Source organism: Ceratotherium simum, chromosome 13, assembly GCF_057802395.1.
Source record: "Ceratotherium simum simum isolate JZ-2026a chromosome 13, ASM5780239v1, whole genome shotgun sequence".
Taxonomy (NCBI): Eukaryota; Metazoa; Chordata; class Mammalia; order Perissodactyla; family Rhinocerotidae; genus Ceratotherium; species Ceratotherium simum.
The window spans coordinates 17,067,873-17,189,768 of record NC_141912.1 but is presented as its reverse complement, the minus strand read 5'-3'; the positions used below and the strand labels follow the sequence as shown (position 1 = coordinate 17,189,768).

The 121,896-nt window shown below is 39.9% G+C and overlaps 4 protein-coding genes across 12 annotated transcripts; 3 read left to right on the top strand and 1 right to left on the bottom strand.

The window, feature by feature from the left end:
- Positions 1-379: 379 nt before the first annotated feature.
- Positions 380-32,220, top strand: DEK (DEK proto-oncogene). Of its 3 annotated transcripts, XR_015553973.1 has the most exons (12): positions 380-536; positions 906-1,050; positions 4,337-4,438; positions 4,657-4,766; positions 6,057-6,151; positions 7,030-7,150; positions 12,101-12,289; positions 25,819-25,954; positions 26,301-26,449; positions 29,857-29,974; positions 30,117-30,185; positions 30,649-32,220. XR_015553973.1 is itself a non-coding variant. In XM_087438070.1 (11 exons), the coding sequence occupies exons 2-11, from the start codon at positions 915-917 to the stop codon at positions 30,658-30,660; spliced, it is 1,119 nt and encodes a 372-aa protein (XP_087294196.1). In that variant the 5' UTR covers positions 381-536; positions 906-914; the 3' UTR covers positions 30,661-32,220. The 3 variants fall into 3 exon arrangements, 2 of the variants coding, with proteins under 2 accessions (XP_087294196.1, XP_004432146.1); XM_087438070.1 differs by lacking the exon at positions 29,857-29,974 and having other exon boundaries at positions 381-536; XM_004432089.3 differs by lacking the exons at positions 380-536; positions 29,857-29,974 and having other exon boundaries at positions 756-1,050.
- A 370-nt stretch (positions 32,221-32,590) lies between these two features.
- Positions 32,591-78,956, bottom strand: KDM1B (lysine demethylase 1B). Of its 3 annotated transcripts, none has more exons than XR_015553972.1 (22): positions 78,860-78,956; positions 78,501-78,544; positions 74,736-74,835; positions 73,660-73,787; positions 72,505-72,594; positions 71,827-71,938; positions 69,169-69,285; positions 60,508-60,546; positions 57,054-57,258; positions 55,221-55,405; positions 52,141-52,317; positions 51,697-51,771; positions 49,117-49,254; positions 48,063-48,234; positions 45,175-45,302; positions 44,059-44,190; positions 43,382-43,456; positions 39,808-39,924; positions 38,982-39,107; positions 37,741-38,063; positions 36,910-37,062; positions 32,591-34,575 (listed from the first exon to the last, which is right to left on the bottom strand). XR_015553972.1 is itself a non-coding variant. In XM_087438069.1 (22 exons), the coding sequence occupies exons 3-22, from the start codon at positions 74,820-74,822 to the stop codon at positions 34,492-34,494; spliced, it is 2,463 nt and encodes an 820-aa protein (XP_087294195.1). In that variant the 5' UTR covers positions 74,823-74,835; positions 78,501-78,544; positions 78,860-78,956; the 3' UTR covers positions 32,591-34,491. The 3 variants fall into 3 exon arrangements, 2 of the variants coding, with proteins under 2 accessions (XP_087294195.1, XP_087294194.1); XM_087438069.1 differs by having other exon boundaries at positions 37,941-38,063; XM_087438068.1 differs by lacking the exon at positions 32,591-34,575 and having other exon boundaries at positions 36,964-38,063.
- Positions 78,957-79,182: 226 nt separating this feature from the next.
- Positions 79,183-104,140, top strand: TPMT (thiopurine S-methyltransferase). Of its 5 annotated transcripts, XM_087438064.1 has the most exons (11): positions 79,251-79,262; positions 79,732-79,806; positions 81,767-81,938; positions 83,961-84,144; positions 89,442-89,534; positions 93,049-93,181; positions 96,384-96,436; positions 97,078-97,152; positions 101,068-101,153; positions 102,820-102,864; positions 103,459-104,140. In XM_087438064.1, the coding sequence occupies exons 4-11, from the start codon at positions 84,005-84,007 to the stop codon at positions 103,569-103,571; spliced, it is 738 nt and encodes a 245-aa protein (XP_087294190.1). In that variant the 5' UTR covers positions 79,251-79,262; positions 79,732-79,806; positions 81,767-81,938; positions 83,961-84,004; the 3' UTR covers positions 103,572-104,140. The 5 variants fall into 5 exon arrangements, with proteins under 5 accessions (XP_087294193.1, XP_087294192.1, XP_004432149.2 ...); XM_004432092.3 differs by lacking the exon at positions 79,732-79,806 and having other exon boundaries at positions 79,206-79,262; XM_087438065.1 differs by lacking the exon at positions 81,767-81,938 and having other exon boundaries at positions 79,249-79,262.
- Positions 104,141-111,909: 7,769 nt separating this feature from the next.
- NHLRC1 (NHL repeat containing E3 ubiquitin protein ligase 1) lies at positions 111,910-113,385 on the top strand. Its single transcript, XM_004432093.3, has one exon. The coding sequence runs from the start codon at positions 111,910-111,912 to the stop codon at positions 113,095-113,097; it is 1,188 nt and encodes a 395-aa protein (XP_004432150.1). The 3' UTR covers positions 113,098-113,385.
- The last annotated feature ends 8,511 nt before the right edge of the window (positions 113,386-121,896 follow it).

Here is a 121,896-nt window from a genome sequence, read left to right as displayed (position 1 = left end):
ACTTCTTCCCGCCGCCCGCCCGCCCCCTCCCCGGCCCGTGACTGCTCCTCTTTTCCGGGAACGAACCGTGGAGACAATACACACGCAGGCCCCCTAGCGTTCTTCCGTTCAGCGCCGCCAGGCCGGCCCTCCGCCCGGGACGCCGCCTGCTCGCTCTTCCCGGCCGAGCGCCGGCCGGACGCCGGACGCCCGACGCAGCCCGGAGCGGGCCCCGAGCGCGCAGCCCCTCCGCCCGCGGCCCGGGCGACCCCTCGCGGCCCCGCCCACCCGGGCATCCCGAGGAGGCGCCCGGCCCGCCCCGCCTCCCCCACCCCGCGCGCGCCAACTCCCAGCTCGCGGCCCTGATTGGCCGCCGCATTCCCGCTTTCCTTCCCGAACCGCCATTTTGAAAATCTTGTTGATTCTGGGGAGCAGAGAGCGCGGCGCGAGCGTCAGGCCAGAGAGCGGCCCGCGCGCCTTTTCCTCGGCGCCCGCCGCCGCCTCCCGGAGCCTCCTTGTGCCCTCGCGCGCCAGGCCCGCGGCGGCCGGGACCCGCGGTGAGGGCCGCGGCGGGGGAGGGGAGGCCGAGAGGGCGCCGCGGGGCCCGCCCGCACCGCCGCGGCCATTTGGACGGCGGCCTGGGGCGGGGGAGGGGACGCGGCTCGGCGGGGCGGTGGGAGGGGCGGCGCGGCGCCCGCGCTTTCCCGCGGCGGGAATGCCCGGACGGCGGGCGGAGCGGGAGGGAAGCCGGCCCTGGGGACGGAGCGCCGCTGTCCCGGCTGCGGGAGGCGGCAACTTCAAGGCCGGGGTTCCCGCGGCCCCCGGCTTCCTGGGGCCGGGAAGGCTCGGCTGAGTCGCGGTGGCCGCCCCGCCCCTCCCGCCGGAGGCGAGGGGACCGAGGCGTCTGGCTTCCTCCCCGCCCGCAGGTCGGCAGCATGTCGTCCGGCGCTGCTGCGGAGGGAGAGGGGACCGCCGCGCAGCCCGCGTCTGAGAAAGAACCCGAGATGCCCGGCCCGAGAGAGGAAAGTGAGGAGGACGACGAGGACGAGGAGGAAGAGGAGGAAGAAAAAGGTGGGGAGGAAGCCGTGTCCCTAGGGATGCATTTTACGGAAGACAGTTTTCTTGCTCTCTTTGCGCTTAGAGACGCTAAATCGGAGTGGTTTTCAGCAAGAAAGTTTGCGAAATTTATAGGGTTTTGTGTTGAGCAATAGCAGAGAATTAACTTTGTGAATTCTAATTTTTAAATACTCGTTAGTGTTGTTACGTGTTTGGGAATGCAGTTGCCGTCTCGCCGGCAGCGTGTGGTCAGAGCATCTTATTTGACAGAAAGTTCGTAAGTTTCAGATCTGCTTTTTAAGACTCTTAGGCTTTGAAGTTACTAAGGTAATGTTTTATTTTAATGTTTTGCTAACTTAAGTACACCTCTTGCTTTTTGAAGTGTTGTAAGATCTGTAATGAAACCACACGTTGAAACTGAAAGGAGTTATTAATGGTAGTCCTGGAAATATTTTAATAGTTTTAAGATATTGGGTGGACCTCAGCAGAGGTTTTTTTCAGAGGCTTCGGGGAGTTACTTTCACGGGGAAACACCGGTGAAAGCTGTTGCTACTTGTGAAAGTAGCTAAATAAGAAAGCAGTGAACTCTGAAAGAAAGTTAAATAGGAGCTCAGAGAAGTCTCAGTTTTGGAGTTGAGAGCAGTGTTAGCCATCGTTTGACTGGAGGCGTGAAACAAAACCTTACGGAATTAAGGGGGATTAAGGAGTGCTACTGCCTTGGTTTATTCAAGATGCACAGGGCAGTGCCTCTTTGAGATATACCAACTTCCTAAGATGTTTCCAACCTCATAGGACTCCATATCACAGATTTTAGCATTCTTTGATGGTATTAGTCGGCTCTAGGTTTATTTTACATACGGCTACAACTCAGCCAAACTTGGGAAGAGGCCTGAAGTTTTCTTCCCAAGCCCAGGTATAACTGTCAATTTATTTTAGACCTAAACCAGTCCCTGGTCAGCATTTTATACATACAATCTGGGTTGAGAATATGTGGTATGCCTTTTGTTTGTTGAAAGTGGTAGGCGCTCTAAGAAGGGAGCCTGCCCACGTTTAAGTGCAAAAACACCTAGAAAAAAATATAAATTATTTTAAAATTGTTCATAATGCAGTAACTAAAAATTGACTGCAGTATCTCACTACTAGTCCAGGACTTGCTCAGCACTTTTTTCTCCAATTTTTTGTTTGTTTTTTCGTCTTTTTTAAGACACGGTTTGGATACCACAGAGATGATGAATTTCTTCATGTTAGGAAAAAATTATAGGAGTCATGTAAAAATACTATAAATGGCCAATACAGTAATGCTTGGGGGACTGATGGTGGTTCAGATTGTGATTTTTTTTTAACGTGAAAAATTTTTAAAAATCCCCGAGCAGTTCTCTGATTGTTCTAATATATTATTATATTTCCTTCATTTGAGGTGTTTGTGGAACGACTAAAATCATGAATGTTTTTATCCTGCTTAGCCCTGAAATTTTAACTCTGCTACTGAGACGTCATAGAAACAAGGCAATGAAGTCCGTGCCAAATAAGGCATGGAATTGACTTAACTTGGCAGTGGTTTTGGCAGGGGTGGGGAGGGGAGATGCCTGGTAAAAGATGACTCCTAGGTTTCTGCCTTTGACAGCTGGGTGGATAACATTAGTATTTTCTGAAAAATAGAATTCATGCAGGTGAGGGAGTTTGGAGATGATTGTGACTTCTGTTTTGGATGCATTGAGTTAGGTGCCTGTAGGACATGAAATGGAGCTGTCCAGTTGGCAGCCTTGTTAGTTGATCTGCCGCTCAGGAGAAGGCTCTGGACTGAAGATAGACCAGGAAAGTCCTTGGCTTATGGATGGTAATCAAAGGCAAGCAAATGGTTTAAATCCCTTAGGGAAAGGAAGCTGAGTGATAACAGGTGTTGCTTCCAAGTGCTTTCTCTCCATTCCATACACGATTGCCAGAATATGCCTTCTAGAATCCCTTTCTCCTTGCTAACTCTTTCTGTGCAAGTCCTTACATCTCCAAATCTTACCTATCCTTCAAAGCCAGCTCCAGTGTTTTGATCCTTTTTCTCTAATACAAAACTAATTACTCTTTCATCAACTCACAGAACTTGTGTGTCTTTCTTAAGGTGCTTTATCATCTACTTTGGATTATAATATTTGTGTCTCATCACTCCCAGTAGACATGATCTATTTCAAGATACATTCAGTGTCTTAATCATCTGTTCATCCCCCCTTAGTGTCTAGTGCAGCTTTGCACAAAACCTTCAGTCAAATGAACGGAAGGACCTCCAACAATATAGTGTCCTCTTATTTATCTGACTTTATCTCAGTCAGTAGGTAAATGGTTTTAGATACATCAAGCTTAATGTTTTAAGTTTTAAAGTGTATGTTGTATATTTTCTAGCTTTTTTTTTAAGCAGTCTAGACTAAACAGAATTTAACTTTTTTAGAATGATTTATTACCATTGTTATGAACATCAGTTATTAAACTACAGGGTAATGCCCTCCCAGTTGATTGCAGTAAATGTCAACTTGTAGAATTTTACCCTATCCATAGCAACTCCAGGCTGCTCTGCCTTGCTTAAGGTCCTTGTTTTTCTTTCTTTTGTCAGCTTACTAAATTATTGCTTTCCTCTGTGTATCTTTTGAAATTCTTATAATCTTAATTTAAACTTGCTGTTCTCTGATATATAGTAAACTGTGAATCCCAATTAATAGAATTATGTCTAAGCAGAGAGTAGGGTTAGTTGAGAGCCTTGGTGATTTTTCACAAAGTGACTGGACTTCCATAGCAATAATTGTAGTTGGATAAAAGTTGGCTTGCTTTCTGATTTTTTTTTTTAACTGGATCCTTTGTGAGGTTGCTGGGTGAGTAAAATGTTACACTCTAAAAAAAAAGCTTTGGTGATGCTATTAATTTATCAAGTATTTTCATCTCTGTTAGGTCATTTGCTTCTCAGAATCACACTCAGAAGAGTAAGGTTATTAGGTTTCCACAGTTTTTTTTTTTTTTTTTTGAATTAAATTTTATGAGGTGTTTATTAAAATAGAGTTCTATCTCTAGTTCAAAAACATAGAATGGGTTATTTTCCTCTGCAAAAATCTGACAAAAATATAACAATAGTTAACACTAACTTTAATGTAGCCTTAATGTTATCTTTTTTTTTTTAATTTTTTGTTTATTGCAGTAACATTGGTTTATAACATTGTATAAATTTCAGGTGTTCCACAGTTTTTTTGTACATGTTTATCCAATAGAGTTAATACATTCTTTAAGCTTTTTGTTATTTAAGAAGTATTAAATTAACTTCTAGAAAAGAGTCTCATCGTGGAAGGCAAGAGGGAAAAGAAAAAAGTAGAGAGGTTGACAATGCAAGTCTCTTCCTTACAAAGAGAGCCATTTACAATTGCACAAGGTGAGTTTATTCTATGTTCCTTTCATTTTATGGTGAAAATGCTTAGTTTTTTGGTGTTTACTAAGTAGTAATATATTATTAGTATAATTTTATTTAATTTGTCCCATTAGAGCAAAGTTATATGTAAATTATGCTGTAAAAATAATTCTGATTAAATTAACTTTGTAAATGTATTAGTGCGTAATGGTTAACTTTAATTATGTGTTTTTTTCCCCTAGGAAAGGGGCAGAAACTTTGTGAAATTGAAAGGATACATTTTTTCCTGAGTAAGAAGAAAACAGATGAACTTAGAAATCTACATAAACTGCTTTACAACAGACCAGGCACAGTAAGACCATTTTTATAACTTTAACCTAGTAGCATATTTATGTATTAAAATACTTTACAATAGAAGCATAATTTTAGTCTAGAAAGGACTTTAGTGATCAGCTAGTTTAGTTTCTGTACCATACAAGGGAGCAAACTGAGACACATACTTGTTAAATGGTTTATCACAGGACACATAACTGGATAATTGCAATTAGGATTATAATATCCAGGGCTCTTTCTACTACAGTTGTTTTTATGCCAAAGTGAAATTTCAAATTGTGAAATCCAAATTGTGATGATTTTAGTGATCTTTAAATGTATTAGAGGACATTTATTTTTTGGGTATTTCTAGCCGTTCAGAATAAAGTATACAGTATACAGTCATGCATTGCTTAACAACAGGGATACATTCTGATAAATGCGTCGTTAGGTGATTTCGTCGTCGTGAGAACATCATAGAGTGGACTTACACAAACCTAGATGGTGTAGCCTACTACACACTGAGGCTATAGTACTAATCTTAATGGAACCACTGTCGTATATGTGGTCTGTCGTTAACTGAAACATCGTTATGCAATGTATGACTGAAATTATATCTCATTTTGAACAAATATCTGATAAATTAGGTGATAATTCTTTACCAATGGACTTGTTAGAATAAATCAGTGTTTTATTTACTGAATTATTGTACCATACATACAACTTCAGTATTCCATATAATTGAGGAAACTTTGCTTTGGGATGTGCATGGGCAAAGTAAAGTTTGACATTGTTAGCATTTCTGAAGCATGGTTGTAATTTATTTTCATGTGTTACCTCATTCGATCCTCACAGTAATCTAATTTCCACAATCAATCTAATTTCCACAAGTTTCATTATTGCTAAAGGGTATTAACTTTTGAAAGTGCTCTATTCTTTTCAGAGAATAAAATCTGTGACTTGCTGATCTCGAAAATAAGAAATATTACTATTAAGTTGTATTACTTAGGGAATGGGTGTCTTTTTAAGTAGTGACTTTCCACATCCCCTGGTGCTGTCAGATAACATTTAGTTGTGGTTTTATAATGACCAGTAAAAAGTGCCAGGTGGAAATTCATTCAAATTATTATTTTCAAAGAATTAAGTTTGTAAGCCTTTTATAATGTTAATATTTTATTACCAAATATAGTTTTCGGTTGTGAATAAGAAATATTGAATAAACCAATATTATAACTTGGAAACAGATATGAAAATAAAGATGTTGGCTTTGAATTTTTTCTTGTGTACATTACTGGGTAATAAATAGCAATAATAAGAGAAACATTTTCAGGTGTCCTCATTAAAGAAGAATGTGGGTCAATTCAGTGGCTTTCCATTTGAAAAAGGAAGTATCCAGTATAAGAAGAAGGAAGAAATGTTGAAAAAGTAAGTTATTTTTATAAATAACATGTATTGATCAATGTGCTTTAAATTTATTTTTAAGTATTTAAATTTGGCCACACATACATTTTCAGTAGACTGCTCATTCTTTGCATTAAATGCTGAGACCTGACTTGTCTTCATAACTATTAACTTGGGGTGTTTGTTACCTTCAATAAGTAGTGACTGTCAGGAGTATTGAAAACTCAAAACATTTCTGTTTCTTAGAAGTATGATACACACAGGTAAATGATTGACACAGTCCAAAATTCAGAAGATCTAAAGGTAATATAGTGAAATCTCTTTCCCTCTTCTGTCCCCTGTCAGCTGTTTTGTCCCCCCACTTTTAGGTACCATTTAAACTATTTTGAAGATAATCAATTTGATAGAAACTGTGTCCTTTACCATAATGCAAGCAAGATGATGTATACTTAGAGCTTTTGTTTATTAAAATCCCTTATAGTTAAAGAACTCTGAATAACAAAGATGATTACCTATTCCTTTGTTGAAACATTATCGTAGTAGGAATGCTGAAGGGGAAAATGTTATATTTAATCACCAGCCTGAAGAATTATCAAGTCCATGAATTTTATAATATTGAAAACTTTTTATGTTATTTTCTTGTGAATTAACTTAGTTTATTCTTTTACTGCCTTTAAAACTTAATTGGTAAATGGTGTTTTCAATTTATTCGTAATCGTATCTGGTTATATTTTGTACACTAGTCAAGATTATTAGGAATACTTCTACGATTCGGAGAAACATTGGCTGCTTTTTTAATGTTTGTAGCTGAGCCAGTTTGGTTAGCTATTGCCTTTATATTGTGGATAATGTTTGTAAACTTTTCTACATAATCACCTTGGTTTCTTCCATTTTTGTTTCAGATTTAGAAATGCCATGTTAAAGAGCATCTGTGAGGTTCTTGATTTGGAGAGATCAGGTGTAAATAGTGAACTGGTGAAGAGGATCTTGAATTTCTTAATGCATCCAAAGCCTTCTGGCAAAGTGAGGACCAATTTTTACTATTTCAGTAACAAATCAATTCTTTATAGCCTCTCCTTACTCTCTTTAAGGAACAATTTAGTTACTTAGCAGCATTGCTGTCAACATTCAGTCATATCTTCTGCATTCAAAGAATTTGCCTTCTGTTAACGTATCTGGAACAATTTCATGATAGAAATAACATAGAAAGCATATGATATGTTCTCCTTTATGAAATATCAAGGATATAAGACTAAGAAAAATAATTATTAACTAAATGAATGTCAATTGGAACAGAAATGCAAACTAAGTATCCAGGGTTGTATGTATCTAGAAGGCACTGAGAGAACAGAAGCAGGTTGAGTTGAGGAAGGGGTGTTGGGCTGGCAGAGGGAGGTGCAGAACCTGTAATCGGGTCAGGAAAGACGGGATGGGGGTATATTAGAACCGGATATTTTCTAGATACTGGAATAAAGTTATGAAAAAGTAACATAAAAAAAGCTAAGGCTTAAAAGTTTCTTGGATTGGGTTTCCAGGATCCTCTGCAGAGCCCAGGAGCTGGGCAGGGAAGTAAAATGGCCTTATGGTTTCCGCTACTCTTCCTGAAATCTAGATGAGGTTTGCCCTAATTGTTTAACACTAACAAATGACATCACCGACATAAAATGTCTGTTGAAGTGTTCCTTATATGACCTTGCGTTGTCAGTTTAAGTCTGTCAGGAAATATTTTCATGTGTTTCTTATTTTGGTAGAAAAGAAATTGTGAAGAGATCTAGAGGGCCTGGGAGTTCAGGGAAACACCATCAGTGAGGGGAGAGGGCATAAAGATTAGAAACCAGAAAACAGCTCTGGACTTGGTTTTTGCCTGCCCTTGGTCCTGCTTACTGTTAGCTGGACAAAGACAGATAAAGGATATTTTGTCATGCAGCTACAAACCCAAAGGGTATGGAGATTTTTTTTTTTTTTTTGGTGTTTCCAATTGGCTTTTTAAAGATTTTATTTATTTAATCTTTTCCCCCCAAAGCCCCAGTAGATAGTTGTATGTCATAGCTGCACATCCTTCTAGTTGCTGTATGTGGGACTCGGCCTCAGGATGGACGGAGAAGTGGTGCCTCGATGCGCACCCGGGATCCGAACCTGGGCCACCAGCATTGCAGCGCGCGCACTTAACCACCAAGCCACAGGGCCGGCCCTCCAATTGGCTTTTTAAAGATGAGATTATCTTCATATTTTTCTAAACTTTTACTATGGCTATACCTCTACTTTTTTAGAATTTTCATGTGACAAATTGAACACTTTTTCCCCAGAAGCAATTACTAAGTTGGTTAAGTTATGAGAGATATGTTTATATTCATCTTTTCCTCAGTGATTTTTATTTCTTTTTTTGTTTGTTTGTTTGTTTTTTGTGAGGAAGATCAACCCTGGTCAAACATCTGCCAATCCTCCTCTTTTTTTTGCTGAGGAAGACTGGCCCTGGGCTAACATCTGTGCCCATCTTCCTCTACTTTATATGGGACCGCCGCCACAGCATGGCTTGCCAAGCGGTGCGTCGGTGCACGCCCGGGATCCGAACCGGCGAACCCCGGGCCACCGTAGCAGAGTGCGCGCACTTAACCGCTTGCGCCACCGGTCTGGCCCCCTCAGTGATTTTTAAATGTGTTGGTTTCAGGACCCCATTACCCTCTTCTTTATTAATGAGAACCCCAAGAGCTTTTGTTGATATGGGTTATTTTTATATTTACTGTATTCTAAATTAAAACTAAAAAATTTTAAACAGTAAGCCGACTACATGTTAACAGAAGTAATATTTTGTATGACAATTAACTGTACTTTAAAAAAATTGGAAGAATGGCATTGTTTTATGTTTTTGTAAATTATTCATAACTGGCTTAAGAGAAGATAGCTCTATTCTCATTTGCTTCTACATTTCAGTCTGTTGCAGTGTATTGTTTTGCTTAAAGTCTGTGAAGGCAGTCCAGCCTCACACACATATGTAGTTAGATAAAGGGGGAATATTTTAAAAGCCTTTCAGATGATTGTGGATATTCTCCTTTGATAGAACACCAAAACTCCAGAGTGGTAGTGTCTTAAAGGTTAGTTGTAATGTGATTTCTGAAACCATGTTAATGAATTTGGACCTTTTACTTATTCATCTTTTTGTAATATACATTCACCATTTGGAAAGTATTGGCTCCCTGAATTATGCAGTTCTTCCAAATGTCACATTTCATTAAACACTGTCAAAAAGTCACATTCCCTAGTATAACCACCATCTCAGAAAAATCTCTAGGTCTTGGGAGGCTGTCAGGTTCATAGTAGTGGTTGTAAATTTTCCAAAATTCTCAGTTTCACTTGAAATTTTGAAATTTATCCTTGGCAATAAATACTATCAGTTGTTTTCCTTAAAGTGACAGGCCCATGTTCATTTTTGAGAACACATCTGTTAGATACCTAAGTCTAAATAGCCATAGTTTCTAAATTATTCTTCTAAAAATCGTATTCCATGAAAAAAGTAGTTTAGCTTACGCCTCAATTGTGCAAGTGCTTGAGAAAACCAGTGAACTTCAGTATGTAGCTAAAGTACTCTGTGTACCTCCCGTTTTGTTGCACAAATATTATAAAGACGTACTCAGAGGTTGAGAGTTAATAGAATTAATATTTACTGCTTCATCAAGGATGTTCTTAAGTGAAACACCACCACCCCGCCTACCCCCGCCCCGCTAGTGTTTGGTTGTGAGAAATACAATGACTACTACCACAGTTCGCTGCCTCTGCCTGGAGTAGTACTAAGGTACCAGCAGCTTTACCCACCTTTGCTTTTGCACAATCAGTACAAATGTCAACACAGTGAAAAGAGCAAATAAATAATGTCTCGGTATTATTATGAAAATAGTTTTGACCTGCTGGGCTTCTGAACAGGTCTCAGAAACCCCAGGGTCCATGAACCACACTTCGAGAACCACTGTTTTGTCCTTTCTTATGGAATCTAACTCCTGCATCCATTTTTCATATCTGATTCTGTGATGATTACTCCTTAATCTAATGGTATCAGTCTCAAGCTATTTTCTATGCTATTATATGCTTCCATAATTTAATAAAAACACTATAAATTCATTAGTACTAGTTTTTTCTCCTCTATAACCTTAAAATTATTTAATTAACATTGTTTTACTATCCTTCTTTTGTATTTCCACCTTCTAACTTTATTTGTTAATCACATTTTGTTTTTGAAGAGAGATGATGCTGTTGACACTGGATTCTGATTAATAGATTCAACTATTTTTAGAACCAATATAGGAAAGCTCCAAAGTATTTATATATTATTACTTTTTTTATTAAAAGATCCTCATTTATTTTTGGAAAATGCTTTTTCTTGATTGGTTGCTTGAATGATTTAACATCCTTTCACTCTCCTGTATAGATTTATCCAGCACCTGTTCCGGTCTTCATATTACTAATTCCCTACACAGATTATATTCTCACTACCTGCATCTGGGTCCTGAACTGAGATAGGGAGGGAGTATCATATTTTTCTAATACATTTGAGTCCTGGATTTCATGTAGTGAGTAGTGAGACTTTGAACAGTGAGAGTCACCTTTTCTCTGAACAGTGATTATCGAATTTATCCAAATGGATTTGGTTCCTGGTAATAGTTGTAATGGTAATAGTTCACATAACAAGGATATCTGTATACATTCAAGGAAGTTTCTTGTAGAGAACCCCTCTGAGAAATATCTTTGGTCTACTAACTTAAAATTTCCAGAGTGACCTAGATTGGCTGTTTTCTAATCTGCCTTTAGAAGGATAGGTTGTTTAGGCAAGCTAGAGGATATCCTGTGGATCGTAGATAGCCTGACAACACTACATTACAGATGGCAGCCACTTTTTCTTAATTTTTGTGCAGGTGACAGTGACTCCTAAGATGGGAAGTTTCTGGGAGAGAAGGGACCTGCGGTTCTGCTAGTCTCATGAAAGATATTGCCTAAAGTTACCACCAACATTTATGCAATTGTATATCTTAAGGTTAAATTAAGGAATTTTCCTTAATGCTTCTGCTTATTGCATAAAATAAATAATAGTCAAAAATAAAAAGATACCCATAATTCCAGAAATAATTTTAATTCCTTAGTGTATATCTCTTCAGGTCCTTTATGCAATATTATTTTATAGTTTTCCATTTCAGAAGTTAGCAAATACTCCCCTAAGAAAGTATTTAAAAATTAAATTTGTTGGTTAGTGTAATCAAGTCATTTTGCTCACATGATCTACTCTGCTTTTTAAATATGCGTGATTTAATTGTATATCAAAGTAATAGCAATGCACTTATTTTGTGGTTCTTAATTAGTTTCATAATTAACGTACTCAACACTTACTGCATATTTAGAATCATCAGTGAAAATATAATCCTGATATTATTGAAAGTATAGCCCAGAGGTAATATGAATATAAACGATACAGTTCATAAATTCAGGATATGTAAAGTGAGGTTTTATTTCCTTTATGGATGGTTCTTCCAAGTCCTTTGATTGGAGGGTCCCCTAAAGCAAGAAGCTCCTCTGACAGTGACATTTTTAATGCTTATAGGAATGAAGTAAATTACAAGTCTTAATTCAAAATAATTGTTTTGGTCAAGTGTAAATAATTGTCTGAGCTGAACCCAGTGTGTACCTGGGCTTCTAGTGCTGTGTCAGAATGTAGAATACATGTTTCTTTCAGTATTTGTGAAAAGTCTCTTGCCTAGGTGTTTAGGACACAAATGAAAGGGTATTGATAGTGCAGGCAAAATTTTAGATTAACTTGGTACATTAAGTTAAAGGTTAATTGTTCTCTATAAAGCTGCTGAGCTTGGAAATACAATTTCTTGAGACAGGAACAAGAAAAACTGAGTTAAGAAGTAGCTATCAAAAACGGTTGATTGACTTGGAAATACAGTACCTCGTTGACGTTATCTTTATAAATTTTATTGTACACAGCCATTGCCAAAATCTAAAAAAACTTCTAGCAAAGGCAGCAAAAAGGAACGGAACAGTTCTGGAATGGCAAGGAAAGCTAAGAGAACTAAATGTCCTGAAATTCTGTCAGATGAGTCTAGCAGTGATGAAGATGAAAAGAAAAACAAGGAAGAGTCTTCAGATGATGAAGATAAAGAAAGTGAAGAGGAGGTAAAATGTTGGGTTTGTTTTTTTTTTTTTCTCATTTACATTGGGAGAGTTAAATATTCATGCTATATAATAGTTATGGCCCAAAAATATAGATTCTAGGAACTATCAGTACCATATTGGTTGTTTTTAATTCTAAAGACTCAGGAATAGTTAAGCATAAACCCTTTTTTTCCCTTAAGGAGCTTTTAGTTCTGTAGCCATGCCAGAGTGTAAGAGCTGGAGAAGAGTGAGGTTGGTGTGGCCTGGATTTGAACTGGGCCTTGAGCTGGACGGGACAGGGAGAGGGGTGCATATCCTGAACAGGAGCACAAAGGAGCAGGTTTTTTGAGAACTTTTTCATAGTGTATTAATATTTTATAATTGACTTAAACAGTTTTATTCTGTTTTATGCAAAACAGGGAGTTTAAGGACCATTTTTTCTCAACTCATGAAGTGTTTAGTGAGAATAATGGAATTGAAGTTTATCTGATTGGTGGGCAAGTTTTGCATCACGTAGGAATGCCTGCCATTTTTTTTACTTGGGAGTATTTGTGAAATGATGAGAATATTTAGTTTCCAAAGTGAAACTTACGAAGAGGAGAGCTGCTGAACCATTTAAAGGGTTAACTTTACCCTCTCCTTGATGTGTATCTTCAATCAAGTAGATGAGGGAGAGTGGGTACAAGGAGATGATTTTTTTTGAAGAAGAAGATCAGCCTTGAGCTAACATTCATGCTAATTCTCTTTTTGCTGAGGAAGACCGGCTCTGAGCTAACATCTATTGCCAATCCTCCTTTTTTTTCCCCCAAAGCCCCAGTAGATAGTTGTATGTCATAGTTGCACATCCTTGTAGTTGCTGTATGTGGGACGTGGCCTCAGCATGGCCGGAGAAGTGGTGCATTGGTGCGCTCCCGGGATCCGAACCCGGGCCACCAGTAGTGGAGCGTGCACACTTAACTGCTAAGCCACGGGGCTGGCCCAAGGAGATGATTTCCTATTATTGCTAGTGGTGTGTTGGGAGACTGTATTTTAACTTTGTTTTGGTTCCCTCTTCAGTGATCAGGACTTGCTCCGTAAGTTGGGGACTTGATTAATGTGGCTTGACATTTTGGGCCAAGATATGATTCTGTGTTGTGGAAGGCTGTCGTGTCAGTAGCACACCTCCCCAACATCCGGTAGTGAAAACCAAAAATGTGTGCAGACATTGCCAAATGTCCCCAGAGGGACAGTTACCTCCAGTTGATTAGAGGGAATAAAGATGTGTGCACTCTGATTTTATATATGTGTGTATTTTGTCTATATTTGTCTTTAGGTATTTAAACTCCATGCTTATTTTAATGTCAAATCTTATAAAAGACTTCTATAAAGCTAAGTATGTAATGCTTCATAATTTAAAAAAGAATGTTGAAAGCTGAGTATGTAATGCTTCATAATTTAAAAAAGAATGTTACAAATCTAGCTTGTGTTTCATAAATATCTTAATATATTTTTGGTGAGAAGGAAGATGAGTAATCTGAGCACTAAGGTTTTTGTGGAATAAATTTTAAGGACATCTGGGAGGAAAACATGTTTATATGTGAACATATAATAGTGGCAATTTTGCAGTAATAGTGTTCAGATTATTGGTTATCTGCTATGTGTATTCACTCTGTTTCCTAAAATCTTTTTAAAGGCAGAGTTAAAGCATAAAAAGTTGTCATAGAATTTAAACATCTAATTTTTTCATAGAGGCAATATGATTACAGGCATGGGCTTTGGAAACTATCTGGGTTCAAATACAAGCTGTAGCCTCAAGTATCCCTGTGTTATGAACTCTATACCTCAGTTTCCCATCTGTAAAATGGGGATAATAACAGTACCAGCCTCAAAGGGTTGTATTAAATGACCTTATTTAAAGCACTTAGAGCAGTGCTTGGCGCAAGTACTATGTAAGTATTAGCTGATACTATTACCGTTAGTATTAAGATGACCTTTTATCTTATGTAAGATTTCTATAATCCAATCTTCCCATCATTACTAAGGCGCAGGTTAAAAGATGAGGGTATTTTTTGCTCATTTTCTTATTTGCTTTCCAGATTATTGTCCCTTGGTTCTAAGTAGAGTTAGCTGAAGTCTGTGAATATAGATGACCCTTGATTTATAACTATATTGGTTCCTGGATAATGATCACAAATGGAACTGTCCCACTATAAATCAAAGCCTTTCTTTCTACAGTTCCATAAATGAGAATCTTTTGCTAGAAACCCAGTCAAATGACGGAAAAAAAGAAAACACAAAAATGCTTTAACAGACATTAGGTATATAAAGTCACACAATATAAAACCTATATCACAATGCTCTATTTTCTGCTTTGCTTTTTCTGCTTGGCCTGGTACTGACAGACTTCATAAAATTCAATGCCAGGAAAATCTGGGCTGAGAAATCTTTTTTTTTTCCCCCTGATAATTCTTCTCCCAGTAAGCATAGGTATTCTTTGCTCTGAAGACTTTCAAATTTAGGGCTATCCTCCTGTGGAACTTTATTGCTGATTTGGTTTCTGTGAAAGGCTCTAAATGCCTTTGAAAGGTAAGTGCTAGCAGGAGAAACAGTATTTCTATGGTAACTTTTTCTTTATTCTTCCACTTTTTGAAGACTTAGTTAAGTGGCAGCCTTGTTCAGGGACTTGGACTTCATAAATGGAGGTATTTTTGGTCATTACTGTGAAAGGACTTCTTTTCTAAGAGGCCATAAAGAAGAGTTGCAGGTTGATTGGGAAAGTTGTGGATTACCTCTAGATGGAATTTTTTTGCAAATTTTTTCATCGAAAATTGTTAATATTATTCCGTTTATTTCCTGAAATGAATTTTTCTTTCATAAATAAAAGACTTCTCCCCATTAATATCAGTTTCTTGTTCTGGTTTAGATTCTTGGAGTAAATAACTATGAACTTGGGTAGTTTAATTTTACCTTTTCTTGTTTCCTTTGTAAACTCAGGACTTTGGACTAAATAATCTATATTATATTGCTGAAGTTAGAAATCTTACTCAAGCAGAAATCCAGTTCAAGTTATAGTTATCCATTGGCAGTTATGTGAGGTTGAAGATTATTCATTCACCTGCTAATTTTCATATTTAGCTATGTAAAAGAATAGGAAATTTATAAGTAAATTTATTATATTTTGAATGTAGGGTTGAAATTACTGAAAACCACATAGTTAAAACAATTGGCAGGTTTTTTTGTCTTTTGTAAGAAAATATGTTGCATTTAGCATGTTCTCCAGTAATTGCTAAGACATTTTGTTTGAGGTTCTCTGTAGCTGTATACCTCTGTTTCTGTGAAATGTGGTGAGTGGTTTACAACCCTATTTAATCCTCTTTTTCTTCAGAATTAACTCAAAGAAGATGTTCTTAGTGACTCGGGTAGTAATTCCTTCATAAAAGAGATGTTTTAAACTTCTTTATCCTCTTGGCTCTTGGACATTTGCTTTTTAGGGCAGTAGAAAGAGAGCAATTTGGGACCAGGAAGAAATTGGTAGATGAAGTTTCTTTAAAATTAGAGAATAGGAGAATGACAGGATTAGTTATTTTATCTAAACTTATTCTGAAAATCAACTGGTTCCCTTACTGGATTAGCCTCCTTAGGGGAAGATTGCTAAAATGAAAATGAACCAGTGAGATTAAACCATGCTCAGGCATGTCATTCACAGGTGTTACACCTTAGACACGGAGAAATTACTGAGTACAGAAAAAAGAAAGGAGAAGCAGTGCTTCCTACATTGGAGAAAACGATTCTAATAATCTTTTAGACCCTTAAAATTATCCTTAATTTCCATTTTTCATTTTATCCAAATACTTGTTCAGTTTTTGTCTCCTAGTGTTTTTATAACACACTCTTATCTCAAGAAAACTATAAAACAAACTGAATTTTTACTTTGTGAGTATTGAGAATTTATGTGACTTTTCCTATTTGTATCGGGAGTGTCTTCAGCTGTAAATACTTAAAAACCTCACTAATAATGTCCAAAACGAGTTCCTTTTTCTTTCGTGACAAAAAGTCCACAAACAGGCCATTCTGGGCCAGTACTGCAGCTCAAGAAAGATGTCAAGAATTTGAGTACCATCTCTCTTCCTGAGCCACGATCTTTGTATGTAGCATTTCACCTCATGATCACAAGGTGTTTTACCTTTAAGCATTGTATCCCTGTTACAGATAGGAAAGAGCAAAAGTCTTTGTTCAAGATGTTTTTGCTTTTTTTTCCCCAGAAGGAATGCCTTTTACCAGAGAACTCCATGTACATCTCATTGGCCAGGACTTTGTTACCTGGCCATCTCGAGCTGCAAGGGAAGCTGTGAGATCTGGGTGTTAGCTTTCTTGCCTCTGTAGGAGGAAAGGAAGTAAAAACTGGGATGTTGAGTGAGCCATCATACAACGTTTGCCAAATCAGAGAAACTTTCAGTTATAATTTTTGGTAAACATATATTTGGACCATTCAAGGAATTATTTGGTAGTGGTGGGAGGGTAAATGTGAAAGTTGTTAGTCTTGAATTATGTTCTAAAAAATAAGAATTCCCCCCATCTCATAATGTAATCAGAGGAATTACAAAACTGTGTAAACTTGAAACCTTTTGTTGGAAGGCAAAGTTGAATAATTACCATAATAAAATCTATTTAGATTTAAACTTGCTTTCATAATCTTTTGTGAAATATGACGAGGCTTGCACATTCTTTACTCTTGGCACTCTTGAGTTTTCTCAGCCAAGTTGTTAAAAGAAGAGTGTATTTTAAGCTAATTTTTATTTTGTTCATCTGTTCACCCAGTACAACCTTTCTGCTGTGAGGACAGGATTCTGGCTCTGTGACAGGCGTCTTTTTTGGAGACCCTCCTTCAAGAGCCCTGCTGCCTATAAAAGATAGGTAAGCCTTTTCTCCCAAGATTTTTTTTTTTTTTGCCTTCCTTCAAAAAGTGCTTGTGTCATTCCTCTGATTCTATACCTTCACGGTTATCAGAGACATGGAAAACCCCTTCAAATTTTTAAAAATTTATATTGTTAATCTTTTAAATATTTAGATTACAGTACATTGTACTATCTGAAATTAATGGCAGCTGTCAATTTTTATCTGTTTCTCTTTAGCATATCAAAAATACCTACAATATTGGATGGTCCTGACTGAACCACTCACAGCATATTCAAAGATAGCAAGCTAGAATCTTAAATCCCATGACAATTAGAAAGTAGCTTTGTCTTCTTTTTTTTTTTAACTCACCACCTAGTTTTTGCCCATAGATTTTGTTAAAAGGCTCAAGTCTTGGCTCCTATTTGATTGAATAACAGAAGCATTAACTATCATGAGTACCTCCAATGTTTTTCCTTTATAATGCTACTTAATGTGTTTAGTATAATTACTAAAATTTTCTGAATATTTTAAAAGAAACTTAAAATAGAGGGCCAGTACTCAGTTTCTAATGTAATCGCTTTTCCATTGCTCAATTCCATAAATTGGGAGTGTGCTAAGTGCTGTTGGGGTTACAGAAGATATTTTATACCCAAATATCATTTGAGTGATACTTGATATAGGATTTCAAAAGAAAGAGAATCTCCCTATCTATTGATGAAGGAAAGCTTTAGGGGGAAATGGAAGAAGTAACAATTGAAATTGACCTTGGAAATAGGAAGGAAAGTTGGACACGTGAACAAAGATGGGGAGCAGAAAGTTCAGGGAACCTTTGACAAACACTTGTTTGTGGTTAGGTAGTGTGCCCAGAAGTAAAGCAATGAGAGAGAAAGCTCGAGTAACGTATATTGAAGCCAGACTTTAGAGAACCCATGAGATGTTAGGCATTGTTTTGTGAATAATACAACCCGTGGGGATAGATTCATCATTCTCGTTTAGTCATAAGGATTGTCTTATTCTACCTGAGCATTTTGCTAAGTGTGGAGAAAGGGAGAGAGACATGGCCTCTGTCTTCCAGGAACTGATAGTCTACTTGGGGAGAAGTACCACTCATTCAGTAAGCATTTATGGTACATTCAAGGAGGGAACTATTGAGGATCTGCTGAGTGCCTTGTACTTTCACATCTTGCATCTCATTTAGTCTTTACTCCCTGAGAGAGGATGATATATCCTTTTTTTTTTTTTTCCTTTTTTGGTGAGGAAGATTAGCCCTGAGCTAACATCTGTTACCAATCCTCTTTTTGCTGAGGAAGATTGGCCCTGGACTAATGTCTGTGCCCATCTTCCTCTACTGTATATGTGGGATGCCTGCCACAGCATGGCTTGATAAGTGGTGCATAGGTTCGTGCCCAGGATCTGAACCTGCGAACCCCGCGCCACTGAAGTGGAGCACGTGCACTTAATGACTACACCACCAGGCTGGCCCCTATATCCTTATTTTTTGTGCTTTGAATATATAATAAATATATAATGATTTTTTAAATCTGTTCTCTATATTACTCTCCAGAGCCTCTAGTTCATATACTTCTGTCTTCAGAGTCCTCTATATAGAACTGCTGATTTAGATCCAAATTTGATTTTAAGCTATAGCTTTCAGAAAGTTAACATGAGGGCCAGCCCCGTGGCTTAGCAGTTAAGTGTACGCGCTCTGCTACTGGCGGTCCAGGTTCGGATCCCGGGCGTGCACTGACACACCACTTTTCCAGTCATGCTGAGGCCGCGTCCCACATACAGCAACTAGAAGGATGTGCAGCTGTGACATACAACTATCTACTGGGGCTTTGGGGGAAAAAAAAAAGGAGGAGGGCTGGCCTGTGGCTTAGCGGTTAAGTGCACGCGCTCCACTGCTGGCGGCCTGCGTTCGGATCCCGGGCACGCACCAACGCACTGCTTCTCCAGCCACGCTGAGGCCACGTCCCACATACAGCAACTAGAAGGATGTGCAACTATGACATACAACTATCTACTGGGGCTTTGGGAAAAAATAAATAAATAAATAAATAAATAATAAAATAAATAAATAAAAATTATTTTAAAAAAAACACCTTTCTATAAAAAAAAAAAAAGGAGGAGCCTTTTTTCAAAAGACAGAGCCTGTCTTCCTCAGGATTAGCACGGATGTTAGCTCAGGGCCGATCTTCCTCACAAAAAAAAAAAGTTAATATCAGTATATATCCACTTCTGCTTATAAAAACTTAAAACTAAAAGCTATTGACATAAATTTATAACTTGAAGAATTGTCTTATTGATTGCTTTATCTGGTTCTTGCCTTTTCCCTGTGTATCTCCAATAATTCATAATCTAGACAAGGAGTTGGTAAACTATGGCCTGTAAGCCAGACCCAGCCTATGGCCTGTTTTTGTATAGCCTGGAAACTGAGAATGGTTTTTCCATTTTTAAAATATTTGTAAAAAACAAAAAGCGAGGAATGTGTAACGACGACCATATGTAGCCAGCAAAGCCTAAAATATTTATTCCCTGGCACTTTATAGAAAAAGTTTGGTGCCAGATCTAGACCATAAATTTATCTCTCATCTTATGTGGCTTATAGCTAGGTGAGTCAGCTCTGGGGCTTTAAAAGAAATATGTAGATACTCAGCCCTCACCCTTGATGATTTGATCCAATAGTCTTTTTTTTTTTCCTTTTAAATATACAATTTATATAGGTAAGTTGTACCAGAAGACAGTGATATTAAAAAATCAAGAAGTTTGGCTGGCTGCTATTAATAGAAAACATGTTTGTCTTAGCAAGCCGAGTGATTCTAATGAAATAGAACCTTGGAGTTGGAATAGATCTTTAAAGATTATGTAGTCTCCAGGGATCTTGTCCCATCTCAATTTTCCAAATAATTACATAGCAACTACTAAGTGCCAGTTCTAAGCTCTGCATTGGAGATCAAGAAGCATATAAGACAAGGTCTCTACCCTTAAGCAATTCAATTTAGTTGGTAGGAGGAGAGAAGTCAAAGATTAGAAGGAAAAAAAGTACAGTAGAATATAACCTAAAAGCTAAAAAAGAGGTATGGACAAGATAACGTGGAAGCTAAGAAGATATAAAATTTATAAATATTAAAGGTTGGCATAGCAAAAGAAAGGGACATGGAGAAAACTATATAAAATTGGATTACACCAAGGCCCATGTTAGCTTAAAAGAAAAAATTTTAGAGAAACAATCCTGGAGCCTATACAAAGTTTGGGGTTAAGGGCCAGAGACAGCCCTAATACAGAGGTTGGTTGTCCTTTGTCGCCATTCTGTATTTTCTGCCAACATTTTTTATTCTTTGTTATTAGTAATATTTGCATGTAATGGAAGAAGAGCTAAATTTAACAATATGATAAATAGGTTATGGTATCACTGGCTTATTAGTATAATTTAGTTCAGTAGTTTCAACTCTGGCTTAAAGAAACAGGTACATTAGTCATTTCCACAGTCATGTACCGCTTAATGATGGGGATACGTTCTGAGAAATGTGTTGTTAGGCAATTTCGTCATCGTGCAAACATAGAGTCTACTCACACAAACCTAGATGGTATAGCCTACTACACACCTAGGCTATATGGTACTAACCTCATGGGACCACTATCATGTATGCGGTCTGTCGTTGACTGAAACGGCGTGATGCAGCGCATGACTGTATAAGCAACTTATATGGTAGGAGACACACTGGACTTAATCAAAAGTCTTGCTTCTTCCAGCTGTGAGGCGTTGGCTCACTTAACTACTCAGATACATTTTCCTCATTTCTAATGAGATAAACCATTTGTTTTGTCTTGGGATTTTTTTTGCTTTGTTTTGGTTTTTTTTAGCTCATATGAGATGATAGTGTATATGAAAGCAGTGCCGTACAAATGCCTTTTTCTTTTTCCTTTTAATTGCATTTTTAACTACATTCTGGGTTCAGAGTACAGGTAAAACAGGTAAACCTTCTACAAGTGATACAGAGATGAACATGACAAGAAATATTTAAGTGGCTACTTTGTGCCAGACATTCTTGTAGTTACTGGGGACGGATAGAGCTAAATATGATAGTCATGTGTCTCTTCTAATGGAGATTCAGATATGCCCTTAAGAAACACGCAGTATAGTGGAAGAACAGGCGTGTAAATAACTACAGTTTAATAAACGTAGGTGTTTTCTCTGCTGCCTTATATCTGTTTACTCATTTGATGCTCACAACAGTTCTACAGATATGGCCATAGTTCATCAAATCTACAGTGCCTATGAGGAATCATTTTAATGTAAATTGTAAAATGTACCCTAGGGCCGGCCCCGTGGCTTAGCAGTTAAGTGCGCGTGCTCAGCTGCTGGCGGCCCGGGTTTGGATCCCGGGCGTGCACCGATGCACTGCTTCTTCTGCCATGCTGAGGCCGTGTCCCACATACAGCAACTAGAAGGATGTGCAGCTGTGGCGTGCAACTGTCTACTGGGGCTTTGGGGGGAAAAAATAAATAAAAAATTATAAAAAAATAAAATGTACCCCAATATCAGAGAGATGAAAATGTGGGAGAAAAAGTTAAATTCAGCAAAGTCTGCTATTACCACCTCCATTTTACAGATGAGGAAACAGGCACAGGGATGGGTAAGTTTTTTGAGAGAATGCAAAATAAGTCAGCAGTGGAGTCAGGATTTGAACCAGGAAGTTTGGCTCTAAAACCTTTGCTCTTATTCACTGCTTCACAGTACCTTTCATAAGGTAGGGATAAATTAATTGTAGGCCTAGTACTATGGAACTATGGATTAATCAAATTGTTGATTCGATCAAATTAATTTCATAATTAGTTAAATTATGAAAGATTTAGAGGAGGTGGTTATTAAGTTGGGTTTAGAATCATGAGTGAGATTTTCCCTAGAGGAGGAAGATTTTCCCTAGAGGAGGAAGGTTTTCCCTAGAGGAGGGAGAATGAGAGTAATGGAGATTTGAAAGTTCATGTAAAATTTAACTTTCCTTTTTAGCTCTCCCAGGGCCCCTTTTCATTGCCTCCAAAATACCAGATCACTTGTATTTGCCTTAACTGCCACAAATTGTCCATTGTGTCCCAATACCAAGGTCTCTCCTTTGAGATGCCCCATTTTCCCAAGTTACCTCTTCCTCCTATACTTAATGACTTATCTTCAAGGCAGCTGAAGTGATTCTTAACACCTGCAAGGCTACAGCACACAATGTGAGTTAATCAGTTATCTGATTGCCTCTCTGCTCAAAATGAAACCCATAGGAATGGGTTTCTACGGTTTATTTTACTCTTCAGCTTTCACTGTTTCCCCATGCCAACATTTATCTATCTAAATAAGATACTTTACTGAATTCCTGCGTTAAATTTGTTACAGAATAATTTGTAACTGGTTACTAAAGATAAGTGAAATCCAGTATAAATAACATAATTTGTTATTACGGGGATTCAGATGTTTGTGGGTCCGGTCCTTTCTACCAGAATGTAATGAAAAAGCATGATGTATCATGGTTAGGTAAAACAGGTGTTGTTTAGTCTGTCTTACTGCTTTTATTCTGTGTATCTGCCTTGCTTTTAAAGAAAACTTGTAAACTTCAAGTTATTGGAGGAAATTACATTTGTATAATGAAAGAATTTCTTTCTTTACAAAAGGGAGCCCTCATAGTAATAATAGCTAGTATTTATTAAGTATTGCCTATGTGCCCATCACCATTAAAAGCACTTCCATGTATTTATTTCCCATGAAACCATTAAGTACTATTATTTCCCCTAGGACTCAAAGGTGTACTGGGGCTAGAAATTGAAACCAAGCAGCTTTCCTCCAGAGCCCACACTGTTACCTCGTAGCCTGTATATTCTATGGTGCTTGTGACAGTATGTTTCCAATCTTTTTGTTAATAGATGATAGGCTAGTTATCCATTTAAAAAACTATAGAACACTATCCTGGGGCCAGCCCCGTGGCTTAGCAGTTAAGGGTGTGCGCTCAGCTACTGGTGGCCCGGGTTCGGATCCCAGGCGCGCACCGACACACCGTTTCTCCGGCCATGCTGAGGCCGCATCCCACATACAGCAACTAGAAGGATGTGCAGCTATGACATAGAGCTATCTACTGGGGCTTTGGGTGTTGGGGGTTAAGGAAGAGGATTGGCAATAGATGTTAGCTCAGAGCCGGTCTTCCTCAGCAGAGAGAGGAGGATTAGCATGGATGTTAGCTCAGGGCTGATCTTCCTCACACACACACAAAAAAAGAACACTATCCCTTCTAGAAAATGGTGTTAAATATAGTAAGAAGCATAGTTTTAATTCTTTGTGTTTGTTCAATAGTAACATTTTATGGAGATGGCTTGATTATCCTGTCTTTATCACTGCAAATTTTTATGCTTTGTCCAACTTACTACTCCCCATTTGCAGGTTTAAAAATGGTGCCATATTGTGTCTGTGCCTTCTGAAATTTTAATGACAGCCTTATACCTTGGTCTTAAAAGGCTCTGGAAGTATTTTAATCATCTGATTTTAATTATCTAATTTGAAGAAGACCTAGTAATAATGCTTATAACATTGTTGCTATCTGTTGCTCACCCTCCCCAACCCTTTCTGTAATAACTTAGTTTCTTGTAAAATATTTGAATGACCTACAGGTCCAGATTTTATTAACCTTTGACTAAAGAGTGATGTATAATGGTGATTATTTTATTCTGTGTATTAAGTGCATCAACAGAACTTATGAATTTTTAGCGTTCCCTTCCAGAGCCTAGTGTGGTTCTTATGAATTAGGTGGACATTTAATAAACTTAAAACCTAGTTCAAGTTAGTCATAGAAAACTGATGAACCATTGAGATGCCATTCCAGCAACCCCCACTATCTGGAACACTTCTGAGAATTAAGAAGTAAAAATGGCCTCTAAACAGGGAAAATCCATAAGTAAAGCTCATTGACTTTACTTTTAGAAGCATGTTGGCCCCTTGACACCACATAAATGCATTTTTTAGTAGCAGTTAAAGTAGGTAGGTTAGCTAGTTCCTAGCAAACAGTATATTATTGAGGTAGTGCAGGGTATTATTAGGCTTGTGTAAATATGCACAGTGATGGCAGGTGTAGCAAGAGGAAAGACAAACAGTAAAATCCAATGAACTCTACTTAGAAATAGCCTGAGTGCACTTAAGTTTTGGGACAGATTGGTCTATACACTTTAAATTTTCTTTAAGGGTAAGTTCAACACAGTGTCTCTCCTTTAAAAAAAAAAGATTGAAGTATGATGATAATCAGAAATTGAGTGTTAAAACATTTGGAGAAACATTCTATCAGAAGTGATTTGTGGGGCCGGCCCCGTGGTGTAGCTGTTAAGAGCGCGCGCTCCGCTGCTGGCAGCCCAGGTTCAGATCCTGGGCGCGTACCGTCACGCCACTTGTCAGGATATGCTGTGGCAGCGTCCCACATAAAGTGGAGGAAGATGGGCACGGATGTTAGCTCAGGACCAGTCTTTCTCAGCAAAAAGAGGAGGATTGGCATGGATATTAGCTTAGGGCTGATCTTCCTCACAAAAAAAAAAAGTGATTTGCATTATCTTTGGTATGTAAAGATGGAGAGATTTTAAGTTATCTTGGGATATTTGCTTAAAAGGGATGCTTTAACATTGGGGAATGTTAATTAAATGAAGAATTAATATTTCCTAATTTCCTAGACCTTGGTTGAGACAAGGTAGCTATAAACTATAATTTCATCATTTTAATCCGTATATATATAGGTATACTTTGCTTGTATTTTATCAGCTATGAGTTAGTTTTTTTTTTTTTTTTTTTGTGAGGAAGATCAGCCCTGAGCTAACATCCATGCTAATCCTCCTCTTTTTGCTGAGGAAGACCGGCTCTGAGCTAACATCTATTGCCAGTCCTCCTCCTTTTTTTCCCCAAAGCCCCAGTAGATAGTTGTATGTCATAGTTGCACATCCTTCTAGTTGCTGTATGTGGGACACGGCCTCAGCATGGCCAGAGAAGTGGTGCGTCGGTGCATGCCCGGGATCCGAACCTGGGCCACCAGTAGCAGAGCGGATGCACTTAACCACTAAGCCACGGGGCTGGCCCTGAGTTAGTGTTTAATAAAACAGTTTCTGGAATCAGACAGGTCTATTTGAATCTCACTTCTTTATTTTGTTAGTTGTGAGACTGTGGATAAAATAACCTCTCTGAGCCTTAGTTTCCTCATATATTCATAAATAGTTACTGAGCAATGCCTATGCACCGTGCACTATTTTAGGAGTTAGGGATACATGAGTGAACACAAGAGGGTCAAAAAACATCTCTGTCCTCATGGAACTGGCATTCTGGTTGGGAGAGACTGATAATAAATAACAGAATGATAATAGTACCTATATTTTAGAGTTTTTTTTCAAGATTAAGATAATGCATATAAAGTCTTCTGTCTATAGTGTGGAATGAATGGGCATCTATTATTTTTAGTGTTTGATTCTTGACTTCCCATAACTTAGTCTTCTGTTAGGATAGAATTAAGTTTGTTGAGTGTGTTAGTCATCTCAAAAATTGATCATTAGTAATAATTTTTTATTGGTGATATTGACTAATTTTCTCTAATATTGTTGAAGGGTGTAGAGGAGTAAAGGGATGGCAGTTAATCTCATCAGTGTATGTACTCTGCTTTCCTTTCCAACAGCCACCAAAAAAGACATCCAAAAGAGAAAAACCTAAACAGAAAGCCACTCCTAAAAGTAAAAAGTCTGTAAAAAGTGCTAATGTTAAGAAAGCAGATAGCAGCACCACCAAGAAGAATCAGAACAGTTCCAAAAAAGGTATGTTAGAAATGACACATTCTCAGCAACTTTAAAGATATAATTTATGTGGTGTAACAAACATAGTTTTTAAAGTATGTGTGGAAAATAGGTAAACTGCAAAGAACATTGGGGAAAAAAGTAGTAGTCAGTTTCTTATTGTTTATAATTTTTCAAAATTGACAGAAATTTCAATGCATACTTCATAGGTGATTTATAGAGTTGTGATTTATGATTTTTTTAATCTAATACCCTTTGAAAATCTGATGAGTGCTTAAAGAATTCTTCCCAGTCTGTCTTGAATGTTAATTTACTTTGCTGTATAAGAAAAATATTTATTCACATGTAATAAATATCCTACTTTTAGAAAGTGAATCTGAGGATAGTTCAGATGATGAACCTTTAATTAAAAAATTGAAGAAACCTCCTACAGATGAAGAGTTAAAGGAAACAGTAAAGAAATTATTGGCCAATGCTAACTTGGAGGAAGTCACAATGAAGCAGATTTGCAAAGAGGTAATTGGACAAATGCTTAGATCATTTTGCTTTTATTTAAAAAATTCTTTTACCTATCTCTCAGCTCAAAGCTAGATTCTTGTGTGCATTCATTCATTGAACAAATATTTATTGAACTCTGCTACCTGCCAGGCACTCTGACAGGTGCTGGGGTACTACGTTAACTAAAATAGTCCAAGTCTCTTTCCTGTGGGAGTTATTTCATAAATAGCATTAGAATGTATACAGTGAATAAAGTTAAAGTGATACATTCCAAACTGCATAAGAAACTTTCTTTTTTTGATCTGGAAACTGTTTTTATTGATGCATCCTTAGGTTTTGTTAGTTTAAAAAGGCAGAATCTCATGGACCACTTTATTTTCAGTGTTACTATGGTAAATGAGATATTATAGATTAGGTTCTTAGCTCAGATTTCTGTGAAGTTCTTCTAATACTTCTCAGGAAATAAAATGATCGTCTTGAATGTGATTCCGTAGAGATTCCATACCGTAGATCAAAACTGGGAGATTTTAGAATCTAGTTTCTTATGATAAAATGAAATTAAAATTTGAAATGTACCAAAGGTGAAATATTCTATACTTTTTTAAAACATAGATTATTGTTTTGTTTATTCATTTAGCATTCAGTGAGCCTCTACAATACATCAGACCCTGGGGTAGATGTTAGAGGTAGAGCTGGAGAAGCCAGAACTTGGCTTTTGGGGGCTTACAGTCTAGTGGGATATAAAGAGACAACTGTGTTAGTAATGAGAGTACAACAGTATGTGAGCGCTCTGTAAGAAGAGTGCAGAAGGTGCTACACCACCACAGAACAGAAGGTACCTACTTGGGATCAAGAGAAGAGAGTTGGGGGAACCTGGAAAAGCATCTTGGAAGAGATTTTAGAGCATTAGCTGTTCCATACAATTGAGGGACATGGACACGGTTACATAAAATATGACAAATAATGACTGCAAGGAGTAGTAATGAGTTTAATTTGGCTGAAGACTTACAGTTGAAGTCTTCACAGAAGTTAGGAGAGAATACTAACGAGTTTTGCAGATCTCATATATGCAGGGTTTGGTTTTCTTGCAGAGTTTGGTATTCTTCCTGAAACTAATGGGGAATTGGGAGGCTGGGTAGATAATTGAGAGCTATTTGGCAGGGGCATAACACAATCAGATTTTTATTTTTTAAGAGTCATCCTACATACATCAAGAAGGACAGACTGGTGAAGAAACCAAAAGGCAAGAAACCCAGTTTATGTCATAATCAAAGTTAGAAGGTTGCCATAATCCAAGTCAGAAATCAAGAGAGCCTGATCAAAGGTTGCTTCAGTGCAGGTGTACGGGCTTGGGTGCATTAATCGTAATAGGGAATAGAACAAAAGGTATACTTTGTGAGGAAAAGATGACTTTTGTTCTAGACAATTTGAGATGGGCTGCTTGGAACATCCAAGTGGGAGAAATTGTGAACATTGTAATTCTCTAAGTTAGGAGAGAAACCTAGACGAGGATATTGCTAGGAGTTAACACCAGAAGTATAGATACGTTAGCCCAGGGAAGAAGATACAAGGTGGGAAAAGCAAAGGACAGTCCTGGAAACCATTAACATTAAAGAATTGAGAAGTAATTTCTATAAAATACAAAATTGTAGTCAGAGTAGTAGAAGGAAGGCCAGCCACAGTGGTGCTGTGAAAGCCAAGAGAAGAGGCAGTTTCAAGAAGGGGGAGGGTAGCACCAATTAAAAAAAGGTAATTAACTTACATGAGACAGTGGGCAGTGGCTATGGAAAGGCAGTTCACAGAAAAAAATATAAATGACCTGTAAACATATGAAAACAAACTCAACCTTCCCTACTAATCAGGAAGATGGAAATTAAAAGGAAATATATTTGCTCATGAGCTTGACCAAAACTAAAGATTGACAGTTTTCATGGTTGGCAAGAATATAAGGAAACAGGTACTCTCATGCAAACAACTTCTTTGGAGAACAATTAGGTATTATCTTAAAATTTAAATTACAAATACCTTTTAACCCAGCAATTCCATTCTAGTTCTGTATCCTAAAGACATAGTCAGATCTGCACAAAATTACTACAGTAATGCTCAGCATGTGTCTGTTGAAAAATCAGAAACCTAAATGCCCATCAATAGGGAAATGATTAAACTGGTACATCTGTATTTTTGGAATACTGTGTAGCAGTTCAGAAGAACATGGAAAAGTTTTCCAGGTATTGTGAAATTTTTAAAACATAAAAGAATATTACCCAATTTATGTAAATACAGGAAAACTATATTGCCATTGATATACTAATGCATTTGTATATAAATTCATTTTTAAAGGTCTGGAAGATGACACACCAAACTGATAACTGGTTTCCTGAGGGGAGAGGGACAAGGGCAGAGTGGAGGGGAAATTGAAGGGAGACCAGTTTTGTCCATTTGATGATTTTTGTGAACACATTTGTGTAATTTTTAAAAGATATTTTTAATAACATGAAGAGATCAGGTGAGAAAGACTTGAGGGGTTTTTTTGGACTCAGCAATTGGGAGGTAATTTTCATATAATAAGAGCAGTTTTGAGGGGTGGTAAATGCAAGGGTTATTTACCTTTGCATTGAGAATTAATGAAAGGTAACGAAAGTGAAGGAATTAAAGCTTCTGTTTTAAGCAGCTTACTTTAGAAGGGAAATAGTAGTTAAATGGGGGTACAAGTTGATAAAATATTTTTGAAGAAGGAAAGGGAGAGAAAGTATGTGTTAGGCTAAGGGACAGTGCTGTGAAAGGAAGAGAAGCCGAAGACACAGGAGAATTGAGGGATGGGTCCCTGCAGAAGTGAAGGAAACGGGGAGTATTGGTGAATCCAGATACAAATAACACTGGAGGGGAAGAGGTATGTCGGAAAGTTGAAGGAATTCATCATAATGGCTTCTTGGCTGAGAAGAAGAGTGTGGGACACTTGAGTAGGGGATGAAATTGTCCTTGATGGGAGTGAAAGGAGGACCTGATCAGAGATACTTGGGATTGCCTGGGAGGCTTTGATGTTGAATACCGTGAACTTAAAAACAGGACCAGTCTTTTCAAAGTTGTTCTATTTTCCCACAGCAATCTTTCATCTGGGCTTAACCATGGAAAAGTTGGTAGTTAGACTAATTCAAGATTGGAGTTTTGCAGAGAGAGAACAATAGGCAAACAATTAGAGTAATTTAAATGATTGACTATATTGGCAGAGGTTGGCAAACTACAGCCTGTAGGCCAAATCCATCTTACCATCTGTTTTTGTAAATAAAGTTTGATTGTAACACAGCCACACCCATTCATTTAAGTATTGTCTATGGCAGCTTTCTTGCTACAATGGCATAATGGAGTAGTTGTGACAGAAATGTCACTGGAAAAGCTAAAATCATTTACTGTCTGGTCCTTTACAGAAAAAGTTTGCTGACCTTGAACTGTACCATAGGAGTGAAGCCAGCAAGTAAGGTGCTTATAGATTGTGAGCATATGGAAAGAGTCAGGACTGCAAGTCATTGGCAAGTCAAGCAGCAGGTATCAGGTTGACAAAAGAGAGGGTACTGTTAGAATGTACATGCAGCTGTTTGTACATAGCATACATTTTTTCTTTATCCAAAGATAGAGAATATTGGGTTTTTAAATCTACTTTTAATATTATTTTTCCTTTTCACTATAGGTATATGAAAACTATCCTGCTTATGATTTAACTGAAAGAAAAGAGTTCATAAAAACCACTGTTAAAGAGGTAAATACATCCAGCTTTTCCAGCTTTGATCATTTTGGACGTATATGACAAAAAGAAATTATGTATATCAAATACTGCATATTTTTCAAAATATTCATGTCACTATCACATTTGATCCTCACATTTACTCAAAGTAGATGGCGGAAGATATTTTCATTCCCATTTTACAGCTTAAAAATAGTCTGAATGTTAGTGACAACAGCTGACCTCAGATGAAGAGGCAGGCTCACAGTGTGCATGGGTAGCGCCTCCGAGGAGCTCACACGACGACTTAGCACTTGATCCTGTCCACCAGTCACAGGCAGGACAAGATCAGCAGTAGCTATAGTTTTATATCGATCCCAACTGATTTCCCAAGGTCACAGCAGTAAAATAAAGGTTAAAAAATTAAAGGTTTTTTCATTTATGTGTCCTTAATATTGTATGTTGGGTCTGGGAAAATGATGTTTCTCTTTCGTTACAGCTAATTTCTTGAGATGGAGGACAGAGACAGATGACTTGTTCCCGTGGATTTAAAGATCTGATTTATACCATTATACCAGCAAAGAGAATGTATTTCCTTTTCTAAATCCTTGCAAGCATTGTGTTGGTAGAACATACTGCTGACCTTTTTATCTTGAGTGTTAGGTAATTTGAGTTTGCCGTTTTAAATTGCATCTCTATGCAGTTTTTAGTTTAAAATTTTGCATGGCAGTAATTATTCCTTGCTTTTATAGTTGTATTTTGTACATTTTGGATTTCTTTATATAAGGTCATAGATTCTTGAACTGTTGTAGTTTTTAGTGCGCTTAATGTTAGCTTAAGACATACTTTTAATCAAGTAGAACAGAAACTATTATAACTGGCATTTATACATGCAGGGAGTATTACAGTATTTAGTATATGAAATATTTTGAATACACATCTCTCAGTGTGAAAACTCAGTGGCAGTGTGTTCATCATATTAAAAATATATGAGCGTCAGCTGTCTAGATGACTAAATCGGAACTTTTCTCCTGCATGTGTATATATGTCAAATTGTCAGCATGACAAAAGTGACAGATGTTATTTTTGTATTTTTAAAAACAAATTTGTTGTATATAGTTTTTTTATTTCTTTTGTGCAGATCAATTTTTAAACTCATAGAGGTAGGTATCTTTACAGTTAAAAACTATGAAATGTCAGTGTTCAGCCAGATGGTATGACGGAGCAGTGCGAGTCAGAATTCAGTGAAGAAAACACTGAAGGAACAGATAGTTCTCTGCTTTGCCTTGCAAGTGTCATCAACTTGTAGTTTTAGTATTAACTCTGCAACAGTGTCTATAGATAAATTTTATATTAAGGCTAGACCAAAATCAACACATCAAAACTTTACAAATTTGAGAGAGAGTAGGATTAAGTATAAGCACATTTGGCTTATAATGAACTGATTTTTATTAACTGTTTTTGCCCATATAAAATGCTGATATTTACAGGAAACCTGGCCATCTTTGTAATTATGGTAAAAGTACCTGGTATAATGCCAGAAGATGATAATGTGTAGGCAATAGTGGGTATCTCTGACTAAGTATTTCTCAAAAAGTGATAATAGACCTATTTTTAACATTAAAGAAATGTAATGTATTTGTGGAATCAGGGCTGTAGGGTTTTAAATTTTGGCCAATCAAGATTCAAGGTGATCAACATATGGACCCCTCCTGAATGAGACTAATTTTGTCTTTTAAATTGACTGTCTTAATCAGTTTATTAAATAATCTCTGAATTTTAAAATAAAACATGCTGCTTATGAGAGAATTAGGCTTTCGATAAACCAGTTGAGTGTTGAAAATAAAAATATCTTTGCATCATAGAACAGAAATGTATAAAAATGATATATGTTGACTGTTGGGTATTTTCACAGGTTTGATTGTCTCTTGATAAAGTTAAGACATTAGAGAAATGGTATACTTAATACAAATGATGGAATAAAAAACTAAATGAGACCTAAGAATTGGCCTTTGATTTTAAATATTTAATTTGTTCTTATAAACCTTGTCAATAAAAATAATAAACCAGTGCTCTTGTCTCTTGCATTTGATTTCTTGGTTTCTATGGCATTTCCCCCTACGTGAGGATTTTAGAACAAGGATTTTTAAATGAATTTAGCCCCATAGCCTATATAATTTGAGTAACTTCAGTGATAACTGACCACTTTTACTTTGAATAAATACACTCAAAGAAATCGCTAGGACAACTTGAAGCAATCTCTCAAAACTATTATGTTGATCAAAGCTAACAATTGTTTATTATGACTGTTTACTTGAAGGGATAAGCAGTAATGTCTACGACCTTAAAAGTCTAAAGAGGGTTTGGAGGTGAGGGGAGTTGAGTCAGGGTGTGTAAAAGTGAAGATGTCCCTATGGAATAAGGGTGTGTTCACTACAGTGCACAGTGTATTTGAAAAATCTAGTTTTTATTAAGCAGTTTTACACACAATCTGCAGTGAAAAACACTGTATTCACTGCTACTCAATTACAAACTCTTCAGAAAACAGTGAAAAACAAAGTAACTCAAGAATAAAAGTACCGTGGTTCCCTGAAGAACAAAATGTCAAATGAAGTATGTCACTTGAGACAAGAAATGAGGTGTTTTCTTTAAATACATGTTTACCGTACTATTTAAGTAGGTTTTTCTTTAGTTTGCTTGTGGCACAGTACAAGTTTAAGTGCCCAGATACTAAGGTAATAATTTACTGTGAACCGTTTCAAACTTTAAATATTTTGCATTTATCACTTAACACATGCTATTCTTTAAACATTTTAATACATAATACTTTAAAGCAGAATACTTCCCAGTCAGTACCAATGAGTCTCATCAGATAACCTAAATATCAACATTTCCCTGCATTAACTTGGAAACTAATCAACTGCTATTTGCTTTCTTTCACTTGTATCATACTTTGATGGGGAGGGAGGTGTATCTAAACTAAAGTTCACCATACATTCTTTGCATAAAATACTTACTATTTCTACTTATAAGCTGACAACGTTAAATTTTAAAAATACCTAATATTTTGAAAAGTGGCTTTAAAGTCATTTTGAGTCCCTTTTTTCAGCAGACCAATATAACTGAAAGAATTGTTCAAAGACTTTTTAAAACAAAAGCACTTAAGTTAGCCACCGTGTTTCTAATCTGTAAACTGAAGTTTCTTGGCAAGATAAGCATCCTGAAGACCTGGAAACCAATGTTTATCTTAAATGACATGTTTTTGTCATGAATGAAAAAAGGAAAAAGTAAGTATTTGCCATGTTCTCGGGCTTTTAAGATATGGCTTATAAAACGTGTAATAATTACCAGGATAGCTCACATTTTTCTGCAGTTTTCCAGTGGACCTGCCTATAGAATACTGAAAACATAATTCTGTAAAAAATATTCCTACAGATTAAGTCAGTTATTTTAAAAAGAGGCAGTGCAGAGGCTTTTATGATGTTATCTGACAAGATCTTTTTGCCAGTGGTTGCCAAAATTAAGGCTATTTAAAGTGTGCTATCCGCTCAAACTTGGCTCTAAGAAAAATAGCCATATTTTCTTTGTCTCAAGTATGAAGACCACACTATCTCTACCCCATGCTCAAAGACACAACACCTATACTGTTTAAGGAATTGAAAGTTTTGCTGTTTTGCCAATGAGTGCACAAATCTAAAATGTTTTATCACAAAAGATACCTGAATTTAAATTTCTTTTGAACACCCAATGGGAGGAAATATGTACAATATAAAATAGTCTAGAAGCTTCATTTACCTTTGAAGAGTTTGGGCTGTATCCCAAAAGGAAAAATTTATCTAAATTTTATGTAAAAGCTCCATATTAGAGCTATATAAAAATCTTAAGGCTCATTGACAAAGATACTGATAAATTGTCATAGAAGAAAAATACATGGCTTTATCTGGTTTTTTAGTGATTCCTGCTTGATTGACTTGCATTCTCAATGTGTGAAAATCGATCAGCCAAACAAAATGTCAAATTTAAAGGGAATCTCCAACCATGGAAGAATCATATCCAAGGTCTTAAATTAAGGTTATATTCTGCCTTATTCTGAAATCCAGAAGATTTAGCACTAGTCAGACCTGTGGAAAATGCAATTAAATATAAGTGCTTTTATTATAAAAGGATTCTTGGGTCTAGTGCTTTCAGAGTAGTGAAATGGGTTTATGTTATACCACCTTAGAAACATTTCTATTTTGCTATCCAGAGAGTTTTTTTGTTTGATTTTACAAAAGTGAGGTTTAACGTGTTTCAAACTTCCCATTTAGGGTACAGAAGGAAGCTGGGTCCAGACAAGTTCTATTTAAAATGCTGCAATCTTGCTTGCTTCTCGAACACCACTCAAATATGCGCCTGTAACAGTTTGTGGAAAATGCCTGTTTGTTGCCTGTAAAAAAATAATTGCATAATTTGAGATCATGTATAAGGAATTCGGATGATGGTCAAAAGGTAATACAAGCTTATACTTCCTCTGATCCTCCCACAATAAAGATTGGTGTCATTCCTGTGTGCTCATATTAATAACCAACTCACCCATCGTAGCACTTGAACTTTTCTGGTTAACTCACCGTGCTTCGCCAAATTCATTCATTCTACAACGTATTCAGCACTTCTGTGAAGTACTGTGGGGCATTCATTAAGGTATTATCTATATATGCCACGTACTGGAATGAAGAATAATGAATAAGACACAGTCCCTCCCATCAGACAAGTCATCTAGCTGTTACAATCAGTGATAAATGAAACAAGCACAAAAAGTGAATCACAATTCATCCATGGCTGGAGTTTTGCTAGACGGGTGGAACAAAAGGATAGAGAGTTGAACTACTCAAAGGATAGCCCAGTTCAACAGCAAGGGAAAAGACAAATGGGGAGGATGGTCAATGGGAGAACCTCACTCAAGGAGGTTGTAGTCGGAGCACAGTAAGCAAATCAGGACAGGAAAGGAGGCGGCTTGAGTTAGGAGGAGGAGGTAACAATGACGAGGTCTGGGACGTGGCTTTGGGAAAGAGTAGCTGAAGTGGAGTTGAGCAGTTCATAGAAAATGGAGAAGGGTAAGAAACAGAAGAAGTTCCATGTGAACTAATTTAGGTTCCATGTCACCTAAATTGGTGGCTGGGATGGAAGGGAAAACATCCACATGCCAAAGAGTCCATAAATGGGGGAATGATACTATATGATTCCACTTATATGATGAAGTCCCTAGCACACATCCACAGAGACAGGAAGTAGAGTGGTGGTTGCCAGGGACTGGTGGAGGGGGAAATGGGGAGTTGTTTAAGGGGCACAGAGTTTCAATTTTGCAGGATGACAAGTTCTGGAGATGGATGGTAGTGATGGTTGTACAACAATGTGAACGTATTTAATGCCACTGAACTCTACACTTAAAAATAGTTAAGAAGGTCCATCTTATGTGTAGTTTACCACAATTTAAAAAATAAATTTAAAAAGGAAGAAAGAAGAGAGGGATCTAGGAAATAAAAACTCCAACTCTGGAAAGTGGTAAGGAGGTGTCCCAGAGATCAACCAGTGCAGATGGATGCAGAGGGATGAGGACGCCAGGAAGGGGGTTTTCCAAAAATGTAACTAACAAGCCAGCTCACTGGGATTCAACTGTGATTTAAAGACAACTGAACGATGGGGAGACTGGAGGAGAAGTACAAAAAGAATTAAGCTAAGGAAAAAAGAAGCCATTATGACTGCCAAGAAAACAGAAAACTTGTATAAGAAAGGAATCAACGAACACCTTCTTGGCTCAACAGTAAGCAACATTTACACAGCCACCTCCGATAAAACACTGATACCAACTGAATTACAAGTGTGAAATAACCATGTTGCGAAGAGACTAAAGGGGCTAGATCTTCGGCCTGATAGGAAGTCAGTAGATAATGTATAACTTGTTAAACCAGAAGACAACAATATAAATATTTTAAAACATGAAGTAAATTCCAGAAGAAACAGCAGAGAGAGTTAGAAATGGCTGCTCTGGAGCCAGCCCTGGTGGCCTAGTGGTTAAAAGTTCAACAGCCTCACCACTTTGGCGGCCTGGGTTTGGTTCCTGGGTACGGACCTACACCACTCTGTTAGCGGCCATGTTGTGCTGGCGGCCCACATACAAAAAGAAAACAGAGGAAGATTGGCATGAATGTTAGCTCAGGACAAATCTTCTTCAGCAAAAGAAAAGAAAAAGAAGAAAAAAAGAGAGCAACATTGGCAACAGATGTTAGCTCAGGGCCAATCTTTCCCAGCAAAAAAAAAAAAAACAATAAAAAATCCTTGCTCTCTATATATGTGTATAAAATCATATTTTTAAAAAGAATGGCTGCTCCAGGAGTGTGAGGAGGATGCTGAGAGGGCATCTGCTGTTTGTTGTCATCAGGCTTGTGACAGTATTTGAGTTTGCTTTTAAACTCTGGACACGTATTACTTTAATTAAAAGAGAGTAATCAGGGCGCAAGCAGTTAAGTGCACGCGCTCTGCTGCGGCAGCCCGGGGTTCGCCGGTTCAGATCCCAGGTGCGCACCAACGCACCGCTTGGCGAGCCATGCTGCGGCAGCATCCCATATAAAGTAGAGAAAGATGGGCACGGATGTTAGCCCAGGGCCAGTCTTCCTCAGCAAAAAAAAGAGGAGGGTTGGCAGATGTTAGCTCAGGGCCGATATTCCTCACCAAAAAAAGTAATCAAAATAAAAGTAATTGGGTTCAGGATCATGATACACACCTCGCCAGCAAAAAAGATCGTTCCTTGTATTTCTTCAGCAATGATATCGTAGGCTTCACCGCTCCCACCTGTCTTCACAAAACTGTAGGCCATCTGGATCCAGGGGTCTGAGCTCCACCGAGTGACAAAATACTTTGTGGGATCTGGGACTTCCTGTGTCAAGTAGAAGGGATCATACACAGGAGCAAGAAGGGACTTGGACATGATGCAAATCCAAGTATAAACATACCGTCCTCCCTGCCTCTAGAAACTGAGCTGATTCTTGGAGCATCCTGAAACGGCAATTCTCAGTACGTTCCTCCCACCTCCTGGCAGCTCCACCCAGGCCCCTGATTTGTGCATCATCCTCTATCTCCTGTCCAAACTCTGCAAGCTCCCACACACATCTCCTCACTTTATCCTTTATCTCCTAGACACATTCCCCCCACCTAACAGGGGCCATCACCAACAGCTAAGGGTTCAGGCATTCCCTTTCCCATGGCCTGGCATGTGCTGGAGAGATGGAGGAAAAGGGGTCCCTGGGCCAGAGGAGGAAAGGGAAGTCCTAAGACCTCAAGCTGGAATTCTCAACAGGCTTCTCCACAAAACAGCTATTACACACTGTTTCATACTCACTAAGTTTCAAATAATTTTGTAGGCTGGCTATAAGAAGAGATTAGGACACACACGCGCAGTCAGAGGGGCGACCGTGTGAGGACACAGAGAGAAGGCGGCCATCTGAAAGCCAGGGAGAGAGGCCTCAGGAGAAACCAAACCTGCCGACATCTTGATCTTGGACTGCTAGCCTCAGAATCGTGAAAAAATTCATTTCCATTGCTTAAAGCGCCCCACCTGTGGTACTTGGTTATGGCAGCCCGAGCCGACGAATCAGGTAGAAAGTGAGATAACGGGAGAGGGAGTAACGTGGCCCACTGCCTTGGCTCCCTCCGTCTGCAGTACCCAGGGTGTGCTCTGGGGTGCACACCGCTCTGCGGAGCACACCGAGTTAACAGCAAGCATGTCCTTCCCCTGTCAGAGAGGGCTCCTCTGACCTGCTCCTTGAACAGCTCGCGCAGGGTAGCCATGCACTGCTGCAGCACTTGCTTGTCGTCCAGGCTCCTCACGGACACCACCGCCTCCCCAGCGACCACAGACATCAACACGCTGTGCTTCTTCTGGAGACACGAAAGGGAAAAGCAGCTGACACTTTCTGCTTTGAGTACAAAAGTCTCCAAGCGCAGGGTTCCAAACGCATCAGGGCTTCATTCTCACAAGTTAAAATTCATTATTTCCTACTGTCCCTTTCCCTCATTCTAATCACCAGTCCATTTTCCTCACAAACACTCGTTGTTCATCTATACATTTCACTGTTCCCTGCTGACAGAACTCAGCAAGTAGGGTAAATATCAAATTCCGGGTGCCCTTGGCTCTCCCTTATAAGAACTTGTTTTAGAAGAAGTAGAACGAGGTTGAGAAGGCAACTCTGCAGAGAAGATAATGGAAAAAACCTTCTCAAGTGGTAAAGAAATTTTGCCCTTGGCTCCCATGCAAAACCTTTTAAGATAAAGTTTCTTGGAAGGGAGAGAAAGAAGGAAACAACTGTGATTCTTTGGCACGACATCAACACTACCACAACTTTCAAGTTCCGGGTATGCCCTCCTCCCTTCTTCCTTCTCCCACCAATCACACGTACTGACACGGAGACCCACCCTCACCAGAACCAATCACAGCCCACCCTCACCAGAGCTCACTGGATGACCCTTGGAGAGTACGTTTCAAGTACCACTCATGACTGTGCTGTCACCGCCTCTCCCTAAGAGGAATTCCTCTATTGGCCTGAAATAACGGTTTCCACAAGCGACTAATTCATTTCCCAGGGAGCAACGTTAGTCCTTCAAGAAAATACGGCAGATACTGGGGCTCCTGTCCTCTAGGAAAATGTCCCAGCCCAAGTAACCTTCCGGAATATAAACATATACCCAGAGCGTCCACGATGTCCATTAGTTCCTGCGCTTGACACATGAGTAATTACCAAACCAACTTCTCAACTGTAACAAGGGGATATTCAAACCACACTTTACCCATGATTTTACCTGGGGATCCATGTCATAGAATACGGCAAAAAGCCCTCGCTTGCTGGCATTAGGAGGAACGTGACCAAAAAAGTCAGCCCCTTGAACTTTACTGTCCCAAAATCGATAAGGAAATTGCAAGGCAACCTGGAAAGTGAGCAAGAGAAAGATGTTAAGAGTTTCTTAAATCAGAAGCACAGCAATCTCTAACAAGCAACCTATAGCTCTTAACTAAAACTATGTTCAAAAATCAAACCAAAATACATCCTTTCCATTCTCCTACCTCCTCTGTTCTCTCTGAGCATCTGCCTTTTTATGCCATTCAGTCCTATCCTCTCACGGATAATGGTGGGACCCACTGACAACCTCTAGGCTAATCTGAAGATACAAAGCATTCCGGAGACTTGGTCTTAAAGCTTACGTCCATAAGATAAATTCTTACTATTCATAGGTCTGCTGGTGTCTACTACAGCACTGGCAGATTCTGCTAACGAAGATTTTAAAGGCAGAGGAAGTAAAACATTTTCCTCATTGGGGCCAATTACTGGAGGGCAGACACGGAAAGCAGAAAAAATTAAGAATTGTTTATTTATATGCCAAATCCAAATTCTGAATAACAAGATTCCTTCTCCTAAAGTCAAAACCCACAGACCTCAGCCAACTCCCCTCCTTTGGTTTTGATAACATCCTTTTGTATTCTTCATGAACAATTATTCAAATGACAAGGAAATCTTTGAATTTTATTTGGATCAAAAAATTACCCACTACTTCCCAATATGAGAAGTTAAGGAACTCCTGTCACCTAACATCAATCTCTTTAGTTCTGAGGCTTAAGTAATTTAGTCACCTTTTCAATGATGCCTGCACCTAAGCTGTTGATAGCCTTCATCTTCTTGTCTGACAATGGTGGATTAAACTGGATGGCCCCTTTCTGCAGTAAGGCCAGTGGTACAGTGACTAATACCTGTGGGAAATAACAGTTAACACACAAACAGCAATTGAAACTCACACCACAACTACTCAGTGGGTTCGTTTCTAGGAAAATCTCAACGCCTAAAATACACTCCTCTCTATTGCTAGTCACGAGACCGTCAACATCCCATGTTGTTATATGGGTAAGAACAAGGGCTGCCACGTACAATTGTGCACAGTGTCCACTGCATGAGGGTGCCTGGCTGCATGGAAGCGGCATCACGTGGAGAAATGTGCAGAAAGGTCTTGATGGTTAACAATAACCCTGGGTAAGAAGAGTCAACAGATCCCAATCCTCAAAAGCAGTGCTCTAGGAGGAAACAGCCCTAAATACAGAGTCAGGAGAAGTAGATCATTCCTGACACTTTCTAACGTGTGGCTAACTCCGACCACCCATCTCTGCCAAAATAAAACAAAGGTAATACCTGCCCCTCAAAGGACGGGGGTAACGCTTCAACTAAAACTCTTACAATATACATCAACATGCTTTGTTACTGGTAAAGCAAATCATAAACATCAGGGATTACTATAATCATGGAAAGCCACATGAAATTCTTTTTTAAAGGAGGAAAGAAGTTATTGCAGGGTCTCAAATGGCTTTCAGCACCATTTAGGAGGGCTGAAGACACAGGTGTTACGCTGAGCCTTCAAGAATGACTCTCAAAGTCACATCACAAAACTGGGCCATCAAAGAGAGCTGCTGTCTCTGCACATAATCAAGAAATTTCTGCCTCCAGAACCACATTAGCGTTGCCACAATCAGGAGTCATTACCACTGCTACCAGCTCAGAACCATGCCACATATAGAACCACCTGCACCAGCAAATTAGGTGCCGGGTGCCCTGTCTCTTGACTCCCGTGTAGCTGTTGAGTGAGCCTGGGACCTCTACTCCCTGCTGCAGAAGAACCCAACACCCCGACCACTGTGCTTGGGTTTGTCAGAAGTGAGGCAAAAGCCACACCTACCTCCCAAATCTGCAAGTGCATCCGACCAGCTGGATCTAACTCATATTTAGAACCTCAGCTGCAAAGGAGTCTGGGAAGTGTGTGTGTGTGTGTGTGTGTGTTTCCTTTCCATCATCTGTAGTACAGGACAACACACTAGGACAAGAGCGGCATGGAGCTGAACACCACCACCATATCTACCCGCGCCTTCACCAAAGATTTAGTAGATTTGGCTTTAACCCCAATTCTAGGACCACAGGAAGTTCAGAGTTCTTCCTGTGATTTTGTCACTATTTTCTGTCCCATGAATATTTTAGCAAGTACAAAACACATTATCTTCAGTCTGGTTATAGATAACAGCTGCAACCTCCTCCCCCAAAAAAGAGGAGTAATTACTCTCTTGGATATATCAGAACTGCATGGAAATAAGATCTAGATTTTTTTTTTTTTTTTTGTGAGGAATTTCGGCCCTGAGCTAACATCTGCCAATCAGCCTCTTTTTGCTGAGGAAGACTGGCCCTGGGCTAACATCCATGCCCATCTTCCTCCACTTTATGTGGGAGGCCACCACAGCAGGGCTTGACAAGCGGTGTGTTGGTGCGCGCCCGGGATCCGAACCTGCGAACCCGGGGCCGCCGCAGCGAAGCGCGCACACTTAACCGCTTGCGCCACCGGGCCGGCCCCCAGATGTTTTCTTAATGACAAAAAAGCTTTCAAAAGCACATGAACTTAGGTGGACAAGTAGGCAGAAGATATAAACATACCCTGGTAGGGAACTAAAGTGGGAGCTCAGTGGAAGCAGCCTAGACTGAATTACCGTTTGTCAAATGTTCGTCAGTGTATCATGGTGGGTTGGAAATCTTTCACTTATAAGCTGGGGAAACTTCCAATTCAAACCGTGTGATGTGTGCTGACTAGCAGAAAAACAAGGCTATCTGCTTTAAACGTTTCACAGCAGGCTCTAAAACACAGCCTGAGGCTATGCCCTAACTCTCTGGAGAGCCGGAATACAAAGCAAGAGAAGCAAACGGGCCACCAGAGTCGGGGCAGAGGGTGATCGGCAGGGTCAGTGTGACTAGTGATGTCCTGGACGCCAAGAGGCAGAGTCACAGAATAACACAGGTTGAGGCACCCCCCAACTTGCAATTTTATTTTATTTTTTTTATAATTTTATTTATTTATTTTTTCCCCCAAAGCCCCAGTAGATAGTTGTAAGTCACAGCTGCACATCCTTCCAGGTGCTGTATGTGGGACACGGCCTCAGCATGGCCGGAGAAGTGGCAAGTCGGTGCGCGCCCGGGATCCCAACCCGGGGCCGCCAGCAGCGGAACGCGCGCACTTAACTGCCAAGCCACGGGGTCAGCCCTGACTTGCAATTTTAAAAAGGCATAGTTAAAAAAAATTTTACCACTAGGAAGAACTTTAGATATTAGCCTGATTCTCATCTCAGGACTCACGGATAAGGACACTGTGACCCAGTGGTTCTCAACTCTGGCCGCGTGTTGCGATCACTTGGGAAGCTTTACAAACAGGACCAGACCAATTCAATGACAATCTCTGCAGGGTGGGGTTCGCAACCTTTCTTTTTAAGCCCCTCGCAGGTGATTCTAACATGCAGCCAGGATTGAGAACCACTGCCAGTCCAAAGTCTATACTATCACTACTAACTACCCAGCTAGTTAACGGGAGGAACAATATGAGGCCCCATCCCCCTGGACTCATACACTATACACCATCTTTCCCATTTGACATGCAATCCTTTATTTCTGTATGCATATCAAGGACTGTGAAATATCTGAACTAGCGACAGTTCGTCAATTATACATTTTGGTAATCACTTCAGACATAACTGAACTTAAACTTATGATGTTTATTAATCTCCCTCCACCCCAAGTAAGCACTTTTGTTCTCCAACAATATAGAAATCTCAGTGTGATTTCACATATTACATTACAGCATCTTTCACTGTTAAAACCTTACAGCTGTCTACAAAAAATTCAAATGATATAAAAGTACTTCTGCCAGTTTCAAAATGAAAACACAGAGCTTTATTGATTTGAAAAATGGTTCCATGGTAAAACAAACAAACAGACAAACAACACCAACTTGGAAAGCACTGAATTAAACCAAGTAAAATAGGTTTTTTAAATGCAGGACTTCTCAGAGCCTTTAATATTCTCATATTTAACCCGAAAAGTAGACTGCAGTATACAATAGTTTTCAAACTTATTTGGCCAAAGAATTTGCTTGTTCAGCTCTCAGGACTAATGTATCATAGCACCCACTTTGACAAACACTATTCAGAATTCCATCTGCCATGAATCTATATAGTGTTAGGTTATTTAAATCAGATTTGCACATCCACACACAATTAAGCAGAGACACACAACTCTTCAGAAGTCAAGGGCTCCAGGCAGATTGCCAAAGGCAAACTGCTTGGTGGAGAAGACTGTTTCCCTTACCCCCAGGCACCTGGCTGCACCTAGTGAAATTCTAGCACTTACCTTCTGGGCTGCACACCCTGTCCCCTCTGTTGTGGTAACCTGCACTTCATCTCCAGAATAATCAATACTCTGCACCTGTTCCAGAAAAACAATTATGAAAAACATAATGAGGGAGAGAACCATAGGATCCAGGGTCCTTTCCAATTCTCCTGTTACGTGAGTTTACGTCCCCACGGCTATGGGGAATCATTTCCTGGCATTCCGAGATCTCAACAACAGTCACAGTTTACTTCAGGGAACTACCACGCAGCCACTAAAATTTATCAACATGTCAGAATATGGAAAATCTCTACAATACAGTGTAAAGTGGAACATGCATATAAATAATTGCCTCCATGATTATGACGAGGTACAACACAAATGCACAGGGACAAAGACTGGAAGGGAAAATTTAAAAGTGAAAATAATCGCATTGGGTCAGGGAGGTTGTGAGCATCTTGAACACTTTATTATTAATGAAAATGCATCTGAGCCACTCCTGTTTTCAAATGGCAGCAGCTACCTGATTGACACGGATAATGATGCTGATCATTGGCTATGACGTACCACAGAAGTACCTGTAGACACGGCTGAGCATCAAAGCAAGCACCTGTCTCCCGTGTAATCCACATGCCCCAAACCTCACATCCTCCAAACACAAAGTGAAGCCAGAGCCTCCCACCGCTGTCGATACTCACTGGAGATTTGAGCCGAATGTCTAGTCCTTCGGCCAGTTTTTCAATGATGACCGAGTATCCGGGAGTTAGGAGAGTGTGGTCACCAGCAAACTGGGCAAAGAATTCATTGTGGTCCCAGGAGCGAGCAGACACCTGGGAAACAACAGGAGAGGTTGGGAAGAGAAGAGGTCATGTAAATCCTTGAGGCTGCGCCTGAGGGACAACACAGGAGCTCAAGGTGGGAAAAGCCACCGGAGGCAGGAGGGCAGGGCTGCCAAGCATAGGACAAAATACGAACAAGATATGAAGGAAGGAGGGGAGAAACAGACCAACCCGGGTGGATCTGATCGTTGCGGGTAAGAAATCTCTCGATGATGCACAGGAAAGCTTAGAACAAAGGGGAGATAAGATTTGGACGTGGGGACCATTCCTTGATGACAACCTTGGAAAAGGAGAATTCTATGGGAGTAAAAATGCATTTGATCAACTCCATATATAAATATGCCAACTATTTGTCTTCAACATGGAAACTCTATAGAGGTTGAAACGCAGCATTATTTTGGAAAACAGTGTTATTCCAACTGCAGGGAGGAATCGAATGGAAACGGAGAGGTCCTGAAGAGGACAATTAAATCAGGAGTCATCTGTGGGGCCTCTGTTCAAAATAGAGAACACATGAGTAGCAAGGCCACAGTTGGTTAAATGAGTTGGGTTTAAATTTATTTTAGCAAGATAAATAGACCATAACTGCAAGGAAACTCTACTTGGTTTCTTGAGAGCAGTGTTTTCAGGCCATGGTTCCACAGAAATGCCTCACGGGCCTCCGTGGAGGGCAGAGGAAGGCAGTGAACGCACAAGGCTCCGGGCCCGCTCTGATTCAGCCGAACCAGCCCTCCTCGTTGAGCGTCTTCATGGGCAGTATTGGAAGAAGTTTCTCTTGCTTTTTTTAAAGAAAATATTTCAAAACCACTTTGGGGTAGTATGCTCTGAAGTCGTGGTTTTCAAACTTTTAAGCAGAAGAACCACTGTTTCCTGTTTATCCAAACCAGCCCGAGTTCAATATTTAGATATTCAAAATACACACACATACACAAAAACAACCCTTTTCAAAGCACGTTTCACAAAACCCAGGCACACCTGATGGAGGTTGCTGCCACAGGCGTACTCCAGGTTACTGAGATGGAACTGAAGCACCTGTTCTTCCAGGTCACTGAACTGGATACCAGATTCCTTAATAAAAGCTTTGTAGATCTCCTCGATCTTTTCTGTAATGGGGAGGGAGCAAAGCAGAAAAAAACATTATTCTTTAACTCCTCGTCCTTTGCTTTCAACCTCCTTCACCCCACAAAATCCCAAAGTTTCGAAGTCCTTTCCCAAGTAAACCCAGGGGGGAAAAGGATATCTTTTCTTTTGGTTTCTTTTGGATAAGGTTGGTTTCTCTCAGGAAGTAAAAGCTTATCCTAATTAGAAGCAAAACTTTGTAGGTTCTAGATCTTCAACCATGTTTCATACCTGCTTAGCTGAGAAACTGCTTCTTCTTTTGCTCAAGATATAGAAAAAGTACCCCTGCACATATAAAGACATACACATGGAGAGAGGGTTCCCATTCCCCTTCTGGGCCCACTGCCCTCATCTTAAAGTCACGTGCTTACAACATCTCACCTCAACTAAGAGACCTATAGTAGACTGACTATTGGCTATATCCTCTCCCAACAAGAATATTCCATTATGGACTTGCATCACGTCAGCCCTCTACCTCAATACCTTTAATTACTGGTTCTCCATTGCCTGTGCAATAAATTCCAAAACCCACAGCCAGACAACACTAGCACATTTTTAGCCTTCCCAAAGATAGCAACTACTACCTGCCCACTTACAGGCTCTGCTGCACTGCTGCTGAATCTTTCCCTGGTAAACTCCAACCCTGCAAGGTCTGCTGCTACCACTCCCCTCACCGGACTGCCCTCCCCCACCCAATCCCATCCATCCTTTACAGCCCAGCATCACCTGCAAGCCTGGGGAATCACTCCTTTCTTACCAATCCCAGCACTTATCTACCCCATTCGGCTGGAACTTTCGACTACATATACACAGCCCTGTGATACCATCCCAATTACTGTCTTAGATTCCTTTATTTGGGGTGTGGAGGGAAGGCTCATGTCTGACAAATTATAAGCATCTTAGCACGGGTTACTTCTTCATAACCTTCCCAATGATGACAACCATCCAACACATACACCGCAGACTCAAAGCTTCTATCAAGTATTGTGCTCCTGCTTGAAGCAAAATAGAACTGAATATCAATTAACTTTTTTTTGGTGACTCAAGGTTCTCATTAAAATTTTCAGCGCTTACACTAGATTGTAATATGGGGACACCCATGGCACCTCTGGATTTGTGCCAAGCTTTTGCCCCTACACTACTGGGCTTTTTTTTTTTTTCTTTACCACTTTCAGCACGTTTTTCTAGCAGTCCCATTCCTGCCTCCTGCTATGTGGTTTCTATTTTCCTTTAGGTTTTGTAGAGGTTCGGAAAGAACCAAGATTGCTAGAACAATATATAAAATGAAGTATCAACAGATTAAGATAAGCCTTAATGTGATTTTTATGTAAATAATATTTAAAAGCTTTAGTACATATACTTTGTAAAATTAACTCTACCCTCTTTGTATTCATGTTTTGTCTTTTTAGGCTAAGTGCTAACTAATAAGGTGGATCTCAGACAGTAAGATACTCCTAGGCAGGATATAACTGTAACCTTATACACAGTTGTGTGCACTATCACTAAAGCTTTTAAAAAATATATTAATAAGATGAAACAACTACTTACACAGTAAGTGTTGCTGATCCTCCCTTAATAACTTTAAGGCCAAGACAAAGCAATATTATTAACTGTTTTATTGGTGACCCCAAAAGAAGTATAAAGAAAACCCCATCCAGTGACTACCACACATGTGCAAAATACTAACCAAATTCTGAGAACATCCTGCAAGTCAGCCTAATAACTGTCTTCAATTCCAGAAAACTCAACAACTCACCACTTGGTCTGGACACTACCACATTTGATTAAATAATCCCTACTGACCTCAGATCGCTGAGAATGTTCTGTTATGGTTTGTCTGTCAACACTTACTAAGAGCGATTAGAATGTGGGTCAGTCTCAGAGGTTGTGGGTAGAGGTAGTTGAGGGGGAGGGGAAGGATAAAAAGAAGAGAGTCCCTGCTACTGAGAAGTGGACCCTCAACAGAGATGGAGTGTATACCAGGCTGGAGAATTGAGAACACTTGCAAAGAAACACACAGTTGAAGCAAATTAGCATCTTGCAAATTGAGTTCACATATTCATACTTTAAGAAACCCCAACATGGCTCCAAGAACTTCAAGCGAATACATTCAGGTCATAAAATCGTAGGGTAAATAAACATCAACTTAAGAAGCAATAGAGTAAAATCTATAGCACTAAAACTGGCACCCTCACAGAAATGAGTCGTTAGAGACAGTCAAGTTTTCTAAAGGGTTGTGGTTAATACTAGCCATTTAGTACCAAAGCCTAGGATTTGGAATTAAAATTCTTAAATTATAATACACATTCTTGCATTCTTAAACAAAATATACTGAAAAAATCTTAACCTAAAAGGAAAAGAGAAGAAATCCCGGCATACAGAAACCCTTATCTAAGAAAAGACATTATGGGGTGACTGTTCACATAGGACTTACCACATGTTTCCTTAAAAGTAAGCTCCTCTGGGAAACTGAAAATTAACATTTCAATAATTTTTGTAAACACCAGCTACTGTGTAAAGCAAGATTTGCGTGTGTGCGTGCACACACTAGCATCTAAAGGTCCCTGAGGAAGTTCTGCTCTCCTCTGCAGAACAGTCTGGAGAACTCATCAGTCCAAAAGGAATGCTCATCAAGACCACTCATTGCACACATCCAACCTCGTGGATGAATGATGCTACTGCTCATCAAGCTTAGGTTAGAATGAGACTCAGAGGGAACAATCAGAACACCATTCTCCCCATACCTCCTAAAGGGACATCTTGGAGCTGAGTCTTATCCTTCCTCCACTCAGAGACAACATCCAAGAGAGCATTAAAATGAAAATCCATGCGCTTGTCAATAGTGGGGTCAGTTATTCTTCCACCTTCCTGAATTAAGTCACATCTTTCTCCAAATTTATGCATGCTGATGCCAAGCTTCAAAATAATAAGAATAAGAAGGTGAAAATTTTCCCTGGAAAAAATATGTACAGGTTCTAAGCTGAAATTAGACAGAGCTCTCATGGAGAAAATGGTCTAGTACCTCTCAAAAATAAAGCCAAATATGCTTAACAGGGAATGTCAGCAAATTAAGGCAGTGAAAAAACAGCATGAAATCTATGAGACCTTATGAGAATGCGAGGGTGACAGCAACAGCTTCTATGCCATGCACTCTATAGCTTTTCAGCCACTATTTATTAATGCTTCAGATGCTATAGCTGTGCACTGCTCTGACATTCTATCTCCAAAGGGCACAACCACACATACACTCACAGCAGAAGTTGGAATTGAATTTACTGTCAATAAATATTTCAGAAAAAACCTTGGGCTTACCAAGACTTCATAGAAACTATGTATTGCCTGATAAAAGGATGCCCAGTTAAATGTGACTCTCAGATAAACAACAAATAATTTTTCTTAGTGTATGTCCCAAATTTTGCATGCAAAATACCCTGTGTAATATTTGAGACACTCTTATACTAAAAAATTACTTGTTGTTTATCTGAAAGTCAAATTTAACGCGGAATTCTGTATTTTTATTTGCTTAATCTGACAACCCTAAAACTACCAAGTGGCCTGCAAAGGACACACAAATTAAAGAGCTTAGAAAAAGAAAAAAACATTTTAAGTCCTCTAGTTCCACCTTCTCAGAAAAAAAGAACCGTAATTGTTTTTATTTACTTTTCAAAGAGGATGGATGAGTGGGCAAAAAATCATTTGGGGGTTGTTATATATTATCTAGAAGCATATGCTATACACAAGCAAATTGAGACCATTTTTCTTTTCTTTATCTTCAATACAAATCTTAAAGAAACCCACTTGTTCACACATTAGTGCTACTGGGTTGTTAATACAGCCATTGACAATCTGGGCTCCTCTTCCCACCGTGACACCTTTAAAAGATTTATCATCCCATACTCGGCCTCCAATTCTGTCTTTGGCTTCCAGGACAGTCACCTAAAATGACAATCAGGGAAGCAAAATAGGACGGAATAGTCAAATCAAATGCAGGACTATAAATGCAGAATGACACAATTAAATAAGTTCCATGTTTGGTTAACGTATTATATTACTAGAGAAATCATTTTAAAAAGAGGGTGAACAGTGACCAAAGTAGATGTTAAAACAAACAATCTAGATTCTAGCAAGAAGTGAGTGCTCTGCTGGAGAAATCCCTCAAACTGTTCCCTCTCAAATCCCATAAGATTTCATGAACTAGCACGTGAAACACACTTTGAAAGCTTTTGTTAAACAGTATTTCATTATTAAATAGCACTATTAAAACTAGGTTGAAGAGGTGATTTTGTCCTATGAAATATATATATGTAGCAAAATCCCTTTAGCATTGCAAATAGGCCTTAAATTCCCTAAGATATGACTATTATTTAAAAAACCATATGCAACTCTATCTAAGTAGGACCTCATGGGCTTGGCCTAGGCAGGTTGGTCCCACACCCAGGCTATTTCATCTCCAAATTTCTAATGCTGGTGACACAAGGCGCTGCTCTCGGTGAACACCCCTATGACTCAAAGAGTGACACCTCCCCGGGCTGCAGTAACTGAAGATGTGAGTCCTAGTCAACACAATGCCAGTCATTTCATGTCTGGATCCGCAAAAATACCCCTTCAAATTGCTCAAGGAGTCAACCATCTCTCAGGTTACTCCGAGGAATCTATTTCCCAACCCTGAGACGGTTGGGTAGTCTTGGTGGGGCCTCCCTCATCACCTGGTGAGAGAAAGGGGACAGTGAAAAGAGTCTCCTAAATATTCTTCTTCCTCAGACCTAAATTCCTCATTTTCTCCAACTAGGAAAGCTGCAACTGGTGGTTCTCCTCTCCCCACTCTCTCTGACTTCAGATTATCACAGAACTCTCTGTTTCTAGGTTCCTTTTAGTGTAAGAAGAAAGCTAAACATTCAAGACAGCCCCCTAAATTTTGGATATTAATAATTTTTCCTGCAATATAATCTGTGGGTTTGCCAAGTAAAAAAAAAAAACAAACAAGAAACCTTGGCCCTGGGGCTGGCCCGGTGGTGCAAGTGGTTAAGTGCGCACGCTCCGCTGCGGTGGCCCGGGGTTCGCTGGTTCGGATCCTGGGCATGCACTGACACACTGTTTGTCAAGCCATGCTGTGGCAGCGTCCCATATAAAGTGGAGGAAGATGGACATGGATGTTAGCCCAGGGCCAGTCTTCCTCAGCAAAAAAGAGGAGGATTGGCAGATGTCAGCTCAGGGCCCATCTTCCTCAAAGGAAAAAAAAAAAAAAAAGAAAGAAACCTTGGCCCTAATATCTACACTGAAATAAATAAGTGATCAATTAAAACACCTCATAGTTAATACCACTAAGAAAATATTTCAAAATGGAAACACACTCCCTATAAATCTCACCCTGATTCTTCCATTTTGTCAGCAATATAGTGTAACCCAAGAGGTAGGTCTTCCATTCAAAGAGGAAAACCCCTCTTAGGCATTGCTACTGAAAACTCTTCTCATTTCTGAAGCTCTTCCAGCAGAGAGAAGATATTGTGAAAAAAGAAGTCATTTCTTTTAGCCAGATAGAGAAGAGTGAAAAGACCAATTCAATTCCAGCAAATTAATTTTCACATTTGGTTTAACTGAAAATCAAAGTCTTTGCAAAATAAATTTTTAAATAAGAGAAATGTGTCAGACTTAGGAAGTCACAGAAATCTAGGAAATGGCTAATTTGAATGGATCTAATGGAAATTAGATACTGAATCGCACAAATGGTTTTTTGTAACAGTCTCTATTTTGGCTAACTTTGAATAACTGGAATAAGGCAACATACTGGATAAAAAGAAAAAATATCCCACCCTGAGGAAGCAGGCTACCTAAATATGTACAGTACTTTAATAAAAGTCATACCATTCTGTCTCAACCAATGGATTAACTAATTCAATCTTGTTTCCAAAAGCAAAGATTTTTGTTTCCCAGAGCAGGATTCAAAGGGTGCCTTTGATTTGCATAAGAAAACTTAACAGTGTATTTCAGAAACTTTTATACAAGAAACAGTGAATTTCCAAGCTACTGTCATCTCAAACTATTGCAGAAACAGAGATTTTTCTCAATGACCCCTCTATTATGTCAATAACAACCTGTCAAGAATTTCTGCTTTAATACCAGCTTAGAATCTCTTCTGACTTGCTCATTAGAGTCTAAAACCCTCTCCAAAGTTGTAGTAATTTCTATTTTCCTCTACTTTTCTTTTTTTAAACCAATTTCAAATTTTGCATCTCTTCTAGGATCGACTGTAAAGATATAAAGATATAATGTATTTAGCATTCTTCGCTAAAATCAGGAACTGGTTTCTAAGTCTTAGAAAATTTTGACCAAAGGAGCAATTAACCATCTGTTTCCGCCTCCATGTGCCAAAAATCTTACCTTAATTCCAAAGTTATGCAGTTGCCTAGCAGCTGCTAATCCTGCCGGACCAGCCCCGATAATTATGACTGATTTCTTTAAAAAAAAAAAGAAAAGACAAGGGAACAAAAATCTAATTAGAGCAATGAAAACAACGTGTTGTTTCAGTTGTTCTGGTACTAACTGCCAGGCAATGTTAGCTTATCTACATTTCTTTGATGTCCGTAAAAAGTTACATATTTTCATAAAGATTACGGTCCTACTTGTCTTGAGTAATCCCTTCCTCTTTTCTACAGTCTAGGGAATCAGTGCTTGCTATTCTCCTCCACGGAGGCACATATTCTAACAAAGTCTTGCTTTAGACTTTCATAGTGATAACATGACTTTAACTAGTATTATTAACAATGCACTAACTAGCATTTATCATGACAGATGGCGGTGTTATTGCTAGAGATAGTCACCTACATTGTGGTAATCTTTAGGAAGAAGATGCTGGTCGGCACTGACGCTGAGAACTCCTGTGTTGATGAGACCTTTTCTCGTCATAAAATAAAGTATCCTCTCCACTTCCTGAACACATCGAATGCGCACGAGGCCCCGGACAATGATGTGAGGAATACATTTCTGAGGAGTAAGAGCTTCCTGTGTTTGGAAATAAAACCAAACTGTTAAAGCAAACAAATAAAAAACAACTCTTGGTTCCTCAAAAAGTTCAACATAGAATTACCACACGACCCAGCAATTGCACTCCTAGGTATGTAACCAGAAGAACTGGAAACACGTTCAAACAAAATGTTCACAGCAGCACTACTCGAATAACCAAAAGGTGGGAACTATCCAAGTGTCCATCCATTGATGAATGGATAAACAAAATGTGGTCTATCCAGACATGGAATATTATTCAGTCATATAAAGGAATGAGGCACTGACACATGCTGCCACATGGATGAACCCTGAAAACATCATGCTAAGTGAAGAAACTAGCTACAAAAGGCCCATATTTGTGAGATTCCATTTATATGAAATACTTGGAATAGGCAAATCGAGAGAGAGAGAAAGTAGATTAGTGGTTGCTTGAGGCTGGGGGAAGAGAGAAATGGGAAGTCACTGCTTAATGGGTATGGAGCTTCTGCCTGGGGTAATGAAAAAGTTCTGGAACTAGATAGTGCTGATGGCTATACACCATTGTATATGTACTTAATGCCACTGAATTGTACATTAAAACAGTATGGAGATTCCTCAAAAAATTAAAAATAGAAATACCTTATGATCCAGCTATCCCACTACTGGGTATCTACCCAAAGAACCTGCAATCAACAATCCAAAGAGGCTTATGCACCCCTATGTTCATCGCAGCATTATTCACTATAGCCAAGACATGGAAGCAACCCAAGTGTCCCACAACTGATGATTGGATAAAGAAGATATGATATATATATATACAGTGGAATATTACTCAGTCAGAAGAAACAACAAAATCGTCCCATTTGCAACAACACGGATGGACCTGGAGGGTATTATGTTAAGCAAAATAAGCCAGAAAGACAAAGACAAACACTGCATGATTTCACTCATATGCGGAAGATAAACCAACACACGGACAGATAGAACTATTTGGTGGTTACCAGGGGCTCGGGGGGTGGGGGGGGGGCACAAGGGGTGGTGGGATGAATTTAAATGGTGACTGACAAACAATAATGTACAACAAAAATTTCACAATAAAAAAAAGAAAAAACAGTAAAAATGGTAAATTTTACGTTGTGTATTTTACTACAATTAAATAAAACCTCTCAGGGTAATTCAAATCCATCATTTATCACTAAGATATAAAAGATCACTAAGAAAACAAAAGATCAAAGGGAAGTTTGCCTGGTGAAGAAAAAAAAAGAAGGAAGGAACAAAAGGAAGACATAGCCATTTGTATTTTATCACCTAAGTTTCCCATCACCGAGAATAACCGCTCCAGGGAGTGTGGGGGCAGACTACATCCCAGTATATTCCTGACTCAATAAACCACACAACAAAGGCCACTGCAGAAACCCAGGCTGCTGCCTGTACTGGCAGCAGGAAAAATTGGATTCTTATCACCAATAAGACGTGATGGAACCCATTTAGGAAGTTGTTAAAAAAAAAAAAGAGAGACACTGCCTTTCTCGGCTCACCCCAGCTTTGGCAAGGCCTCGGTCCATTTCAGAGATTCAAGAGTAACCAGGCCATTGCCTCGGCCCAGTGTCCCACAGGCATGGGAGCGAGGGGTCCTCACCCCAGGCCTCTCCTCTACTTGCCCCCAACCCCCAGCTCCACCAGATCCTGATCAAACAAAGGAAGATGACTAACTGGAAGTGTTCAAGAAATAACATGTACACATTGGCTCAGATCGCTGTAGAAGATAAAACATTTGTATTTATGAAGTTTAAAAAAAATCATGTCAAAGTTTTTGATTCTTTTAAAGCAAACATATTTGTGTTTTTCCACGGGAGTATTAAATATATACAATACATACTATCTTATTGTTAAAAATTAAAATAGATCCAGACTGACAAGTTCAGGGATTTTTCTATAAGATTCCTCCCCTGTGTAAGCCAAATTTCAAAGTCAACTAAAAAATGTGAAGAAAAATGAATCCAAAGCTGTTGCTGAAAAGTGTCTCTTTACAACTTATTCACAGGAAATTCTGACCACAATTTTGTTCAGTTCAGCAAATGTTTATTGAGCATCTACCTCAAGCCTGCTGGGGAGGAAATGAGTAAGTCCACCTTGTCTACCTTCTCACCTGGGTATAATGCCTAGACATTGCCTTAACAGCCACAGCTTAATCAGGTCATCTCATCCTGGAGTCTAATCCAGTGAAATGCCAGGGTGGAATGCTTTAATCAAGATTACCTTGGCAGAATTGCAAAATGTCTGCATTTAGCAGTCACTCAAATAATTGCAGAAGGAATTAATAAATCAGAAAAATACTAGGGTCAGGAAAGCCTTTGTTTTATAAAAAAGCTTGTATCCCACCCCCCAACTTATTTTCACCCCTTTCAAGGAGGGTGCTCTGCGAGGCCCCTAATATTTATTCAGTCCCAACAGAGAGCAAAGCACTAGTCTCAGTTGTTCGAGGATAATGAGGTGAACAAGAATCTCTGCCCCATGGGTTTATAATCCAACCTTTAGTGTTTCATTTTTTCTCTCCTGGCATTGCCACCAGAACACTTTGAACCAAACTTTGCACCTTATACTCACTCACCAGAGAGCCAAGAATTCTGATCACATATGGTCTAAAGTGGTGGGTCTCAGAAAAGGGAGACTTTGCTCCCATCTGGCAATATCTGAAGTCATTTTGGTTGTCACAACTGGGAAGTGCTACTGGCTTCTAGTGGATAGAGGCCAGGGATGCTGCTAAACATCCTACAATGCACAGGACAGCCCTCCCACACACTAAATTATCCATCCAAAACGTCAACACTGCTGAGATGGAGAAACGCTGGTAAAAGAGCTCCTCTCTTTCCACAAAAGTCTCTGTCCACGTGCTGTTAGCTACCACGCCCTCCACTTACTTTGCAGTTAGTATACCACAGTGCAAGGATGAGGTTCCGCAGAGCCAGGTACATGGTGGGGTCTCGGGAATACTCCGGGAACTCATAGAGCTCATCCAGCTCCATCACGTCTGGCCTCACGCACAGGGCTTTGCCGCACTCATTGGGCTGGTAGAAAGGCTGGAAGTACCGGTTCATGCCTGGAACTGACAGGAGACAGAACAGGCAAATCCTACAAGCTGTAACTTCCACATCCGGGGAAACTAAAGAGCAAAAACAAACCAAAAGGGAGAGCCTAGACAAGCCCCATAGTCTGTCCTACACAAATATTTCTGCTTCCTCCATCCAGTCAGACAAAATATGCATGAATTAAATATTTTTCCCTTTCTGTCATCACAAATTCAATTTCTGTGGCATAGAAATGTTTTTTTCATTTTTAATTGTGGTAAAAATAAAACACATACCATAAAATTTACCATCTTAACCATGTTTAAGTGTACAGTTCAGTAGTGTTAAGTATATTCACATTGTTATGCCACAGATCTCCAGAACTTGTATATCCTGTAAGACTGAAACTCTATACCCACTGAACACCAACTCCTCAGGTAAATATATTTTAAAAGTAATTTTTATTAGAATTTTTCTGATTATAAAATGAATAGGTTCACAAAAATAAGTAACAACCACTAACTCCTGGTAACCCTTGAGTGGTGGGGTTACATTTAGGAGGAAAGTCTATCAGTTCTGTTTCTACAACTAGAGAATATTAATATAACAGATATTTTTTATAAAGCCAGAAAAAAATGCTGTTTTCTAATCTGCTTTTTAAAGTTTATGACATCATGAACATTTTCCCATGTCATTAAATATGACTTCAATGGACATATATTTTATTTATTATTTAACCATCCCCCTCCTGCTGGGCATTTAAATTTCATCCAATTATTTCACTAGTATAAACAATGCCACGCAAACTTCTTTGCATATAAATCTCCAGACTTACGTTTGATAATCTACTTTGATAATTTAGGATAAATTCCTAGGGTCAAAGGGAATCTATTTTGAGGTTTTCGATTCATGCTGCCAAATTGTCCTTCATAAATGTACACGCCCACTAGCGGTATTTGGGTGCCTGTTTCATTCCACCGTCCTTAACGCTGGGATTTATCACTTCAGCTTTGACTTCAACCACATCTACATTTTTAGAGGGCCCAATGTTATTAGTTAAAAATCTTAAGATAGGACCACAATGTCAAAATCTATTTGCACCATCAAAAATGAAGTCTGTTAGTGTGCAGGCAGAAGATCTAGAATTCTCACTTGTACACTAGGAATTCTGATGTAGAATTTTTAAGATTCCTTTAAAGTACATGGTCAACAGCATGCCTGCCTGACCTGAAGTTTTCAATTTTTTCAAGAGTGGATCATTTTTCTGAGATCACCAATGGCATAATGAGGAGCAGAAAGACTCAGAAAAAAGAAGAGCTGCTCATATAGTCACAACTTTCTTCTGATCTGTCAGAATCTGTGTGATCATCAAATTACGCAGTGATCCAACTTTCAAATAAATACTCATTAAACCCCATAGACATGATGCCTGGACAAGTGTTACAGGCTTTCTGAACTACTGAGGGAAAAATGAACTTGCAAATTATTAATTAAATTAAATTAATGTATATCATTAATACAAAAATGATATGACTGATCCACAGTATAACCAAATCCACGAAATAACGAGGTGCTTTATATCGTATGTTGAACATATTAAAAAAGTCTTTTCCATTCTGCTCACCCACACATGCCCAGGGAAAGAGGGGGGAAGGGAAAGCAGGGTGTGCCAGGACCAGCTCTCACCCAGCACAGAGGGGACTGCCTTGGAGTGCTCCAGCTTCCCGGGGCTGGCGTCGCTGGCTGCGCGGTTCGTGCTGGTGCAGGAGGGGCTCATGCCAACGCAGTCGGGGTAGTAGGCAGAGAGCAGGGGTGCTGCCACGCTGTCTTTCAGCAAAGGAGGTAGGATGAGCATGGAGTACCACCAATGGTTGGAAACTTCCGACACTCTCTGAAATGGGGCAGAGCAAGACAAAGAGAGGCAAGGGCAGACAAGGAATGTACATGCAGACTCAGCCAAGGACAGATGATTCTCCTCATTGCATTCATCCTTAATCCTCTACTCTGCCTTTTCCCACTCAACAGTCTTACACCCGAGTTCTGCACACTCAGATTTAGAAACAAAAATGCTTGGCGATTCCCAGAAAGAATGTTTCCTAGGCAGAGTTCCTTCAGATAGACGGCAACAGCCTCCCCCTCTCCCCTGCCCCTCCTCAAAAAAAACCCCAACTTTAGGTAAGTCTTAAAGCTCATCCATTTCCCATATTGCAAGCCTAGGTTTAAGTTTGACAGGAGAAATTTCTTTCTTTTCAGGAATCATTTATCATCCATCCCCTCTTTTTACTTAGGATCAAAAGATAATCGAAATTGAGCAAGTTGGCATAGAAAATCATTCTCCTAAGTAGTAGTCAAGCATTCCTGCTTTTTGCCAGAGGTTACTAAAAAACTTTCAGAGGGGACAGGACACTATAACCATCAAAATAAGATGCTAAATGTAGAAATGAACAAAAAAAAGCTATTTTCGGTCTTAAAATATGTGATCACATTCAAGAGTTGCTTTACCATATGGAGTCACTGGATCAAAGCATCCCACGATGACTAACTACAGCAATAAAAATAAACTTACTTGGCTTCTGAAGCAACACTGCCACAAATCCTACGTTAGACAGCCTTTTCTAAACGTGATCTTGAATGTATACGCCAAGAATTCTAAGAATCTGATACAGAAACCTGAAATTCAGGGACCCTCTGTTGTCAGTTCTCCATGCTCCCAGCAAATGCCAGCTGGCATCAAGCAGGGGTTTCTGAACTCAAGGTTTACAGGGTGAAGCTAGTTTGGAGATGCGTTTTGTTTGGCCTCCATATTTCACAGAGTCCAAATCTAGGGCAAGCATTTTTCAGTTTACTACAAGCCCAACACCCCGTATAAAATACTCCTAGCTGCTTAACACATTCATTTTATTTGCCTGACCCCTCAGGCCATTTCAGTCTGCAATCTTTGTTCTCAAGGTGTGTTTTAGGTTTGGCTACCCTTGACCAGCCTGTGCTGTACCGAAAAGAAGGCAAGCTTCAGTCCCTTCCCCAACACACGAGGGGTGCCTCTGTGGGCCTCCCTCCAAGCTCAGCCCCAAGGAGAGAATAAAATGAGTGTTCAGATCCTGACATTCCAAATGGACCATGTAGAGGGCAGAATGTAGGTGCCTTAAAAAACATGAACCCAGACTCTTCCCAGTCTCTTCCATTTTCTGGAAGTCTTGTAGCTGTGTTGGTAAATTGAGTCAGGACCAAGAGACACCCTGCCATCCTGTTACCTCCCCCTAGTCTCTCTTCCCCCCTTGAAGCCCACTTGAGGGTGCTCCAACCAGCCTCGGCATTGGAATATGAGAAACTCAAACAGTGACTAATAAACTAGCACTTGATCTTGCCATTCCAAGTGTGTTCTCTCAACACACTCACCATTCCTGGACACCTGGATATAATTTTGTTGATATGCCATCGAAAATCCCACTCTCACCTTTAATACACATACCACTGAAGAAATCACACTTGATATAGTCAATCTATTAGCACACTATACTACGTTAAATAGCATTCCCCCAAAATTCACGTCCACCCAAAACCTAAGAATGTGACCTTATTTGGAAATAGGGTCTTTGCAGATTTAATTAGGTCACAATGGAGTCAAGTGAGCCCTAAATTCACTATGACTGGTGTCCTTATAAGAGGAGAAGAGACACAGAGACAGGGGAGACACATAGGAAGACGGTCATGTGATGATGCAGGCAGAGACTGGAGTGATGCTTCTATAAGCCAAGGATTGCTGGCAACACCAGAAGCTGGAAGAGGCAAAAAAGAATCCTCCCCTAGAGGCCTCAGGGGGAGCACGACCCTGCTAACACCTTGATTTCAGACTTAGAGCTTCTGGAACTATGAAACAATAAACTTCTGTTGCTTTAAACCACCCAGTTTGCAGTAATTTGTTATGGCAGCCCTAGGAAACTAACACAGGCACTCAAAATTTAGAAACTGCTTTAAAAGTCACCCTAAAATCCGTAGGAATAGAAAAAGGGTAAGGTTGGTGATTATGGCTATAAACCTGCTCCTGACTCTTTCTTAACTGAACACAAAAATAAATAACTGGCAGATGAGCATCCAAGGACTCCTCTGAACTTTTTAAAGTTCTTACATCCCAAGAATATGGTCTCTGTCCTAAAGTTCAGATTCTTCTGTGTGCAAAATGGGCTGAATATTAGGGGATGGATTCATAGGGTATTGTAACTGTATTTAAAGTTATTTTTTACTTTCTTTCTATAATGTCAGCCTGTCTACCCTAAATCTAGAAATTATTTGGGCACTGCTTTACTATGGAAATGTTTGTGGGTAAGACTATATTATTTAAAAAAATATACATGTGTATGTGCATCTCACACACCCCTTTGTATAAGAGAATGGATTTAAAGGAGATTTGCTAGGTCTCAATTCTCCCAGTGCCTAAAAATCAGTCATAGTCCCTGAGATTCAGACATCCAGAAAAACTGCAAATTAACAATCCCGAATCACTGAAATGCAAAATAACTCAGAATCTCAGAATTTTAGAAACTCAGAATTTTTAAAAAATCATCTTCCAAAACAGCCACTGGATGTGGTTTTATGGCCCATGGACTTTGCCAGCTCAGGTAGCAATGTTTATTAAGACAAATGAAATGTGACGAGGCTTTGCCAGCTGGAGATGCTGCTTCCCCTTCCATATCTGGGCAGGGACAGGACAAAGCAGTCACGATAAGGTCAGAATACACAAGAACACTCTCACAGCTGAATCTGGGCCAAGACCATCAAATTACGGGCCTCTTGCCCTTTTCGTGGAAGGACTCAAGTGGAGGTAAGGTCATAAAGCCACCCATGAAAAACAAGTCTAACAAGCCTGATCCTTGTCATAAGGCAAGGTAGCAATTTCTTCCTTTTTATTTCCTTTTAATGTAGAGCAATATAACTTTTTTTTTTTTTAAGTTGGGGGAGAATCACCCGTAATACCACTATTGCTAGCATTTTCATCGTATAGTTATCATGTTAGATGAAAAAGCCCTTGACCAGTAACCAAAGAAAGAGAGAAACTCATAAAACTGTTATTGTCATTTGCTTATAGTACTTATATCACCAAAGATGCAATGAACTCTAGTCTAGAATATGCAGAAATACTCACTAGATCTTCTGGAAGAGAACAGTGATCTGAGGTCTCTGGCTGCAAAAGAAAATCAAGTGTTAATTAGGCTTACTTATGAAATACAGTCTTCTGTGTCGATTTACCTTCAATAAGATACTCCTTTTCACCTATTACACTGGCAAAGAAAAAAAGTGTGATAAAACACTGTATGAGCGAGGGTATGGGGAAGATAGCTACTCTCATAAGGATGTCCTAGGTGGAAATCTACAGGAATATAACAACTCCGGAGAGCAATTTGACAAAATATGAAATTTTACATGCTTGGTAATTTGGCATTGTCTTGTATAACTGAAGATATACACACCATAGGCCCAGCAATTCTAACCTTGTTATAATTTCTAGAGAGATCCTCGTACACGTACACCAACACAAGTACTAGAAATTTTTCAAAGGAGCATTGTTTGAGATAGAAAAAAGCTAAAAACAAGCCAGAAGTCCATCAAGAGTAAAATGGATAAATAAACTGTATTATATTCAAACAATGTCCTGCTACACAGCCATGAGAAGGAACAAACTACAACTACGTGCTACAACATGGATGCACTCACAAACAACATGAGAGAAAGAAGCCAGACCCAAAAGAATACACACTGTATGATTCCATTTACGTCAAGTTCAAAAGCAAGCAAAACGTCTATAGTGTTGTAAGTCAGAACAGCAAGTGGGAGAGCAAGGGATGGAGGTTGTGAGTGAAAGGGGCTACAAGGGAGTTTCTGAGGGGCTCCTAGGTGTTCAATTTCTTTGCTGGGAGCCGGCTAAATGGGTATTTTGTGAAAATTCATTGAGCTATGGCGTTTTGATTTGTGAATTTTCTGTTTATATATTTCAATTAAAAGGTTACCTAAATAAACTGAAGATTGGCATACCATATGGTCTGGTCAATATATTCCAGAGAAACTCTTGCACGTGTGAATTAGGAGAGGCGTGTAAGAATGCTCACAGAAGCACTGTACATGATAGCCAAAAACTAGACACAACCCTCAAGTCCACGAACAGGAGAACAGATACGATGTGGTAGACTCACACTATGCAATACTATAGAGCAAGGATGCATGTGAAAAACTTCAGTGCTGAGCGAAAAGAGCAAGTTGCAGACAAATACAAACAATGCAATTTATAACCAGTACAAAAATATGCAAAACTTGACGTGTTGTTTAGGGTTTCATAAATACGTTTTAACTCTGTAACAAAAAGCAGAGGAATAATAAATGCAAAATTCAGAATATTTCTTGCCCTTGCAGGGGAGGGAGAGGAAGATAACTACCACGGGGCACCCAGGGAGTTACAGGGCACTGGTAATGCTGTTTCTAAAACTTGGTGCTAGGTACATGACTGTTGCTTTAATTCTTTACTCCTTTTCCTTTTTTGTGAGGAAGATCAGCCCTGAGCTAACATCCATGCTAATCCTCCTCTTTTTGCTGAGGAAGACCAGCTCTGAGCTAACATCCATTGCCAATCCTCCTTTTTTTTTTCCCCCCCAAAGTCCCAGTAGATAGTTGTGTGTCATAGTTGCACGTCCTTCTAGTTGCTGGATGTGGGACGCGGCCTCAGCATGGCCGGAGAAGAGGTGCGTCGGTGCGTGCCCGGGATCCGAACCCAGGCCGCCAGCAGCGGAGCGCACGCACTTAACCACTAAGCCACGGGGCCGGCCCTAATTCTTTATTCCTTACACACAAATTATAAGTCCTCCTTTTGTCTACGAATTATTTCATACTAAAACAACTGTATATACCCTTTGACACAAATTTCATTTCTAGGTATTGATCCTACAAATATACCAAAAAATGGCATAGATATAAAGCTATTCACTGCAGCACTGTCACTAACAGTAAATATTTAAAAGTCACCTAAAGGCCCTTCAATCACGCTAAATTCATCATGATACATCCAGTCAGCGGACTGATTATTATACAGTCTTTAAAGAGAAAGAGATCTTTATGTACTGATACGGAAGCACCACTATGATATATGAAATGACAAAAGCGAGCTCCAGGGGCCAGCCTGGTGGTGCAAGCGGTTAAGTGCGCGCACTTCACTGTGGCGGCCCGGGGTTCGCAGGTTCGGATCCCGGGCATGCACCGATGCACTGCTTGGCACGCCATGCTGTGGCGGCGTCCCATATAAAGTAGAGGAAGATGGGCATGGATGTTAGCCCAGTGTCAGTCTTCCTCCGCAAAAAAAAAAAAAAAAAAAAAAAAAGCGAGCTCCAAAACAGCGTGTGTAGTTTGCTACCATTCTTTTTCACGTTGTTTTACAAACCTTTCCAGACTTTGTCCTTGGCAGAATACCAAACTGAAAACCAAAGTGACTCCAGGTCAATAAACATCATTTAAATAAATATTTCAAAAGTTCAGGCTCTGGATGCTAATCAATTCAGACTGGAGCAAGAGAATCTCAAAGGACGATTTCTTGAGGGGAGGAGCGGGGAAGAGACTTAAAAGATGTGAGACCATCCTCAGAAGCTGGAATTTAAGAAGACCATAAAGCCTTCAAGTTGAGATGAGTGGGAGGAGAGAAAGGCAACTAAGTTTTCAAAAACTTAAGGAATCTGACACCTCTGAGCCCTTCTGGAAAAAAAGTACATGATGTTAAAATACATCCAACCACGTGATGAATCATCATAACCTGAGGCAGCAGGGACTGTGGTAAGAGAAATTATGGGGAGCAGTAAATCCACGTAAATACAGAAGCAAGAGTAAACAGTGGAAGGAATATGGTTAGAGAAGATAAATGATTATTTACTCCAACAGAGTAAACTAAACTAAAACCCAAAACAAACACCAACAAAAATGGGAAGAGACGAATGGGGAAGTGGGTTGAAGTATGATGTAATTTATTTTTCCTCTTTCACAGCAGGGTGTTGATTAATATAACCTAAAATTGAAACCCAATTTTTTAAAAAAGTTAGAGAGAGTCCAATTTCCTAACACTCTCATCATATATTTTCTTAACCTTTTAGGGAGTTTTTAGAAACTGCTATTTCTTGAGATGAAGAAATAATTATCCTATGTTCAGCAATTTCTTCTTTCACTTTGGCTTCTTTTTCTTATTTTAAGTTACATTGTATTAAAATCAATCATTTTATGTAAAACCAGTTATTTATCAGCCAGGCTTTCTCCTTGTATACATGCAGGAATACTCTTGAAGAAATCTCATTTAATGATGGTTATTTCATGATGATGCCTACATGAATTTTTTTTTTCCTATCATCTTTGTTCTTTTCTATATTGCTTAAATTTTTCAATGATAAACACATATCATTTGTCTAAAAACAAGCTCATTCTAAAGAAAACTTGAGACTTTTCAAAATCTACTTAAATTGAAGAAATTGAAAATGACAATTACCACCCAAGGAAAAATCAAGTAAACAAAAAAAGGAACACAGATAAGCTGAACAATTAGTAGAGATGAAGTCAAAGTTGTACATTCTATTATGAGCAGGTAAAAGAGAGGAGAGATTATAGATAAATCCAAACTATAGTTAAACCAAAGCTAGTCAAAGCACAGTGCAAAATCACTTGAATATAAACTTTTTATATGAAAATATAAATTAAAGTCACACCTAGTGTTTAGTAACATAATATTATTACACAAAACATTGAAAATATTCCTTTAGTTGTTTAGAACAACTGTTTGGAAACTTCAGAGAAATAGGGTGAGTGAAAATGGCCCAAAGGCTAGTCTCTATTAAAATAGTCTGCTATTTTTGACTGCTCCTTGGCTGAACTCCCCTTTATTATAATGAAATGCCACTGACTCTACTCTTCCCTTGAGAAGTAATCTGGGGCACAGGTGCTAGTTAAGTTCAGAGCAACCATGATATTGTTTCGGCTGGCTGGACACGCTCCCCTTCCCCACACAAGCTTGTGCTTCTTTACTCAAAGCCCAGTTCCCATCAGTGGACCTACTGAGCCCAGAAAATGAATTACCCACCCCCTTCCCATTTTCTTCTCTTCTATCCCTCAGAGACATCTTTTACTCTGAAGGTTGAGCTCGAGAATCAATTTAGGGCTAAACTGAAAGATTTTCAGAATGAGTCTTGTTAATTCCAGGATCCCAGTCCCAGGCTTAGATCTGTGCTTTCCACCTCTCACTCTCAAATTATCAACATTAAAAATAAAAGAAGACTACTACTGTAGATCCCACCAACTTAAAAGGAGAATAGGGGGACAATGCAAAGAACTTTAAGTCGACAAATCTGACAACGTAGATGAAACAAATTTCTTGAAAAACACAGCTTGCCAAAACTGATAGAATAAATCACCTGACTAGCCATTTATCCATTAACGAATTTGAATTTGTAATATCAAAACTTCTCACAAAGAAAACTGGCCCAAACGGCTTCACTAGTACTAAACACTAAAGAAGAAACAATATCAACCTTACATAAACTCTTTAACAAAATAGAGGAGGAGGATATACTTCTCTGTTCATTCTATGGAACCAGCATAACTCTGACAGCAGAACCTGACAAGGATATCACAAAAAAAGAAAATGACCGAGTATCCATCATGAAGACGGATGCAAAAACTTTTAACAAAATACTAGCAAACTGAATCCAACAACACCTTAAAAGGATAATATAGTAAGAACAAGTAGAATTTTTTTTCCAGGAATGCAAGGTTGTTTCAACATTCCAGAATCGGTGTAATTCACCACATTAACAGATTAAAGGATAAAAACTGTACGATCATCATAAAAGATACAAAAAAGGTATTTGACAAGATCTAACATCTATTCCTAATAAAACGTTCTCAGCAAACCAGGAATAGAAAAGAACTTTCTCAATCTGATAAAGGGCATCTGAGAAAAGTGATAGTCAATATTATACATAATGATAAAACACTGAACACATTCTTCCTAAAGTCAGGAACAAGGCAAGGATGTCTGCTCTCCCACTTGTATTCAACACCCTAGTGGTGGTCCTGACCAACATAATAAGGCAAGAAAAAGACAGAGCAAAAAGACTGAGTTTTTTAAAAAAACAAAACAGTCTTTATTCACAGTTGATATGATTGTGGAAAACCCAAAGGAATCTACAAAACCATCTACGGAATTTAATAAGTGAAGTCAACAAAGTCTCTGGGCATAAAGTCAATATGCACAAATAAATTGCATTTCTATATAATTGCAACAAACAACTTGAAAATACAGTTAAAAGTAAATTCTACTTACAGACACATAAAAAATAAAATATCTACAAATAAATTTAACAAAAGACATCCTCAGTGAAAACCAGAAAACATTGTTGGGAGAAATTAAAGACTCTGAAAAGATGAGAGATATACCACGCTCATGGGTCAGAACAGGGTCAAGAAACGTTCTCTGTAAAGGGCAAGACAGTATTTTAGGCTCTGTGGATCACAAGGTCTCTGTTGCAACTCCTCTGACATTGTAGCATGAAAGCAGCCATAGACAATACCCAATGAACGAGCATGTCCGTGTTCCAATAAAACTTTATTTTCAAAAACAGGCGGGGGGCCAGATTTGGCCGCTGAGCCACAGATTGCTGACCTTTGGATGACAAGACAGAAGAACGAAAGGATATCAATTCTCCCTCAAATGATCTACAGATTCAATGCAAAATCCCAGAGGTTTTTTTTGTAGATACTGACAAGATGATAATAGAATTTACATGGTAACATAAAGGACCTTAGAATAGCCAAAATAATCTTGAAAAAGAAAAACCAAGTTGGAAGAACTTACACTACCTGATTTTAAGACTTACTATAAAGATACAATAATCAAGACAGCAGAGTATTGGGTAAGCATAAACAAAGAAATCAATGGAATAGAGTCCAGAAATAGACCTACATGCATAGCCAAATGATTTTTGATAATGGTGCCAAGACAATTCAATGGGAAAAAAGTCTTTTCAACAAGTGGTACTGAACAACTAAATACTTACATGAAAAAAAAACTGAATCTTGGCCTATTATCTCCCATCAAAACCAAAAGTTAACCTGACATAGATTAATGACCTAAAGGTAAAGGCTGAAACTATAAAGCTCCTCAAAGAAAACACAGGAGACTATCTGTGCAAGTTGAGAGGTAGTCAATGATTTCTCAGAAAAGATACAAAAAGTTCTAAGCATAAAAGAAAAATGGATAAACTCAGTTTCAAAATTAAAAACTCCTGCTCATCAAAAGACCTATTAAGAAAATGAAAAGGAAAGAAAAGCACTAGCAAAAAATATTCAAGATACATATCTATATCCATATTACATAATTCCTACAAGACAAACTAAACTTTTAACAAAGACTTGGACAGGGCCGGCCCTGTGGCTTGGCGGTTGAGTGAGCGCGCTCCGCTGCTGGCAGCCCGGGTTTGGATCCCGGGCGCGCAACGACGCACCGCTTCTCCAGCCATGCTGAGGCCATGTCCCACATACAGCAACTAGAAGGATGTGCAGCTATGACATACAACAATCTACTGGGGCTTTGGGGGGGAAATAAATAAATAAATAAATAAAATCTTTAAAAAAAAAAAAAAAAAGACTTGGACAGATATTTCTCCAAAGAACTACTATGAATGACCAATAAGCATATGAAAAGATGCTCAACATCACTAGTTATCAGGGAAATGCAAATTAAAACCAAAATGATATACTAGTACATACCCACTAGAAGGACTAAAATTTAAAAAGAAAAAAAGGAACACCACAAAATGTTGTAATATGGCACAACTGTGGGAAACCATTTGGTAGTTTCTTAAACAAATATAACTTTACCATATGACTCAGCAATTCCACACCCATGCATTTATTCTTAAGAAATGAAAACAGAGGTCCACAAAAACACTTGCACAGAATGTTCACTATAGTTTTATTCATAATAGCAAAAAACTTAAAACAACAAATGCCCTTCAACAAGAAAATGGTTAAAAGAATTATGGTATATCCATCCAATGAATTATCACTCAGCAATAAAAAGAAAGAAACTACTGATTCATGCAACAACACACATGAATCTCAACACAATTTTACTCAGTGGAAGAAACCAAGCACAAAAGAGTATATATTTGCTGATTCCACTTTCATTAAGTTCAAAAGCAGGCAAAACTCTGCTTAGAGAATAGAAATAAGAATAGTGGTTGCCTTTGTGGGGGAGAGAAGAACATAAAGGGAATTTTTTAGGGTGGTGAAAACATTGCATAAAGATCTGTGCATATAATTACAGGATGTAATTATACCTCAACAAAAACAAAAGGCAATTTTACATCTATTAAAAATACTACCACTCAGTGCAGGTAAGGTTTTGATAAAATGATCACTCTGAGCTATAGGTCTTCAGACCTTTAAAAAGTAGTTTAGATATTTGTATCAAGAGCCTTAAAAAACATGCCTGTGATAAATACGTAATCAAATGCATTAAAGAAAGTACTAGTAGGATAAATGAATTGTTAAGAGTGATTACCTATTAGGGTAGAAAGGAAAAGACGGTTAAGGAGGACTTCCACTTTTATTTGTATACTGTATGTGTGTGTATACATATTTATATATACATACATATATTCACTTTACTTTTTTTAACCTCTGAGATTATATTTATGTAATACTTATGTAAAATTTAAAACAATAAAAAAAACCCTCCTAAACATTCATACACTTTTTCTCACCCTCTCACTTTGCAAAATCTTCCAAATATTTTTACAATAATTATGAGTTGCTTTAATAGTTATATCTTAAATCTCAGGCTTTTAAAAACTTGACCATAAACTTTATAAAGCTCTTCATTCATTCTTTAAAAGGGAAATATTTGAACTAAGGAAATATTTTGCTGGTGATGATTGCAAATCTTCGTGAATATACCCTAAACCACTGAACTGTATACTTAAAAAGGGTGAATTTTAAGGTATGTGCATTATATCAATTTTTAAAAAAGAAAGTATTTTACTTCTAAGATTACAATGATTCATAATATTCTTTAATGTACTGAAGGAACTAGGGATGGTTGTGTAGATTAATGCTTTAACAGATTAAAGCAGCTACAGTTTTTAAACACCAAGTAATTGCCAAGTGTCAAAAAAGGCACATTATACCAACTACAGCAGATTCCTTACTGCCCAAACATATCCATTCACTCCTTCTTCCTTACTAATAGGACCTTGATTTTGTTTGATATTGTAACATGCTCAGTTATAAAATACTCTCTTCCTCTGCCTCTACTGTTGTTCAGAGTTGCTGCATGATCCTGTTCTAGCCAATGAGATATAAACAGAAATCTACTGTTGGAACTTCCAGGAAAGCTCCTGTTTTCCCAATAAAAGAGGGAGAGACTCAGCTGGTACACCCCTCTCGCCCTTTGCCTTTCCCCTCTTTTCTGCTTAGAATTTGGACACGATGACTGATGATGTAGCAACTCTCTTGTGGCTGAACCATCTTGTGTTGAAACTGGAAACTAGAAGGAGACTTTCTTGGGCTACCATACCAACCCTGGACAGTCTATTTCCAAACTGCTTATAATGAGAAAAAAATAAAATCCTTAATTGGTTAAGCCATTGTAGTTAGAGTTCTGTTATATGTGGACCAATTCAATCCTGACACAATGATCAATGTAATAAATGAAAAATATACACCATTACTGAAAACTAAATTAATTTATCAATTAATTCAAAAGGAAAACCAACAGAAATCATACCTTAACAGCAGTATTTGGTTTTATACCACACTGATAGGTCCTTGCTATCTGTGGAGTAAGCTGGATTTCCTTGGTAAGTTGTCTCCATTTTCTACACTCAGGTTTTGTACACTGAACCTAGACGAAAAGTAATAAACCAACGTCAATGAGCTGACTAATCTCAAGCTAGCATTTCTATCCTGCACCGCTCACTTTGCCATCTTCTCCACATGATTTGACCAACTTTTTAGCACTTCTAAGTACTTCTTCTTTCCCTTGCATCACCACCACCCATACAATCCATTTGTACACCATCAGGGTAATTTCTGATTCAATACTAGCTCAGGCACCAGGAAAGTGCAAACAGGGATCTGACTACTGTTGTCAGAAAGATTTTCCAGCTCTAATCTAAAGAAATAATCACAGTAAATTTAGTTACAGTCGGTCAGAAAGCACACACACTAAATGTAATGTGGTATCCTGGACTGGATCCCACAACAGTAAAAAGACACTAGTGGAAAAACTGATGAAATCCAAATCACGTCTGCAATGTAGTTATTAGTACTGTACCAATGTTAATTTCTGAATTTGACAAATAATCGTGGTGTGTTAGACGATAACACTAGGAGAAACTGGGTGAAGGATACATGGGAACTCTCTGTACTATGTTTGCAACTTTTCTGTAAGTTTAAAATTATGGCAAAATAAAAACTTTATGGAAAAAAAGCGTGTGGATATCTATCTGTAAAAGAATGAAATTGAGGGGCTGGTCCGGTGACGTAGTGGTTAAAGTTTGGCATGCTCCGCTTCGGTGGCCCAGGGTTCACAGGTTTGGATCCCAGGTGCAGAACTGTACCACTCATCAAGCCATGCTGTGGTGGTGACCCACATACAAAATAGAGGAAGACTGGCAGAGATGGTAGCTCAGGGCCAATCTTCCTTATCAAAAAAAAAAAAAAAGAATGAAGTCGGACCCCTACTTCATACATATATAAAAATTAACTCAAAGTGGATCAAACACCTTAATGTAAGAGCTAAAATGATAAATCTCTTAGAAGAAAACACAGGAGTCAATCTTCATGACCTCAGATTTGGCAGTGGATTCTTAGATATGACACCAAAAGCACAATCAACAAAAGAAAAAATGAATAGATTGAACTTCATCAAAATTAAAAACTTTTGTGCCTCAAAGGACACTATCAAGAAAGTGAAAAGACAACCTAGAGAATAGGAGAAAACAGGTGCAAATCATATATCTGATAAGGGTTTAGCATCTAGAATACATAAAGAACTCTTACAACTCAACAACAAAAGACAAACAATCCAATTTAAAAATAGGCAAAAGACTTGAACAGATATTTCTCCAAAGAAGATATACAAATGGCTAACAAGCACATGAAAAGATGCATTAGTCATTAGGGAAGTGTAAATCAAAACCGCAATGAGATAACATGTCCCACCCACTAGGATAGCTAAAATTAAAAAAATGGAAACAACAGTTGGTGAGGGTGCGGAGAAACTTGAACCTTCATACGTCGCTGGTGAGAATGAGAGATGGTGCAGCAGTTAGCTGTGGAAAAGAGTTTGGTGGTCCTTCAAAAAGTTAAACATAGAATTATCGTATGACTCAACCATATTATTTCTCGGTATATACCAAAAAGAACTGAAAACAGGCGTTCAAATAAGTAATTGTACACAAATGTTCACAGCAGTACATTTGCAATAAAAGGTGGAAACAACCCAAATGTCCATCAACAGATGAATGGATAAATAAAATGTGGCAAATCCATATAGTGGAATATTATTCACCCATAAAAAGGAATGAAGTACTAATATATGCTACAATCTGGATGAATCTCAAAAACATTACGCTAAGTAAAAGAAGCCAGTCATGAAAGGTCATGTATGGCATGATTCCTTTATATAAAACATCCCAAATCGGTAAATTCATAAAGACAGAAAGCAGAATAGTAGTTGCAAGGGGTTGGGGGGAGGGAGGAATGAGAGGTGATTGCTTAATGGGCACAGGTTTCCTCTGTGAATGATGAAAATGCTTTGGAATTAGATAAGACGTGGTGGTTGCACAACATTGTGAATGTACTAAATGCCACTGAATTGTACACTTTAAAATAGTTAATTTTATGTTATGTAATTCAAAACAAATTGTGCAAGAGAAGCTCAGAATTACCTATGATATTAAAAATACTGGCAAATCATTAAATGATGGTATATTTATCTAATACATGCAATCACTAAAATATATTTTCAAAGAATGGCTAAATGGAAAAATAATACAAAGTTAAATAAAAAACTAAAACTTAACGAAAAAATTATATGCAAAGTATGATTTTAAACCTAGTTAGGATTTGTATATAAAGCACCAAATTGTGTATAAATATATACATAAAAATAGAAACAGAAAAAAAGGTCAGAGAGATATGTACCAAGCTTAGCAATGGCTATCACCAGCTGGTGGTGAGTCTTTAGTTTCTTCTTTATACTATGTTGAATTATCTATGTTTTCTACAAAAATAAAAAATGTGATTTGCTTTAATAGACATAAAAAGAACAATAAGTGTAACAAAGGAAAGATTTGCTAAAAATCAGTATGTTCGTCCATTCCTCTTGCTTTCAGCTCCACAAATGCTTTCGAGAACAATAAAGCGTTATCGTTTTTACCCAGTAGGGGAGCTGCTGGTCTGCCATGAAAGCTTTGGGACTAGGTTCAGTTTTCCCATTGCTAGTCCATATTTTTTTCCACGCAGTATATTTGTCATATCCATCCTTATGGCTGAAAAAGAATAAAAAATAAATGTATAAAGCTACAAGTTAATCGGGTTTTCAAAACAGGTGGCAGGTTAGTAAATCTTACGTAAAGGACTTAACTCGCCATGTTATGAGGAGGTGGGAAAGTTATAACAGCACCCATAATACAGGCTGTTGGGAATGGTGCCTTCTCATCACTTTAGTATCTGAAACTATTAAGAAAGGGTGGCTACCTGTCTGTCCACTGCCCTTTAGTCCTCAGCACCCTCCCCCAAATCTCTGCATCCCTCCCGCTACGCACCATCACAGAATAGCAAAGCACCTCCTAGATTTTTCAGAACTTGCAGATTATAGAGAATAATTGTCTCATAGCACATATTTTTTGGGTCCTGAGTGTGCACACACATAAGGACACACACACACGCATACTACAGCATCAAAGTTCTGGCACAGCTGTAATCAGCACAGGCATGACTGAAATGGTGGAATAATTCAGTAAGCCTGGGGGCTCAATCCTAACTGTCTGAGCCCCCCGCTGTCCCAGCCACTGTCCCCCCCACCACGGAAACCTTAAACAACTAGCGAACAAACCTTCTGTAGTAATGGTCAAAGCATTCATTACAGAAATGCTCCCCACAGGAGAGGTGATACCATCGGGATGTGTAGCCGTTTTTGGCACATCTGAAAATAGCAAAAACATGTAGCTTTGGTAATAAATAAACATTTCTTCTCTCTTTTTTTTAAAAAAAAAACATGTATTAAGCACCTCCTATGCCCATTTTTCAGTATCTCCACTTAGAATCCTAACAACCAGGAGCTAACAACAGGAAATGGAATGCATGATTGATATGTAACAATACACGGTGAGGACACAGGGATTAGACCAGTGGTACCTAACCCAGCTGGCTGCACAGAAGGGCTGGGACTGAAGAGTTTTATCAAGACTCCCTGGAGCAATGACAGAGCTTTATGACACAAAACAAGGGATGTCACTGTGCTTACTGCAAGCTGCATGTGTGTGAAGGAGAGAAGTGTAATCTCTAGCAACATCTGGCCCAATATTGAATAGTGAACGAATCTGGCCAACGGGAATCTGACCATTGAGTAAGCAATCTGGCAAATATAACCTGTCAAACAGCCAACAATTTAGTAAAAGAACGACATACAATGCCACTACGAACACTAACACCACCGTCTCTTTGTGATTTAAAAAACAGGATTTTTTCCAGGTTCTATTGAATCTTAAGCCTTAATTGAAGATTTTTCTCTGGAAGTAAAAGGTCATGCTTGGGTCATCCCAATAAACGGGCAAGAGTGCAGTTAGCTACAGAGTTTCAATGAGACCCATATATGTCTATTGGAAGAGGAGGTATGTTATACGAGGGAGAAAAGCAGCATAGTGAAAGTAAACACGTGCTGGTCTCCACAGGGAGCTCAAGGGTTCTCTCTACTGTGTCCCCACCTCTCAGCCCATCCCACCCCCAACCCCCAGGAGAGATACAGCTATGGTCAGTGGGATTTGAGGACACTGATTGGCCACTATGCAGAGCTGACATGGCTAGGTCTAACACGAGGAGCATATAGGAGGGTGTGGTGTGTACAGAATATACAAGTCACGTCTCTATTATTAGATGACTTCAGTATGTATATCTATCTTTAGGAAAACTATCTTCGAGGATGACGGTTCCCACAAAGAATGCTCTCACGGGCAGGAATGTGAAGCCAAGACACGCCATCTAAACAGACCTTTCAGAAGCACTTGCAAAGCACACGGGACACGTTGCCGTGCAGCCCGCCTTTTCACACTTTCTGTACTTCTTCTCTGATCCACCATCTTCGTCCTCGTCTGTCGTCTCTGTTGCTTTTTTCTTCGCCTGAGGAAGAACCAGCTGAGGTTAAGATTTTACTCGCGTGGCCAAGGGTGAAGGTGGTGGAAGGTTTACTGAAAGCACTTCCACGTTAGGAGGAGTTCTAAACGTGAAGATCAACAACATCCTGGCAGTAGGTCAGGAGCTAACAATATAGCAATTTTCTTGAGACTGCACTGTGTAAATAATTCACTAACTTGCCAGAAATACAGAACCAGCACTTTAACGATAGGTCTCTGAGTAGAGAACTAAAATGCACGGGAGCCTTTCTTCGGAAAAAGCTGGATCAGTCAAAACAAAAGCCACTCTCAAATTAAGATTTATTTTTTTTACTTAGAGCAGTTATAGCCTCTCAGTACTACAGATAAAAAACTAGGTGACAGATAAAAACTGGACTGTTGGTGGTGAACACAGTGCAGTCTGTACAGAAACTGAAATATAGCAATGTACACCTGAAATTTACAGTGTTGTAAGCCAATATGACCCAAATAATTTTTTCAGAAAACTAGAAAAATTCTAGAAAAAGAATTACATCATTCAATATTAAAAAAAAAAAAAAAAAAGCCCTACAAAAGAGATGGCAGCAAGTAACCTGCCAACAGCACCCGACCAACTACAAGCTGAAGTCCAAATTCCTATGAATGACACAAGGCAAGCACGATCTGGCCCCAGCTCACACCCTGGGGGCAACCACACAGCTGCGATTCTCGGAACACCCTACGGTGATTCACACTCTGTGCCTTATCTTTGCTGTTCCCTCTCCCAGACATGTTTTTTCCTACATTGTATCACTTTATCACACTGGACTGTGATTGTCTTGGGGTGAATTTCTCCACTAGACTACGAACTCCTCGAGGACTGGAATTATATCTTTTCATCTCTAATTCTTCGGTCCCAAGCATAATAATGCTGTGTGCTCAAAACAGGTGCACTGAATGACCAAATGAATAATACCTGCCTCCCGGAGCTCCTCAAAGGAAGGTTATCTGGAGAATGATCAAAAGATGCTTTTTTCTTTGTCCTTCCCCGTGGGGTTGCCATTGTTTCAGAAAGTCTGCAAAAAAAAAAGAAAAGAAAAAAAATTAAACCATTAAATACTAGCATCTGCTAATACTTTCAACACTCTGGAGCAGGGTTCTTATGTAATTTAGTAGGTAAGAGTATATTCTCTGCAGTTAGACTACCTGAGTGTGACACCACTGCTTTCAAGTTACTTAACGTCTCTGAGCCTCAGTGTTCTTATCAACTAAATGGACACAGCAAGACTGTACGACAGTATCGGTGTGAGGATTAAGTAAGATTTAAAATAAACCTATTTAAAGCACCATGCTGTCACATTACAAGTATTCAATAAATGTTATCCATTAGTAGTATGTACATTTAAAAATGAGAATTAAAATGAGAAACATACCACACAAATGACCAATAAACAAATTACACTACTGTCTGTAAAATTCAATAAGTAAAAACACCTAGTTTTTGTCTATGTTCTTCTCCATCTTACTGTGTCTTCCTAGTAGTTCCTGAATTTTGATCTCTTATACTTTAAAAGGAAAACTCACTCATTCCTTCTCAGTAAAACCCAACAAATAAATCTCAGGCACACTGTATAGTCACTACTGAATATGGGAATCTGGGTTAGATCGTCACTGGTATCTTCTACTGGAAAAATGTTATGAGTTCTCAAACTAGTCTAATAACAGCACAGTTAAACAAACATTAAGAACCAAGAGTCTATAAGAAAAATAATGCATAGTAATCATGAATGATTAAGAGTTATCAAATAAGTATTTTTCTAACTAAACTAGATAAGGAATGAAAAACGTGTAGCATAAGTACTCAATAATATATGGACTCCACAGTTTTCACATATCTCCTCACCCGATCCAGTGTATTTACTACGCACACACTTACACAAAATGATAGCATGAAAAGTAAATAGGACATACCTATGGATAAGGAATTTGAAAGTGGAAAAGTGTTAGCATAAGATACAAATTCCACATATAGAATCTCAATCTTGGAGAAAAGCTTTGAGGGGCTTGTAATCCCATTGTTTCACATCTGTGGGTTGTTCTAACATTCATTAGGAGCATTTGTATGGATTATTAACATCATGTGTGAAAACTTTCAGTCTGCCATCTACATCGCCTTTGAGAAATCTTGACACTAATGTTATGGATAATTTTCCTTTGACTCTGTCTTCACTTTCTTAAAACCATTTTGTTAGTTGTGAACACGTAAACTCTATACATATTCTGAAACGCATTATAGTTCTTTAAGCATTAAATAAGTTGCTATTTAGTTCTGCAGCACTCATTATACCGCTGGATAAAGCACTAATAATGTTTAAAGTACTACTGTCTACCTGTAATCGTTGGACCCAAAGAAGGCTTTCCGGATCACATTTATATTTTCAAGAGTGCCCAATCTAACAAATCTCTTTATATAAAACATATATCCGGGGGGCTGGCCTGGTGGTGTAGTGGTTAATTTCTCATGCTCTGCTTCAGCGGCCCGGGGTTCGCAGGTCTGGATCCCAGTCGTGGACCTGCGCACCACTTATCAAGCCATGCTGTGGTGGTGTCCCACATACAAAATAGAGGAAGATGGGCACAGATGTTAGCTCGGGGCCAATTCTCCTCAGCAAAAAGAGGACAATTGGCAACAGACGTTAGCTCAGGGCTAACCTTTCTCACCAAAAAAATAAAAATAAAACATATATCCATTATTCATAAAATGACCCACAAATAAAGCATATGTAAACATGTAAATGTATAGTATATGTAAGTATTGCAGCAAAAATATTTGAGTCTAATGTGGGGAACATAAATAAAATCAGCCTAGGTTCACGTAACATTTGAGACTGTCATCTAGGAATTCTCAAAAGAAAGCAGAGTTTCTGGAAATTTCATCAAACATTTTTAATCCAACTGTATTCTAGAAAATATGTACTTAACTGCAATAAAGAATGATATAATTTGAGAAATGGTTAAGAGGAAATGAAAATATTAGCTACAAAAGCCATTATTAGTTCTGTGTTGTCTGGGAAAAATATAATGGAAGATTTTTAGGGTAGCACATTTTCACCTTTAATTATACAATTAATAGTTATGTACCCCTATCCTGGGCCGGCCCTGTGGCTTGGTGGTTAAGTGCGCGCGCTGCAATGCTGGTGGCCCGGGTTCGGATCCCGGGTGCGCATCGAGGCACCACTTCTCCGTCCATCCTGAGGCCGAGTCCCACATACAGCAACTAGAAGGATGTGCAGCTATGACATACAACTATCTACTGGGGCTTTGGGGGGAAAAAATAAAATAAATAAAATCTTTAAAAAAAAAAAAATAGTTATGTACCCCTATCCTTTTTTGACACTTACTATAATTCTGTATTTTCACTATTACTGAGTTCTTGTGGCTTAAAATGGAGGAAAAAAATTTTAAGTAAAGCTGGAAGAATTACAGTTATTGTGCTTTTAAATATAATCTTAGAAATACTGATCAAAAGCATCATTAAAACAAACTAGTATACTAAACATGGTTTCCCACCTGGTTCTTCAAATTAACAAATACATCTAAGTTTATAATCAATTTGTTTCATGTTCAATATGATTTTATAACCATATTTCTTCCTAATTTTCAATTCATAGCTTTGGTGTTCTTTTAATCTGACAAAAGAGAGGAAAAAAGTGGGGTTTTTTGGGGTAAATATATAAGTGGATATATCAATGTCTAGATTTCTATTTTAATAATTCCCAGGATTTTTTTCTTAAGTAGCTTCTTCAGAAAGTTTTTTTAAAAAACACACAGAATTCATAAAAATATGAATCAAAAGGACTCCAGGTTGGAATGAAAATTTACAGTGACGTCTGCATAATTTCTAAAAATAGGACAAATTACTAGAAACTTCTCCAGAGACAACAGCAACAGGAATTTCCCTTTGGGCCACTTAAAACCAGGCAAGACTCGCACCTGACTGCACCCACACTAATCAAATTTTCCGAAATACAGATCCAGTTCAATTGCCTAAATGTTTTGTTGACTACTTTCTCTGCCTGGAAGACAATTAATTATTGACGGTCATTTTCTCATGTACCTCCTGGAGAAATCTCTCCACTCGCCTTTCTTCCACTTAAATAGATCTTTTCTTTAAAAAAAACCAACCAAACAAAACGCAAAAGCCTTGAGGTGTGTGTGTATATGTGGAGCGACGGATCTCCCCAGATGGACTCCTCCACGCTCACCCAGGGGAAGGCTGGGCCTCCATCTGGCTGGGTTCCATATCACGGAACCCCAACTTTCTACAGCTGGGCCTGCCTCTTCCTTCCTCTTTCACCTGCCGGCTGCTAGGCTGTTGACTAACAGCTACTGTAATCGGGCCGCCCCCTCCGGGTCCCCAGTCCCGGAGGAGTTACCCCAGCAACCTGGTAATGCCGATCGTGTCTCGACGCGTGCCGGCTGTGCTGGAGTCTGACTACAACACCTGCAAGGCTGGGGGCTCCTCGCCGCCACACCACCGGCTGCAAAGAACACGCGAGGGGGTTCCCACACCCGGACTGTGGGATTCCCCCCCGGAGCAGACGCTCCCCAGGTGACAGGGCTCTCACACCCCCAAGAGGGAGCCCCAACGTTCCCTGTGCCAGATGCAGCCGCCTCGCTTTCCGAAAAGCTTTCTCGTCTCTTCTCCGAACTCGGAGAAGCAACAGCCTCCAGGGCTCACCTTTGCGCTGAAGAGGTGCAGAGAGTCGCGGGGAGAAGGCACCGCTAGACAGAAAGGAAACATTGAGGGGGGTTAGGAGGGACCCGCAACACCGCGACGAATCGGGGAACCCGGTCTCACAACACCCCGGCCCGGGAATTCCCCCTTCCGCAGACAGGGATCCCCACCCCGCACCCCACTTCCAATCCGGGGAGCGAAGTCTCAGCCCCTCGGGCACGCGTCCACCTCCCACCCCGGCGAAGGGCGCTGCGCACGGGCAGAAGGGGAGCTTGCACCCCAGCCAAACTGCTTTGTGCAGAGCTGTCACCCGAAATCCGCCGCCGCCCCCACGCCCGCCCCCGGAGCCGCGTGCCCCCCACCTCGGAGCGCGGGCGAGACGGTGCGCGCCGCCCCGGGCTGCGGGCGCCTCTCCGGAGCCGCGCGCCGCGGGCACAAGACAGCAGGTTCCGCGCCGCGAGCCGCAGCCTCCGCTCGGCCGCCGCCGCCGCCGCTTCCGCCCCTGTCACGGCGTGACCCGGGGTGGGAGGAGCCGGCGGGCCCAGGGAGGAGGAGGGTCCCCGCCTGCCTCCTCGCCGCGGCGCTCGCCCCGCCCCGGCCATTTCCGCCGCTGCGCAAGCCGGGGCGCCTAGGGAGGGGCGGGGTCTGCGCGTCGGGGAGGGGCGGGCCCGGAGGCGGGGCCGCGGGGAGACGGGGCGCGGCGACCCAGCCTGTGGGGCCCGTGGCGTCGCCAAAGCCAGCGGCAGGTGCCCGGCTGCGCGCGAGGTAGGCTCCCCAGGGCGCGGAGGGGGTGCGAGTGAGAAACAGGACGATTTGCTAGATGTGAGCCTGTGATAGGATTCCAGAATGGGGCATCCTAACCAGCGTAGACAGTCCAGCATCCGCGCCCTGACATAGGTTCAGGGAGCACAGCGGGAACTGGGAATAACAAGGTCGGGCAGGGAATGACCTTTCTGAGTCCATGATTTAAAGTGACCCCAAAGCATTGTTTTCTATTAGTGATTTTTAAGAAAAGAGAAGTAGTTGGCATAATAGTGAGTGATGCCCTGGGCGACTGGGGGGGGGAACTGGGGTGCCGTAAATATTGTCTTGCTCCGTGGTGGTTACACAGGTGCATGCATATGTAAACTCACTGAGCCATACTCTTAAAAATTGTGCACTTCAGGGAAGTTATTCTTTAATTTAGCAAAATTTAAAAATAAATCTAAAGCAGAAACATGGTTTTTTTGAAAAGGTGAGGGAAGAAACCAGACTTGGGAGTCCAAGAAGGACATATGCGAGCAGAGTGGCGCATCTGCTGTTTCTGTGTGTGAGTAGGATCGATTGCGAAATTGGCCTTTCCTGATTCTTATAATTTGCACTTTTATCTTGTTATAGAAAGAAACTGTGTTTCTCCAGGAAAGGACGTGGACGAGTTAACGATGCGTTGAGAAACTATTAGAACAGCTAAGGACTAATTTATATTCATGATGTTAAGTTGTATTTCAAGTTTGTGTGAGAGGGATAGAATTGTACAATTCCCCGTTGCCCTGGCTATGATAAAATTATGGTTCTCTTTTGTCTTAAGTAGAGAACTGCTTTATGAAGTGTCGAGCTTAGGTTCCAAAGTTTCTGGCTTATAAAGGAGACAGGAAAACTGCAACTTTCTTTGCTTTTCTCTATGCAATATAATCAGATACTTCCCCTTGACCTCTCAGAAAACTCTGAGTCATCTCCTGACATCAGGGCCTTGAAAAAGCCATTTATTAACGAATGTTTGCTGAGAAGTGAATGTATGGCCCCCATTCCAAGGGAGGTGCCTTCTCCTTAAATCCTAGGCACACTGAAGCCAAATTTTTCAATAAAGGGAACTTTACCTGAAATACCTGCTTTTATGTGATGTTTTTCTGTTCTCATGGAAAAATCATTAAATTAGACCCACCAATGCTACTATAATCCAAACTAAATTAGTTTCACTAATGATTCCAAGGGAATGTTAGAATTATTGTGTTATATTGTCCTTAATTGGCGGTCTAGAGGTTAAGATTCAGAGCTCTTGCTGCCCAGGTTCATTTCCCAATCAGAGACCCACATCACCCATCTGTCACTTGTCACACTGTGGTGCCTGCACGTTACTGTGATGCTGAGAGCTATGCCATGGATATTTCAAATACCAGCAGGGTCACCCATGGTGGACAGGTTTCAGCAGAGCTTCCAGACTGAGGCAGACTAGGAAGAAGGACATGGCCACCCACTTCCAAAACAATTGGCCACCGAAACTCTGTGAATAGCAGTGGAACATTGTCTGATGTAGCGCCAGAAGGTGAGATGATGGCATAAAAAGACCAGGCAGAGTTCCACTCTGCCGTACCCAGGGCCACTAGGAGTCAGAATCTACTTGAGGGCACTAACAACAACAAATTGTCCTTAATATTGCAAAGTTGACATTGAAAGAACTGGTATTTTCCTCATACATTTAGATAGATTTGCAGTTATGTTTACATATCCTTTTTTTTTTTTTCAGTTCCCTTTGTGTGCATTTTCCCATGCAAAAAAGAAGCTATTAGAAAATTATTTGAAAATACAAACTTGTGGAGTGGAGATAGGGTTTGAACCCATGCATCTTCTTTTGCTCCCTCGGGAAACCCCAACAGAACAACAACAGGATTTTTTTAAGGCATAAACCACTAGGATAGGGAGGACAGGAGAGCAGATAAAAGCAATAAAATTTTGACCGCCCTGCCCACTGAGCACGTTGGGGCTGGGCCTTCTTTAATGGGCCTGACAGGACCCATGAGTGGCTCCGAGCCTGTGGGTGTAACTGTGGGACTGCCAGTTTACCAGAGAGGTTGTGTGGCCACCACACCCAGAAAATAAATAAATAAATAAAATTTTGAAATCTGGAAAGTAGATGGACAAGTGGTAAAGGATTTTGCAGACTGAAGAAAGCTAAATTCTAAATGAGCAATGGGGAAAGTCAGTGAGCGACCCAATTTGCATTATAGAATCCCCAAATGCTCAGGAATTAGCAGCACCAGGTACCTCCCGAAGGTGGAAGGGTATGGTTGAAAGTAGGAGGATTGTTGAAAATTCTGATTCAGAAAACACTAAATCTCCAGATCCCTTTCCCACTCCCTGCAACCAAGTATCTGCCCCTCACCACACCAGCAGACTTTGAGGGGTTTATTCCCTGGAGAGGGCAAAGCAAAGAATCTCTGGCCTGGGAAGACACAATACACAGTTGGGGATGGGAGTACCATACTGAAAATAAGGGGACTAATTGAACACAGGTAAACTGAATGCTGGGACCCCCTCTGCCACTTCTGCCCTTATTTTCTCACGTGAGTATAGAACTATGGCCCCAAGGACTTGATACTTGCAACAGAGATTGGGAGATCCATCTATGGAAACCCTGACCAGCCCAAAGAAAGGAAGAAGACAAACCAACAGAAAAACCAACTCGTAAGTAACAGACTCTGCAGATAAATAAGAGAAAATATATCTATTCTGTCTGTGAAATAAGAACAAAATAATATAAAAAGAGAATATCAGAACCAAAAAGGAGCTCTTGAAAATTAAAGACTTGTTAGCAGAAAAGAAAAGGTAAATAGAAAGGTAGAAAGATAAAAATTAAGGTAGTCTCAGAAAATAGGGCAAAAAGATAAAGAGATAGAAAAAAATATGAGAAATTTACAATACTAAGTCAGAAGGGTCTACAGCCAAATAAAAGGGGTCCCAGAAAGAGAAAGAGAAAAAAAAAAAAAAACAAAAGAGAGAGATATAAATCGTCATCTAAATAATTCAAGAATTTTTTCCAGAATTGAAGGATATGAGCTTCCAGATTAAAAAGAACTTGAAAATAGACCCAAAATAAGGCATAGAATTATGAAATTACAAAAACTAGGGGCAGAGAAAAGCTTTGAGAAAAAGAAAAATACTGGCCACATGGAAAATATCAGGATCAGAATGGCTTTGAACTTAATAACTCTGAAAGCCAGAAGACAATGGAATGATTCCTTCAAAATTGTGAGAGAAAATGGTTTCGAACCCAGAATCCTATACCCAGCAAAACTATACATCAAGGATGAGGAATAGCATGAAAACGTCTTATACATGCAAAGTTGTAAAAAACTTTTCTCCCATGCACACTTTCTCAGAAAGCTGCTAGAGGTTATGCTTCACCAACATAAGGATGATAATCAGATAAAGGAAACTTGGAGATTCATCAAATGATAAGAAGGAAATCTCCAGGAGATGATCAAAAGAGATCCTAGAATGCCAGCTGTGCACCAGGAGTAGAGAGCATCCAGGTCAGAAGGCTCTAGGAGAGTCTTCTCCAAGATGATGATAGTGATAGACTATCTGATAACTGAAGAGGTTGAGGGTATATCTATAGGAGCTTGGGACAATTGGCAGAGCTGAGAGATGAATTAGTAACAAGTACTTAGAAATTTTATAAATGAAAAGCAAGACAGTTATTAACTACAGAATGAAAAAGTACAGAAAAGGAAAAGTAATCATTTAATACTATGTGGCTTAGCCATGAATAGAGTTTACCTAGTCATATTAGTGTGTACTCCAAATATTTAATCAAAAATATGCTATGTCTATATCAAAAGGTTAGGAAAAATGAGAAGGTGGCGTATGTGTGTGTTGGGAAGTTGAAAGGGAGCTAAATGCTTATCTTCTCTAGATGCTACCTAGAGATGAAAAATCAAGATACAAAATAAGCATGCTACTTTGAGATATAATTTTTTTTATATAATTTTATTTTATTTATTTTTTCCCCAAAGCCCCAGTAGATAGTTGTATGTCATAGCTGCACATCCTTCTAGTTGCTGTATGTGGGACGCGGCCTCAGCATGGCCGGAGAGGCGGTGCATTGGTGCGCGCCCAGGATCCGAACCCGGGCCACCAGCAGCGGAGTGCGAGCACTTAACCGCTAAGCCACGGGGCCGGCCCTCTACTTTGAGATATAGAGTTAGATTTTAAGACTCAGCAAAAAGAGTTAAAGATGGTTGCCTCTCTCACTGGGAATGGGGACTGCTATTTTCTTAACTCTGTTGAACGTTTTAAATTGTGTGCATTATAACATTGATAAAAAATAAGTAAACATTAAGAGAAATTTTTAAAATTAAAGAGTAAGTGAAATGCTAGAAAAAATTCTAAGCTTACAAAAGTAATAAAGTGTGGAATGCTTGTTTATTTTTTTGTCCTGTCCTTTTTTTTTTGTTAACTTAAATCAAACCCTTTTACCCTAATGTTAAGATATAATTCATTTTATTTAAAGATCTTTCCTAATGTGTAATATGAGGCATGCCTCTACCGTCAGACTCACTGAAAAGTGATTTTGTGTATGGCTTTTCCTTGGATGTTGAAATATGTTTGAAAAGCCATACTGCTGAGGATAATAGGTTTTTATTTCATTCATCAATGGAGTTGCAATGACCTTAAATGACAACATTGCAAATATTTTCCATTTAGGCATTGGAGACATCTGCTTGTGAGACAAAGGTGTCTATGAAACTATGGATGGTACAAGAACTTCACATGATATCAAACAGTACCCTGATACTGAGGTACAGAAAAACCGAGTACTAACTCTGGAAGAATGGCAGGAAAAGTGGGTGACTCGCAAAATTGCATTTCATCAAGAACAAGGACATCAGTAAGAAATGTTTGATCGTAACAAAGAAATGCTCTATCAGAAACTGACTTTGCAAATAGAAATAATAATATAGGTACACATTATTTGATTGATTTTAAGATGCACATTTTTAGTTTTTCACATTTTAGCATCTCTGAAATCAGAATGCGCCTATGGCATGTCTTGGGTTAATTGGCAATATTATCTCTTCCCATGGAGTATAAATAATGGTGTGACTTACAATTGAAGGCATCTTAGATTTATGAAACATGTCTTTTTTTTAAATGCCTGTAGCATCTATGCATTGATCATGCATATTTATACGTACAGCAGACGCTCAAGTGATTAATGCTTATAGCTCTTTATACTCAAAAATGGTGTTATTTTGACTTTGCTTTACAATAGCATGTGTTCAACTGTTAAAGTATTATCTATATGGTGGAAGAAGACAAGTTGAGAGAAATTAATAAGTGAGCTAGGATGTTGAGCAACAAATTCGTAGTAGTAGGCCTCGAAGCAGCAATAAATCGTGGGCCAATGCAGAGTAAAGTGGTCATGACAGACATTCCTTGTTCCACGAAGCCACCCCGACTTCCCAGAGGACATTATTATTACGTTTGCACAATGAGTGGTAGTTGGGGCATCATCTCAGAACCATTGTACATGTTATCTCTGTCATGTGGATGGCCTTAGAAGAGCCATGTCTCTACAGAGGGAATTAGCTACAAGAATTAAACTTTTCAGAGCTACTTCTGAGAACTAAGTACATGTTTAGAGACCTTAAAATAAAATGAATGTTGAAAAACTCAGTGTGTCCAGAGGCTCTCCCACATCTCACACGCACACACAAAAGTATACATTTGGGAAATTAATAAGGAATTTTCAAAATATATTAACCAAGGAAAAAAATAATTTTTTATTTTTAATTACTAATCAGAAAAGCCCCAGGTTTAAGTCAGGTCGACCACTTACTAGCTGTGTGACTAAGCAAGTTACTTTTTTTTTTTTTTTTTTAATTTTTTGTTTATTGCAGTAACATTGGTTTATAACATTGTAAAAATTTCAGGTGTACATCATTGTACTTCTATTTCTGCATAGATTACATCATGTTCACCACCAAAATACTAATTACAACCCATCACCACACACATGTACCCAATTATCCCTTTCACCCTCCTCCCTCCCCCCTTCCCCTCTGGTAACCACCAATCCAATCTCTGTCCCTATGTGTTTGTTTATTGTTGTTATTATCTACTACTTAATGAAGGAAATCATACGGTATTTGGCCTTCTCCCTCTGACTTATTTCACTTTGCATCATGCCCTCAATGTCCATCCATGTTGTCACAAATGGCTGGATTTCATCGTTTCTTATGGCTGAGTAGTATTCCATTGTGTATATATACCACAGCTTTTTTATCCATTCATCCCTTGATGGGCACTTAGGTTGCTTCCAAGTCTTGGCTATCGTGAATAAGGCTGCAATGAACACAGGGGTGCATGTACCTTTGCAAATTGGTGTTTTCAAGTTCTTTGGATAAATACCCAACAGTGGAATAGCTGGATCATATGGTAGTTCTATCGTTGATTTTTTGAGGAATCTCCATACTGTTTTCCATAGTGGCTGCACCAGTTTGCACTCCCACCAGCAGTGTATGAGAGTTCCCTTCTCTCCACAACCTCTCCAACACATGTTGTTTCCTGTCTTGTTAATTATAGCCATTCTGACGGGCGTGAGGTGATATCTCATTGTAGTTTTGATTTGCATTTCCCTGATAGTTAGTGATTTTGAACATCTTTTCATGTGTCTGTTGGCCATCTGTATATCTTCTTTGGAGAAATGTCTGTTCAGGTCTTTTGCCCATTTTTTAATTGGGTTGGTAATTTTTTTGTTGTTGAGATGCATGAGTTCTTTATATATTTTGGAGATTAAGCCCTTATCAGATGTATGGTTTGCAAATATCTTCTCCCAATTGTTAGGTTGTCTTTTCGTTTTGTTGATGGTTTCCTTTGCTGTGCAGAAGCTTTTTAGTTTGATGTAGTCCCATTTGTTTATTTTTTCTATTGTTTCTCTTGCCCGGTCAGATGTGGTGTTTGAAAAGATGTTGCTAAGACTGATGTCGAAGAGCGTACTGCCTATGTTTTCTTCTAGAACTTTCACAGTTTCAGGTCTTACATTCAAGTCTTTAATCCATTTGGAGTTAATTTTTGTGTATGGTGTAAGGTAAGAGTCTACTTTCATTTTTTTGCATATGGCTATCCAGTTTTCCCAACACCATTTGTTGAAGAGACTTTCTTTTCCCCATTGTATGTTCTTGGCTCCTTTGTCAAAGATTAGCTGTCCATAGATGTGTGGGTTTATTTCTGGGCTTTCGATTCTATTCCATTGATCTGTGTGTCTGTTTTTGTGCCAGTACCATGCTGTTTTGGTTACTACAGCTTTGTAGTATATTTTGAAATCAGGGAGTGTGATACCTCCAGCTTTGTTCTTTTTTCTCAGGATTCCTTTAGCTATTCGGGGTCTTTTGTTGTTCCATATAAATTCTAGGATTCTTTGTTCTATTTCTGTGAAAAATGTTGTTGGAACTTTGATAGGGATTGCATTGAATCTATAGATGGCTTTAGGAAGTATGGACATCTTAACTATGTTAATTCTTCCAATCCAAGAGCACGGAATATCTTTCCATTTCTTTGTGTCTTCTTCAATTTCTTTCAGAAATGTTTTATAGTTTTCTGTGTACAGATCTTTCACCTCTTTGGTTAAGTTTATTCCTAGGTATTTTATTCTTTTTGTTGCAATTGTAAATGGGATGGTATTCTTAATTTCTCTTTCTGCTACTTCGTTGTTAGTGTACAGAAATGCAACTGATTTTTGTATGTTGATTTTGTATCCTGCAACTTTCCCATATTCGTTTATTACTTCTAAAAGTTTTCTGGTGGATTCTTTAGGGTTTTCTATATATAAAATCATGTCATCTGCAAATAGTGACAGTTTCACTTCTTCCTTTCCAATTTGGATCCCTTTTATTTCTTTCTCTTGCCTGATTGCTCTGGCTAGGACTTCCAATACTATGTTAAATAGGAGTGGTGACAGTGGGCATCCTTGTCTGGTTCCTGTTCTTAGAGGGATAGCTTTCAGTTTTTCACCATTGAGGATGATATTAGCTGTGGGTTTCTCATATATGGTCTTTATTATGTTGAGGTACTTTCCTTCTATACCCATTTTATTCAGAGTTTTTATCATAAATGGATGCTGGATCTTGTCAAATGCTTTCTCTGCATCTATTGAGATGATCATGTGATTTTTGTTCTTCATTTTATTAATGTGGTGTATTACGTTGATTGATTTGCGAATGTTAAACCATCCCTGCATACCTGGAATAAATCCCACTTGATCATGGTGTATAATCTTTTAACGTATTGTTGTATGCGATTTGCTAGTATTTTGTTGAGGATTTTCGCATCAATGTTCATCAGTGATATTGGCCTGTAATTTTCTTTTTTGTGTTGTCCTTGTCTGGTTTTGGTATCAGGGTAATGTCAGCTTCAGAGAATGAGTTAGGAGCTTCCCCCTCCTCAATTTTTTGGAAGAGTTTGAGAAGGATAGGTATTAAGTCTTCTTTGAATGTTTGGTAGAATTCACCAGGGAAGCCGTCTGGTCCTGGACTTTTATTTTTGGGGAGGTGTTTGATTACTGTTTCGATCTCCTTACTGGTGATTGGTCTATTCAAATTCTCTACTTCTTCTTGATCCAGTTTTGGAAGGTTGTATGATTCTAAGAATTTATCCATTTCTTCCAGATTGTCGAATTGGTTGGCATATAGTTTTTCATAGTATTCTCTTATAACCTTTTGTATTTCTGAGGTGTCTGTTGTAACCACTCCTCTTTCATTTCTGATTTTACTTATTTGTGCCTTCTCTCTTTTTTTTTTGGTGAGTCTAGCTAAAGGTTTGTCTATTTTGTTGATCTTTTCAAAGAACCAGCTCTTGGTTTTATTAATTTTTCTATTGTTTTTTGGTTTCTATTTCATTTATTTCTGCTCTGATTTTTATTATTTCCCTTCTTCTACTGATTTTGGGCTTTGTTTGTTCTTCTTTTTCCAGTTCCTTTAGGTGCATTGTTAGATTGTTTATTTGAGATTTTTCTTGTTTGTTGAGATAGGCCTGTATTGCTATAAACTTCCCTCTTAGAACCGCTTTTGCTGTATCCCATAAATTCTGGCATGTCGTATTTTCATTTTCATTTGTCTCCAGGTATTTTGTGATTTCTTCTTTGATTTCTTCATTAACCCAGTCGTTGTTCAGTAGCATTTTGTTTAATCTCCATGTATTTGTGGCTTTTCTGATTTTCTTCCTATAGTTGATTTCTAGTTTCATACCTTTGTGGTCAGAAAAGATGCTTGGTATTATTTCAATCTTCTTAAATTTATGGAGACTTGTTTTGTGGCCTAATATGTGATCAATCCTGGAGAACGTTCCATGTGCATTTGAAAAGAACGTGTATTCTTCGGTTTTTGGATGGAATGCTCTGTATATATCTACTAGGTCCATCTGTTCTAGTGTGTCGTTTAAGGCCAATGTTTCCTTATTGATCTTCTGTTTGGATGATCTATCCGTTGGTGTAAGTGGAGTGTTAAAGTCCCCTACTATTATTGTGTTACTGTCTATTTCTGTTTTTATGTCTGTTAATAATTGCTTTATATATTTAGGTGCACCTACATTGGGTGCGTAGATATTTACAAGTGTTATATCCTCTTGTTGGATTGTTCCCTTGATCATTATGTAATGCCCTTCTTTGTCTCGTTTTACAGTTTTTGTTTTAAAGTCTATTTTGTCTGATATGAGTACTGCTACCCCAGCTTTCTTTTCATTGCCATTTGCGTGGAGTATCTTTTTCCATCCCTTCACTTTCAGTTTGTGAGTGTCTTTAGGTCTGAAGTGTGTCTCTTGTATGCAGCATATATATGGGTCTTGTTTTTTTATCCAGTCAGCCACCCTATGCCTTTTAATTGGAGCATTTAGTCCATTGACGTTTAAAGTAGCTATTGATAAGTATGTACTTACTGCCATTTTTTAACTTTTTGTTTTTTTCTCAGTGTTTTAGTACTCCTTCTCTGTTCCTTACTGAGCAAGTTACTTAATGTTCCTGTTTCTTCATATGTAAACTGGGATTATAATAAATAATGTTATCTACTTCATAAAGGTGTTGGGACTATTAAGTGAGATAATGCATGAAAACTACTTAGCATCATACAATTGTAGTCCTTTCCACTGTGCACTGGGCTAATTAAAACAAAAAAAATTTTTTTTTCTCCCCAGGCTATTAAAGAAGCATTTGGATACTTTTCTTAAAGGCGAGAGTGGACTGAGGGTATTTTTTCCTCTTTGTGGAAAAGCAGTTGAGATGAAATGGTACGAGCAGATAAGCATTAACACAATTTCTTATTTTGATGATAAATACTTTGGGTGAATATTTAACAGGGATATAGGTTAAAAAATTCCATTCTCAGGAAATGCACAGGGATTCCTTATTCTTAGTAGACTATTACTAACAGGTTCATAGAGATAATATTCTCAAAAAGTAAGACACAGCAGAAACAGAGGTGCGACCTAGTCATTCTGTATTGAGTTTCTAAGAAAAAGAATTAGTTTGGAACCAATGGTGGTGTTGAGGGGGAAACCATCCTTCCCTCTTACATCTCCTACATCTTTGTGCACACTTGAGTTTTTGTAGGTGGTTTAGGAATTTAGCTAAGTTAATTTTAGATATTTTAAATAGAGATGGACAGAAAAATTCAAAATGAATTACAGCTGTTTGGCAAGACAGCGTGTATAGTCCACAGTTCAGCTCAACTCTCTCCTCCCACTAAGAGCACCTTGGAGTTTTTGTTTTCATGAATCATTGTTATAAAACCAGTGTTGAAGAAAGTATTTCTTGTGAGTAATTCTCTGTGAAGAGAATTCGTTTTATTAACAAGCCACTATTACTATGGGTTACACTAAAGTCACAAGCCTGGCAATCGTTTCTTTGCAGAAGTCTGTGTGTAATGATAATGTACAGACACTATCATACATGCCAAGACATCCATTAATTTATAAGCTTGCATGTTGAGAACTTTGATCATTAAGCAGGAAAAGAAAAATAAAAAGTATGTATGAAAAAATTATTAAATGAAAAATATAGTAACTTAAAAATGCTGTGTTCCCTATATAAATATAGGTGGCCAAACCACAGAACATGTGTGCATTTGGAACAGAGACGGTGGCATTTTTGCAGCCAGCCCACACTCTCTCAGCTTGTAGCTGAGAGCACTTGTGAAATGGTTGCTGTGGCGTAAGATTCTAGTGTGGCCATGAAACTGAGAACATTTAAACTATGTTATGAATGTATACCCTTACCAACTCACTGAACCAGAAGAAAGAGTTACTTGGGAAACTACTTGCAAGAAAAACATTAACTTTATAAACAGATTGCCTTATTGTCATGTCAGTTCAGCTCTAGCAGAGGTTTTAAGACAAGATTAGGAAATGGTATGATAAAACAGCCAGTTAAATGTGATTGTTGAATATTTTGGGTCTGAGGTCATTCGTAATAAAAATATCGGAACTAAGCCACTATAATTGCATGTAAATTATATTAGAGAGTTTTTCATTTATGTAACTAATTTGTATATTGAGGTCTTTGCAGATATCAGATATGAATAGATAAACTATGAGCCGAGGCCCAAAAGCATTAAAATAAAATGTTTAAGACATTTTCTTAGGGTTTTTTTTTAAGAGCAATATATTCCCATATAATCTAGCCTATGCCAGTATATAGTAGGCTATGCTTCATTTTTCCGTATGTTAAATGAAATAAAAATCCACGAAGCTGGTTTGGGTGACTTTTTTGTCTATATTTTGTAACTTCAAAAAATATATGGAGGGGCCAGTCTGGTGGCACAGCGGTTGGGTTCGCACATTCCACTTTTGCGGCCCAGGGTTCGCTGGTTTGGATCCTGGGCATGGACCTACTCACGTCTCATCAGGCCATGCTGAAGCGGCGTCCCACGTAGAAGAAGTAGAAGGACCTACAATTAGGATATACAACTATGTACTGGGGGCTTTGGGGAGAAAAAAGAAAAAAAATATATATATATGGAGAATAAAAAAAAATATGTTCCCTGTGTGTTAACTTACAAATTTCCTAGGAAATATGAAAGACAAGTTATGACTATGTTTATTTTAGAACTATAAATAGTTCATGCGCTGACCACATTGAAAGTGTGTAGTCTTGTGTGGGTAATAGGTACAGTCAGTTCTGCTATACTTCTTATTTTGAAAATGCAAATTTCATTTCTAACTCCGTTGATATATTAGGGAACAATTTGGGCATGACGTGAATTTCACATTTGCTTATGTGTGATTTTGTCTGCAAGAGACATGAGGTGAAACCAGAAAGCTGTGCCAGGCTGAACTAACCCTTGTATGAATAGACAAAACACACCCGTGCAGATACCTCAAACATCTCCCAGATACCTCAGTTCACCCCATGTACTCAGCCACTCCCATCCATAGCTGGTATGAGAACATTTGGTTTTTAATAATCCTCCTTCCATCGCTTCACAGTAACTCGAAAGCTACAGCCTTTCCAACGCCCACTTCTACAAGTAAACTTCAGATCTTTCTCAAGATAAAGTGCCACATTGTAGCATTTATATATATTGTAACCATTTAATATGGGTAAAACTGTGCCACCATTTCTATTAGGTTTCTTTTTAAACTGGAACTGACAAAAGTTTTTTATTTTATTTTATTTTATTTTATTTATTTATTTATTTTGTGAGGAAGATCAGCCCTGAGCTAACATCCATGCCAATCCTCCTCTTTTTGCTGAGGAAGACTGGCCCTGGGCTAACATCTGTGCCCATCTTCCTCCACTTTATATGGGATGCCCCCACAGCATGGCCTGACAAGCGGTGCATCGGTACATGCCCGGGGTGTGTGAACCTGGGCCGCCAGCAGTGGAGCGCACGCACTTAACCGCTACGCCAGGGGGCCGGCCCCTGACAAAGTTTTTAATGTTGTGCACCATCCTCCATTTTCCCCATAAGCCTTGTGGTTTGTTATTGCATTGTTTTGCCTAGTGTGGTGATTTTTAGGAAGGCACATGTTGCGTTAAAGCAGAACTGACTGTGTGTGTTTATTTCATTTGACATAAAATTAATACTAATACTCTGCCTAGGTGTATATGTCATTAGTACTGCTTTCTCTGGAGTCCAAGATCCCAAGACTGTGAATTCTGTAACTAAAAGCTTACCAGGAAAATACTGGTTATTTGCACATGGTAATTAAATAAATTTCTGCATAGTATTTATTGTAAGTAAATGGAAATTATAAGATTAGTATAGAAATGGGTGCTAATGTTCTAGAGCTATGTGCTCCAATGTAGTAGCTACTAGCCACACATGGCTATTTAAATGTAAACTAAGTCACACTAGCCATGTCTCAAGTGTTCAACAGCCAGGGTGATTAGTGGCTGCTGTATTGTACAGCATAGATACAGACACTTCCGTATCACAGAAAGTTTTAATGGACAGACTGATTTAGAGAAATTGAAAAACATTTCTAATCCATAGGAAGCTTTTCAATTAGAAACTCTTCTAATCAAATCCATTTGTAGTAAATCAACATTTTAAGGTATAATTCTCCAATTTTTAAAAGTTTTTCCTAAGGTCATATAAATCAGTTTTTCAGAATTCCATGTCACATAGGTTTGAGAATATATAGACCCACTTTCTGTGGATCTACATCTATGAAACCCTGTGAACCCGAATTCATATAACTCCTTAAAATTAAGGAAAACGTATGCTGATTGGGGTATATCCTGTTACTTAGTACTGTATTTGAAATAAAAATGTAAGTGTAAATATATGATTTTCTGCAGGTTTGCAGACCGAGGACACAGTGTAGTTGGTGTAGAAATCAGTGAACTTGCAATACGGGAATTTTTTACAGAGCAGAATCTTTCTTATTCAGAAGAACCAATCATGGAAATTCCCGGAGCCAAAGTATTCAAGGTTTGTTTTGTTTTTGGTAAATAATTATTTCCATATGCCCACAAAAAAGGTTTTTCTCAGCATGAGTAAGTAGGGATACTATGCAAGTGTCAGATAATCCCCTTTTATCCCATAGACTCACCTAGACATTATGTAGTGTAAGGAACTAGGGGTTAAAAAGATAGATGGAAGATAGCTGATAGCTAGATATGGACAGATAAATATATAAGCGCTGCGAGGTCTCAAAGCCCACCTGTACTCATGTTTTTGGTTTGGATTTGGTTGATTATTTGTTTATAAACAGGCATTTCTGAGAACGTGTCTTGTGCCACACCCTGCATAAGACTTTGAAGAGATAAAAACACAATCGCTGCCCTAAAGAATCTCTTAGCTTAGGAGAGAAAGGAAACACAGAGAAAGCTGTTTGTCATACACGGAGCTAAGTGCAATGACATAGGATATTAAGGGAACAGACGGGAGAGTTACTTAACTCAGCCTGGAGGTTCCTGAAGCATGGTGACAGATAGGCTGGGACAGGCAGGGAGTCAGGTCCGCGGTCTTAGATGCCCTGTGAAGCTGGTACTTCATCCTGCACAGTAGGGTTTTAAGTGGGAACATGACATGGCCAGATTTTCTTTGGAGACAAACCACCCTTGTGGCCTCAAGGGAAGTAAATTTGAAGAGAAGTAGCCAGCCTCCTGGTAGAGACTAGATAAGAGGCTGTGAGCGGTGTTCCGGGAAAGAGATCTTAAAGGCCTGCACTAGGACAGTGATAGGGGCGTTTAGCGAAATGGGTAGATTAAAGCAATGTTTAGGATGTCAGACTGAGAGAATTAGTGATTAATTGAGTGGGGCTCAAGGGGGCGATGAGTTCACAATTCCAGCTCAGATGACTGGTTGGATGGTAGAGAATAAAGGAGAAGCCACTTGAAGAGGAGAGAGTTTTGTTCTGGAGATGATGCGTTTAAGAGACCTGTGGCATGGCGAAGGTGTAGCTGGTAAATGGTTTTATATCTCTGAAGCACAGGGCAGCATTTGGGCTGGAAATGATAGATTTGGAAGTTGTCTTCGTTCTATGACCAGAATGATCCAGTGGAACTGCTCCACCAGCTTGGGGTAATAATGTGGAAATAATGACCACCCAAATGAGGACACGCAGAGGCTATATATTCAGAGGGAGTCAGTCACTTGCGTTTGGCACAGGCTCAAAGGCAGGCCAGGGAGCGGGAAAGCTGAATTGATAGTGAAAAATGCTAAGGCTTCTGGTGTGCCCTGATTGGAGGCTGTTGGCATGGGGAAGCTGGGGGCAGGCTAACTAGAGGGGAGCATCCTATGTAATTGGTTTGGGAAGTGTATTTGGCTCTCTCTGGTTGGTCTTGAATTGGAAGAGGGGAAGGGTGGTAAAAATTAGGGAAGCTGGCAGTTATTGACCACAGCATCACTGCATAGGCTGTGGTTTGGCTTCCCAGGCTGGTTGCTGCAGAGGTTACGGGTCCAAGACATGGATGGTCTGGCCATTGTCTGTTTGCACCTTCAGTCTCTCACCAACTACTCTCTTTTCTAAATATTGAAATTAATTGCTCAGGTCAGTAGGAGGGTTAATAGCACTTTATTTTACAGCTTCCTCCCACCCTGTTAATCATCTAAGAATCCCAGGAGTTGACTGAGTCCAAAGAGCTCGTCCTGGGCCGGCCCCGTGGCTTAGCGGTTAAGTGCGCGAGCTCCGCAACTGGCAGCCCAGGTTTGGATCCCGGGGCGCGCACCGACACACCGCTTCTCCGGCCATGCTGAGGCCGCGTCCCGCATACAGCAACTAAAAGGATGTGCAGCTATGACATACAACTATCTACTGGGGCTTTGGGGGGGAAAAAAAAAAAGGAGGAAGATTGGCCATAGATGTTAGCTCAGAGCCGGTCTTCCTCAGCAAAAAAGAGGAGGATTAGCACGGATGTTAGCTCAGGGCTGATCCTCCTCACAAAAAAAACAAAAACAAAAACAGAAGAGCTCGTCCTGCTTCCAGACTCCTCTCGGAGCAATGGTTCTCAGCCCTGGTGGCAAATTTGAAATCATCTGTGGATCTTTTAAAATTCCCAATGCTAAGGTCTCACCCCAGGCTAATTAAATCAGAATCTCCAGGGGTGGGGCCTGGTGTCAGTACTGGTTAACTCCCTAGTGATTCCAGTCTGCAGCCAAAGTTAGGATTCACTGGCTGTTCTCCCTGCCCCCAGGCCCACCCCTCTCTGGGCTGACTCCCACAGGGCTTCCAGACTGGTCTTCAAAGACCCTCCTTCTGCTATTTGTAAACCTCCGTTGGTGCCTCATTTCAGAATAAAATCCAACAGTTTCATGTCCTGATGGACCTTGGCTGCCTTGCGCTTCACCCCTATCCCCACCCCCTAGACTTCTCACATCCCCTGGACATGACAGAGTCTGTGTCACATTACTCCCCCTGGACTGCACCCCCAGCCCACCCCCCTGTAATGTTAGCAGATGCATCCAGACACCCTTTCAGAGGCTGCCTCTTGCTTGGCCTTTCTTGGTGCTCCCAGGCAGTTCCCTGCTTGGTCCTCTGTGTTCCCATAGTTCTCAGACACACAACCAGAACAGTACAGGCCATTCCGTATTGTAATGTTTCTCTGTACCCACGCTTCTCTGCTCCACCAGGCTGTCCTCACTGTGGTTAGAGACTGTGTCAAGTTCATATCCACTGTCTAGAACCCGGGATAGTCCTGTCTACGAGATGCTCCAGAAATAAATGCTCATTAGCCGACGAATGAAAGAGAGAAAAGGGAGGATCAGCACATGTACTTGTCATGAATAACTTTTAGAATATCAGACCTTTCTATTTCAGCCTGCCTGGTGATTGACCTGTGTACTTATCTTTAGCAGAGTCAAAATCTCAGGACTTGAAACATTGCTAAAATTTAATAAGCTCTGAAATGAATAATAGGTGACTGATCTTCAGGGTTAATTTCTCTATGATTTTCCTCTTTGAGTTGATCGAGAAGAACCCCATACAGGTTTAAAAAAAACAATGCTGTTAAAAAATTATTTTCAGGAAAATTCTATTTTCCATTAAAAAATTATTTGCAGTTAAATTATGTTCTTTATGTTTAATTATGCATTCTCTCCACTCCCTTTGCTTTGCCCCTCTTTTCTTTCCTTGACCATTCAGGTATCTCCTAATTCCATAGAATTTTTTTTCTTGACTTTTTTGTTACAGAGCTCCTCGGGGAACATTTCATTGTACTGTTGCAACCTTTTTGATCTTCCCAGGTAAGACTGAATACTATCTCTGCACTTTTAAATACTTGAGTGCTTGCTAGGCAGTGCTGTGGTGGGGTGTAGGGTCTTTTCATCACTCCTGTCTACTTACAGTAGCATCCACAGAGCATTGAGTCTATTCTGCAATTATTTTTACTACAGCCTACATGTCTGCACACTTGATATCTTTGTCCTTGGATAGCTTCCAAACTATAGAAAACATTATTATGACCCTAGGCAGGTAGGGAAAAGGAAGGGGGAGCAAGAGAGCATCTTGCACCTCACGCCTGGCTCTGTAACAGAAATGAATTTCAAGGTGCAGAGGGAGGCGAGATCTTCTCTCCAGAAAGTCCCCGATAGCTGTTCCAGAGGCTGGGAGCAGAGTTGTCACAAGCTGTCCTTTGTTCCCCCTTTGTGCTCCCAAGTCAGAGCAGAAGGAGGAGGCTGCTGCCACCAGCTCCTAAAACTAGGAGGAGATGGACAGCTCCTCACACCCTCATCAGCATATCCCCATGGACTCGGAGGAAGAATGGATATGAGGTCTCAATTCCTGACAACTGGTGAAGTCCCAGCATGTGCCATGGGAACATTGTTCATCTTGCTAAGGATTTTATTTTTCTTATATAAAATGTTGTATTTTTTCTTTCTGGTAGAACAAATATTGGCAAATTTGACAGGATTTGGGATAGAGGAGCATTAGTTGCTGTTAATCCAGGTGATCACAAACGGTTAGTAATTTGGTTTCTTTAATTATGCTGGTTTTTCTTTTTTTTTTTAGCCTTCTTATTTAGTATGCTGTACTTTTTCTGGGTTCTAGAAAATTAGCTAGACTTTACTAATTTGAAAAAGCTTATTGTATTTGGAATTAGAAGACCTAAATCCAATACCGTCTTTGTCTAAAAATAATAGGATTTGGCTATAGAGGCCTGGGTACAAGGCTTGTGGCTCCATCACTTCTAAGCTGTGTTGTCTTGATCAATGTACCTAACTTCTCTAAGTTTCAGTTTACTCTTCTGCAACATTGTAGTATGTCTACTAATACCACCATCACCACCTGCACTAATGTTACCAGGTAACACTTCTTGGGCATTTGCCATGTGGCAGGCATTGTCTGAAATACTATATGTAGACCAACACATTTAATCCAAAAACAACCCTATGGAGTATGTGCTGTCATTATTCCCATTTTACAGATGAGGAAACTAAGGTCAAAGAGATTAAGTTACTTATCCAAAGTTAAGCAGCCGGTACATGACAGAATTGGGATTCAAACCCAGGGAGTTTGGCCTCAAAGTCCACGCTCATGATCCCCACATTAGACTACCTCAAAGGGTTTTCACGGGAATTAAAAGAAATGACATGTGTGGAAAGTGCCTTGTCAACTCTAAACAACTGTTTAAATATTAGGTACTATTGCTTTAAGTCTTTTGTTATTCATGTTTTTGGTGACTATGCTTATTGTACCTAGCCTTATGAGAAAAGAAAATTAAAATATGAGAAAGCATAGTGAGTAAGATGTGACCACACCTATGTACTTTCCAATTCAAATATCATTCACATACTTACTTGGATACAGCACGTAAATATTGAATTATTTAGTTGTACGGAGGCACGCTCTCAACACGTGGCAAAAAAGGTTGGAATCTACATCAGTGAAATAAAATTTTTGTTTTTAAAAATTGTTTCTTGAGTAACAAACTCATGAAACCTAATCTTTTTTAATTCAACCATGCCACATCTGCTTAATATATGTTTTCCTTTGGTGATAATTCACGCTCCTGTTTGCCCTTCTCTTTCTGTCACCACTCCTCCTTATCTCTTTTCTGGAGCCCTCACCTTCCTCACATGCCTGAAAGCCGTCATTCCCTAAGGGCCCATCCTCAGCCTTTTGCTTTTCTCTCTTATACTAGTTCCTTTAATGATCGCTTCAGTTCTCCCAGTACTTTCATTCACTTACTCAACAAATACGTAAGTTCCTACTGTGTTCTAAATACTATGCCAGATATTGGGGAAATAACTGAATAAATCATACACGGCATTTGCCCTTATCATTTTTATATTTCCAGCTCTGTTCTTTCTCCCAAACATCCACATCACATTTCCAGCATCTGCTTTGCATTTCCATTATGACATCAGTTTCCTTTATCAGCTCCAAGTGTCACCTGAGACCTCTTTGTCTCCATAAAACGCCACATTTGTCAACTCAACTCCGTTCTGCTGAACCTCTAACTTTGTAGGTGTTTCCCACTCCCTAAAGATGTTCATCCTCTTCTTTGAGGTTAGTCCCTCCGGGGCTTTGGTTTGCGTGGTCAGAATCCACAAGGCAGTGGGGAGCATAGTGGAAGTCACAGAGCTCACTCTGAGGGCAGCCCATGCACACCGTGTTCATTTATTTCCCTACCAGCTGGCATAGCACATATTTAGCATATAGTCGGAGCTTAATAAATATTTGTTGAATGAATGAATGAATGAATGAATGAAGCAAACTGGAATCAGAGCAAGGGAGATACACTGTTTCCTGCCGGCCACCACCACTTCTCCTGTCCTACATATAGAGGCCATCTTGGTAGCCTTGGAGCTGTTTAATTCATGGCTAGCAAAGAGTAGTGAGGCCCCTTCTGGAACTCTTATTTAGGGAATCCAGTTCTAGCTTGGCGCAAGACCCTATGTCCTCCCTAGTTTTCCCACTTTCTTTCCTCCCCTCCCCGCCATTTGTGGGGGGGTCACAGCCCAACCATACCTGAGAACATGTTGGCCTTTGTGACCAAAATAACTACTTATTTAGGGCCAATAGACAACTAAATTACTTTATCTTAGCTCTGGTACTTAGTTCGTTAGTACTTTATCTCAGCCCTCTCATTAGTACTGAGTGTCTTTCTGCTTGGATTGCACGTGGGCAAGCACTGATCTGTTTTCTGCTGTGACTCTCCAGTCTCTTGTCTAACATAAATCAGTGGGGCACACCTCTCTCATTTTTCTGAATTTTTTGAAACTGGTTGAGAGACAAAGTCCACATTCCAAGAGGAATGAAGTCTGTCAGTCCTAGGAAACTCTGCTAAAGTAGTCCAACTGATCACCTTCACCTAGACAGCAAGTTCCTTCTTCCTCCTTAAGAACAAGAATCAGAAAGTTAAGAAGTAAAGGTTTCTGCGCAGAAGTTTGCTTTGGTCTGGTTCCTTCGCTTGCAAGAAAGAGCGACTCACTCAGGCCAGCTCTGTTTGGGGAGTTTATGTCGAAGATACTGAAGGGAATAAGGATAGCTAACACCGAGCACTTACTGTGTACCAGGCAATGTTCTGAGCACTTTATGTGCATTAACTCACTGAATTCTCACAACAACCTGAGAGTTGCTTATTAGTCTCATCCCTATTTTACAGATGAGTAAACTGAGGCACGAAGAGGTTAAGCATTTGTCAAGCTTACGTAGCCAGTAAGTGGAGGAGCTGGGGTTTGAGCTTAGGCATCTTGCACAGTCCGTACTCCGAATCCCCACACTGTGCAGCCTCCGAAATTTTCGTAGAGCTCTGGACAGGGATCACAGTGCCAAGAGCCAAGGCTCCTCCCTGAGAGCTGCACAGCCTGTCCATCTCTGTCTGCCGTCTCTCGTGGCCTCTCTACCTCCCTGTATGCGTCTCCTCTGTCCACCTGCCCTGACCATTCAGCTTCCTCTGCTTACTGCATGTCTGCTTCCACGTATCTGACTCGCCCACTGCACTCGGCCTCCTCAGCTCCAGCCACCACACTGCACAACAGCTCCAGCTTTCGGCACCATGGCCACAGCTAACTAGCAACTCCTCTGTGGGTCTCCTAATTCAGTGTCCCAGGGGAGTCATCTGACTGCTCCAACTCATCATTCTGTACTAGGCCCAACCCTGGCTCCTGGGGCCCTGTTAGGGTCAGGTCCCCACTCTGAACCAATCAGACACAGCTGGGAAGTGGTGTCGCCTGCTGGTGAAGGCACCTACTACAAGGGACTGTTCCCAGAGCACTCACGGTTTATGCCATACTTGCAGAACTTTAATTTTCCTACTACCTTGAATTTTTGCCTGTTTGTTAGTTTTGTCTCTCTCCAACTAAGTCGAGGAAGGGGATTGTGTTTTGTACCTCTTGCGTATGCCCCCGGAGAGGACCCAGTCACCGAGGCTGTTTGTTAAACCGTGGCATCCCAGCCCTACAGCAGACCTGCTGAATCAGCCTGGGGATGGAGCTCAAGCATCTTTTCTTTCATCGGCTGCTCTGGTGATTTTGATACCCAGCCTGATCTAGGAACCACTGCCCCGGAGCACGTGGAGGCATGGCAGTCTTTCGGGAAGGATGTGCTCCAAGTCAACAGGCCGCTGAGTATCACGTCAGCTGGAAGAGCCTCTGCTCATCTTTGTGTGATGTCTTCTGGTCTAATGGGCTCTGGAAGCAGGCCTCATTTTGATTCCCATCTTTACTCTTTCCCAGCTTAGGCAGGTGACATAATTTGCTGAACCCATTTTTGGCTTTTAGAATGAGAATCAACTTTATGGGGTTGTTAGGAGAATTAAACTCAGTAATATAGATGAAAGTAAATGCTAGTTTCCCTCCCTGCCTCTTGCCCCCTGCGGGCTTTGCCTTTGTAGAGAAATGTAACACATCCTTTTTTGTGCTCTTTTTAGCTATGCGGATGTAATGCTGTCCCTGATGAGAAAAGGGTTTCACTACCTCTTGGTTGTGGTTTCTTATGACCCAACTAAACATATAGGTAAAAGTCTTTTTGTTTTTCTTTTTCCAGTTGCTTCGTTTCCTGATTTAATTCTGTGACACAGATAGCATTATTTTCTCCTAATTTATCTCATAGGAAGCATACTGCTTATAAACGTGAAGATAAGTCTATTTTTGGATAATGGAAACTGTCAACATTTTTTTCTCTTCCCACTCTGTACATGTTTGTCTCATATTCCATTCCTGTTTTGTTTACCATTCACAGCTCAAAGTACAAAAGAGAGGGAGAAATGGATGGTCCTAATATAAAAGAGAAATCTCATCAGCCCTGGCTTAGGAGGAAGAGAGATTTGGTTATCTTGATCTGGACATAGCCTATTTATGTCATCCATGGTGGTGGGGATATGTTGTGCAGATGCCTATGAATACACACACAAACATAGCCTCATAAGATGATAGGGTGAGAAGTGGACATGGCGGGTAGGAGGTGTGCAAGAAAATCTCTAAATTACATATTGCTGTTATTTAATTTATGAAATTTTATAATTTATTAATTGCATTCTTTTATAACTCTCTTTGTTTTGAATTTGTGAAAGTGATGTTTTCTCCTGGACTCATTTTGATATGTTTGAACATTAAAGTTTAATCTTTTTTTTGAGGAAGATTGGCCCTGAGCTAACGTCTGTTGCCAATCTTCCTCTTTTTCTTTTTTCTCCCTAAAGCCCCAGTACATAGTTGTGTATCCTAGTTGTAGGTCCTTCTAGTTCTTCTATGTGGGACGCTGCCTCAGCATGGCTTGATGAGCGGTGAGTAGGTCCACGCCCAGGATCCGAACCGGTGAACCCCAGGCCGCCAAAGCGGAATGCACGAATTTAACCGCTATGCTACCAGGCCAGCCCCTAAAGTTTAACCTTTGTCACGGCTGGACTTATTTTTGGGAAGGAATGAAAACCAAATGCATAGACTTTTAATTTGTAAAAATCCCTTTTTGATTTTTAATCGAGCTTTTTAAAAAGTGCTGTCTTTTATAAATATTTACATATGTTAGTATTTTTTTCTGGTTGAATAAATCAGATCTTAAAAACTCATTAAAAGATGAGGCCTAGGGTCCATAATTAAGTCTGGGACAATTAGGTGGAAATAGAAATTAATGGAGACAGATGTCAGCTTTGATAATCTGATTTAAATTCCATTCCTGAACAGGAGGCTTAAGGAAGAGCCTGTGGGAAGAAAACACAGCAGGCCTTGTCTGGGAGTAGAGGCTCAGAACACTGCTCTAGAAAGGGGCAGAAGCTAAGGTTCCTTTAAAGTAAATGGCCTGCAGCAAAGTGGGGGAAGTATATAGAATGTGGGTAAGTGCAGGAGTCGTAGAAAATCAATACCCCAGAAGATGAAGGAAACCCAAGGGAATTTGTTAATGAACTCCATTCTGATTTCAGTGTTCCCAAATCTGATGGCTGGCTCAGCCATCTCATCTAAGCTAGAGATGGGCACCTCACATTGTCAATCCCCTCATAAGCCAGTCTTTGGTATGAGATGTGCAGAAGAACCTGTCATGTCCTCACCTATTTAGTTAATTAAGTTGTGTGTGGAATAAGTCTACCTAGGTCATTGGAAATAAGCCGAGAAGTGGGCACTGAGAATTTATTGCTCTTTCGAATTGGATCTATAGAAATTATTCTTCACTATGTTTCTCTTTTACCTAGGCCCACCATTTTTTGTTCCAGATGCTGAAATTAAAAGACTATTTGGTAAGTTACGGACATGTGCTGTAACTTTTTACATAAAGTCAACAGTTAACTGTTTTGAGTTATTAGCAAACTATTAGTATCTAGAAGTATATAAAATTTAAAAGTCAGAAACCATTTTATTGAAGACTGTTTTATCCTAGAAAAGGGACCAATCTCTGTAATATGCCTTTTTAGCTAAGTGGTATGCCTATTTTTTTTATTGTGGTAACATTGGTTTCTAACATTATATAAGTTTCAGGTGTACATCATTATATGTCGATTTCTGTGTAGATTACATCATGTCACCACCCAAAGACTAATTACAATCCATCAGCATACACATGTGCCTAATCACCCCTTAAAGACATCTGAATTCTTCTAGAGAGGTGGTATGTTTATTTTAGCTCTTAGGAGTAATAAGTGATAATAACAATTCAGAGTTCAGAAAATTTGCCCTCAGCATTTCCCTATATTCATTAAAAAGAAAAGAAAAATCTTCAGTACACACTGTTTTAAAAATTATTTGATGTATTTTTAGAAGAACCCTTGATTGCATTCTTCATAATGTTTTATGCATTCTTCATAACGTTTTAACTTATTACCCTTTCTTTTCAGGTTCCGTATGCAATATTCATTGTCTTGAGCAAGTTGATGCTTTTGAAGAACGACATAAAAGTTGGGGAATTGACTACATGGTTGAAAAGTTATATCTATTTACAGAAAAGTAAATGAGACCTAAATAAAAGCAAGTAATATCAACATATTTTTGAGCAACTGAAAATTATGCCAAGGCATGAAAATATGATGGATGACTTTTGAAAAAAATTGTTGACAAATCATATCACAGATACTTTGCTCAAAAATATGTGTAACTTTTTAGGAAAAAACACATACTAAAATGTTAAAGATTATACCTATGTGTTTTACTTACAGATTGCAATAACTTTTTACAATCAGCACGTATTACTCGTATAATTAAAAAATAAAACAGAAATGTAATGTATATAACTGAAAGAAATGTAACAGACATAGAAATATTGACATTCTTTATGAAATTTAGAATCATTTAAGGAATTTTCATTTTCTTTCAAGGTAAAAGATAGTAGTCCAAGAAATTGCTATAAACCCTCATATTATACTTAATCCTAGCACCCTTTTTAACATTTTTTCCTCCTACTTAATTTTATATGTAACAGAATCAAGAAAAATTTAAAAATTAAATAAACTATCCTATATGGAACAAAATATTTTTCCCAAACTGTAAAAATAAATTAAAAAAAAAAAGATCTTTTCTGAATTGGGCAGTTTTTTGTTTCTATTAATTTAATCTTGTTTAAATGGTAAAGTCTTATGAAGTGTAATGTACTTAGGGCTGGATTCATGACTTCGTTATGAGAGTTTAGATTCAAAACTTCTCAGTTTTTCATTAACAATCACATTTTGTTAAATCAGACATTCCTCTCTAACTGCACTACCTAATACCTGAATGATTTAGATTATTTAGCTCATGTTAATGGGATGGTGTGTATTATAAAAAATAAGTTACTTAATTGTGTGCTGGATTACAGAGCGTTGATGGGGAAGTTGAATAGACCTCTTTAATATTGATGAAAGCTATTGATTCTCTCCCCAGAAATATGTCATAAGCAGAATACTGTGAAACTTCCTTAGAGTTCGGACCCCCATTTAGGAGCAGCTGTCCTAGAAGCTCCCTGTCACTGGTCTTATTCTAATATACTTGTAAGGCTATTAATTTGGAGCCTCTTCCGGCTCATGATGGTTCTTGCATCTCTGAGACCTACCTCTGGTCCATAGTGTGGTCTTCCAGAAGCCATGACTACCTGACTCCACCTCTGTAGCCATTTGAATGGACCAAGAATAGACAACTGACCTGAGCTGGACCAATGCAATTCTCTTCAGAGGGTTTTAGAATTGGGGCAGGGAAAGCAAGTTAGCCACTTAAAGTGGGTGAAACTGTAACATGTGAGGAGCTGTAGGGCAGCCACGCTCCACTGTACAGATCTGAGAAACAGAGGATGCTGATCTGCAGAAAGAGAAGCAGAGAGAGAGCTGGAGAGAGCACCAGGTGTTCTGGGTTTCCGTTTTCATCCTTCCTGAAGCCCAGCTGCACTGGAGAGAACACCTGTGGTCTTATCTCTTTACTGGCTAGAGTTAGTTTCTGTAACTTGCATCTAAAGAATTAAATGAGATATCCTTATGTAGTCGATCTTTACATATTATGTGTCCTCATTGGGGGAGTACTGACCTTTTCAAAAGTCTCATGATGGAAGATATACTACATATACATTATTTTATTTTATTTTTTTGCTGAGGAAGATTAGCTCTGAGCTAACATCCACTGCCAATCTTCTTTTTTTTTTTTTTTGGTGAGGAAGATTGGCCCTGAGCTATCATCTGTTGCCAATCCTCCTCGTTTTGCTGAGGAAGATTGGCCCTGAGCTAACATCTGTGCCCATCTTCCTCCATTTTATGTGGGACGCCTGCCACAGTATGGCTTAATAAGCCTTGCATATGTCTGCACCTGCGATCTGAACCTGCGAACCCCAGGCCACTGAAGCAGAGCGCATGAACTTAACCACTACACCACCGAGCCGCACCCCAATCTTCCTCTTTTTGTATGTGAGCTGCCACCACAGCATAGACACTGACAGACGAGTGGTATAGGTCTGCACCCAGGAACCTAACCCAGGCTGCTGAAGTGGAGTGCGCTCAACTTAACCACTAGGCCACCAGGGTTGGCCCTACATATACATTATTTTAGAGCAATTGAATTATTTTCAGAATTTCCCAAAAATGCCTTTTATTTAATTTTGTAATTGAAATAAGAGATTACCTGAGCCTCTGTGCCCTGCACACAGTGATTTAGGAAATGCCTTGCCCTGCCTAAACAGCAGGCATGTCTGCACCAGCATATAGACTCTTAATGTTTTCAGTGGCAGGACGAAACGAGAAAAGTACGTCATAGTCTACTGGGGTGAATGTGGAAGGAAAAACACAAAGGAATACAACCAAAACTTTAACACCTACCTCTGAGGAGCTGGAGATTTGGTTCTCTAAAGGGTTAATGGTATGGGGACCACAGAAGGTGGCCTGAAAGATGTACCTTGTCAGAGATACTACCAGGTGAAAGGGGATTGAGAGATACTATCAGATGAAAGGGGATTCCTGGGCAGAAGAATGAAATGACAAATAGAATCCTCACCCACAGAAAAGTTAGTTCAAATAATTTTTCTCATTCAGAGGGTTTTAGAATTGGGGCAGGGAAAGCAAGTTAGCCTTGCTTTGAGGTAGTGCATACCTCTCATTGTTTTATTTTAATGAATGTGTGATACAGATGTGTGTGTATGCATATATATACACAAATATATATCACACACTCTTTAAAGATCTTTCCTTTAAAAAAAAAGATTTCTACTGACCACTTTTAAAAAATCAAAATTGTCTTTAATCCTTACTGCTCTGACTTTCTGTCACTTCTTATCTGATATGCTTTATTTCTTATAAACATTACATTAGAAATTCACTGAAGAGGCTAAGTTGATGGGGCTAGGATAGAATTCCATATGAATACGTTAAGCACAGTCACTCTGCTGGTTGGTGGCAAATAATCATGGTCCAAGTTTATTTATTATGTGTAGCTTTAAGGTGTGAATATATGTCTAAAAATCTGTGATCCCTACCGGTAGGTATTAATAGAAATTTGTTTCTATATTGGTGTTAACTCTCAATAGCAGATAGAAGGAGAATAATCAAGGGAAGTATTTAGAAATAAAATATACCCTAAAATATTAACATTTATTTATATTTAAATAATAATAAAATAATACTTCATCATTGAAAATTTGGGAAGTATAGGAAATTCTAAGAAAGAAAAACAAAAGCAGCCAAATCCTATAACTAGAGATAATTACTGCTAAAAGGATGATGTGTTTTCATATCTTTTTTGTCTGTTCACACACATGTATGTTGTTGCAAAGTTGCGATCATATTATGGATAGAGTATTGGATCTCTACTATCTTCTCTAGTATTTCATCAGCGCTTTCTCATGTCACTAAATATTTTTTTAAAAACAAGACTTTTTAATAGCTGCATAATGTTCTTTCATATGGCAGTACCATAATTATGTAATCTTTCCCTGTTATTAGAGTCATTCAGCAAATGTAAGTACTCTTGAATGTGCTAGGAGATGAGGACTGACTGATGATTGAAGAGAGTCCTGCTCTAAGGAATCTTAGGTTCTAAAGGCAGAGACCAAATGTTAAATATTACTATATAGTGTGGTAAGACTGCATTAGGGGTACACGAGGGTCAGCAAATAAGTGGCGACTTAAACCATGAGAAGTGAGGAGACATTGCTCAGGGAAAGCAGGTGGGAAGAGAAGAGAAAAAGACCAAAAATGGCTCCCTGAGGAACACTCAAATTTGAGAAACATTAAAATCTCCAGATTCCCATTTCCAACCATACAGCTCCAGCTCATTTTTCTGTATGTGCTCAAAACATTCAAGGCTAAACCACTCTTCCCTTCCCCACCCAATCCCTCACCCTTGAGAAACCAAGCACATGGGGCTGAGTTATGAAATTAGATGGTAGTCAGAGGGGACGCTGGAAGATAGGATGCCCCTGGGGGAGAACAAACCTGGAGACGTCACCAGAGCCCAGTCAGAGTCTAAGGAACCACAACGGGCAATAAGGAAATTCGCCTGGTGAGGAGGTGCCCTGAGGCTGGCCTGAAACTCAAAACTGACCAACCCAGGAGGGATTCGGGTTGGAAAGGGAGCAAGTTTTTGCTCTTGTGGGCTCCTAAGCCCATACTAAAGCGCCTACTGTTTTTGATCCCTTTTAAAAGGTTGCGCCTCTCCTCCCTGATTGAGAAGACTCTATTCTATGTGGCTTGCTCCTCTGCCTTTCTCCGATGTCTTTTCAGGTATGGTCTGGGATGTAACTGTGTCGTTGGACGTGTTCTGGGATTGCACATATTGGCGTATCTCGCCACACTTGCAAAACCAGGAGCCCACCTGCCTAAGTACTACCTCCCTCCCCAGATTCCTCAGCCTGCCCTCCTGTGCTCCCTCTTCTCACTGTACCCATCCTGAGCTGGGTCTCCATTTTCCCTCCTCTGCCATGCGGTACTTTGCACATAGGTCTGCCACTGACCACAAGTTCTGTTCTGCAAGCCCTTTGCCCCCACAACCCTCAGGGCTCGTTCTAGGCGGAAGCAGGAAGACGTGGGCCTGCTATTCTAGGACCCTGTAAGTGAGGAGTATTGGAGAAAGTACAGAGGAATTATAGAGACTCGGCCATGGGGGAGGAAAGATTCATCACAGGAAACTCAAAATGTTAGAGTTAGACTCAGGGCATTTCTTTTATTGATCAGTGTGTGTATATAGGTAATGAAGATTATACAAGGTATTCGAGAAACCTATCAGCATTGACTCTAGAAATAAGCAAAATGCTTAGCATGATTCCTGGATAAATGCTACTTTCCTAACAACGCTTCCTATAAATACTAGAAAATCATCAAAGAAAAGGTATAACATTTAGGTTTGCTGCCTGAAAGGAGTATCCTTTTAAGCATTCATTCATTCATTCATTCATCCATTTAAGAAATATTTGTTGGGCTCCTACTGTGTATCAGGCATGTGCCAGGCCCTGGAGATATGGTATCAAACAAAACCAGACGTGGTTCCTGCTCTCCTGGAACTTAGTTTATCTCTTCAGAGACAGGAGCAAAAGAAAGAGGAATGCAGATAAAAACAATCTTATGATTGGATATTGGGGCTGGCCCAGTGGTGTAGTGGTTAAGTTCGTGTGTTCCACTTCAGCGGCCCAGGAGTTCGCATGTTCAGATCCCAGGCGTGGACCGCAGCACTGCTTATCAAGCCATGCTGTGGTAGACATCCCACATAAAGTAGAGGAAGATGGGCACAGATGTTAGCCCAGGGCCAATCTTCCTCAGCAAAATAGAGGAGGATTGGCAACAGGTGTTAGCTCAGGCTAATCTTCCTCACAGACAAAAAAAGATTGGATGAAAAGGGAACTAGAACTTCGTATACTTGGTAAAGTAGAAGAAGGATAAGAGCAAAGAAAGGGTTGGGTTGACAGGAACGCTGGAACAGAATGGAGGCAACAAACGTGAAGAAAATGACTGCTAAGGATGCGCAGCTAACATGTGGGGATCCTCACTTGTGAAAGCCTCAAACCCACATGCTTTTCCTTCTGTAGCTTTGTGTAATTGAAAAAAACACAATGCCCAATCAAATGCCACAGTTATATTTTCATACTTCACATTTACCAATTAGAGTCTTGACAGCAAATCATTTGGGTAGATTGTCTGTGTATGTGCCACAGCGCTTTCCAGAACCACTGTGCTGCCTAACTACCAAGCAGTAGAGCGAGGACTATGAAATTCTTAAATATGCCAGGTGTATTGCAGCTTTTTCTGGTTTGCCTCCCCACACACCTTCTGCCTTTTGGAGCAGTACTACTGGCTGCCCCGCAGGGGCAGCAAAGGATCAAGAAGGAGAAGGGAGGATTAACGGAGCAGAGCAAGGTTGCTGAGGCCTCCAGCTCCTCTCTCCTGAGAGTCACACCCAGGCTGGCACAATGTCACTGAAGGGTCTAAGCTCCACCACAGTCAGCAATGAGTTAGGGACTTTGGATCTGTTTTAAAACATTGTTGGAGCAGAGAAAAGTTAGAAACAAGTCAAGGATCAATGAAATCAGTCTGGAAAGCATCTTGAGAAGGCAATATATCATAGCACAGACTTGTTCTAGATCTGTACTGTTCCATGCGGTAGCCACCAGCCCCATGTGGTTACTGAGCCCTTGAAATGGGGCTAGTATGAATTAGGATGCGCTGTGAGTGTAAAATACACGCTGGCTTTTACTTAGTACTAAAAAAAAAGAGTGTAAAATATCTCATTAAATAATCAAATCAAATCATTTTTATAGTGATTACATCAAAATGATATTTTGGGTTAAATAAAATATGCAATTAAATTAATTTCACTAGTTTCTTTTTACTTCGTAAAATGTGGCTACTAGAAAATTTAATATTATATATATGGCTTTCATTATATCCCTATTAGACAATACTAGTTCTAAAAATATTCCATTTTTGGTGTCCTGAATGTATTTCTTGATTTAAAGATTACTTCAGAAAGTAATTTCTATTTGATGTGACTTTAGTTGGCTATTGATTTGGAATGGAAATGCATTATAGTCTGGAATTATAATACTGAGTTGGTTACTGCATCCTAATACACAGATAATCTTTGAATTATGTAACACTTGATAAGAAAATGTTCTTTCTTGTATTACATTAAAGCTTCCTCGAGGGTTTTTTTTTTCCTGTGAGGAAGATCAGCCCTGAGCTAACATCCATGCCAATCCTCCTCTTTTTGCTGAGGAAGACCAGCCCTAAGCTAACATCTATTGCCAATCCTCCTCCTTTTTTTCCCTTTTTCTCCCCAAAGCCCCAGTAGATAGTTGTATGTCATAGCTGCATATCGTTCTAGTTGCTGTATGTGGGACGCGGCCTCAGCATGGCTGGACAAGCGGTGCGTCGGTGCGCGCCCGGGATCCCAACCCGGGCCGCCAGTAGCCGAGCACGTGCACTTAACTGCTAAGCCACGGGGCCGGCCCTTCGAGAAGTTTTAATAAGGAATAAAAATCCCCTGTTTTCTCAGAAGTCTAGCAAATAAGGGAGTGAACGATCATGATGATGATCTCTAAATGAACAGAAGTGATCTGATATGTAGTTTTTATAAAGACAATTTTCATGTAAGACATTGGGTGGACTCCTAAAAATGAGATTGTAGTATCATCATGGATTCCTTAGAGAGATTATGTTATCTCCTGTTTGAAGATTTTCTAACATAGGGTAGATTCTCTTTGCTTTCAGTCTTAACTGAGGTGGGAAGAATTGAACCTAGCCCAATTTGAAGGGATTATCGTAGTGCAGTGGTTCTCAAACTTGGCTGCACATTGTAATCATCTGGGAAGCTTTTAAAAATTCCAGATGCCCAGACCATACCTTGGACCAATTAAACCTCGGAATGAGACCCAGGTATTTACTATGGGCCGAGTTTACCAAGTTTGAAAACCACTGGAGAGTTAAGAGTGTGGCTCTGCAGTCAAACTGCCTGGCTGCAAATCCTGGCCCAGCCACTGCCTAGTCATGTGACCCCCAGCTTAACCTCTATGAACTCTATTGTGGAAAAGGGGTGATGAAAATATACCCTTATAAGATTGTCATGAGGTTTAAATAAGATAATCTATGCAAACCACTCAAAAAAGAGCAGGCATGGAGTAAGTTCTATAGCAATTATGAGTAGCTGCTGTCTTAGTTCATATTAATTCCTCTGGAAGACATTCCCAGCCATGGTTCCCCCATCTGACACTCATTCACCTGGTGGGTTTCTTGTATTGTCCTATAACATTCCTTTGTTCATACATGAATTCATTTTACAAGTATTCGTTAAGAATCTACTAGACTACAATGTGAAAGAACATGCAAAAGAAGTACGCACACCTGCTTTATTTACCCCCTTGACGTTTAACTTCCCTCGTGTGTCTCTGTTTTCCCAGTTAGCTCATAAGCATCATGAGCTATGAGACCACGTTTTATGCCTGCCCAGCCCTAGCACCCAGCACCCAGCTCTGCGGATTGGAAACTGCAGGGCACCAGGGTTGGAAGACTAGGTTCTAGTTCTTGCTTTGCCACTTACGAGCTGGGTAATAGGGAGCAACCTGCTTGTCCTCAATAGGTGTGTTTCTTCCCGTGTAAAGTGGAGATAATCCATCCACGACTGTGGTGACGATTTCGGGTCTGACCTCGCGCTGTGGATACATCTTGCAAATGTCCACTCTCAGGCCCTCAGTGCCGCTGCGCCCACCAGGGGGCAGCAGGTCGCGGCCCGGCGGCCGGTGGAGATCGACGTCAAGCCCAGCGCCCCGCCCGGTGACCGTGACCGAGGGCAGCGCGGGGGCAGCGTCCGGCTGGCTTGGCTGGCGGCGCGAGGGCAGCGCCCGGGGCCGCGCGATGGGTGCCGAGGCCGCGGGGAGCGGGCCGGCGCTGCGGGAACTCGTGCGCGAGGCTGAGATCAGCCTGCTCGAGTGCAAGGTGTGCTTTGAGAGGTTCGGCCACCGCCAGCAGCGGCGCCCGCGCAACCTGGCCTGCGGCCACGTGGTCTGCCTGGCCTGCGTGGCCGCCCTGGCGCACCCGCGGACACTGGCCTTGGAGTGCCCCTTCTGCCGGCGAGCCTGCCGGGGCTGCGACACCAGCGACTGCCTGCCGGTGCTGCACCTCCTGGAGCTCCTGGGCTCCGCGCTTCGCACGGCCCCGGCCGCGCACTGCGCCGCCCCCTGCGGCCCCGGGACCCTCACCTGCCACCACGCCTTCGGCGGCTGGGGGACCCTGGTCAACCCCACCGGGCTGGCGCTGTGTCCCAAGACGGGGCGAGTCGTGGTGGTGCACGACGGCAGGAGGCGGGTCAAGATCTTTGACTCCGGGGGAGGATGTGCTCATCAGTTTGGAGAGAAGGGAGACGCTGCTCAGGACATTAGGTACCCACTTGATGTCACCGTCACCAACGACTGCCACGTGGTTGTCACCGATGCCGGCGACCGCTCCATCAAAGTGTTTGATTTTTTTGGCCAGATCAAGCTTGTCATTGGAGGCCAGTTCTCCTTACCTTGGGGTGTGGAGACCACCCCTCAGAATGGGATCTTGGTAACTGATGCGGAGGCAGGGTCCCTGCACCTCCTGGAAGTCGACTTTCCGGAAGGGGTCCTTCGGGGAACTGAAAGGTTGCAAGCTGATCTGTGCAGTCCCCGAGGGGTGGCTGTGTCCTGGCTCACCGGGGCCATTGCGGTCCTCGAGCGCCCCCTGGCTGTGGGGCCCGGCGCCTGCAGCACGACGGTGAAGGTGTTCAACGCGAGTGTGCAGCTCATCGGCCAGGTGGATACGTTTGGACTGAGCCTTTTTTTCCCCTCTGAAATAACTGCCTCCGCTGTGACCTTTGACCACCAGGGGAATGTGATTGTTGCGGATACTTCTAGTCAGGCTGTCCTATGCTTAGGAAAACCGGAAGAGTTTCCCATACTGAAGCCCATCATCACCCATGGTCTTTCCCATCCTGTAGCACTGACCTTCACCAAGGAGAATTCCCTTCTTGTGCTGGACAGTGCAGCCCATTCTATAAAAGTCTATAAGGTGGACTGGGGGTGACCGGGTGTGGTGGGGTCCTGGGGCCTGCAATCAGGAGCCCTGGAGCTGCCACTAATGAATTGTTTAACCCCGGATAAGTTACTTAATCTCATCTGTCCAGCAGGGATAATTATAACTGCCTGGCAAACTTACAAAGGTTGAGGCAATTATTAAAGAATAATAATTAAATCTACCATTTATTCAGTGTGGACTCCCTGTGCTAAGAAATATGCAAATCTTAGCTCATTTAATCTTTACAACTATCCAACGTGGTAATTTCTATTATTAATCCCATTGTAGAGATGAGAAAACTGAGACCCAGGGAGCTTAAGTGACTTACCCAAGGTCAGATTTACTTATTCTGACAATCACAACTGGGACTTGATTCTGACTCCAAAACCCCTGGCTCTTAAATAAGATAACAGATGTGGAAAAAAATATGTGACTGTATATTGTTGCTGTGAGTACTCTGTTTACACGTAGCTATTTAGTTTAGTTGGATGCACAGAGAAAGGAGACTTTATTGAGGGTTCAAGAGAAAAAGGATTTCGTGGTGAGCATCAGTTGAGTTCAACTTACAACTCCTCTGATGGCACATTAGATGGAGTTACTGTGGATCCTGAGTTACTTGAATAAGAAAAACAATTGAACCGCTTATTCAGAAGGTCTTTTAGTACCTGTATCTCCCCCACTATAGGCACTCAGGAAATACTAGTTGGTTGGTTGAGACAGACCTCTGTCGGTGTAAATTCTAAACTACTGCAGAACACTCTGCATCCATACTAGTGTTCAAGGGCTGGATGATATTCCCATTACACATTTATATGAATTCGGAGATAAGTCACCACAACCGGTTCGTGGCAAAAATGATTTTGCCTGCCTTTTTTTTTTTAAGATTTTATTTATTTTTTCCCCAAAGCCCCACTAGACAGTTGTATGTCATAGTTGCACATCCTTCTAGTTGCTGTATGTGGGACGCAGCCTCAGCATGGTTGGAGAATCCGTGCGTCAGTGCGCGCCCGGGATCCGAATCCGGGCCGCCAGCAGCGGAACGCGCGCACTTAACCACTAAGCCACGGGGCCGGCCCATGCCTGCCTTTTTATAATCCATGGTAACCTGAAGCACTTTTGCTATGGGGTTTTTCTCTGTGCAATTTAAATTTGTCCCATGTGTTGCAGGCACCGTGTACTTAATGAACACTTCCCTTGATCCTAAGTCAGCATTTAGGCCACTGGCAAACACTTAAAAACTTCTTGAATTGAAGTACACCCTTGACCAAGGTAACGTCTTCTTGATGTTGCAATTGATTTAAATGAATAGGTGGAAATTTCAGGTGAAGTGGCCGGTTCTTTATAAGTTGTGTGTGTTTTTAGCTTGTGTAAACACCTCAGAGTTTAGGGGTGTTGGAATAGTACCAAGTAACCGGCATCTGAGAAGCAGCAGCAAAAATTTTTTCTAAGGGAGAAAATATTGTCCTTGAAAGGTGAAAGTTTGCTTTAGGTCATAGCAGATGCTTTATCAACAACAGGATTCTATCATACAAAGAGTTTTAATAGATATAATGTACACACTAGAGATAGCCCCAAATTTATGAAGAAGATATGTTCCAAAAGTTTATAAGTTTGTCCTTTGGAGCTAAAAGAGAGACCTTGGCTACCATGCCAGTCCACAAAAGCCCATTTTGCATTCCATGTTCCCATCCTATGGCACTAATAGTAAGATTTCAGGCACCCTGGACCACCATTTGTAAATACATTCCAAACAGGGATTCTGGGGGCGACCCCTTTCCCCCACACTCACCACCCCACCCCCACCTTGGAAGTCACGTTTAGGTTGGTGACTTCACAGCTATTCTGCATTGTGTAAAAGGAAAAGCTGTCTCAGGTGGAAATAGGGGTTCAGACATGGTCATTTGCAAGTAGGGCAACCGTGGGTTGGTCTTAAAAAAGCCTTCCTTAGGGATAATGACACTTGAATGGTCTCAGGTTCAGTTGAGCCAATTCAAGGGACTTTCTTCTTGGAATTATCAGCAGCAGCATCTTTGGCTGTTGAGCTGTGTGTGTGTCTGTTTCAGACAGCACTTGCAGGAAAGTTGTGGAGTATGCAGCACATGTGGAGGTATGCGACCAAGGTATTTCTTGTGACCATGTGGATTACCTAACTGGAAGAATGGGGTGTGAGTCCGTGAGAAGACGTGGAGCGAATCAGAGAGAGGATAACAAGTCACCTTGTTAGCTGCTACCTCTACTGGTAGATTATGAGGCTTGGGTGTGGGTGGGGCAGGATAGTGACACAAAGAGAAAGCCGCTCTTCCCAGGAACGGCATAATATGGGGGCGGGGTCACCCTGGGGGTGGACACAAAGCTGTTCTTGATCTCCAAGCATGCGCACGCTGAGGGAACAGGTTCAGTGACCTGCAAGGCAGATGCCAAATTCGTCTTCTGGACTGTGCTGCTTAAAGCAAGCTGGTTAAGGGCTTGAGACATGTCACACTGAACTCCAGGTTATTAAAGAGATTGAAGAGTCTGAGATAAGCAGGAGGAAATAATCACAGCAGAAAGTAAAAGGTTCCAAGGTGATGGAGGAGAGTTGGAATGACTCTCCAGAGACTGGAGACAAAAGAATGTGACCAGGAGTAAATGGAGAAGAAGAAACAGGCTCTTCCTGAACATCCCCCTCCATCACAAGCCTTTAGGGGAGCGCCGCCCGCCGTGCACCACCTGGTTCGTGCATGACAGCAAGCACAGGCACATGGCTCCCGTCTCAGGGGTTCTCACATCACCCTCCATCTGTTCCAGTTTTGCCCAATTCCTGATCCTTGGATTGTCTCCCATTTTAAACCTTGTTCTGCCCTCTGGACTTGCCACCTGGACTTGGTTTTCTCAGTCTTTTTCCTTGGCATTTTCTAAGGACCTTGTTTCAGATTCATAAATCTCCCCTCTAGCAAGCCTCACTGTGGATCTCAGGACCCAAACCATCACCGTTTTGCTAGGGCCTTATCTAGACCTTTCCTGACTCCCCAACTAAGTGGGGTGCAGATCCCACCAAAAGTGAGTTATGTACCTTTTAAGGAAGAAGCAGTATATCACGTGCACCTCAGAAAAATGAGGAAGAACTACTGATGATGGCAGATTTAATCATTTACACCTTCCACAGAAAGAAGACATGTCCCCTGGTGGTTAGTGCTCCACTAATAGCGATACGCCATGATGGTGTATTGTGGTTAATAAGGAGACGAACTGTTTTCTTGAAGAATATGTGGTAAATGACAGGAAGGCTGCCAAGACTCGCCACAACTACCGTACTGAACCATCGTGGTGTCTACTGTGCCCACAGCCACTTCTAAGGAAAACTCTCTCTCCCACAGGCCCTGCTGATGAGCTAGCTCTCAGGCACCATACTTTGTACTACATGGCCCCCTCCAGCAGTAGCTGATTGGATAGGAGTGCACACCTAACTAAAGAACAGCCTATCCATCAGTGTCCCTCCAAATGTGTTTTGGGGCAGAGAAGAGGTACAACTGTGAGGAATCCAGGTAAGAAAGGGAGGAGAAAACCCACTTGGGAAGCTCACCTGTGCAAGTTTGTTTTTTGCAACAGACAGTACCTAACAAAAATTATACTGTGTTGTTGATTCGTTTGGAGAAAACTGAACTTAAAGCTACTGATTTTGATGCCATGAATAAGAAACTAATTCTGAAGGGAGAAACACTGTCCCATCAACACATCCCCCCTACTGCGGGGGCCTGAGACCAGAGCACAAGTGGAGGCCCACAGACTACATGTCTAAATATTTCAGTTATAAATCAAGCTGACAAACTGTTAAATAAAATACGTTCAATCCTTCTACCATGACAAAGGTAAATATAAATTTAAAAATACACTTTCATTATGATCTGGAAGGCCAGGTTCCATTTTAGAATACTTGGATGGAGTTTTTGCTCAATTTTGGGGTGCCACATTATAACAAAGATCATGACAAACTGGACTATGTTTAAAAGATGAGAAGAACAATTTGAAAAGCATGTTTTTTGGCAGACTGTACCAAATAGAATGTAAACTCTGTGAAGGCAAAGATGTTTGTGTTGGTCACAGCTATGTCCCTAGTGCCTAGAACACTGCCTGACACATTGTAGGCATTCAGAAATATCTGTTGAATTAATATGTTTTTCCCAAGGAATTTTTCTAGACTATATATTCCTGTTGCTGATAAAAGGGAAGTGCTGTAGGTAGCTGGGTAGCTTGGGGAAGCTGGTCTAGAATTAAAACAATTTGTGGTGGGTTTGCTGAATGACTCACAGAGAGTTATAAAAGCATTATGGTGACTTTGTGGTAGCCTGGGTTGTGGATTGGGTGAAGAACTCCATGTTCTCAGTTACCACATTTCCAATTTCGCCAAGTGCATGGGACTTTGAGGTATGGGGTTGCCTGACTATGCATGTGTCACATCTTTTGTCAAACAATGAAGAGCAGAGACAACGCCAGTGTGCTGACTGTCCAATATGGGGGAATGCTATCAACTCCTGGAGGGAAGAGAAGGAACTAAAAGTGCCCTCTACCCCTCACCTGTTGGTGGGCTTGGAGCATTGTTGAAGTCATCTCAGGGTTAATTTTAGCTAATGATGGGTACAAAAGAGGATTCTAGCTTCCCAGGAACCACTCATACAGCATGGACAGCCCAACCACAAAGGTTTGTTGGCTGACTGGCTGCAAATTATAGTATATGTTGTAGCCATTACAGTAGTTGAAGAGAAGCTCATATTTTCCTGCAGAAATAATGATATAATAGGGGGCTAATTTCCTGACAAAGAACTCTGGTTGAATCAATCATTGGTTTGACTAACAGTGTTGTAAAAGTAGTGACAATGAAAATCTAAAATCACTTATAGAGTGATCATACGAAATTGTGCTTCAAACTATAGAGTTTTAGGACTGGAAGGAAACTTCGAAATTTTCTATTACCATGCATTCAAGTGACAACTGAGGCCTACTGAGTTGTGAAAGGACTGGTTTAGGTCACCCCAGTAGTTAAGGGTAGAACCAGGACTAGCAACTGGACCTTTCCATATTCCACATTGACCCCTCTAGTGGGAAAGGATCTAGTGGGAAAGGCGGGGAATACACACACGCATGTACGTGCACATACGTGTCACTGGCACAGGATCTTTTACTGGTAAAGTCCTTATATTCTTTATGAATAGACCTTTTTTACCCCAACTTTCCTTAAGTCAGCTTTTATTATTCTTTCACTGCATCTACTGGGATGTCTTACTGTTTCTTTCTCAAACAGCGTCCAGGTTTGTATGCACATTGTCCCAAGAGAACACCATGGTATTTCCAAATTGACCAATTAGACCATAACCTTGAGGCCAGTCTTTAGTCATTGCATAAGCATGCCCTAATGCATCCAATGTCATGAGGCTCTGTCCCTATAGGGGCCAGATCGCTTCATTCTATTTCACGGTCATCAAATGTATTCCAGCAGTGCCTGTCCCTGTTATAAGAAGGAGCCTTCGGTTGCAAGGAAACGTGATTAAAGAACTTAAACATAACTAACATTTTCCTATTGCTTGAAAATTGTTTCACAAAGCTGTTCATTTATTTGATCCTCACAACATCTCTTGTGGTAGACATGACAGGTTTTATTAAGGTAACCTTACAGATGAAGAAGCTGTGATGCCCAAGATTACATAGCCAAATCCTGTTGTGTTTGGGTTGGGGAGAGCAGGTAGTTTTTAAAATCTCCCCCAGGTGACTCTATGTGCAGCCCGGCTTGGGTCCCATGGCTCTAGAGAAAAAGAAATGCCAGCCGTCCCTTTGTGGTGTTATCTCCACCATGTTATCTCCCATTCACATCAACACGTATCAGCACTAGGTCATGTTCTTTGGGAAGAAATGTTGCTACCTCTTCACGTTTCAGAGCTTCAACTCATCATGTAGACTGATCCTGTCAATTTCTGAGTGCCACACAATCCACACAATGGTGTCTTCTTTGAGGTGGAGAGAGGAGGCCTGTTTACACCTCAAGGGCAGGAGCTGTCTGTGACTGGGTCTTAGAAGGGCTCTGAGTGGTGGGAGTCAATTTCTGATATTTCCCTTAAACCAAATGCTTTTGTTAAAGGAAACCAAAATGTGCTTGTTATTTTCAGAACTCAGAGAATGTAATCCTTTAGCTGCATGGCCCATAGTGCTCTGTAGCTCTCTGACGCCAGTGTGTTGTTTAGAGCTTAACTCTTAAGATGTGGAGAGGCTTCAAGAGCTGGGTACCACGTGGCAGAAGCCCGGCCTGTGAGAGGCCACCCTCTCCAAACACTGAGGCCCCAACGCTCTCTTCCATTTCTTCCTCGTATTATCTGCCCTTTCCTTGGCGGATATTTCTTTGTAATCCCCCACCCCTGAATTGTAGAAGTAGCATATGCTCATTGTAGAGTTAGAAAACCTAGATAAGCATAAAGACATATAATCACTTTTAATTATTGAAAACTACTGTTACCATTTTTAAATTGAGTTGACTCATTGATGTGGAATTAGTATTCCTGGAAATCCCTTCATAGACCCAAATTTTGTAACACAGTGAATGTATTACATAAATTGCAAGCTCTTCTGCAAAGTGAATTTTAGGCATTCAGCTGAGGTTCAGTTTTGGAGATCCCACACCATGGGAGGTAAAAGCCCCATGGCAGAGAGAGAGAGAGAGTCGTACCCACCAAATGTTCCATAAGCCATGCCCTTTTCTAGCCCCTGCTGTTCAGCACAGCCTAGCTGTTCACCATGGTTCTAGCTGTAAACAGAACCCAGGATGAAGCATTATAATTTCTGTGAGATGAAAAGGAAGACAGAAAAAGTGAAGATACAGGTAAATTTTGAGGTAAAACAGAGGACTCAAGTTTCACAATGAAAGTATCACAATTTACAGAGAGAAAATATTGTACTTAGATTTTATACAGTAAAATTTAAGTGGACTCTAATTTAGTGCCTAGTCTTTTCAATCATATCGAAATTTGCATTAAAACCAGGAATGTTCACTTCAGTGGGTATATTCAGGATATTTTTTTCACCAGTCATGAGGGCAATTTGCCCTTGCTGCTGTACAAAGGGAGAAGAGCTCCTATAAATATGTGAAATCAGACATGAGCAGCAGGGCTGTGAGCTGCGTGGGGACGTGTGGTAGAATCAGAGGAGCTTCCTTCTCCAATTTCTTCACCTCAGCCCTTTATACCCTCTGCCCAGTCTGCGTTCTGATGAGCAAGCTGTTCCAAAATAGACATCAGTGTAACGATCTTTCTTCCCAGTTACACAACTCCATGCAATCTTTTCCATTTTCAAACCAATAATTGATATATCTGGGCTGACTGTGAAATTGATGATACAGGAGGCCAATTCCATTACATTCTGGAGTTAATTTCCACAATATTTACCAGTCCCCCATGGTGGACACTAAAATATAAATCTTGAAATTAGTAATTTTTCTCTTCTGATAAACCAGTAAGATACACTTGATATGAATTTGCTAAATTTGCTAGAAGCACTATCTGTACAAGTGAAGCATGTGAGGATATCCAAATGCATTTCAATCATGTATGAAGTTTATCAGTTTATTTATTTCTGGTAATGTCTTTGGCAAATTCTGGCATTGGGGTTGTGCTGGTCTCATAAAATGAGTTGAGAAATACTCCTTCCGCCTTTATTTTCTGAAAAAATTTGTGAAATATTGATGTTATTTCTTCTTAAATGTTTGATAGAACTCACCAGTGAGCTCTTGTGGCCGGGGAGATTTCTTAGTGTTTGTGTGGGTATGTGCCCAGAGCTTATAGTTGTTTTCTGTAGAAAGATTGGCCGGTTGGAGCTTAATCAACCATACTGGAACATAAAGTTTATTAGCTTAAAAAATAACTTTTAAATTTCCTTGATTTTGTTTTTGTTTTTGGCAAGAATTTACTCAATAAATATTTCCTATCTGCTGACTCTCTGTTAAGCAATGTGCTAAGCAGTGGGATATAAAGATGCGCTCAAGGCACTAGTGGTCTGGTGTGGAGAATGGTAAGTGCTACGTACAGGTGTGCCCAAGGCACTATGAAGAGGGAGAGAGAACCCCAAATGGCCACAACAGAAAAGGCATATTGGAAGAGATGATGTCACCCTAGAATTCCAGACTGATTTATGTCATAAATACTGGTTGCTTCATCCAAAACAAACTAAAAGTAAATAGTTGTATTTAAGCCTGCGTTGATTCTTTGGGTTACGAATATCTGGATCCACTTTTCTGTATCTGTAGCCAGTCAGGATTCTGGGACCATATAAAGAAGACACAAAGACAGCTGTGTTTCAGAGCATCTGAGGAGGTTTCACCAATATTTTCACATTTAGCTAAGCACCGTAGCAGTAAATTTATTAATATCTGCCCAAATCAAAAGTGCCATTTTTGAACAAAGCTGACTTATGTTACAATAAAATACTTCCCACAGTGAAATATTTTATAATCCTCTCCCCGTCATCATATAGCCCTTTCCCATCACCATGGCAACCACAGATTTTATGGGAGGAAGAGTCAAATTGATGTAACAAATGTTTCCCTAATTCAGAGATGTCGTTGGAGGTGTCCTCCTGTCTCCTTCTGTGTCCTCAGTATCTCTGGATGCTCAGGACCTGCCAGCAAGTGCTGAGGAATCAGGACTTTGCTGGACACCTTGGCACTGGGGGTGTTCCTTGAGTCCTCGCCATACCCGACTTCAGTAACTCACATGGCATAGCTCTTGCACAATAACCAAGGGACCAAGTAGAGGCAAAATATTCACGATAAAGCGATTGCAAGATTTCACC

Coding starts and splice junctions, on each gene's coding strand:
- NHLRC1 (XM_004432093.3), top strand. CDS start 111,910: ATGGGTGCCGAGGCCGCGGGGAGCGGGCCGGCGCTGCGGGAACTCGTG.
- TPMT (XM_004432092.3), top strand. CDS start 84,005: ATGGATGGTACAAGAACTTCACATGATATCAAACAGTACCCTGATACT. Junction 89,535..93,048: donor AAAGCAGTTGAGATGAAATG/GTACGAGCAGAT, acceptor GATTTTCTGCAG/GTTTGCAGACCGAGGACACA. Junction 101,154..102,819: donor TGACCCAACTAAACATATAG/GTAAAAGTCTTT, acceptor TCTTTTACCTAG/GCCCACCATTTTTTGTTCCA.
- KDM1B (XM_087438068.1), bottom strand. CDS start 74,822: ATGGCAACCCCACGGGGAAGGACAAAGAAAAAAGCATCTTTTGATCAT. Junction 57,259..60,507: donor GTTCTCTTCCAGAAGATCTA/GTGAGTATTTCT, acceptor GCCCCATTTCAG/AGAGTGTCGGAAGTTTCCAA. Junction 55,406..57,053: donor GGCAGTCCCCTCTGTGCTGG/GTGAGAGCTGGT, acceptor GTCTCCTGTCAG/TTCCAGGCATGAACCGGTAC.
- DEK (XM_087438070.1), top strand. CDS start 915: ATGTCGTCCGGCGCTGCTGCGGAGGGAGAGGGGACCGCCGCGCAGCCC. Junction 1,051..4,336: donor GGAAGAGGAGGAAGAAAAAG/GTGGGGAGGAAG, acceptor ATTAACTTCTAG/AAAAGAGTCTCATCGTGGAA. Junction 6,152..7,029: donor AAGGAAGAAATGTTGAAAAA/GTAAGTTATTTT, acceptor TTTTTGTTTCAG/ATTTAGAAATGCCATGTTAA.